Source organism: Acomys minous, assembly GCF_964271855.1.
Source record: "Acomys minous genome assembly, chromosome: 1".
Classification (NCBI taxonomy): Eukaryota; Metazoa; Chordata; class Mammalia; order Rodentia; family Muridae; genus Acomys; species Acomys minous.
Window position 1 is genome coordinate 67,550,117 of NC_140483.1, and position 144,179 is coordinate 67,694,295.

Below are 144,179 nucleotides of genomic sequence, written 5' to 3' on the forward strand. Positions count from 1 at the left end.
ATCTGCAATATTGCCCAAACCAAAAAGGACAGCTACCCTGACAGGACCTACTGAGTTGGCAGGGGCAACTTGGGCCTGGAGCAGTGGAGTGCTTATTTGTCTTTGTGGGGGGACACAAAGCAAGGAAAGACCTGAGTGACATACTGCCAGGTTGTCATGCTCAGAGCACTCGGAAAGATGGATCTGACTCCATGCTGATCAGGCTCCATGCTAAGTATAAACTTGAGCTTCTCTGCTCTTCCTGCATCGCACAGGAGCACTAGGATGTTAGGCATGCGCTTTCTTGGGCTAAGCGCGTCCTGCACTTTACCTTCACCAAACATGAGCAAACTTGAGAAAAACATGGTCTCACCCTAGTGTTGATAAGGATTTAATACGAGTCAGAAGAGGCCATGACAGCTGGTAAGTACCCTGGCCGCCGAGCTGAGACTCCTCCACCCTAAGAAAAAGCTATGGTGAGGTACAAAACCAAATAATGGTTTTGATATTGGGTGATAATATTCATTGTTCACATGGACCTACCACAATCTCAGTGTTTCTATGAGGCTAAAAGGTTAGAGTAAGGGGCCAGGCAGATGTCTGGATGAAGGCACTTGCTTGCCAAGCCTGGCTGCCAGAATTTGATCCCTGATCTACCAACACAGTAGGAGAGAATCCACAGGGTGCACAAGTTGTCCTCTGACCTCTCCACGCACACATTCACACACACACACACACACACATATAAATAACTAATTTTTATATCAAGATCAGAATACAAGATATGACACCAGAGAGATCTGAAGAAATGGTATATCTGGCTTTGAATAGGTGCATGGGGACACAGGCATGCTTTGTGTGCCCTGGAGCTGGAATAGCCTCCACTCAGCACCACTGCAAATTCAGATCTTCTGACTTTTGGGTAGGATAAAGGTGTGTGTGTGTGTGTATGTATGTGTGTGTGTGTGTGTGTGTGTGTGTGTGTGTGTGTGTGTGTGTGTGTACCCCATCCCATGCATATGGGTGTAAGAGGAAAACTAGAGGAAGTCAGTTCTCTCCTACCATGTGGGTCCCAGGGACTGAAAGTTGGTGTTGGCTGGTTGTCTCTGCCTTACTACCTTGAGACAGGGTCTCTCACTAACCTTGGAGTTAAACTAGCAGCCAGCAAGGCCCAGTGCTCTGCCTGTCTCCACTCCCCCATAGCATGGGGCTTACAGGCACATGCTGCCATGTTTGCCTTTTCATGTGAGTGCTGTGTATTTGAACTCAGGTCCTCATGTGTACATAGCAAAGCCTCCTCTCCACTGAGCTGTCTTCCTGGCCCCTGGGTTTGCTCTTTCAATCCATTACATAAACAGTGAATAAAATAATTAGCATTTTCATCTCTTCCAATTTTTCTTACTCCTTTGGAATGAGAATATGATTTTTAAATTTTTATTAATTTGTTGTAGCCATGTGTGTGCATGTTGTGTGTACCAAGTCATACATGTGTGTGCGTGTTGTGTGTACCAAGGCACACATGTGGAAGTCAGCACAGTTAGTTCTCTTTCCACCTCTGTGTGGGTCCCAAAGATCAAACTCTAGTAAACCGACTTTACAAGCTGAGCCATCTCACTGGCCTGGCATGAAAATAGTCTTTCAAATGCCTTCTGGTGATAAGAGATGGGAGTACTCAGAGTTTTACTCCAGTTCCTTTTTGTTCAACTCTTAAGTACCTGTTTTGCATGGCAGAGTAAGTTACCATGGTAACATGCTCTGAGCAGTAGGTGAACTGAACTGCACTGTTGATAGTGCCTAGGAGAAAATATCAGTAATCTAAGAAAGTCTGCTCACTCAGTAGAACCTAAGGATGCAGACATAGGATGGATGGGTTCTCAAGGCCACCCGGAAGTGCTGATATCACCAGCTCAGGTAAAAGTCACCATGGGAAACTACACTCCATCTTCAAGTGTCCATCTACCCATCTCCAAATCCCCCTCCAAGCTGCTGGGTTGATTTATGTAAATTGTGGGGGAAGCTCTTGCAACTCAGGACAAGTAAAGGAAGGCTATCTTACTGAGCTATCCTGCAGGAATTCTGAGCAGCTGATGGCAGCCAGGCTGGAGCAAAATCCATAAATAAAAACAGATAAGTCTGTGGTAACTCCAGCCTGTAGTTCAGCTGCTCTGGAGGCTGAGACAGACCTGTGAGTTGAGGCTAGCCTGGGCTACCTAGTGAGAGCCCATTCTGGAGAAAAAAGACTAGGAAGCCACGGACATTCATGACATAGGTGGGTGACAAGATATCTAGTTACTTCCTCATTACTGTGACAAGACACAAGGCCGAACTACTCCAGCAAGGAGGCCTCTGAGGCTCACAGTTTGAAGATACTGTACAGTCCCAAATGGGGGCGTTCAAGGTGACACTGAGATGGATTGTCATTTTGGGCAAGACATTTATTAGGAGATATATTAATGCCATGGACACACAGACAAGGTCTCTGTGGAGAATTCAGGCCCATGAGGCTACACAAGGATTTCCCTCTTAGAGAGGTCTGAGAGAAGGAGGCAGGCCAGTGCCACGTGGTTGGCATGTAGCCTGTGGTACATGCTTATAGTCAGGTTGTCTCTGCTTCCCAGACACCGAGGAGGAAAGTGGAGCCATCATCTCTTCAGTTACTGTGTATCCATCCCATGAGATGTGCCTCCTATAGACCCTGATTGCTTAAGGCCTCGGGTAGCCTTGGGTTGGTAAATTTCCCCAGAGGCAGAGAGGATTGCAGCCCCACAAGGGGCCGCTCAGTAGGGTACCTGCCATTTCCCTATAGGGGCAGGAAAAACTCAGCCAGCTGTGAGGATGGCAATAGAAAGAGGCTGTTGCAAGTGAGCATGGTGTGACGAGCATGTGAGGCAGCTGGTCACTAAGTACGCTCAGTCAGAAAGAGGAGGGAGATGGATACTGCAGCTCAATTTGCTTTCTCCTTTGACCCAGCCAGGGACCTCTGGCCCGGGAATCATGCTAGTCATGAGGGAGGTCCTTACACCTCAGCAAACCCAACCTACGTTCCCTCACAGACACGCCCAAAGGATTGTCTCCTAGGTGACTCTAGATCCCGCCATATGTTGCCTCCATATATGATCTATTTGTTTTAAAGAAAATTTGTGGGCTTCTTGAGGGGGGGGGAAGATATTCTATGGTGTTTGAGTGACACATTCTGATCAACTGAGAGCCATATGTCTGGGCAGATTGTAAGGCGGTTCTAGAAGAATTCACTGAGGGAGGAAGACTAGGCGCCTTCTCTTACTGGCTGCTCAGACACAAAGAGGTCCCAGGGGAAAGTGAGGCTGCATGGTGGCCTATCTTCACTCTGCTGCTGCTGAGCATCTTCTCGGCCTGTGGTTCTCAGGGGTCCTCCCAGCCTTCAGCATCAGATGATGACTGCTAAAGTACTGGGATTTGTGGCCTGGGCTGCCACCAGCTCTCAGCCTCTCCAAGGTTCAGACCAAGAAGTGACGCTACCCCACTAACAAGTTCAGGGTTGTTGGGTTTTGATCATTTCGAACTAGATTTCACTATGGAGGTGGTTTGGAATCCAGGGGGTGCAGAACACTTCCCTAGCCTGTGTGAGTTCAGGGGCTCAATCCCCAGAAACCCTCACCCCCCCACCCTGAAACAAAACACAAAGACAAGAATCTTCCAGACCGGAGGAGGTCCTAATACCACTGAAGCCATGGTCACACACCAGATCACACACTTTGATCACAGCTATGGAGACTAAATGGCTCAGTGCAAGCCATGTGTGTTACAACTTACATACAATGTAGCCCTTTAAAGGGCCCTGGTCCCAACAGGTAGTCAGAAGGTGGTAGTGCTGTTTGCGGGGCAGGGGCGGTGTCCTGGTTAGTTTTTATTGTCAACTGGACACAGTCTATAGTCATCCCAGAAGAAGGAACTCCAGCTGGAAAACTGCCTCGATTAGATTGTCCCATAGCCATGTCTGTGAGAGAGTGTGTCCATTGGTGATTGGGGTGGGACAGCCCAGCCCGCTTTGGGTAGCACCATCTCTAGGCTGAGGAGCCTTAGACCTCAGAGTGCTCCATTGGCTGTGAGTGTGGGCTGAGCTAGCATTGTCCCCCAAGCTTGGCGGAACTTCCCAGAACCCCCTCCCATTCTTTGCGCACTCAGAACTGTCAGATACAGCACTGTGTCATCATAGCTGAGGAAGTGCATGGAAGAGATGAGGGAAAAGGCATAGCCAAACAAAGACAATAAATTTGGAGTGTTTTCTGTCTTCTGTACCTCTCAGAGACCAAAAGAAAAGCTTTAGAGTTTCAGGTTAGCAAGTGACCCTCTTTCAAAGAATGAAATGCATAGTTTTAAAGGAATGACACACAAGCCATGTTTTTAAAAGTATTTTTAATTTTAAGTGTGTGTGTGTGTGTGTGTGTGCACACGTGCGTGCATATGTGTGTGTGTGTTGCTGTTGTGTGACATTATTCTTGGGGAAACATGAACAAACACCCCAGACATAGAACTGACAACAGACAAAAGTAAGGCTATATCACTGGAGCATGTCAGAAAACATCCCAGGAGGAACGAACCATGTGCTGACAGGCCTTATTAAATCCACCAGGGTGCACTCCGGATGGCAGGAAAGAGCAGCCTACAGAGTGAGCTTTAGTTGGTAGGATAGGAGCAAGCAGGAGGTGAGCGAGTCAGGCCCTGATTGGCTGCAGCCTGAAGAGTTTCCAAATAAGGGCACTGGAGCATGCTGTCTACTGCAGCCTGGTGCAAAACTGTGAATTCAGAAGATAGGTTTTGTTTTCCCTGGAGGGGCGTGTCTATGGGAGGAGTCAAACCCCATCCATCTTAGCATCTCCTTGGTGGACTGAGACAAAGCAACATCGCCAGTGTTAAGCCCATTCAGTGTATGTACCAACGAGCTTCGTTGTAGTTACTTATAGAAGCAGAAATGGTTCAAAGACAGTTGTGTTAGCAAAAGCCCACCCCAGCAAGGGTGGGAACCCTTAAGTGCTGGAAACCTCGTGAGACTGCAGAATTTGTTAGGCAGCTCAACAAGCTGGAAAGTGTCTTATGTGGAAAGTAAGTCAGTTTGGTCTCTACCTCTTCCAGGCAGCTAGGCTCATCTGAACTTCTTCTAGTGTTTCTCAGCAGTCCTCGTTGTTTGTTGGGAGCACCAAAAAAACAAAACAAAACAAAACAAAACAAAGCAAAAAAAAAAACCCTTCCAGCTCACAGATAGCACTGGGGAAACTGGGAGGGTTAGACACTCAGGGCTGTCTTTACAAGGAAAAGGATGTATGACTTGTTTTTCACCCAGAAGGCTAGGAATGGAAGTAGCTAATAGCCTACCTAGGTAACCCTTTCGCTCGCTGTCTATAGGACCACACCGTGCCAGGCTCCCCTCAAACCCCCACAACCAGGACTAGCAGTGCCTAACAGTCTAGATGACTTCTGTGCTAGGTGATGGAGACCACGCCAGATTCTCCCCTAAGCCCTTGAGATAACACAGGTAGACTATCTATGGACCCCATCTTCATGGTAGAAGTACATGTACTTTGAAAAGAGTTTTGATGTAATTATATCCTTGTGCACATGGGATTGTTTTGCGTAAGGAAACTTCTTTTTTTTTTTTTTTCCTCTCTCTCTCTCTCTCTCCAAGTAGTACTGGACTTAAATGTGCCTAAAATAAACTGCCCCGTGTCAGACTCTAGAAGTTGGAACCAACACGGGCTACTGAGTCATGTTGAACCAGAGTTTCCTCTTGCCTCATGCAGATCACTGCTCTGCTGGCCATGGTGTTTACAGAGAGCTCCACAGCGGCTGACATATGCTTGGGAGTAGGGAAGGCTGTAGGGACTCTGGCCAGTTTCAGGGATTTCCTTGATTCTACTGAGTTGTTTGCTTCCTGACTTCTCATGAGCTTCCCTCTGTCTTGAGCCATTTCCTTCCAGATTGGAATTTTAGTTTTAGAGGAAATTGCTGCACATTGGGATGGGGGTAGGGTTGGGGGAGAACACGTGTGTCACGGTGACCCAAGTGGACCCGAGGTTCTTACTGTAAGTGGATGTTCTTTATCACCATCATTGATTCTGGACAAGCCTCGGTTCTTGGCTACCGTTGATCTCAGTGAGAAACAGGCATATTAAAAAGCGTTTGAATGCATGGGAATTTCAAAAATGACCTTTGGATATATGCAACGAGGCAGCTGGGGAGATGGAGGGAAAGGAGCTGTTCTGCTAATTAAAACTGGGAGACAGTAGGAGCGGGAGCAATTACTCTGAGGCACTATCTCTCCCCGCATTTCTGCAAACAAATTAGCTCCAACACCCACACAGTAGGAAAAATAAGTGGCAATTATGCTTAGACGCTTCCTGGGCTGTTCACTCTCTCCATCTGATCACGAACAGTACATTGATAGTGGGTTGCAGGAAGGCCTGGTGCTTATCTGGATGAATGATTTCCTCCTACCTTTCAACTTAGCCAAAACCACAGCGGCAAGGAGGCTGGGACCCAGTACCACATCGAGATCTGCTTCCTCAGACAGAGAAAGCAAGCTTCTGGATGGTTGAGTATCAGTAACAGTCATCTATCCACAGAGGAGGAGAGTATATTTTCAACCACTAATTTGAGCAGGAAACTTATCTGAACAAATATGCTTAAAATAGTTACATAAGGCAGAGGAAGCTGGGGCACATGTCTGTGGAACAGAAGATGCAGGCCACATTTAAGGGTGGATGAGAAGGTTCGATGGGCACTTGCCACCAAACCCAATGACCTGAGTTCAGTCCTTGGAAGCTACATGGCAGAAGGAAAGAAGTTGACCCCTACAAGCTGTCTTCTGTCTTCTGATCTCCACCTGTGCTCTGTGGCATATGCATACACATGAGGGGGAGGGGGTAGGGAGGAGGAGGGAGGGGGACAGAGGGAGATGGAGGAGGAAGGAGGGGGAGGGAGGGAAGGCAAATAACTGTAAAACATTTTAAGAACCACTCCTACATTTATCTCCACTGTAGATATGATGGAGATGGAGGTGGCTGGTTAAGAGAGACCACAGGACGTATTTTGGGAAAGTAGCCTTAAGTTTTGGGACTTAGGTAATCACAAATAGTGGTGCCATAGTCAACAGGTGTAGGTTTTTGTGTGGCCATATTTATTCTTTTGTTTAGCTTCCATGCATATTTTTAAAACCTCGATGAAGACAAGGCAAGAGCTGTGAACGGAGATGGCTAGCTTAAAGCCACAGTCAGGGGCCTGGCAAGATGACTCAGGAGACGGAGATACTGGATCAAGGCTCAGAGCAGGATGGTGCCATGCGGTGCCTTAGTTTCACACTCTTATTTGAAGTTTCATTTTGGCTGTCATGGTGGATTTAATAACTCCGATTTCAGGAATTGTGCTTCTCTGGGGGGCTTGTGTGCTGTCTAGGTGAAGAGGGTCTAAAGCTGCAGACTCTCTGTTTCTGATGGGAGCATGGCTGCTCGAGGTGCTCAGACTATGTGGCCGTTGAGTGCTCAGCTCTAAGCAAGACCAAAGGTTCGGGGAGTCCCATGAAAGAGAGGATAGAAAGAATGTGGAAGCTGGAAGATTTGGAGAAGGGCTGGAAATGGCACAGACAGTGCAGATGCGAACTCACAGCCGCTGTGATGGCCTGCAATGGGTCTCAGGGGTCGGACTTCTCTCTGCTGAACTATTGGAAACTGGTGTGTTCTTGGAGGGGGGCAGCCAGTTTCTTTAATCGTGTTGCTACTAGTGAGCTCACCAGGCGCCCATGTACAGATCCCAACCCATGGTCACAGTGGCAGCCCCTTTTCAACACAGCATGTCACAGAAACAGAGCATCCTGAATATGGAAAAGAGACTTGTAAGGAGTGGGTGAGTGGGGAGTAATAGGAAAGAGATGATGATGATGACGACGACGATGATGATGATGATGATGATGATGTGTGTGTGTGTGTGTGTGTGTGTGTGTGTGTGTGTGTGAAAGTAATCAGAATGGACTCTATGTCTGAAATTGTCGAACAACAAGTGTAATAAAAGTTCATTTCTACAAAATACAGCTACCCCATAAAGTTGTGAAAAACGAAGTGATTTACCTGGGCTGCTTTGCACAATGACTTCCATGGAATATTTAGCGCAGCGACTGACACAGAATACTTAGCACGGTGTTCTACATGGAGCAAGTATTATTTAGTGCAGTGACTGACACAGTGTCATCCGGTGAGGGTGAATAAAGTTGTACGATGAAAGTAGAAAGTGAACAGCTCGGAGTACTATCCTACAATAGCAGCCATGGGGGTTCCTGACCAGCAACAGCACTTGGGTGCTTATTACAAGTAGAAACTCTTGATCCTCAGCCCAGAGCTAACACTTGAAGCAGGTTCAGAAGTCTGTCTTTTAGCCAATGCTCCGGGTAACGGTTGTGCTCAAGTTTGGGACCCTGTGACTCCTGGGGAGAATCTGTCAGCTGTCTCGCAGGAGTGAGTCTCACCCCTGCCAAGTCTCTTTTCACTATAAATGTTAAAATAAATTAAGAGGGGCTAGAGAGTTGGCTCAGTGGTTAAGAGCAGTGACTGTTCTTCCAGAGGTCCTGAGTTCAGTTCCCAACAACCACATGGTGGGTCATAACCATCTATAATGAGAGCTGGTGCCCTCTTCTGTCTGACATGCAGGCAGAACACTATATATGTGATAAATAAATAAATCTCTTTTTAAAAATTAAGAAACTGAAAACAATTTTATATTCCTTCTATATCCTTCTCCCCTCCTCGCCCAAGGCAGAGTCTCATATTCTAGTCTGGCTTTGAACTAACTAGCTGAGAATGACCTTGAACTCCCAGCCCTCCGGCTTCTACTTCCTGGATGCTGGCATTACAGATGTTGGCCACCATGTCAAGTTTCTATGGTGATGGAAACAGACCTCAGGGCTTTGTGCATGACTGTCATCTCCCTCTGTCCCTTTCTATTTATTTACTCCTTTTGGCTTCATACTCAGAGAAACATTTTCCTTTCCCCCACCCCAAAGACTATATGTCTACCCTGATGCCCTGTGACACCCGGAAATAGTCTCTGTCTTCATTGAACTGGCGTTGGGTCCCTTCCTTCCTGCCTCTCCCCTTTCTTTCTTTTTCTCCCAGTCTCCCTCTCTCTTTCTCTCCTTCTTTCTAGTTTGCTTCGAGTCAGCCAGGCTTCCAGTAGGCAGCATCATGGGCAGCCTGATCACATTCATATTGTTTTCAAATTATCTGTATTATCAGTATTATTACTTTAGTATGCCCAGCTAGCAATCAATGAAGACACAGACACTTGCTATATTTTAAGATAGCCTTAGTTAACCTGGGGCAGAGTGGACATTAATCCTCTAAGCTACTTCCTATAGTGGGGCAGGCATGGGCTCCCTGCCCCAATCCCATGCCATCTGCTTCTAATAACTTCTATCAAGCCTACCTCCCATCCGTAATCCCAAATATTGTTAATGTTCTTCATCTGGGCTGAATCTCCATCCACGCCGCGGGCCATGTGCTTCTCCTCCACCTAACCCATGGCGGCCTTCCTCTCCTCCTCCGGGACTCTCGGGTCTTCTTCCTCCTAGTGGCAGTCTTTCTTCTTCCCCAAATTCCTCTCTCCTAGCCCCACCTGTCTCCTTTGCCCTGCCCAGGTGGACCAGCTTTTTATTAAGCAAAAGGTGGGTCACAGAGACAGCAATCAGTAATTAGCATAAAAATACACCAGACCATCCCCCCAACACATTCACTGGGAGCTTACCATCTAGTGGGGTGCATAACTAGTTGTCCTGTCCCATCCCCATTCCCATATGTCCCCCCCCCCCCCCCGTTGTGCTCCATCCTCCTCCTCCTGTAACCCTCCCCTCCTCTGTCATCACCCTCTCACCCTTCCCATCCCCCCCCCAAGCCTGATCTCTTATGAGTCTGGGGACCCAGGAGAACTGGGCCTGGGCCAGAAGCACAGCCCAGGGGCAGCTTCTCTAAGTATTTAATGTCTGAGAGCTGATGAAACGGGAAACAGGCCTGATAAAATAATATTAAGAATCATCTGGAAGAACACACAAGAGCAACGATATGGAACAATGAATGCTTTTTAATAACAGCACGAAAGATCGTCACAGGAGACACGGGGGTCTGCAGAGATGAAAGGCCCAGTTGAATAAAAGTGGAAGACATGTTCTCCTCACATTTTTTTTTGTCTCCTTTTTTATTAATTTTTATTAGTGTACAAAGGAGTAGGTTCTAAGGCTGGAGAGACATTCTGTGGGTAAGAGCATTTGCCACTGTTGCAGAGAAACCATTGTCCAGTTCCCAGAACGGACCCCTGTCTGATGCCTCACAGATGCCTGTAACTCCAACTCCAGGGGATCCAACACCCTCTTCTGGCTTCTATAAACACCTGCATACATTTGTTCACACACACACACACACACACACACACACACACCTTAAAAATAAAGCAAAAAGCAAAGTATTAGGTTTCATCATGGTATATCCAATAAAACCTAATTTTGTTGATTTTCCTTTTCAACTTTCCCAGTGCCCCTTGTGCCCCTTGTGCCCCCAACTCCCAGCAGCCACCTCCCAGCTGTTTCCTCATCTCTCTCAACACCTCTCCCTCCCCCCCCCCCCCAACCCTTCTTGTGGTCTTGTGCCTAGTTTTCCTAACCTACAGTCACTTTCTCATAAACACCCATGTAAATACTGAAAGCTAGGATCCATGGATGAGAGAGAACAGGCAATTTTTGTCTTCCTTAGTCTGGGTCAGCTCACTTGATATAATACTTTCCAGAGCCACCTTTTTTCCTGCAAAGTTCCTTTTTCTTCACATTTGAAAGCAAGTCCTTTGTGTATCGGTTGGCAGTCACTGTCACGGGGTGAATGTGAAATGGCCTCCATAGGCTCGGGTCCCTTCATGGTCCCCAGTTGGTGAGGAAGTTATGGACTCTCCAGTCGGTACAACCTTGATGGAGGGAGCACAGCACTGGAGGTAGGTGTCCAGGGTTCTATCTTCACCCCATGTCTAGTTTGCACTCTGCTTCCAGTGTGCTATTGAGATGTGATTTCCAGCTTCCTGCTCCTACCACCCTGCCTTCCCTGCCGTTACGGACCTCTAGCCCCATAGAACCATAAACTAAGACTGTTTCTTAATTATTTTTGATCATGATATTTTATCACAGCAACAGAAAAAGTAGCTCATACAGCCATCTAGGGTGGTTCCATTTCCTTACTGTTGTGCATAATGCAGCAATAAACATGGATGTTTATTATAATAAGCATACATCACTGTAGTAGGTAGGATACAGTGTCCATCAGGGACTCAGAAATAGTAGAGCTGGATCATAGAGACGATCTGTTTTTTAATTATTGAAATGAAATGTTATTATATGTATTTATATATGCATGGCTTAGAGAGAGGATGCAGGTACCACAGTGCTTGTGTGGAGGTTGAAGGACAACTTTCAGGAATTGGGGCTCTCTTTCTACCTTGTGTGGCCTAGTGACGGAACTTCGAATGTGAGGCTTAGCAGCAAACATTTTTATCCTCTGAACCATCTCTCTGTTTTTATGTTTGTTTGTTGGTTTTGTTTTGTTTTTTAGATACCTCTATACTTTACATTTTCTCTCAAATACAACCTTTGGCCTCTGCGGGGTCCTCCCTAATCTGTCTTCTTTTGCCTTGCAGTTTTTGCTCGCCCTCTTCCTCCTGCCAGGCAGGGCTCTACCCTTCTCCTCCTCCTCCAATTTCCCAGTGAAATCCTTACACTTAATGTCCAAGTCAGAAGCTGTCTTTCCCCACAAGGCAAGCTCTGCCCCACCTCAGCAAAGGAGCGCGCCCTTCCCAGGAACCAGCCACCTCGTTATTATCTCTAAACCGTGAGCACATGTTGCCAAAGCCTGGTTACTCCATGAACGTAGCTGGACTTTGGAAGGTGGGAGGTGCTTGTCCTAGTCAGCTTTAAAAAAAAAACAAAACATTTATTTTATTACACATGTATAAGACAAACTACATACAGCAGGGAGAATCATGTGACAATCATGAGAATAATGAGTTCTATACATGTTACATTCATAGTGACTTGGCCATCTGTAAATGTCTTTCCTGTCTTGTTGGGTCTAAATTTCTGAATGAGATTCAATATCTATCCTATCTCAACTCTAATAGCTTAACTTCTTTATCTTGATCTAAAATGATCTTATCCTCTAACCAACTAAACTTGGTTGTAAAACTATACTATCTTGTCTTCAATGCTCCTCAGAGACTTGAGAAGGAATAAAACTTAAATTCCTGAGTGAACCAGCAGTATGGGTTAGCAGCTTCCAAAATGTACAAATTGACTTAAGACAGTTTATTGCCTGACCAATCACCCAATACACTTTATAACGTTGGAGCCTCATCTTCAGCTTTCTGGCCTAATATCTCCGCCAGACTTGTTCACAGGGCAGGATCTATTGGGGACTTGCTTACCCTGACTTGGCAGAGTGAGTCCTAGTCAACTTTAACAGCCAACTTGACACAATCTAGAAATCAGCAGAGAGGACAGCCCCAGGTAAGGAATTCCGTTGATGTCTATGGGGAATCATCACAACTGTTAGTTGACTTATAAGGACCCATCTCCGCCCACTGTGGGCAGTCCCATTCCGTGGCTCGGTGGTCTAGGATGTACAGGGAAACCAGGTAAGCTTTTAAACTGGCATATAATCAGACAAATACCAAGAGACTTCAAAACATGGATGATTTCTAGGCCCTTGAGATGGCTCAACTAGTAAAAAGACTTTCCACAGAAGCCTGATGACTGGCATTTAATTTCCAGGAAAAGCTTCTGAAAATTGTCCTCTGACTTCCATGTATCACACACACACACACACACACACACACACACAGAGGGGGGGGACAGAGAAACACCCCCCACCACCACACACACATAAACACAAAATAGAAAAATTTAAAAGTAGCTGCTTTCTATAAAAGAATATATAAGTAACATATCCATGGGGAAAATGTAGTCCCATTAGCCATTAAAAACTAAAATTTAGACTGTTAAAAATATATTATTGTACAGCAAACCAATGGGTTTTTTAATGATAAATTGATTTTGACAAGGCTGCAATAATTTCCTCTCCTTTTCTTCTTTTATCTCTGTATCGCTCTCTTCAAAAACCAGAGCTAAAGAGAACAACCATCTATTACATATCTCTCAGGTACAATATAGAAATATGAAAAAGAGAAACAATAACACTGTTCCTTAAATTTTAAGTCAGTTATTAAATTGGAAAGAAATCTAGCAAAGAAATAACCCCCAAAGGGAAAATTTTAATTGTAATGTTAAAAATCAATAATCTAATTGCTAAATGCCTGCCACGGCTTGCTGGGCAGTTAAGGTTTTACCCTGGGGCAGGCTGAACAGTGGTTTCTCTTCCTCTTTCCAGTATGGTGCTGAGGACAGACAACTTCCGGGTCAGAGGTGAAGGACCTTATTACTCAGTAAAAGCTTCATATTTGCTTATGCGGATTCCTGGTGTGTCTTAATTAAGACATTTGATGTAGAAGACCCTGGACCACTCATAGGTATCGCGCGGCGGCGCTGTGATGGCATGCGAAGTGCAGTGTGCGCTGTGAGTTCAGAGCCAAGGCTGCAGTAGAGACGCTCGGCGCAACACAGGTGAGTGCTGCCGGAGACCATCTTGCTTTACTGTGTGTTTGATTTTTAATAGATTTGTGTGTGTGTGTGTGTGCCACATGTTCAGAATCTGTTTGATGTCACCAAATTTTTCACAGTCTGGGCATTTGGTTATATGACCCCATATGGGGTGTTGCAGTCACAAAGCTGAACAGAGTTGGAGATCTGAAGGGCGCTTTGGCGTCAGACACGGGGAGGCAGGGTGTGGGGTGTGCCCAGCTGGGCTCTAGTCTTGCTTTGGTCCAGTCTTTCCTCACTGTGCTCCCTTTCCTCCCTTCTAACTGGCAGTGTATAACCTGTGCCACTTTATGTTGGAAGTATGTGATCTGCTTTTTTTTTTTCCAGATTTTACAGGGGGTTATAATTAAGAGATTGCCACGAGTCTCAGAAGACCAGGCTCACCCATTCAGCCAGCGAGCCCCAAAGATCCTTTGCAGTGACGGGATTACAGGTTCTCAGATGTAATCTTACAAGGCAAGCACTTAACTAACTGAGCCATGGCCCCAGCCCTGGTGTCTCCTCTTATAGGACTCTATTAGGTCAGGGCTCTTTTAACCTTTTCTGCCTCCTCCTCCTCCTCCTCCTCCTCCTCCTCCTCTCCCTCCTCCTTCCTCACTCCTCCTTCTCCAGCTGAGGCACGCCCCTGCCTCCACGCCTGTCCCTATCCCCAAAACTTGACCCAACATAAACCTTTCTGTCCTTCAGTCGTTTTTAGCAGGTATTTTATTACAGCAACAGCAGAAAGGCAGCTAAGACACTGGTCGGCAACAGAAAAGTAATTAATACACTGGTGAAATTCAACTTAAAAGCATGTGAAATAATTTGTCATTGCAAATACTTGGACTGATAAAAACTTACATAAAAACATAATCACACCAAAGATCAGAAGAGACTTGATTATGAAGTCTGGGCATGGAGCTAAAAAGAACAGGGGCTGTTAGCACTTACTGAATGCTTGCACACCCTGTGCTGCCAGCTTTCTCTAATTTTATCTTCATCACAATCTCACATGAAGGATTATAACCTCCATTAAAGTATTTTTTCTTTTATATTATATTTTATTTTTTAATTTGTTCACTTTATATCCCAATTGTAACCCTGTTAAAATTATTTTAAAGTGTGTGTGAGTGTGTGTGTGTGTGTGTGTGTGTGTGTGTGTGTGTATACGCCCATGTGCAGGTGCCTACAGAGGCCGGAGGAGGGTGATGGAGACCCTTGACCTGAAGTTACAGGAGGTTGTAAGATGTCTTATGTGGGTGATAGGAACTGAACTCAGATCTTCTACAAAAGCATCAAGTGCTCTTAATAACTGAGCCATCTCTCTAGCCCCAATTATCCCCATTTTTAAAAAGATAAGTCTGCCTCAGAAAGCCTAAGTTGCTCAAAGTCTTTCAAGTGATAAATGGCATGACATTAAAAAACTACAAAGAGAATATATAGTAGCATGAAAAATGTTAAGGGAAATGAGCAAAATAAAAAATTGATTTTTGGCATGAAAAATGTATGCGGAGAGAGGAGCGAAGACTAAGAATACAACCATGTCACAGATATGGTGCGAGATGAATTTTCTACCTTTTTAATATTCTCTCTCTTTGTTCAGTAAGATAGGTAGAATACCATTGCAACACTGTTTGTCTTAAAGGCTTCTTTTCCTTCCTGTAGTTTCCTCAAAATTGCCGAATGTCCAAGCTACAGTCATAGGCTGTGTGTGGTCCAGGGCAGCTATGAATGTGTCCTGACACAAAGTCTTTGGATCAGGCACCTGCAGGTCAGCCCAGGTACCAGGGATGAAGCTTCTGGAAAAATGAGAAAAGAAAGTTTTTTTGTTTTTTTTTTTTCCCCAACGGGGAGATGGCTCAGCAGCTAAAGCATTAGTCACACAGTTGTGACAGTTCTGAAGACTGGAATTTGGATTACCCAGAGCCCATGTAAATGCAGGTTGGGTCTGAAGGCCTCCAATTCTAGCCTCAGATGCCAGAGGCAGAGCGGGTGATCCCCAGAGAAAGCTGGCAACAAAGAATAGCCATGTTCTGAGATCCTGCCTCAGTGAGTAAGGTACAAGAGAGACTAAAGATCACTGCTGATATCAACTGTGGACCTTCACTTGCACACACTTACATGCACACACATGCAAATGTGCATTCATATGCAAGTGCAACACACACACACATACACACACACAGATGAAAAGAGGACCAGGGAAAGGCCTTTTACCTGCTTTAGCATGAGAGGCCTTTCTGGGTCATATTCTTGGGAGCTTATAGACAAGGTGGAGAGCCCAGTAGCTCTTCTGAGCACCCAGTTAGGCCACCTCTGTCCCTAACAGATCAGTAGCATGCCACAATGCCACAACTAAGAAGAGGGATGTGTAGGCACCGACTTTTGTTATTATTTTGTTTTGTGAGAGGCTTATGGAGATCAGGCTTTATTGTCGAATTGACAAAGTGGAGAGTCATCTAGGAAGAGTCTGAGTGAGGAATTATCCAGAGCATCTTGGCCTATGGGCAAATCTATGGGGGATTTTCTTGAGTACCTGAATTGGTGTGGGAAATCACAGCCTAAAGGGAGACAGAGCATTCCCTGGGGTTGGGTCCTGGACTTTATAAAGACAGGAAAAGCTACCCAGGCATCAGCTCACCCACAGTCATTTCTCTCTGCTCTTCACAAGCTCCCGCAGTGATGGGCTAGAGCCCGGATTTGTAAGCCAAATAAATCCTTTCCCCCTTAAAGGTGTCTTTGTTAGGGTGTATACCACAGCAACAGAAAGACAACTCGAGCCTCACGCTGCTCTGGCCTTGTTCTTACTAGGCATGGCTGTGTGTATTAGAGGATGATCTTGAATTTCTGATCCAATTGCCTCCCCCTCCCTGGCGCTGGCATTGCAGGCACATAAACACCAGCATGCCAGGTTGATGTGCTAGGTGGACGGTGGGCGCCCTGCCATCTCGCCTGTGTTCCTACCTTAAGGATGCTTCCTCCTTAAGTTTCTGTTTGACTCCCCCTAACAGGTGCGGCTTTCAAGTAATCTCACTATGCTTTTGACATAGTGATTTATTTTTACTTGAGAATTTTTCATGTATTATATCTGGATGTGCATTTTATCATTTGTTTTTGAGGCAGGGTTTTTTTGTGTAGTCCTAGCTGTCCCGGAGCTGGCTTCAAACTTACAGTTATCCTCCTGCCTCTACCTCCTGAGTACTGCGATTAAAGGCGTGCACTACCACATCCAGCTTGATACGCTCTTTAATATGAGACTGGGGCCGGCAAGATGGCTCACTGGGTAAAAACCCTTGGCACCAGGCCTGAAGATCTGATTTCATAGGTCTGAGTTCCATCCCTGGGATCCACATAGCAGGAGGTGACAACTGATGACTTCCTTCAGTTGTTCTCTGAGCGCCTCAGCCTCATGAGCCACCCGCCCCCGACCCCGCACCGGCCCTACTCCCCCCCCACCCCCTGCCACACACACACTGTAAAAGTAATTTAAAGTATGAGACTGAAAATGGCTAAAGGGTGTTGGTGGAGGGTGAAGAGAATTTCACCTAAGTGCTTTTTTCTTTTACCCAAGCCTAGAGGAAAGTAGCTTGCTGAGCGCCTGCCATTCATGGGCAAGGCCCCTGGGTTCATCGCCAGCGCCACAAGAAATCAAAAGTTTCAACAACAAAAGCTCCGGCTTCAGCTTGGAAGAGGTAGTAGTAGAACTATTAGAAACCGAACGGAGGGAAGCGCTGGAAGTTAAGGGTGCCACACAGCTTGGAAACGTCTCTCTTCCGGATCTCTGGCAAACGGCTCAACCTGGAGCTTTCTACATAAAGCTAGGGAATACATCACTTGGGGTACAGGTAGAAACGGGGTTCCAGGCACCAATGTATTCTAACAGAGCCACCGAGACCACCAGAGGGATCTGCGGAGGTGGTAGCTACCGGATGTTAGCAACCTTCCCCAGAAGGCGCCAGCTGCTGCAATTCTCTCCGCCCCACCGCGGCCGGAGCCCGCTGAGACAGCGCTACAGCTATTGGTGGCTGTTCCAAACCGCCTCCGCCCACTTCAGCTCACACCCGCGGCCCCTTGGTTCCAGCCACCATCTAGGGAAGGTCTCTTTGAGCTATCGGTGTTCACAGGCACCGGCCCCCAGCCCTCTGCAGCCGCTTACGCTGAAGACCACAAAGGAACTGGGAAGGTTGATGCCCTGGGCAAAGCTGGACTAAAGGGATCCCACTCATTTTTCCCACGTCAACTGGAAAAAAAAAAAGTCCAGGAAAACCACCCAAAGAAACGCCAAAAGGAGGCTGCGGTTTAGAAAAAGGACCGGGTGGCGCGATTTACACTTCTTTCTGCCTCGCAGGGCATGCAGCGCCCTTCCTACTTAACCACCTACCCACAGTCCATGCAACCACGCGCACATCTGCCTAAGAGCCCAAGTCCCTGAACGATGGAAGTCTCTAACCTCTCAGGCGCCACCCCTGGCATCGGCTTTCCTCCGGGACCAGAGAGCTGCAGTGACAGCCCAAGTTCCGGCAGGGGCGTAGGATCCACCCCAGGTGGACTCATCTTGCCTGGGCGCGAGCCGCCCTTCTCTGTCTTCACCGTGCTCGTCGTGACTCTATTGGTGTTGCTGATCGCTGCCACTTTCTTATGGAATCTGCTAGTTCTTGTGACTATCCTGCGCGTCCGCGCTTTCCACCGCGTGCCACATAACTTGGTGGCCTCGACAGCCGTTTCGGACGTACTGGTAGCGGCTCTGGTGATGCCACTGAGCCTGGTGAGCGAGTTGTCGGCTGGGCGACGTTGGCTCCTAGGCAGGAGTTTGTGCCACGTGTGGATCTCCTTCGACGTGTTGTGCTGCACGGCCAGCATCTGGAACGTGGCGGCCATCGCCCTGGATCGCTACTGGACCATCACGCGCCACCTGCAGTACACGCTACGCACCCGGCGGCGAGCTTCTGCGCTCATGATCGCGGTCACTTGGGCACTGTCCGCGCTCATCGCGCTCGCCCCGCTGCTCTTTGGCTGGGGCGAAGCCTACGATGCCCGGCAGCAGCGTTGCCAGGTGAGCCAGGAGCCCTCTTATGCTGTCTTCTCCACCTGCGGAGCCTTCTACCTGCCTCTGGCGGTTGTGCTCTTCGTCTACTGGAAGATTTACAAAGCAGCCAAATTTCGATTTGGCCGGAGACGGCGAGCTGTGGTGCCCTTGCCCGCCAGCGCCACCACCACCATACAGGTAAGGGAGACTGGTTGTGAATTTGGGGATCGGGGATCATGGAAAGAAAGCAATTTAGTTTAAAAGGAAGAGTCGACAGAGTTTGGATATCGGAGCGTCAGAGGGGGAAAAATGTCGCATCTGGAGCGCGGGAGGACATGGCCATCTGGTTTTTCGAAGAGCGCGTGGGGCAACTTATCGCTTGTGTTTCTAGTGAAACCACCTGCGGGATATGCACCTGCGAAACAGTTTCTTCACTGGCACATTAGGACTAGTGCTAGAGCCTCCAAATCTCAAGTGTGTGTGTGTGTGTGTGTGTGTGTGTGTGTGTGTGTGTGTGTGTGTGTGTGTGTGTGTTGTGACAGGGTCTCATAAGGCTCATACTGGATTCCAACTTTTTATGTAGCTAAGGATAACCTTGGATTTCTAACCCTTTGGCCTCCACCAACCAAGTGGAAGATTATAGGCATGCAGCACCGTTCTCCAAGTGTGCAACGGAGGGAGAGGAAGGGTATGGAACTCTGAGTGTCCTCCATGGGAGGCAACTCGATGTACCAACTCAGCCACATCCCCAGCCCGTCTTTCCTTTTTTTCCTTTCTTTCTTTTTTTGTTTGTTTTGTTTTGTTTTTCGAGATTAGGACTCTCTGCCTTGGCTGTCCTGGACCCACTTTGTAGACCAGGCTAGCCTCGAACTCACAGAAATCCTCCTGCCTTTGCCTCCTGAGGCTAGGATTAAAGGCGTGTGCCACCACGCCTGGCCTCCATCTTTCTTATTAGCTGGGCTCTGGCAAGCAAAACAGCTCACGTGGAAAAGGCACCAGGTGAGCCTCTTCTAGCAGCTCTGACAGCCTGCGTTCTATCCCTGAGACAAATCCACTGACCACCCACGTGGGCCACACCTTACAGTCTGGAGTGGCTCCATCCACATCGGGTCTGGAGCTGCCATCATCTTGATCTCTGCAAGATTAGACTGTCCCGGACCGTGGTGGAATGTCATTTACTTTAATATAAGTAAAGACAGTCCTGTTGCTTTCACTCTTTTTTTTTTTTTAACCACTCCAAGCTCTACCTCATAGTCCAGTGACAATGTTCTGAAACTCCAGGAGCCACTTCCCAGTCTGTCTGTCTGTCTGTCTGTCTGTGTCTGTCTGTCTGTCTGTCTGTCTGTCTGTCTGTCTGTCTGTCTGTCTCTCTCTCTCTCTCTCTCTCTCTCTCTCTCTCTCTCTCTCTCTCTCTCTCTCTCTCTCTGTGTGTGTGTGTGTGTGTGTGTGTTTAAAACAAAAACTTCAGTGTCACTCCACTTTGTTTATCCCAATGCCAGAGTTGTCCCCTGGAGATTGGGAGAGAGAACTTGAGTTGTAGTTCCAATTCCATGTACTTCATTTTTCTCTTCTTAAAACAAATTAGTTACTACTTTTAATTTAATTTAAACATTAAGGCAGGCTCTCAGGTATTGCAACCTGGCCTGGAACTTCCCGAGTAACTAAGGATGACCTTGAACTTCTTCTCCTTTCTTTTCTCAAGGTACTAGAATTAAAAAGCAGTACCACCACCATGCCTGGTTTATGTAATTCTGGGAATGAAACCAATGGCTTTATGTACGTTGGGCAAGCGTTCTACTAACTGAGTCACATCCCTAGCCTTAGGGCCTACTGTAGAAGACCCGGATGAGGATTCTATGAACCCAAGGATTACAGAAATAGCTACATAGTTCTGGCTCTTGGTGCGTGGCAGAACTGGGTGAAGAAAGGATGTCTCAACAGCTCACCGGGTTAGCTGAATCAGGGGGGCTGCAGGTTCCAAGAGAGACCCTGAATCAAAAAAAAAAATATGTTGGAGAGCAATTGAGGAAGACAATTAATGTCACAGACCTCTGGACTCCACACACACACTCTACACTGCACACACACTCAAATACAATTTGTGGACCAGGAAAGGGGTCAAAATAAAAGAGACAGGAAAGGCTGTTGTTTGTTTTATTGTTCCAAATTATCCCAGATACTAAGCTACCAGACAAGTACATGAGCTTTTAAAAATAGATTCATTTTCATTTTAATTAAATGGCAGAGGAATTAAAATACAAAACAAAACACACAAACCAGGAATGTCAAGTCTATAATTGGAAAGTGTTGGAAAGGAGAGCTTTATTCAGAATTAATGATGTTCTTTGAAAGGTCCCTCGGAAATGCCTGGGGTGATTATAGCTTTTCTGTCTGGTTGCAGGGGTAGAGCTGACTTAATAGCAACATCAATCCAATTTTGCACCTAGAAAAAAATCACAGTGGAATGGATGCCCGTAAGGCTTGCCAAGCCTGATTTTATTCTTCATTTTGGTAGAAGAAACAGCATTTGTTTATTTGTTTATTTATTTATTTATGTATTTAGATTTGGTCTTGCATTGCTGGAGAGCAAACCCAGGACATGCTAAGCAAACACACTACCACTCAATACCATCCCCAGCCCTTCCTATTTACTTCTGGCACATTCCATTTAGACAGGTGATACGAAGAGGTGGAAGAGCCGCTGGCTAGCTCATTAGAAGTAGCCTATGATGGGGAGGAAGAGCTCCAGAAGGCAGGGCCAGCATTGTGCTGAGTTATTCTTTAGTGGTAGGGTCTAGGGGGAAACCCTCCTTCACTCTGGACCTCAACTTCTAATAGGCACAGCCTTATCTCTGGTGTGGTTTGAGTGGGAAAAGTCCCCCACAGGCTCCCAGCTGGGGATGCTGTTTGGGGAGGTTGCAAAGACTTTAAGAGACAGAGCCTCCCTAGAAGAAATGGGTCACTTGGAATGGGCCATGGCCTCCCAGCCCTGCGTTCCTCCCATGTTTTGCTTCATGACAGAGGGTGAAGTGGGAGCCAGACACCTCCCACTCTTGTCATCATGGCTTCCCCACCAAGACTGCATCTGAGAACCATAGGCAAACATAAACCTCCCTCCTTTAAGTTGCTTCTTGTGAGATATTTTGGTCAGAGAAACCAGAAAAAAAATATTTAATACCACATGGTGGTTAGTTAGATAGTTAATTAGTCAGTCAGTCAGTCAGTTTGTTATTTAGTTAGTTAATTTTGAGATACTGCCTCTCTATGTAGCCCTGGCTGTCCTGGAACTGTCTATGTAGACCAGGCTGGCCTTGAACTCACAGAGATCTGCCTGTCTCTGCCTGCCAAGAGCTGGGATTAAAGGTGTGCACCACCCACATCTGCCTGGTGGTTAGTTCTTAGCAGCCAACTTTGATAATACCTAAGATAACGTGGGAAGAGAGTCTTAATTGAGAAATTGTCTGGATTAGGTTGGCCCATGGGCATATCTTTTGAGGATTTTCTTAAGTCATTGATGTGGGAAGACACAGCCCACTTTTGGTGGCCCCATTCCCTAGGCAGGGGTCCTAAACTGTGTAAAGAGAAGCAAGCAAGCAAGCACACGTGCATTTATCTGTCTTTGCTCTGGACTGTGGATATGATGTGACTTGTCACTTCCAGCTTCTGCCCCTGTGACTCCCGTACTATGACAGGTGGAACCTGGAATCATAAGACCAATGCATAGCTTTCCTTCCTAAGTTTTTTGTTTGTGTGTTTCTCTTGTTTGGTTTTGTTTGTTTGGTCAGCATGTTGTATGACAACAGTGGAAACAAAACCAGGATGCACAGTATGTATCGTAGTACCTTGCTGACTGTCTAAGACTGCCTTTATTCCGGGACCAGGTGAACCTAACGCTGAAACAAATGTGACCTGACCTCAGTTACTGTGTGTGCTGACACTTAGGAAGGGAATTCCTAAGCATTAACTCTGTGGATCTTTAGCCTTTGCAGAGCTACCAGCTCTCAGCATCAACAATGAAATCCACCTAAATATTAGAATTGCAACATGCGTACTTTATCCAAGAGTTTAGCCAAGTGTGTGTGTGTGTGTGTGTGTGTGTGTGTGTGTGTGTGTGTGTGTGTGTATGTGTGTGTGTGCTTTACTTCACTGACAGGAGGACTTATTTGTATCAGGCTAACTGTGTTCTGCTTTTGTTTTTAACAAGAAAACATCCTTATTTGCATACCTTCTTCTCCTCATGAGAAGCAGCTGAGAAAATTTCCTGTTTTGGGTTGTCAGACATGCTAGGCATCCTCTGTTTATCATGGCTGATATTTTGGGATGAAGTGTTTCAAGCCTGGAGTTTGGGTGTTGCAGAGCAGACAAAGCCCCGGGTGAGCCAATCCTTGGTCTGGCATCTCTGGTTACAAATAGCTACTCCAGGGGTTAGGGAGATGGCTCTGTCAATAAACTGCTTTCAGTAGAAGCCCGGGACCTGAGTTGGACCCCGGAATCATGAAAAATGGCTGAAGGTAGTTGTGTGCGTTTGTAATCTCAGTGGAAGGAAGATGGAGACAAGTGGCTGCTGGGACTCACTGGCTGGACAGTCTAGCCTGCTTGGCTAGCTCTAAGTCAGTGCAAAACCCCACTTAAAAACCAGGATGTAGCAAGGAGACCATTTTCTGTATCATCTTCAGCCTGCCTGCACGTAGGTGATAACCCACCCTGGAGGTCAGGACAGGAGCTTTGTTTTCTTTCTTTCTTTTTTTTTAAAGATGTCTTTATTGTATATGACTGCTTTATCTGCAGAAGAGGGCATCAGATAACATTATAGATGGTTGTGAGCCACCATGTGGTTTCTGGGAATTGAACTCAGGACCTCTGGAAGAGCAGGCGATGCCCTTAACCACTGAGCCATCTCTCTAGCCCAACATGGAGGTGTCGTGTTGATGTTTATGAAGTTTCAGACTTAGGGGCATTTTGATTTTTGGGGTTTTGCAGTAGAGCTTGTGGTCTCGTAAGATTGTACAGGGTTGATGTGAGCATGCGTTAGTGGTGTTTAGTCCGGTGGTGAGTGCTCCCCACAGCCCCTTTCCATTTCCCTGTGCGGATGCTGAGGAAGATAACCATGGTTGTTTTCTTTTGAGGTCCGCTTTTTTTTCCAGACAGGGTCTATCATTGCCTTCGCATTCACCAAGTAGACTAGGCTGGCTAGCCAGCTGAACCCCAGGAATCCACTTGCCACCACCACCAGGTCCCGGGGTTACAGATGCACACGACCATACCCTGGAGTTACAGATGCACACACCATGCCCTGCTTTGTCTTTCTGTTTTCTAATGGCCATCACATTTTGTTTTTGTTTGTTTGTTTGTTTGTTTTTTTATTTTTTATTTTTTTACTTTTGGCCATCACATTTTGAAGTGGACAAGTGAAAATGAATTATCATCTGCAATTGATCCTTCCTTGCCTCTCTCCTTTCTCTCTCCTCTTTCTTTCATTACTGACCAGTGAACCTAGGGCCTTCTGTATGCTATTCAAACTTTGAGTTACATCCCCAGCCCTTTATAATTTCTTTGAGGTTGCTTCTGGCAGGTCCCTTGCCTTCCAGTGTTGGAAGTGTTGGGGGTGCTGTGCTCAGATCAGAATGCTGTGAACACCCAGCTTCTGAGCGCACATCACACATTTCGGTAGGACAAGGATGGACTCAGCTCCCTGCATCCCTAGTGGAGCTGGTCTATTTTAAATGAATGGATTTAATCAGTATGCTTGGACAGCATACTGAAGAGATGGCTAAGCATTACCTGGAGGATTTAATCTAGGCAAAGCATAATTATTACATTATTTATAAGGAGTCCACTTACCATAGCAGTTACACAATATGAGCGAGTTTGAGATCAGCCTGGCAAAGCGAGGCCCTATCTCAAAAAGAAAACCCATACATCATTGTGTTTTATTTCCCTCTCTCCTCCTATTCTCCCTATGTCCCTCCCCTTCCAAATTTATGGGACCTCCTCTTCCTTGGCTGCTGTTGTTACACTTACATATAAACAAATAAATAGTTAAACTCTACCTGCCCAGTCCATTCACTGTTGACTGTGTGTAAGTATCTAATATCTTGGTATTAGATAACCAATCTAACTCCTGGGAAGATTACTTCTTTCTCTCTCAACATTGTTAATTGCTCGTAGCTCTTCATCTAGGGATGGCACCCCATGGATTCCCTCAGTCCATGTTGGCATACCAAGTACTGTTGGGGTTGTTCAGGTCTTGTGTAGGAGGCCATGTTGTTGACATTTTGTGGGCAGAGCTCCCCTGTCATAGCTAGAAGGCGTACTCTCACAGCAGATTTCCTGGTCCTCTCGCTCTTACAGTCTTTCCACCCCTCTCTCCTCAATATTCCCCCAAGCCTTTGGTGTAGGAATTGTGTTGCAGATCTACCAACTGGAGCTGTGTGTCACATGGTCACCTATTGTTTGCGTTTTGCCGAGTTGTTGCTCTCAATAATGGCCTCCTGCTGCTGCAAAATCCATCCCTTCATTGAGCGATGAGTTGTCCACTTATCTGGGTCCTTACCCAGATTTTATGTTTGTGTCCCGTTATTTAATTTTGGAGACAGGGTCTCGAGTATTTCAAGGAAACCTCAAGCCCACTAATGTAGTTGAGGACGACTGATCCTTCAGCCTTCATCTCCTGAGCTCTGGGATCGCACAGTGTGCTGCATGCCGGGAGTACACGTGCCTGCATTATCTAGACAATCCCTCATGGACGTGCTCTTCCTTCACATGTGATTATGGACTGCATCTAGCCTATAATTTAACCACCACAATATACTATACATGTAGATTTATTACTGGGCTCTCCGTGTGCCACTGATCCATTGTATTTATATGTTCTGCCAGCATAACGTACTCTTGGTTATTAAAGCATTATAGCATTTTTTTTTTAAATGCTTACTTGTATTTCTGTGTATGACATATCTCTGCCTGATTATTTGTATATGTGTTCAGATTATGTACAGAGGCCAGCAAAAGGCATCAGATCCCCTGTAACTGGAGTTATGGGTAATTTAACTGGGTGCAGGAAACTGAATTCCAGACCGCTGGAAAAGCAGCAAGCTCTCTTAACCACTAAGCCATAGACCCAGTCCCTAATAGTGTGTTTTGAAGTTGAGTAACACTAATCCTTCAAGTTTGTGTTTCTCCTTCAATACTGCTTATGTAGATTTATAACTTCGGAAGCGAGATGGAAAGAAGAAAAGAGTCAGAGTAGAAATTTAAAAAGCTAGAAACCAATGGAGAAAAATCAGTAAATCAAGAAGCTAGTTTTTAAAAGTGACCAGTTAAAAAGAAAAATTTTAGGGGCTGGAGAGATGGCTCAGTGGTTAAGAGCGCTGCCTGCTCTTCTAGAGGTCCTGAGTTCAATTCCCAGCAACCACATGATAGCTCACAACCATCTATAATGTAATCTGGTACCCTCTTCTGCAGATAAAGTACTCATACGCAATAAATAAAATAAATAAATCTTCTTTTTTTTTTTAAAGAAAAATTTTAGACAGGCTGAGGAAAAATGGCGGCAATTGAGTTCAGAAATGAAAAAGAGGACATCATTATAGATCATTAAAAGATTAATCAGGGCTGGGGAGATGGCTAAGTTGGTAAAGGGCTTGCTGTATGTGATGGTTACCTTTTTGTCAACTGGACACAAACCTAGAGTCACCTGGCAAGAGGGAGCCACATATAAAGAAATACCCCAGCATCTCTGGTCTGTGGTCGTTCCTGTGAGAGATTGTCTTGGTTGATGATTGGTGTTGCAGGTCCTGGACCCCTGGAGGCAGCACCATCCCTGGGCAAGTGTGGGCCTGGGCTGTATCCGTAAGCCTCAGTCCTCCATGGTTTCTGCTTCAGTTCCCGTTGTGTTCCTGCCCCAACTTTCTTTAGGGATTGACACTTCACCTGGAAGTGTAAGCCAAATAAATCCTTTCCTCCTCAAGGTGCTGTTGATCGGAATGTTTTATCACAGCAGCAGAAAAGCAGACTAGGACAGCAGACAAGCATGAGGATCTGAGTTCAAACCCCAGATCCCACAGAAGACTTGTTACGGGGTTGATGCCCTGAACTGTAAACTTCATTAATCCTTACTGGTCTCACCTCTCCTCAGGTGGGACTGTAAGGTGAAAGGGTGTTTGAGTTGGATGTTTATCTTCTCTAGGGTAGATAAGACTGTGCTAAGCCTTGTTCAGAACAATGAAATGATCTGATGGATTTCAAAACAGATCTTGCTATCACCTGCAGAGTATTTGCTTCAGGAACTGGCATATTCCTGAAGGCATGAGCTTAGAGAAGTGTATATTTCACTGAGTGAGTTCTTCTGTGGCGGTTTATGCTTCTTTGTGTGTGTGCATCCATGGACGTGTGGAGGCTGAAGGTTGGTGTTAGGCATCTTCCTTAGTCACTTTGCACCACATTTCTTAAAATTATTTATGTGTCTGTGTGTGTGTCTGTATCTGTGTGTGTGTGTGTGTGTGTGTGTGTGTCTGTGTGTCTGTGTGTGTCTGTCTGTGTGCCTGTGTCTGTGTCTATGTGTGTGTCTGTGTGTGTGTCTGTGTCTGTGTGTGTGTCTGTGTGCCTGTGTCTGTGTGTCTGTCTGTCTGTATGCCTGTGTCTGTGTCTATGTGTGTGTGTGTGTGTCTGTGTGTGGGTCTATGTGTGTGTCTGTGTGTGTGTGTGTCTGTGTGTGTCTGTGTGTATGTCTGTGTGTGCGTCTGTGTGTGTGTCTGTGTGTGTATCTGTGTGTGTGTCTGTGTCTATGTCTGTGTAAGTATGCATATCTATGCCTGTGTGCATAGGCAAGATGAGGGCACCAGGCGGCCTCCCCCTTTACTCTCTATCTGGTCCTTTAAGGAGGTCATCCCCTGAACCTGGGGTTCTGGTTTTTCAGCTAGGCTGGAAGCTAGTAAGCTCAGCAATCCTTGTGTCTCTGCCCCCTCAGGTCTGCTGTCGCAGGCATAGCTAAAACACTGGCCTCTAAAGTACAGTCCTCGTACCTAGGATGCGGGTGTAAACTACAGTGGTCTGAACTGCTGAGCCACCTCCCAGCCCTCTTCACCTTGTTTTTTGTTTTTAAACAGGCTTTCTCACTGACCCTGGAGCTCATTAGTTTGGCTAGAGGATAGACAGTAAGCCATAGAGATCCTCCTGACCCACCTCCCCACACTCCCCATTATAAGCAATGTCACTATGCCTGGAATTTTTAGCTAGGTTCTGGTTATTCCACCCCCCCACCTCCTACATCTGGAGCTTTTAACACTCAGATATGTCCATGCTGAGCTTGTCGGTCACACTTGCAATTTCCTGCCCCTGTGCACTGGTTCCTGCTAGTGGATGCCTGTTCCCCACAGCTGTGTGTCTCTGTGTTCACCACTCTCTAACAGCCCCTGAGCCTTGTGACCTCACCTCTCTAACAAAACTCAGAAATTGCTGACTCCCCCACCCCACCCCCCACCCCAGTTTGGCCTTTTGATTGTTCTGTTATTTTTTTAAAATATATTTTATTAATTTATTCATATTACATCTAAATTGTTATCCCATCCCTTGTATCCTCCCTCCCTACCATTTTCCCCTTACTCCCCTCTCCTATGACTGTGACTGAGGAGGACCTCATCCCCCTGTACATGCTCATAGGGTATCAAGTCTCTTCTTGGTAACCTGCTGTCCTTCCTCTGAGGGCCACCAGGCCACCCCATCCAGGGGACGTGGTCAAATATTGGACACCAGAGTTCATGGACATTCTCCACAGTTGAGTGGAGAGTTGGGTCTGTTCTGTTATTTTAATTCCATCTTTCCTCTGTCCCAAGGCAAAGGAGGCACCTCAGGAGGCTGAGATGGTATTCACAAGTCGCGGCAGAGCAACCGTGACCTTCCAGCCAAGCGGAGACTCATGGCGGGAGCAGAAGGAGAAGCGGGCAGCCGTGATGGTGGGGATCCTGATTGGCGTGTTCGTGCTGTGTTGGATTCCCTTCTTCCTGACGGAGCTCATCGGCCCGCTCTGTGCCTGCAGCCTGCCACCCATCTGGAAAAGCATCTTCCTGTGGCTTGGCTATTCCAATTCCTTCTTCAACCCCTTAATTTACACAGCCTTTAATAAGAACTACAACAACGCCTTCAAGAGCCTCTTCTCTAAGCAGAGATAAGGAGGATTGGGGAGACACAAGGGAAGGGCCCGGGGAGATCAAGGGGATCTCAGCTCCCCCAGAGAATGGGCCTTCTCCTCCCGTGGCACATTAATGACACTTTGAATGTCACAGCATTGGGCCTGGAGTGTTGAGGAGATCTCATGAAGGTGGCAACTGTCTGGCACACAGACCTATATGCCTTCTACAGAAGGACGGGACGGGCAGATGTCACTGGTGAACTGTGGTACATTTCTGCACCAGACAGAAACCCTGCCGAACCCTTTCAGGATGTATTTTCCGTGTTACTGACAATTTGTTAGGGTTTGACATGTGACAAAGCTGATGTGCATTTGCTTTATTTAATACTGTGTCTCTCAGGGCCTTTCCTGAGACTGTCTCGTTGACGTGGCATCTCCTCTATCCTTTATCCCCTAGAGGAGCTCACCTTTCCTTTTTTTCTTTTTTAAAAATTTGTTCATTTTACGTCCTGATTATATCCCCCTCCTTTGTTGCCGCCTGGCTCCACCCTCCCTCCTTCTCTCCCTCCCTCCCTCTCTTCCTCCCTCTCATAGTCCTCAGAAAGAGGAGCCCTCTCCCCCCAACATCTGACCTCAGCCTACCAAGTCTCATCTGGACTACCTGTATCCTCTTCCTCTGTGGCCTGGCAAGTCTGCCCACCAGGGGGAAGTGATCCATGAGTGGGCACCAGAGTCCACATCAGAAGTAGTCCTTACTCCCCATATTATGGGACCCACAGGGAGACTATTCTGCCTATCTACTACATCTGAGCAGAGGGTCTAGGTCCTCACCATGCATGGTCCTTGGTTGGTGCCTCAGTCTCTGCAGCATCCCCCTTCTCTGCCCCAATTTGTTGGCTCCATTGGTCTCCTTGTGGGGCTCCTGACCCCTCCAGGTCCTTCTGTCCCCCAACTCTTCCATAAGACTCCCTGCGCTCCACCCCGAAGTTTGGCTGTGAGTCTCAGCATCTGATTGGGTAACTGGCTGGGTGGAGTCTTTCAGAGGACCTCCATGGTAGGCTCCCTTCCTGGTCCTTCTCCTCAACTGCTCCCAGTGTCTATTCTATTTGTCCTTCTGTATATACCATGTGTATCTTTCTGGGTCTGGGTTACCTCACTCAGGAAGATCATTTCTAGTTCCATCCATTTGCCTGCAAACTTCGTGGTTTCCTTGTTTTTAATAGCTGAATAGTATTCCACTGTGTAAACATACCACAGTTTCCGTATTCATTCTCCGGTTGAAGGACATCTAGGCTGTTTCCAGATGCTGGCTATTACAAATAAAGCTAAGTTCACCTTTCTTAGGCTCCTACACATCCTCAACAGGGCAATGACTCTCAGTTAGGGAACAGATGAGCCTCACCTGAAGCCTTGTTAAAAAGCGATCCATGCAGATATCTCCAAGATGGCTCGGTAGATGAAGGCACCTGCCATTGAGCCTGGTGGCCACAGATAGTGGAAGGAAAAAAGAAAACTAACTACTGCCGTAACTTGTCTCTGACCTCCTGATATGTGCCAGCGGCCCTCTCCGCCATGGGCATGCCAAATACATAATGCATATAATTTGAAAATAGACAGTGTTCAGTAATTCATACTGACTGATCAGACTCCCAAAGAGGTCTGTCAGTATAACATTGCAGTGTTTTAATGGGTTTTTCTATCTAGTTTTTGTTGTTACTTTTTGAGACAGGGTCTCCTGTGTAGCTTTGGCTGAGCTGAGGCTTACTATGTCGACCAGGCAGGCCTTTAATAGAGACCCACCTGCCTCTCCATCTGTCTCCCAAGGGCTGGGATTAAAGGCCTGCATATCATTATGCAAGCTTTTTTTCCCCCCTTTTTAACATTTTAGTCCATGTGAAATACTTCCAGGTGTTTACATTACTCTTTAAAGTTTTGACTCCTTTAAGATTTATTTTTAAGCCAGACACAGTGGCACACACCTATAATCCCAGCACTCTGCGAGGCAGAGGCAGGCGGATCACTGTGATTTCGAGGCTAGCCTGCTCCACAAAGCAAGTCCAGGATAGCCAAGGCTACACAGAGAAACCTTGAAACAAAACAATTTTGCTTTATTCTTACCGATGTGCGTGGGTGTGCGCTGGTGTCTGCAGGGACTAGAAGAGGATGTCTGATCTTCCGGAGCTGGAGTTACAGGCAGTTCTAAGCTGCCACATGTGAATGCTGGGAAGTGAACTCGGGTCCTCTGCAAGAATCCGTGCTTTTAACTGCTGAGCCATCTCTCAGGCTCCTTGCTTTGCTCTTTAGTCCAGTTAAATGGGCATTTCTGGGGGATGCAACTGGACCCATATTTGTCACCTTGTACAAAACTCAAATCCCCAGAGGGAAAAAGGATAAAATGCCGACTCAGTAAAGCTAGTAGGAGAAAAGCTGGGCTTGTTTTATTTATACCAATGCTTCTTACACCATGCCTGTAATATTTCTAAATACCATTTTCATAAAAAGTCAGATGCTTCTGTGCTATGATACACTATGGAATACTATTCAGCTATTAAAAACAAGGAATTCCTGAAATTTGTGGATAAATGGATTGAGCTAGAAATGATCATAATGAGTGAGTTAACCCAGAAGCAGAAAGACTCAAATGGTATATACTCACTTATATCTGCATACTAGCCCAAGGGGCATGTCCCACGAAAGCCTTCACTTACCAGGAAACTGAGACAGAGGGGAGGACATTCTATTGGGACTCTAGATGAGAGAAGCATGGGAGAATGGCAAAGTAGAAGGATCCAGAGGGTCCTAGAAGCCTACAAGTAGAACATTATGATAGGCAGATTTGGGCACAGGGGTCCCGCTCAAACTAAGGCACCAGCCAAGGACAATGCAGGCGGTAAACCTTAAACCCCTACCCAGATCTAGACAATGGACAGAACACTCTCCACAGTAGAGTGGAGAGTGGGATATGATTTTCTCACATATTCTGGTGCCTCACCTTTGACCATGTCCCCTGGAGGGGGAGACCTGGTGGCACTCAGAGGAAGGATAGCAGGTTACCAAGAAGAGACTTGATACCCTATGATCATATAGAGGGGGAGGTAATCCCCCTCAGGAACAGTCATAGGGGAGGGGAATAAGGGAAAAATGGGAGGGAGGGAAGAATGGGATGATACAAGGGATGGGATAACCATTGAGATGTAACAAGAATAAATTAATAAAGGAGAAAAAAAAAAAAAGTCTGCTGACGCCTCAGGGGCAGAAGCCCAAAGTGGGAACAGAGAAGGACATAGTAGGAGGTAAGGAAAACAGAGCTGGGGAAATGGCTCAAGACAAAGTGCTCGCCATGAAATCCTACAGACATGAGTTTGAATCACCAGAACCCAAATAAAGCTAAACACAGAAGTGTGTGTCTGTAATCCCAGCATTCCTATGGTGAGGGTCCCTGGAAGCTTCCGGGTGAGCCAGCCTGAAGTATGGGGCAGCAAGCTGAAGGTGAGGACTGGCATCCAAGTTTACCCTCTGACCTCCACACACACTGTGGCAAGTGCTCATCTCCTCTTACACACACACACACACACACACACACACACACACACACACACACACACACATTAGGGGCTGGGAATGTAGCTGAGTTAGTAGTGAGCTTTTCTATCATGCACAGGTCATGCATTTTATACCTATCACCACATACAACAAGGATCCCACGGAGGTAGAATCAGGCAGATCAGGAGTCTGCTGCCCCTAGACTTTGCCCAGATCTTGAGATTCCCCAAAAAGAACCAGAAAGATTCAGCTCAAGCTGGATCGTGCCTGACACCCAGTCAAAAGTATCAGGAAAGCCACCTCGGCCGTTGGCCTGGGAGCTTTTTATAGGTTCCTCACCTCCCAGTGCCCCCTAAGCCAGGGGGATCCTAGTTAACATAAGGGGGTCTGATGTCCAAGGGCTACAGAAAAAGGCACCAAGACCACCCATGGATTAACCCTCTCTGTTCTCTTGGTTCACCATTTTGGTCAGGGAAGTGTCTTCTTAATAATCTCATCTCTGGGGGTGGGGGGATGGGGGTGGGGGTGCGGGTCAGTTGCTATCAGCTAACACTATCTCTGATGTTTAAAAAATTTTTATATTAATTTATTCAGATCACATCTAAATTGTTATCTCCTCACTTTTATCTTCCCATTCTTCCCTCCCCTCCCTCTTTCACCCTTTTCCCCTCCCCTAGGTCTGTGACAGAAGGGGACTTTTTTCCCCACCATAAGGTCACAGCCTATCAGGTCTCATCCTGGTAGCCTGCTTATCCTTTTTCTGAGTGCCACCTGGCCTCCCCACCAAGGGGAAGTGGTCAAATAGGGGTCACCAGAGTTCATGTCAGAGTCAGTCCCTGCTCTTCATACAACTGTGGAGAATGTCCTGTCCATTGGCTAGATCTGAATAGGGGGTCAATGTTTACTGCTTGTATTGTCCTTGGTTGGTGCAGTAATTTGAGTAGGGCCCCTGGGTTCAGATCTGCCCATCATGATATTTTTCTTGTGGGTTTCTAGGACCCTCTGGATCCTTCTATTTCCCCCTTCTCCCATATTTCCCTCACCTAGAGTCCCAATAGGAAGTCTCTGCATCTATCCCAATCTCCTGGTAAGTGAAGACTTTCATGGACCATCCCTTGTCCAATTATAAGTAAGTATATACCATATGAGTCTTTCTGGGTCTGGGTTAACTCGCTCAGGATGATCATTTCTAGTTCTACCATTTGCACATAAATGTCAGGATTTTCTTGTTTTTAATAGCTGAGTAGTATTCCATAGTGTAAATGTACTACCGTTTCTTTATCCATTCTTTGACCGAGGGACATCTAGGTTGTTTCCAGGTTCTGGCTATTAAGAACATGGTTGAGCATATGACCTTGCTGTGTGGTGTAGCATCTTTTGGGTATATTCCAAGAAGTGGAATACCTGGGTCTTGAGGTAGCCCTATCCCCAGTTTTCTGAGAAAGCACCAGATTGATTTCCAAAGTGTTTGTACAAATTTGCACTCCCACTAGCAATGAAGGAGTGTTCCCCTTTCTCCACATCCTTGTCAGCATGCACTGTCACTTGCAATCCCTATCAAAATACCTACACAGTTTTTTAAAGACATTGAAAGATCCAACTATATAGGGAGTTCAAGCCTGAGACCCTGTCTCAAATACACACATACACACACACACACACACACACACACACACACACACACACCAGGCAGGAAGTGGTCTTAAGAAACTGCTGTCTAGCCATATTAATTATATTATTATAGTGATCTTGTCACTGGGTCTTCTACAGCTGCCCTTACCTTCTTGCAGCCAATCATCTCCAGAGGGAGCCCCACTAGAGTTGCTTTCCTCTTAAAACCCACAGTGGCTTTTCAAACTCACTGGGACATGTGTCTTTTTACTCATGAGAGGCACCAGGTCTCCACGTACCTCTGTCCTTGGTCAGTGGCTGAGGCCTTCCCTAGCACTCCAGGATCCTTGTTTTAACCATCACATCAAAGTGGCTGATGGAGCGCCTTCTTCATGTGTGCCTTCACTTCCCTGTAGTCTCTCCGGGAAGGCAGGTTCTCGTCCGCCCTCTTTACCACTGTGCCAGTGCCTGACACTGCCACTTGAATGTATTGGTGAACACTGAAGAGCCTCACTGAGCAGGAGCACAGAAGCAAACGGTCCCCTGGTTGGCTCGGAATCTTACCACACCTCCGGGAATCCTGGATTGCCATCTTTTAACTCAGCCAAGGTCCGAGTCAAGATGTCCTTGCTCAGTCTCCGAATGACTGATGCTACTCAAATTCTCTCTCTTTCTACCCCTTGAAAAAAACAGGAAGGGTGGAAGGAGCTCCCTTGATGCCTCTCTTGCTTATGTAGCAGGGATCCTGTCTTTGCTGGGGTTGTTAGCAGTGTCCCCGAACATGTCACAGCTGCTTTGGACATTTGTTTAGGCATCAACTGAGCAAGTACAGGATTCCCCTGTTTCAGAAAAGTAGTGTTTGGGCTGGAGAGGGTCTGAGGTTAAGGATGATTCTGGTCTTGCATGTCAGGTGGCTGACATGTCCTGTAACTCAAGCTCCTGGGGTTTATCTAGTGTTCTTTCCTGGTACACAGGACACACACACACACACACACACACACACACACACACACACACACACACACAGAGAGAGAGAGAGAGAGAGAGAGAGAGAGAGAGAGAGAGAGAGAGAGAGAGAGAATAAACTATAGGTTGTGGTCCAGCTAGCCCAACAATGGCTGCCTAAGAATGGAAGGTCCAAGACTCCAGCAGTTGCTCAGTCCATGTAGCTGGATGTCTCAGCTGGTCTTCAGGATATAGCAGAATCCCACAGAAATAGGCTCTAATGCCAGTGAAGGAAGTTTTTACCAGTGAGAGCAAGCAGGCAAAGAGAGCGAGAGAGAAGAGGAGGAGGGAGAGTGGGAAGACAGCTCCCTTCTTCCACATCCATTGTATAGGCTACAGGCAAAAGTTGTGGTAGAAATTAAAGGTTAATCTTCTCACCTTAAAAGTCCTAGAAACCTACAAGAAGAACATTATGATGGGCAGATCTGGGCCCAGGGGTCCTGCTCAAACTATGGCACCAGCCAAAGACAATACGTGCAGTAAACTTTGAACCCCTACCCAGATCTACCCAATGGACAGGACATTCTCCACAGTTGAGTGGAGAGTGTGGTCTGACTTTCACATGAACTCTGGTGCCCCATATTTGACCATGTCCTCTGGATGGGGAGGCCTTGGTGGCACTCACAGGAAGGATAGCAGGCTACCAAGAAGAGACTTGATACCCTATGAGCATATATAGGGGGAGGAGGTCCCCTTCAGTCACAGTCATAGGGGAAGGGAGTAAGGGGAAAATTGGAGGGAGGGAGGAATGGGAGGATACACGGGATGGGATAACAATTTAGATGTAATATGAATAAATTAATAAACTATATTTAAAAATAGATCTGGATAGGAAGTGGGTCTTCCCACGTCAAGTGATTTAATTAAGAAAAAGTCCTTCTCAGGTGTGCATGGTCTTTTGGGTTTTAGTTAATTCCAGATGTGGTCAAGTTGACATCCAGGAACAGCTACCACATTGCTTCTGGCCCTAGGGCTTTGCTTTTGTTAAGAAAAAAGATTAGCTGGGTGTGGTGGTCCAAGACTTTACTCCCAGCCTTGGGGAGGTAGAGGCAGGCAGATCTCTGAGTTCCAGGCAGCCAGGGCTACAGAGAAACCCTGGCTCGAAAAACTCACCACCCCCAAAGAAAATACCCCTCCCCAAAGGGTAAAAACAGGTTTATGGAGGGATGGGGAGGTAGCTCAGTTGGTAGAAGGAAGAAGCTCTGGGTTCATTGCCAGTTCGGCATAAACTGGATATGGTGACAAACCTGTAATCCCAGCATTGAGGAGGTAGAGGCCAGAGGCTCAGAAGTTCAAACTCACCCTTGCCACATAGCTTGAGGCCAGTCTGGGATACAGGAGACCCTGTCTCAATACCATGTGTCCACCTACCCCCTCCCCCAACCAAAAAAGAAAGAGGAGGAAAAGGAAGAAGACGGAGAGGAAGGAGAGGAGAAGGAGGAAGAGGGAGGAGAAGAAGAAGAAGAAGAAGAAGAAGAAGAAGAAGAAGAAGAAAAAGAAAGAAGAAGAAGAAAAAGAAAGAAGAAGAAGAAGAAGAAGAAGAAGAAGAAGAAAGAAGAAGAAGAAGAAGAAGAAGAAGAAGAAGAAGAAGAAGAAGAAGAAGAAGAAGAAAGAAGAAGAAGACAGAAGATTGGTGGAAGTGGATTTTTTTTTTAATGAAACCAAGTTAAACTTCAAAAACTATTTATTTTTTAGTACATAATGCATGTACATGGTACACAATTCCAGAGTACAAAAGGCAAACGGTGAAAAGTCATTCCCACCCTCTTCCAAGAGGCAACCAAGGCTGCCAGGCTACTGTGCCACTTCTCCGACACACTCTGGGAACAGGCTAGCAGACGCAACACAAGCATATGTGTGAGTATATGCACAGGCACATGTGCATACACCCACCTACAACACATGTATTTATCTCTATTCCATACACTAGCATTTCATGCATGTTCATGCATGTTTTCTTCCCCCTCTTAATCATGTGGTTCCAAGATCCCATGAACGTTCCCTGGCAATACACATAGCAGGTTTATCCTTTTAACTGTCTGCAAAACGCCCCATTGTGGAGATGATTTTTCACCCCTGTTCTGAGTGACTGGTAGTCCCGAACTTTTTGCTATTACAAACGTTGTTTTACTAAAAGTTTCTGTATATAAGAAAAGTTCCTAGACGTGGCACTGCTGGTTCAAAAGGCGGTACACGTGGATTCCTGATATTATTCAATTGTCCTCCAAGGAGTCTGTAGGTTTGCAGCCCTGCCATCACTGTGTGGTGTGCTACTGCCCACAGCTGTGTGACACCACCTGTGTTCCTGGATTCATGTGGCTACGATGCATCTACCACACTTGAAGGAAGAACATGCTCATGATTCTGTCTGACATCACTGTGCCCTCGCTGCCATAATACTAGACATCTCCCAAAGGTGACATTGGTTAAAGATTGGAAGCTTCTGGAAAACTCTTTAAGGTTAGCGACCAGTGAATACAGCCTTAGAGCCGCTGCCTGGAACTGCCACCCTGCTTCAACCTGAGCACAGATAAGGTTTAGTCTGTATTTTGCTACTGTAGGGCACAAAGATAACGATTTGGGAGCCAACTTAAGCAACTGGAATGTTCTGACTGCCTGAGGAGCCACATCAAGGTGGGCAAGGTCCCTGCTCCTGCCGCCCTTACACATCTCAAATGGGGAAGATGTAGACCTTGCAAAGGACTAGGGACATTAAGTGGTGACGTGACATTAGGACAGACAACAGGAACGTGATATGATCAGGAGGCCAATGTGAACTCATTACCTAAACTTGTGGAGAGTGACACATGAGGAAAATACCAATGGAGGGTGAGCTTGGCCCATCTGGCAAACTGACACAAGCTGATGAAGATACAGATGGGGTGACGCCCTATGGCGCCAAACGCACGGCAGATGGGGTGCTGAAGCCCTGCTCACGATCTTATACATCATATTTATTCTGAGAAGATGGAAGACGCCCGTTACTTTTTTGTATGTGCATGTTCCTATATGTGTACGAGTGGGGGTGTGCACGAGCTTGTACATGCTTGTGCATGTAAAGGTCAGAGGTCAACTCAGAGGGCCTGACTGCTCTCCATCTTATTACGTGAGACAGGCTTCTCACTGGATTGGAGCTTACCAATTCAGCGAGTCTGGTGGTCAGTGAGCCCGAGGGCCTTCAGTCTCGGCCTCGCTAGTGCTGGGAATACAAGGATGCTATGCCTAACTTTTTACATGGGTGCCGAGGACCCTAACTCAGGTCCTCACCCTTGCAAGGCAAGCACTTTACTGGCTACGCCATCTCCCCTGCCTCCCATTCTGGCCCACTGCCGCCTGCTGCTAGGAGGGACAGCATGGGAAACTCCAAGCTGCATCTCATAAGGCTCTGCCTCTGGCCATCCTCAGCTGTAAGAACGGACAGTGGCCCCCATGTGGCTGGGCTCTTCACTGTAGTACTTGCGTTAAGGGTGCTCGGTGACAATGAATACATCCCAAAACACTTCAGTTCTGTGCTTCTCAGAGCATAGTTCAACTCAACCACCTGAACCTTCACAAGGCAAAGTCACTGTCGGAGGTTATTGCTATGATGCCCAGCTCCCTTAAATTGACCATCCATCACCTGGGGAGTAGGCAAGGCAGAAGCACGGGGAGGCAGACAGAATGCACAGCGTGCATGCTGCAGGTCAGGCTGGGGTCCCACAGACCCCTTCAGCTAGTGTTTACTTTACTCAAGAATAGAAAAGACAACAGTCTGCCAAAGTGACAGTCCATGGAAGTGGCCCTTGGAGAGGTGGTGAGAGAGCTCCTGGGAGGCCTGCCCCATGCTTTGTTCAAGGTTTTGAGAGGTCTCCAGGAAGTGTCTGGAGAAGGGGAGCCCTGCCTGGTGACCAGTGTTGGTGTGGTCTCACCATGAGCCTGCGTCTTCACTGTTCTTGGACCAAGGGCTATAAACCAGACCTCATCCAGGAGATTAGACAAAAGGAGCCTATGCCTAATCCAGGCTCTGCTTCATTAGAAACGCCAGCACCCATCTGGACGCAGGCTGGCAGCTATTGAAATTACTCTGCGCTGCCCCTGTGGTGCTGGCTGACCAACCACTGAGCACAGGAGATCAGTAGAAAGTCCCTACATCTTCCCAGAGCTTTCACCATCACCCTAGCCTCTCTCTGTTCATGGCTGGTCTGAGCTTGGTCTCGGCCAAAGAATCCTCAGGTACTTCACGAAAAGCAAGAGGGAGGGAAGGTAGCCTCCTGATCTGGAGGCTGGTCCTAAGAGTGCATGGCACTGAGAGCTAGCCCTGTAAACAAGCTCACTGCTCTGAATCTGGTTTCTCTTAAAGTGCCCACGCACACACACGCGCGCGCACACACACACACACAGAGCCACTTACATATGTTCTACTAGTATCTTATAATCCTGGTAAAAGCCAGTATGCTCAATACAATTATTATTATTATTATTATTATGTTGCTATATATTATGTCTGGGTACAGAAGACACGGCCCTGGGAGGCCCCTCCCTTCCACCAGTCTCCAGGCAGATTCTGAAATGACTAGGGGCCTCAGGGAATCACCTCAGCCTATAATAAGATCAGACTACACAGCCCACTTCATGCTAGAATTACCCACAAAGGTACTGTCTATGTTTCAGGGATGCCTGAAGCAAATGCAGGCTTCTCAGTGCCAGCCTGTGTAGTCTAATTCCAAGAGTGCTCAAGTAACACAACCTACCCAGAAGGCTCCAGGCCAATACCGGTTAGCCATTGGTCATGGTTGCCCACCTGAACCAGATAGGAAGACATGACTGTTTTCGATACCACATATTTTGAATGTAGGACATAGAGAAATCAAAATAGATCTGAGCTAGAAGCTTCTTCCCTGTTGGCTAGCATTGACAGCATCAGATGTTGCTACACAGGCAGCTGGGGTCGGGGGTGGGCTGAGGTGGGGGGAAAGGGGGTTGTTAGCAACAGTCTTGCAACAATCTTACCCAGCTATGGACTTGCACACTATGATACCCACCTGCAAGGCGAGATATGAGCATTGGGACAACAGTGGCATGACTCTTACAGGGTTACCAACTGTATTCTGCTTAGCTCGGTAGTCTACTCCCCAGGAGGTATTTCACAGTTGGTACTGTTAGGACTAATAACTGGATCCTCTCATTGATCTGTATTAAGCCTTGGGGATTAAAAAATGGGACAAAGTATCTACCAGTCTCTCCTTACCAGAAGAGAGCAACCTTTTGCTGTTACAACGTGACACTGACATCTATCTACAAAGTTTACACAGAGTACATAGTGTAATGGTGTTAAAAACGAAAACCAAGAAACAGAAAAGAATCCATGTTTTAAATGACTTCACAATTTTGGGTTGGGCCACACTCACAGCTATCCTTGGCTACAGGCAGCCTGGAGCCGAGCATGCCTATAACCACACCGCTAGAAACTCCCCAGAAACAGCAGCGCATAGGAAGCTTCCCATCCCCAAAGCCAATTATAGTTGCTTTAGAGCAGTTAGTTATCCCACACCTCTCTCAGACATAGATAGGTGGACCCTAGTAACCCTGAGTCTCACCAGCTTTTACCGACATTGCTACACTTGTGGTCAAACACTGACATTCACCAGAGTTCTGGATGAATGGGCTGCTTCTCAGGATAACACAGCTGGATGACTCCCCCCCCCCCCCCCCGGCCCCCAGCAGGAATAGTTCTAACACAGTCAAAACGCTGCTGCCTCCCCCCAAAGTACTGCTTTATTTTATTAACATTACTATTATTTTATACATATTTCTTTCAGCTGAGCTCCCATTACCCTGCAGGTCCCAGTAGGGGCAGCAGCGTGCACATGACTCACTAGGAAGTGTGCTGGCACAGGGGAGTGATGTTTTACAGCTGCGGTGCGCCCAGCTCATCACAGCTCAGTGGCCCTGGTCCAGGGACTGATGATGTAACTAAGCCTGAGGGGCTTTTCTTCTAGGGGTGGGAGTGGGAGACAGATTCTTATGCAGCCCAGGCTGGTTTCCAGTTTGCTGTTTAGTCTAGGAGAGCTTTGCTTTCCTGATCCTCCTGCCTCTGCTTCCAAGTATGTCCTACTGTGTCTGTTTTTTATGATGTTAGGGATGGAACCTAGGCAAGCACTCCACCAACTGAGCCCTAGCACCTCATCATCCTCTAAGTCTGTATGCCTCATGTCTCTTAATCACATACATTAGGGAGCTTCTGTGCCTGCTTAGTGCCCCACTTGCTGACATATTTAAGCTTCTGTTTAATGGTCTCAACCTGCTGTTCAGATCATGTGTGCACCAAGTTTATACAGAATGGAGCATGGCCTCACCCTGGGGTTTACTGAGCATGACCCAGTTGCTAGGTTCCTGACAGCTGGGGGTGGGGGTGGGGTAGGGGTAGGGGTGGGGGTGCTCTGCAATTGTTTTGGTCTGCTCAGTTCCAGAGGCTAAAGGCAACCCTTTAGGAGTTACAAAGGCTCTCCTCCGAACTCAGGTAACACCTGTTCAGATCTAGCCCAAGTGCTGTTTCCGCCATGGAGTCTTCATGCCCCTGTGCACATGGCTTCTTTCCCTCCATGCACAGCACCTGCTGTCTTTCCCCATGTCTGTCCTGACAGCACTCAACTGGTGTGCACATCTTAATCTTGGATGTAACCCTGACGTCTGCAGAGCTTCCAACCAGGGCCCATCTGGCTATGGAGAGCTTCAACTCTCACTGAAGTCTCAGGGAGAGGCGCATTTATGGTATTTCCATCAAGTGAACCTGGGCGGTGTGCAGGGTTACAGGAGTGACAAGGAAGCCACCCTCACAGCTAATCTTGACCACATGCAGCCTGGGGTGCGGGGCGGGGATGACACATCTACAGCCACACAGTAGGAAATGCCTGAGAAGCACGGCTCTAGCTGAAGGATTCCCAGTTCCAAAAGCCATCATGGTGACTTTTATCTGTCTTTCCAACGTAAACAGGTGGACGCTAGTACCCCCGAGCCTCAGCTGCCTGTCTCTACACCTGAGGGCTAACTGCTCTGCACGCCAGCCCAGCCTATAGTCCGTACACACTGTGAGAAGCCAGAACACAAGGCACAACGGTAGGTGAATGGGCTGATTGCTCACCCAGTAGCCTTCTGAAGCAGTCCAGGGCACAAGCTAAGTGGGCTTAACTGCTCTCCGGGCCCCTCCTAGATGCCAGAGGGGCAGGGAGAGTGTGCTGCTACATTTACCTCACGGTTTATTTCTCAGCAGTTGCTCAATTAATACTTGCTGAACATAATGCTCTTTATTCTCAGGGCCCGCACAGATGCAGGTACCTTCGGAAATGCAGTGTTACTGGAGAAATGAAAACTGAGTGGACAGAGTGCGTGAACATTGCTCACAGTTCTTCCTAGGGGTCTGGGTGCCATCCGAGCCACGTGGTTAGCCTATCTGAGTCCACCAGCCGCAGCCAGGAGAGATGAGATGAAACAAATAGGAGAAGGAAAACATCTGTCCGGAGAGCTGAGATGAATCTTCCCGGATCTCTCCACCATCATTTTCAGAACCGTTTCAGGATCCTGTAGTCTATACATGCCATTAAAAAAATACCAGCGACGTACAGAAATGGAGACAGGTTTTCAGGAGGCCTTGCCTTTGATTTTGGACAGCAATAGCTCGTTCTTTCGGCCCTCCTGGAAAAGCAGAGTAAGAGAGAAACAGTAACTCTTGGTCATTGGTACTCATGTGGGGGTCTGCAAAGATGCCCTAGGCCCTCTCTTCAGTCTTAGTGGCCATTTCTGACAAGTCAGTCAGTCTCCTAGCATGAAGCCACCAGCACTGTGGCACTCTTTGGTGGCCTACTGACCTTCTGTGTCAAGATAGATGTGATGAATGAAGCCCCTGGGCTGAAGACAGGAGACCAGGCCCTATCTTTTCTATAGACAGAACTTTCTTAAAATCTCCAAGAGGACAGAAGCAGAAAGCAGACACGTATTTGTCAGTCTGTTTGAGGGTGTAAGAGCAGAGAAGGTGCCTTGGAGGCTGTACCCTAAAATGTGAGTAAGGCAGGCCTAGTGTACACACAGCAGATGAAACATGAGAGGTTCTAACAGCAAAGATGCCGAGTGTTCACAGCCTTAAGAAATAAATGCACAGAAGACACGCTTAGAACTAGATGGGGCTGTGACTAAATACACTGAGGTTGTCACTGAGGGACGTCACCCTGCCAGCGGTGCCCAGTGTCCTGAGACACCAGTTGCCCTTCTGTATTCCCTTCCTCTGGTGGCAACAGCTCAAGACACTTCTGTTAGCAAAGTTCTAACAACCCCAAGCCTTTCTCACGGCTTCTTAATGCCTCTAACCAAAAGAGAGTTGAGGGGCTGGGGAGATGGCTGGGCAAGCATGAGGCCCTGAGTTCGAATCCACATCACTCACACAGAGAGCTCGGCGTGACTGCGCCATGCCTGTAGCCCCGGCGCTGTGGGTGGTGAGGCAGAAGGACTGGTGCGACTTTCTTGCTGCCGGCCTAGCTCTAGAGGCAGTGAGAGATCTTGTCTCAAGAGAATACAGCAGAAGAATGGAAGAGCAGACGCCCAGTGTCCTCTTCTGGTCTGCATGGACATGCACTTGCACACACATGTGTGTCACCTATGGACTCCACCTCAGGTGCTGGGCTCTTGCTGTGCCTCGGGGCCTTGGCTGTTCCCTGATAGGCTACCGGGGCCCGGCCCAGACTGTGGAGCCCGCTCTGACCACATCTGCACTTGTCTCCCCACATGGTAAAGTTTGAGACTATTGCTTCTACTGCCTCCTGCTCACTAGGCCTTCTGCTCATTTGTGTCTCAGCTTCTGGCCCACCTCCTTCACCGCAGTGAGGCTCCTTGGGGACAGACAGCAGATCTGTGTATACCTGGTTTAAGCCAGAGGCACAGCCAGAGCTGGGGAACATTTGAAAGGATGAGATGCAGACATGGACATGGGGCTAAAAGTTAAATCAGAAAACAAAGGGCAGCGCAGGCAGAGAAGAATAAGGTGGAAGGGGAAGATAGAACAATCTTTAACGCACCAGCATGGGACAGCTGCTTTCTACTTTGTTCATGTGTGTACGTGTGTGCTTGCTTGCGCACATGTGTGCATATGTGCCTAGGGAGGTCAGAGGTCAGGGTTAGTAGCTGCTCTTCAGGCACTGTCTATACCTTGTTTCTTTTTAAAATTCTATGTATTGGGACTGGAAAGATGGCTCAGAGGTTAAGAGCACTGACTGCTCTTCCAGAGGTCCTGAGTTCAATGCCCAGCAACCACATGGTGGCTCACAACCATCTAGAATGTGATCTGATGCCCTCTTCTGGCATGCAGAGGTACATGCAGACAGAACAATATACATAATAAATATTTTTTAAAAAATTCTATGTATTTAATTTGCATGTACGAGTGTGCCCGCCATGGAGATGAGAGAGCGGCTTGTCGGGGTTGGCTCCCCTTGCCCATCCTGTGGTACTGGCTATTGAACCCAAGTCATCAAGCCTGGTAGGAAGTGCTTTTACTCACTAAGCCACCTTGCTGGCCCCTGTCTTACTTTTTCAAGACAGGGTGTCTCACTAGCCCGAAACTCATGGAGTAGTGGGCTGGGCTTGCTGGCCAACGAGACCCACAGGCCCCCCGGCCTCCTCCCCAGCACTGAGGTCACAAGCGGGCACCATACCCTGTGAGTTCTGGGGCTCAAACTCAAGTACTCCTCTTTAACAGAAGCACCTTGCTGACTAAGGCCTCTCTCCAGCCCCGGCCTCTCCGAGCGCCAGCCTTTGCTGGCATCTAGAGGGAACCGTGCACTTGCTCCTGGCTGCCATCTGTCCGGCCCGCGCCCTCTCACCTCCTTGAACTCCTTCACCGTCTTGAAGTAGAGCCTCTGCTTTTCCAGGAGCTCCAAGTACTGATCGTTCAGCTGGTCTCTCCTCATCTTGTTCTCCTGCTTCTTCTTCTCCATCTGTTGGGAACGTTGGGGCAAATGGTGGATGAGCAGGCACTCAGACAGCGGCCACACAGGCAGCCATGGTTAACATTCGTAGCATTTCTTCCAGGCCCTCCCTTCTAAAGGGAACTTCTCAGTTGGCCTGCTTTCTCAAACACTGTCATTTGCAGGCCCTATAATCTATTCAGCAGTTCAACTTTTCTGGCACATTAGAGGAACAGAATGTATCCTTGGGTGGTTCTCGACTGGGGACTACTTTGTCTCTAGAGGGTACTTATGAGAGTTGGCAAGCGGTTTTGAGTGTCACAACGGCAAAGAAGGAGAGCTCCTGGTGTCCTGGCAAGGGGCTGCTGCTTGGGACAGAGACAGGGCGGAGAGTTATCTGCCCAGAATGTCAGCTGTGTTCTGGCTGAGTAACCCTGATGTATAGAATTGTGTGTGTGTGTGTGTGTGTGTGTGTGTGTGTGTGTGTGTGTGTGTGTGTGTATCACTCCTTCATTTATCACAACGGTGTCTGGTATAAGCTATCTACAACTGTCTTAACTGTTGTGGCCTGGTTTTAGGATTCCGATCTTATGCAGAGTTACTAGTGTTGACTTACGGAGATTTTTCTAAGCTAGTCAAAGGCTAGAGGACAACTTGTGGGAGCCAGCTTTCTCCTTCCAGCATGTACCTATACCCAGTGAGCTGCCTTGTTGGCCTCATCTTGTTTTAGAGACAGGGACACTGAGTGGCTTGAAACTTCCCAAACACCCAAGGCTGGCTGGGCATTAAGGCCCAGGTCCCCAGCACTAGGAACACAAGAGTGTGCTAGCACCACTACACTTGGTATTTTCTCAGGGTCCTGGAGGCTACTCACTTGACAAACAGTACTGAACACCTAAAGAGAGCCTCAAGTTAGACCAGAACAAGGAAAGTCTTTGTTCTCACAGGGCACATCCTGGCAACTGGTACCAAACCAAACCAGACCTGACCAACAAGTGCCTGACAAAAAAAATGCACATCCCAGTTATCAGCAGCGCCAACGCTGAGGGAAGTGGGATGGAGGTGAAGCTGGTGAGGGCATGTGGAATCTGTGATGCAGAAGGCCTCTGAGAGGAGAGGCAACTTGGCAGGACCAGGTGCTGTGTGCAGTGTTTTCGGAGGCTAAATGGAGACCATCAGCCATGCAGGAGATGAAGGCAGGAAGAGCAGGTGCTGCCTGCGTGTACTTGACTGCATGGGTAAGTTACATGGATCTAAGCGCATATGTGCATGTGTGTAGGCCAGGGGATAAATTTGGTTTTTATCTCTCACTTTGTTTTTGGAGAAAGAGTCTCTACCTGGCCTAGACTGGCTAAGCAGGTTAGACTGGCTGGCCATTGATCCCTTGGGATTCCCTGTCAGCCCCACCCCCCACCCCCCCTGCATGTGGATCATAAGCACATGCCACTACTTTATGTGGAAAGAATGGGTTTAGGGGTGAAATGTCATGAGATATATGCCCAGGAAGGAGGGGGCTGGACAGGAGAGGAAGGCTGCTGGGGAAGTTAGGGGAGGGGCTGGCACCACTCATTTAATACCGTCTATGGGGCGGGGAGTGGCAGTACATGCTTGGTATACAGGAGTGCTCATGCCTGCAGAGCTCTAACGGCAACGTGGCGGCCTACCCCAGAGAGTCTCGTGCCTGGTGGGAGGCAATGCAGAAGGACGCAGAGCCTACGCCCAGGCCCTCCTCGCCACCACAGACCCTGCGGGGCCGGAATATAAGCCAGCTCACCTTCATCCTACTTTGTTTAATGCCTTCAACGATTTGCTCCATTTGCCTTAAGAACTGGTCCCGGGCAGCAGGAGAGGCCATGGCTCTGAAAGAGAAGTCAGCAGAGTTATGTCCAGCACGTGGGACTGTTAGAAAGGGGGTGGAGGACGCTAAGAAGTCAGCCATGTACCTAGATTGTGCCCGAACTGTGCCAAGAAGTCCCAGTTTACACAGTGCTGGGGAAATGAGCCCAGGGCTTCATGCATTGTACCCAACACTCCACCACTGAGCTAAATGCCCAGTTTAGAGGATGGATGTTAACTTACAAAATACACTTTCAGGCATCATCTTTCCTCAGGGCCCACCTACTGTGAGTTTGGAGGCAAGTTACCTCAATGGCCTGGGATTTACCGAGCAGGTTAGGCTGGCTGGATACTGAACTGTAAGAATCCACCTCTATCCCCTCCACCCCACCCCCGGCTCTGGGATTACAGTCATGACATGACATTTGATTTTTCCCTCTGTGGGTTTTGGGATGGAACTCGGGTCCTTGTGCAAGGCAGGCTCTCTACTCACAGCACTGTAATTTGCAGACTCTTCCACTAAGGTATGTCTGCCCTCAGTGGACAGGGAAAGTAAGAGAACCATGTCCCAGTACCTGGCCACTCGTGCCCCACACATTCTCAGACACACCACAAGACCAGGAGGGTGGCCAGGGAGGAGGGTGGCCAGGGAGGAGGACAGTCAGGGAGGAGAGTGGTTAAGGAGGAGGGTGGCAGTACTTACTGTGAGAAGTTCTCATGAATTGAGTTAAGCAGGCTAATCTGGAGGAGTGAAAAGGAACCATGTAAGTAAGGTCTCTCCACCACCTGATTCACCGTGGAAGGTGTGTCTGTGGCTGGGACAATGCCACTGAGGGGAACACGTACCTTGTCAAGCAGATCAAAGTAACACATGAAAGAACGAAAGAGAGAGCACCATATTCTTACCTGCATAGCCTTCCTCAGAGAACCCATCACTGTCTACTTAATGCATGAGAATATGGAAGGACGGCTCTTTAAGGGATCTGGTCGACAGCTGGGAGGACCCTAGTGGCAGGGCTCCTTGGACAAACTGCCAGCACAGATCACTTTGGTGTTCCCAAACACCACTCCATGATGAGGCTGTCATCCCAGGGTGGACCAGTTGGGTGGAGACAGAGGAGAAACTGCCTGTCCTCCGCTGCCCCACCCCCAACTCCCACTACCAAGCCACTAAGTCCACCAATATGGCTGCAGCAATGTGGTCTTGAGGGCTTCACAGTCTGTTCCCATGGAAACTGTCTCTGCCCTCACAGCTAGAGCCTCCATATGCACTGTTTACCTGTTGGCTCATCCATAAGCAGTTAGTACACCTGGACTTCAGACTCGGGATACACAAGATAGGGGTGGCATTGTTACCTTTAATACTTTGAAGGGTGTGGTAGTTTTTAGTTCTTGCTTTTCTTATTTTGTTTTGTTTTTCATGAGTTTGTATGTGCATTAGCATGCAGAGGCCAGCAGACAACCTCAGCTGCCATTCCTCATGATGCTATCCACCTTCCTTTTGTTTTCTTTTTTCTTTTTCAGTTTTTCGAGACAGGGTTTCTCTGTGTGTAGCCTTGGGTGTCCAGGACTTGCTTTGTAGACCAAGCTGGCCTTGGTCTCACAACGATCCACCTGCCTCTGCCTCCTGAGTCCTGGGATTAAAAGAATGTGCCACTATGCCCACCTCCCATGTTGCTTTTTAAGACAGGGTCTCCTCTCTGGCCTGAAGCTTATCCAGGAGGCTCTGATGGGGGCGAGGCAGTGATCCACAGTGATGCATCCGTCTCTGCCTACCCAGTGCTGGGATTACAAGCACAGTGCCATGCTAGTTGTTTTTGTTTTGTTTTGTTTTCTACTGCAGGCTCTGGGGATTGAACTCAGGACCTCATGTTTGGAGGGCAAGTGCTTTATGTGCTGAGCCATTTCCTAGGCCCTCATGATGGTGTTTCTCACGTGATACTACAGGATGGGAGAACACTAGCTTCACTTCACGACAGTGAACTCCCACAGAATCTCCTGCTTTGCAGTGACAAAGCCCAGCGCTTGGCACAGGAAGGCAACCTTTCTCTCCTTACACTAGACACCTTCAACTCAGGCTCCAGGTCCATCTGAATCTTCTGGAGTTAACCTGCTGTCGGTGGCTTATCTGTTACTTTCTTTCCATAAAGGCTCTAACTAGGACTAGTGCAAGGTCTCAGTGTATAGGTGCCTGCTGCCAAGCCCGAGGACCAGAGTTCTAGTCCTGGGGCTCACACGGTGTGAGGAGAGAACCAACTCCTACAAGCTGTTCTCTGTCCTCTACACGTGTACAACACACCCGACCCCCTGAGCAACAAAATTTAAGATGTACTAAGAAAAGAAACAAATCAGTAAACAAAGGCTCTTACCTCCTTTTCCAGATAAACCTTTTTGTCATCCAGGGTATTGTACAAAGTGAAGAACTGCTTGGTTTCCTTGTGCACTGCGGAAACTGCCAACACAGAGAGAGCAACATTGTAGCACAAGAGCATCAGTGAACTATAGTGTCCCAACCCCATGTGGAGTGTGTCAAACGCTGTATGTATGTATGTATGTATGTATGTGCACATTTGGAGGTCAGAGGTTGACTCTGGGTGTCTTCCTTTATCCCTTTTCACCTTGATTTTTGAGACAAGCTCTTTCATGAACCTGGAGCTCACTTCCTAAGCTAGGCTGGGTGGTCAGTGAGTCTCAGGGAATCTACCTGCCTCTAGTGTGGATTATCTGACTTCTTAGGAAATGTGTGGATGCTTTGCCTGCTTGCCATGTATGTGCACAAGATGTGTGCCTGGTGCCCATGGAGGATGGAGTTATAGACATCTATGAACTGTCTGTGGGGGCTAGGGATTTAATCAGGGTCCTCTGCAAAAACACATACTGAACTACTGAACCATCTCACCAGCCTCTAAAACAACAACAACAACAACATGCTTCTTGGGATCGAGATCAAACCCAGGCCCATATGCGTGTAAGGCAGTGCTTTGTTAATGAACCATCTCCCTAGGCCCAGACGGTGGCTTTGAGCCTGACATGATACAGTCCCCCTGTGTTGGCTGAGGGGAGACAGGTCCTGGATTATGGGGAGGACGTGCTCTAAAGAAACTCCACTGAGACTCTGTGGAGCAGGACCAAGGGCCACCTGGAGATGCTGGCGTGTGGATGTCTCATAAGAAGTGGGAAAGAGGAGGGGACTCAGGTGACGGCATGTGGCTAACCACCGTGAGAGCTGACCGAAGCTGACTCTCTCGAGATCTCGAGCCCATCTACGGAGCAGGCAGTCAGAGCACCAGAAGTCAGCTTCCAGGGCTGCTCAGAAGGCCTGGGGATGAACTAAAGGCCTTTTCAAGGCAGCATTTGTGGGCTCTGCTCTGACCGATGCTGCACCATACAAGAATGGATGGAGCCACTTGCCTCCCCCACACAGACCCCCAAGGTCCGATAGCCTCTGTGTTTGATCAATGCACCTACTCTGACGGTAGAGTTCAATAAATCGCTTCTGATACTGTATCAGCTCTGCTCGACTGGGCACTTCATCAATCTTGCGATGCAAAATCGCTATCTCTCGATTTCTTCGTGCCTAAATGCAATGAGAAGGAGACAGGACGTTTGGTAAAAGGTGCTCTGTGTTTGTCTGCTCCCCGCATGCCAAGCCAGCCACAAAGACACACAGTGGGCTACTGGTTGGAGGGCCTCATGTAGGATGGTGACTGACCTGCGGACAGGCAGTGAAAGGAGAGTCCCAGATGACAGGTGTCCTCCTGCTGCCTCTCCAATATGTATTCCCAGCTCCTCTACTTGGAAGCCCACAGCTACCTTCTCAAACCCCTTTTCACAGAGTCCACCCTATCAGGTGTACAGGAGACAGTGGGGTGTTGCATGAGGACAACATCACTTAGCTTCCACATGGCTGATGTCTGGATCTCAGGATGTGGGCTGCGAACTGTCATTTTCCTGAGCCTTTGTCCCTTCTGTCAGTGGCACTGCCAGTCCTCTGGCCTGCTTCGTTCTCAGCAGCAGGTATAGAGTTCTAAATTTCTGAGGAATTGCAGGCTCTAGGCAGAAACCCCACCCTTGTGACCAGCTCGTAAGTGCAGACTATACTGTTCTGGGCAGGACACAGCCAAGGCTCTGCTCCGTGCAAGTGCTGGGGCTGGCCTCTACTTTCTTCTTTGGAACCTTAAGGCACGAGCACGCAACCCTTAAAATCTGTAAAAACTACATGTTTGTTTGCTTATATGTGCCATGGCGGGTGGTGGAGTTCAGAGGTCACACATTTGTGGCAGGTCTCCCCTTCCACAGTGTGGGTCCTGGTGATCAGACTCGGGTTGCAGAGGATGCAATCTACCTCTAGGTGGAGACATGCCCTTGTCTCCTCCCCTAAGGGTTAGTCCAGAGGGGCAGGCCAGGGAGCAGGCTGCTTCCCAGGGCAGCAGTCCCTGTGAGCCTCCACTATGCTTGGCTGGGTCTGCCTGCTGAGTCAGAAGAGTGCTAACTAGTCTTTTCTTTCTAATGCTGGAAAGAGCCCAATATACTTGTGACATGGCTAACTAATGCCAAGGGCGTTTTTGCTCTTTTCCTAAAGCTCCCCTTCCTCCTGCATGCCTGACCTCCACGCTCATCTTCCCTCTCCTCCCAGGCAGCTCTGATTCACAGCCTGCCTGCCTTGGGGTTTTCCCTTTAAGCTCTAATTAATAAACTATCCTTGAGCTTCTGTTTGAGTCTGCGCATAATCCTTTTACTAATAAAGCCAAGAACCCCGTGAGGGAACCTCGATTTCCCTAACATCACGGGATGGCTCTGCCAGATTCCCCAAGATTTCTAGTGACACTTCTCTCCTGCCTTCTAACTCTTTTTTTTCCCTTCTAACTTTAATAAGCAGAGAAACTGAACCTCTTCCCGCACCCCTACACAGCATACACTTAGAAGCAAGCATCTTTACCCTAGGGTCATTTCACACAAGCATTCATGCCGCCTCGTTATTGTGTCTTCATTTCTAGAATGTTCTTCATGTACGAGGGTGCTTGTGGACACACTGGCTGTTCATCCTCATTAAATTTGCTCAAGTCTTTCCCTTTAAATAACCCTTTCTTGAGCTGCACCGCCATTCCACCACCAGGCTCTTGCCCTGGCAGCCAGGCACACTTAGTGCCTCCATCTGCCACGCCCTGGGCCTCTCCACTTACAATGTTGTACCCCAGCTTCTTCCCAGCTGGAACACCCCTTTCAGGAAGAAGTGAGGGCAGGTTGGGTGGTGGGGGTGATCAGGAGACTCAGGAAGTCAACAAACTCTACCCTCCCTGAAAGCTGAAATTTACAGGACTCACTAGGTCCCTCCCCAAGAGAGCAGCAAATAACTGCTGGGGGAGGACACTGACCAGCCATGATGCCTAGAAGAGATGTCAAGGAGACCCCCACCTGCCCAGCTGCCTGCAAGTGCTGCGGGGGCTCCAGGGATGCAGCTGCCTCTCGTTGTCACTTGTGTTAAGGAGGGCATTTTGGTGAGTCATCCCGGCTCCTTGTAAGTCATCCCTCACCAACAGGTGGAGGGAACACCAATAAAAACTCACTGCTTCACCAAGACGACTTTGGTGGGTCCATTACTTGGATCTGTCGTGGGTTCCCTAACTGCAGAGATTAGGAGTGTGTGTCTTCTGTCTACCCAGGAAAGTCTCACATGACTTCCCTCTCACTTTGAAACTTCCTGGGACATGTTAGATTGAGGAACCTGATCTTCTAGCTCCTCCGTCCTCAACCACTTCCCATATTGAAAACAGATTTAAAAAAAAAATAGAATCTATCCTGAGTATAATTTCCTCTCTCCTTTGGATCCACTCCCGTTCTATCTCTCTCATTCCACACCCCCCCCCCTTAAAATTTTTTTTCAAAAAAATATTTTTTTCTCGAGACAAGGTTGAATTCACTTTGTAGAACAGGCTGGCCTTAAACTCACAGTGATCCGCCTGCCTCTGCCTCCTAAGCTCTGGGATTAAAGGCGTGTGCCACCACACCCGGCTTCCCTTTCTGTCTCTCATTAGAAAAGAACAGGTGTCTAAGTGATAACAACCAAACATGACAAAGTAAAATATGAAGCAAAAACTGTCACATCGAACTTGGCCACGGCAACTCAAGCTGTCTGCTCAGGCTCTGTGAACAACCCTCGGTTCCTCTCCCGTCTCTCTCTCTCTCTTGTTCTTGCTGTATTGTTCACAAGGGTTCAGTCTTGGTCTTGCCCACATGTGCCTGGCCTTAGTGGCCATCCACGCTGCAGAACACGGTCTCCGGCCCACACTCCTTTGAGTTGGAGCCGACACCCATCATTATTCCCACAATGTTACCTGATGGATTGCTGCGCCCCTCCGTTCTTTCATGTGTGCATGTATGGTGTTCCCATGTGGTGTATGAACATTTCTGCATGTGTGGGAGAGCCTGTGTACATATGTGCACATGAAGGCCTACAGGTGACGGCAGGAATCAGCCTCAGCCATTCTTCCATCTTATCCACTGAGGCAGGGTCTCTCAATCGCACGCAGAGCTCAGGCGGGGCTAGTCTTGCTGGCCAGTCTGCTCTGATGATCTTCTGGCTCCCTCTGCAGGAGGGGTGACAGGTAGGCCACTACATCCACCTGGAATTTACGGGGCTTCCAGGGGTGTGATCTCTGGTCCTCACACTTGTAAGGCAAGCACTTTGAAAGTGCTGTGCTGTCTTCCAGCAAACCCACTGCAGACCCAGCTGGGAGATTTTACTAACACTTCCCTTCACATTGTCACTTGGCTCCCTTCTCCTTTATGCCTGTTTTCCAGTTTCCTCCACATGTGTCCACCTTTGGGTCAGACACCTGAGCATCAGCCTCGATCCCCCTCTTCTTCTTATCCAGTCATCACTAAATCCCATTAGATACAGCGCCTCATTTCCCCCTGCCAGCTCCACTCACAGAGCCTGCTGCCTCTGCCTGGGCCAGGCCCTCAGCAAGCTACGGGCTTCCTTGTCATCTCTCTTCTAGCTTGGCCTCAGCCTTGCCTTACTAGTACTCTATGTGGCATTTCCCACACAAACAGCCTTGTACTTTGGTATAGAGGGGCAGACCGTGGCCCTCAAATAGCCAATTCCCAGAGGACATATCTTCCCAGTTCTTGTTACTAGGACCTGATGCATGGCTGAATATGCAGGAAGTAGCCAGTCAGGGTTTCCAAACAGCAGGGCCCGGATTGTATTAATTCTATGTACCTTTAAATATTTGCTCTTGATCTTGCTGAAGGCTGAGAGGCCATCTTTAAATATTTGAAGGGTAGTCATGCATGGTGGTGCATATCTATAATTCCAGCACGTGGGAGACTGGGCAAGAGTATCAGAAGTTCAAGGCCAGCTGGGGCTCCACATAGGATCTGAGGCAAGCTTGAGATACACTCTCAAAACACTGAAAATCAGACTCCTGCTCCTGTCCCAGGGACACACTGAACTCACCTGAAGTTAACCAGCTAGCTCACAAAATAACTAAGAACCAGGAAGATGACAATAACTTCTCACGGGCCCCTAAACCCCCAGGTCATTCCTACCAAAGCTTGCCCGCTGCCTCCCTAAAAAAAAAAAAGGATTAGAGAAAGTGACCCTAACCAACATGTAACGCCCAGCCCAGGGTCATTTGTGGATCAGAACCTCCAGGACACTTAAGTCACGGCATGACTGGATACACAGAGAGCAGCGAGCAGAGCCTGCTGACTGCGGCTCTCATAGACTAAGGCCTTCCATTCAGTCCCAGCACATTCATACCTGCCAGGAAGAGCTGTGCACCTGGTCTTGGTGGACACTCACCTGCAGTAAGCGAATCTTGTACAGCTTCTCCTTCTCCATGTTGTACCGTCTGTCCAGGTCCTCCTACGAGCGAGAACAGGCGGGCCCCAGTCACCCAGAGTGGACCTTCTGCTCTCTGGCTGTCTCTGCACGTTGAGTACATCTAACTGCATCTCCCAGCTTGGAGTCTCAAACTCCTTCTCTCAAATGGCATGTTTAGAACCTCACACCTGTGAGACACTTCCACACCACATCCAACACTTCTCCTTTCATTAGGATCCTGGCTGAATCCAATGTTCTTTTTAGAAGAAAAAATATTTAGTATTATTTGGGGGGGGAGGGGCATATAGGAGAGTGAACTGTGGAGGTCAGAGGGCAACTTTGTGGAGTTGGTTCTCTCTTTCCAACTCAGGTGGGTTCTGGGGATTGAACTCATGTCATCAGGTTTGCAAGGCAATTACTTTACCTGCTGAGCCACCCCATCAGCTCCTAAAATTGAATGTCCTTAAGTGAGTCCCTCCTATGGGCTCCCGAAGCCCCCATATCTCAGAATACCATACAACAAAAGGGAATCACGCACTACCTTACAAGTCGTTAATCTACATCTCTGTTTTCAGCTAACCCTGTTTCTGATGGACATGAGGGTTCCCAAATGACGATGGCTAACCCTCCATGTCTCTTTAACCTTGCAACAAGTAAAATACGAGAAAAAAAAAAAAACAGTCCCCCAGTAGCCATGTGGGAGGGATGTTTGTGCAAACATCCTCATCATCACAGAAAGTTCTTATGGGACAGAGCTAATGTGTAGGTTAGGCTCTACACTGAACACAGGAAAACGGCTAGACAATCTATGTCTCAGAAAACATGACAAAAGGGGCATGTGTGCACAAGAGCACATATAGCACATGTGCACATTACAGAAGGGGCATGCACGCACAAGAGCACATGCGCAGTCTCTTGCACAGGGCTTAGTTACAGGCAACACCTAATAGGTATCAATGGAGGAGTCCCTTGTCCAGCCTCCAAGGAGGCTATGAAGAACCACCCTTACAGAAGGCCCATTTGGCAGTCGCTGCTTCCTACATGGCCCTTCTCTCTTCCTTTCTCTTTACATGCAACAAGTACTGTTTTAACTCATATCAGGGTTCAGCAAATTAGAGCATGCCACAGAAAGCCTACAGCCTCTGAGCCAGGCCTGACTTTTTGCCTATTTCTGTCAATAGAGTTGAGCTGGAATATAGTCATGCCCATTCATTTATAATAACATGTGTCATAATGTCATCATTTACAAAGTTCATTCTTGAAAAACATGCAATTAAGTTACCAAAAAAAAAAAACCCCTCATAATATTTTAAGTAAGTTTGTACTGAGCTCTGTGTTGAGCTGCAGGTTGGACACACCTGATACAGTCACTATGGCAACCAGAGAAGGCGCCTGCTAGAATACGGCAAAGAAGGCAGTGTCCCGTCTTCACCAGTCTCTAGCTCCTCAGGGCTCATGTGGCCCACAGAGGCCTCTTCTACCTCAGGAGTGAAAGGTCTAAAATGGTCCCATGCCTCCAGCAGGCCAGCAGACGAGGAGGCAGAGATATAGACTATACAGTGGTCTGGGAAAGTGTGCAAGGAAAATGGAAAAGAGGCTGACACATTCTCTTGGGACAAGGCCAGTGCCAGGGATGAGGAGATACTTACATTGTGAGTCATGGTGGAGGTCAGGGCACCCCGTGGCTCTCCGCTGGAGGGAGTCTGAAAGGGTGGAAGCAGGGTCAGCTCAGTGAAGCAGGACACACAGAGCCTGAGGACCTAGGCTCCACAGGCGGGAGCCGTGAGGAGCAACTGAAGCGCTGAAATGCACCTCGTTTTTCTAAAGAGTGGCCAGATCATTTGAGAAGCCCAGATCTTATACATTTGCTAGGTGCACCCCAACAAACTCCACTGTAGCTCTTCTGAGTGTGTGCATGGGCAGGGGTGTGTGTGCCCATGTCTTTGTCTTCCTCTGTCACTATCTACCTTATTTATTTTAAAATGCTAGCGCGCACATGTGCGTGCGTGTGTGTGTGTGTGTGTGTGTGTGTGTGTGTGTGTGTGTATGTGTGTGTGTGTGTATGAGGGGGGAGGGGAGACAGCTTGTTGTGCTTTCCCTCTATCTGTGGGATCCAGGGGTCAAACTGAGGTCAACAGGCTTTGGTGGTAGCACCTTTGCCGGCTGAACCATCTTGCCTTATTTTATTTGTTGAGACTCATTCTCCTCACTGAGCCTGGAGTTCAGCCAGTGTGGCTAGACTGGCTGGCCAGAGCTCCAGAGAGCCTTCTGTGTCCACCTCCTACTGCCTGGCATCTACACCGGTGTTTGGGATCCAAACTCAGGTCCTGGGCTTGCACAGCTAGCCGTTTATCCTGTAAGTCTGCTCCCCAGACCCTTTGTAGCTCATTTTCAATAGAAGAATCCCTTTGGTGGGATGACACAGAAATGTGATCTCTCCCAAATCAAAGGCCCAGCCTGGGGATCTGACGATGCCTCAAAGGCTTGGAGCTGGAGAAGTACCTGAAGACAGCTGGAGCCTCCATGCCAGGAGCTTGGGCACAGATCTTTCCTTCCCTGACTTTCCCATCCCCCTGCTGCAAGTGCAAGGTGGCTTCAGGGACTGGGCTCCAGGGTCTTAATATCCCAGAAGCACAAGCATCCTCAGGAGGCAAGCTCTGAATGAAGTGTGGTAAGGGAAAACAAAATCTAAGAGATCCACAGGCTCTGGTGGCTCAGGCCTGTCATCCCAGCTACTCAGAGGCTGAGGTAAAAAGGTCCAAGTTTAAGGCCACCTTGAGCAAAGCACAGAGATGTTGTTTCAAAATAAGTGTGCCCAAGATATGTAAGAGGGAAACTATTGACTAGCATGGGCTTTCAGCAGCACAGCTGCTCAAAAGTTGCCAAAGACTCGACTTTGTGTAGTTGCCTGTGAGTCACCCAAGGCCCTGGAACTAAACCCACTAAATGTACTGGTTCATCAAGCTGGGCTTGGGGAGAACCCTTCCCCCAGCCTGGCTGTTCGTGTCCTCTCCATCTGGAGACGGAAGGGTCATGTTGCTGAAGTGCTGCAGTCCTTCCACACACCAGCCAGAAGGCAGCTGACGGCACTGGGGGCTAACTGAAGCCTTTACCTTCTCGCCTGGTGCTCTCTCAGCTTTCAAGGTCTCGATGTCCTGTTGTAGCCGGGCCATCTCCTCCTGGAAAAGCAAGATGAAACTTTACAAAGCCCAGGTAAGCCACAACTGGAGGTTAGCTGGCCAACCATGAGCGGCTTGGTTTTACAATTATGTTCATGTGCATGTGCACCTCAGCATATGTGTAGAGGGCAGAGGACGGCCTATGGAGTTGGGTTTTTGTTCCTTCCACAGTGTGCCTCCCAGGGACTGAACTCAGGTTGTCAGCCTTGGTGGCATCATTGCCAGCTGAGCCATCTTGCCTGTCCAACTTAACTATTCAATGCAGACATTTCTTTCATTAGTTTGTGGTGAGCCAAAAGCTGACAGGGAAGGGGGTATTCTGCTCTCATGGCCAAGCTCATCCTTTGAGTAAAAGAGCTCTCCCAGGCTTGCAAGAGCAGAACGCACTTTACCCACAGAGTCACCTCCAGAGCCCAAGTCAGCCTTTCACACTGCACTGGCTGGCACGCCCACCCAGCAGCACAGGGTGGGTGAGGAGTGAGGGGGTGGGTGACAGGACAACCCAAGAGCCTCAGTGGAGTCCCTGCCTGGCCGGCAACACCACAGAGCACTTACCCGGCAGTGTGCTTTAAAGTCCTGTTCCTGGCTTTTCAGACTTTCATTCATGGCTACGAGGGCTCTCAGGCTCTGCAGAATGCTGAGGAGACATCAGACAACTGAACTGCATGGGTGGGCCATTACGATGTGATTTTATGAATCGCCGCTAGGGCCACACTGACAATATGAAGAGCTCCTTTTTAATTTCCTTTGTTTTCCCCAAGGCTGTAATGGGGGGTGGGGGGGTTGCCATGTCTGACTATGCGTTTGTACCCTCAAGCCCACGACGACACAAAACACACATGACAGGAATCTAGAATGAGACTGTGAACTCTGGAACTATCCGTGAGCTTCAGGGATACTCACTTATATATTTAACTGTACTCAGAGTAGACACACTATTAAAACCCATGTGTTCTTCAGGTGCTAGCCCTATTTTAATTAAAACCTACTTTATTACATCTATTTATTTATTTTGTGTGAGAGTACTTGTCAGCATGTGTGTAGGTCCGAGGACAAGCTGTGAGATCCAGGAACTGAACCCGGGCCACCAGCCTTCACAGCCAGCACTTTACCATGAGGAGCTATTGCAGCCGCTGGCTCCTCCTCACATTCTCACTGGCCAGGGCCTGGTCTCTGGCTCCCTGGCTCTAGGATTACAAGTGTGTACACCACGGCCAGCCTTTCAGGTTGGATACGGGATGCCAAACATAGGTTCTCACGTTTAAAAAGCAAGTGCTTTGCCTACTGAGCCCTGTTTCATTGTTTTTAAAAATCAACCATCAGAGGCAGCAGATCAACGCTGCTCTGATGGCAAGGAGAGGAGGAAGAGAGGTCGGTGACTGAGTGCAGCCCGAGGATCTCGGTGAGGAGCATCAGGGTGACTGCTGGTCCCTTTTGGATGATCATGTGCCAGTATCTGATTTCCATGGAGCTCCAGTCCATGGCCTCAGACTCCGTCCCTTGATTAAGTGTCAGACATGCACACATGCACGCATGCACTTGCTCGCATTCACACAGCTTCCTCAAAGGGATGACTACACAAGCTGAGGCCCTTACCTTGGGTCAGCTTTGGCCTCCAGCTTCTCCAGGGCTGCCTGCTCTTTGTCTAGCTTCTCAGCATGACTCTTCAGCTGCAGGAGAGAACAGGGGCATCACTGACCACAGAGACTTAAAAGCAAACAGGAAGCTGTGCTCCATGAACCACCCTGGCTTCCTGGCTCACTTGGGCTAGATGACTGAGCCCACTGGATTTGGTTGCACACTGAGAAAATAGATGTGCCAGACAGATGGGAAAGAGGGAGAGAGGCAGCAGGGAGGGCAGAGTCAACATCTGCTAACTGTTGCTCTGGCGATGACTTCACAGTGCAGCAGAAAGAGGAAGGAAAACCCAAGGCAATGCCGAGAGCCAATGCCTTGGAGTAGGGAAGGGGGCAGGAACACACACATCACATACACACACACACACACACACACACACACACACACACACACACACAGACACAGAGAGAGAGAGAGAGAGAGAGAGAGAGAGAGAGAGAGAGAGAGAGAGAGAGAGGGGCACAGACAGACAGACAGACAGACAGACAGACAGACAGATAGACAGACACAGACAGACAGACAGACAGACAGAGACAGAGACAGAGACAGAGACAGAGACAGGGCGGGAAAGCAAGGATGGGAGAGGAAGAATAACTATTAGAATTCTACTGTCACTGCATGGCTAGCACTTCCCAGCCTCTTGAACAGTGTACTGGCTGGGTTTGTGCCAACTTGACATCAGAGAGGACGGAGCCTCAATTGAGAAAATTCCTCCACTAGACCAGGCTGCAGACAGGCCTATAGGGCATTTCCTTAATTAGTGACCAGTGGGAGAGGGCCCAGTGTCTTGTCAGTGGTGCCATCCCTGGGCTGGTGGTCCTGGGTTCTATAAGAAAGCAAGATGAACAAGCCATGAGGAGCAAGGCAGAAAGCAGCACCCCGCCATGGCCTCTGCATCACTCCTGCCTCCAGGATGCTGCGCTGTTTGAGCTCCTGCTCCGACTTCCTTTGATGATGAACAGTGATGTGATGTATAAGCTAAAAAGCTCTTCCTCTCCAATTTGCTTTTTGGTCATGGCATTTCACTGCAGCAGCAACAGAAACCCTAACTAAGACAAACGGTTTTACCTTGTGAGTTAGCTAAGGGAAAATCTTTAAGAGAATGCAGACTTCAGTGCATAGCGGAATACTTCTGTGCAAGGTGTATGGGTGTGCATATGTGCACTTGCCTGTGCGTGGTGTGCATGTGGAGTCAGAGGCTGATGCTGCAATGTCTGTCTCAATTCTTTGCTTCTCTAACTTGATTTTTTGAGCCCTGATCTCTCACTGAAACGGAAGGCCAAGGTTTCGCTAGCCTAGCTGTCTAAGGAGCCGCTGGGATCCATCTATCCCCACGCACAGTGCTGGGGTTGCAGCCGCCACCAACATGCCAGGCTTTTCCCTCGACAGTCATGTTCTGAACACAGGTCCTTACGCTAACGCAGCAGCACTTTACTCATGAGCCATCTCTCTACCCCTTTGACTGTTTTAACTACATCTTTTCACAATGATCTAGAAAGCAAGGTCTAAAATCCTGACCATGGCAAACTCCATGGCACAGAAATATGCACTCGTGGGCTGATAAGATGGCTCGGGAACAAGACCCGCCCTGCCGAGCCTGATAGTCTGAGTTCAGTCCCTGGAATCCACATGGAAGAGAAATGACTTCCACAAGTCGTCCTCTGACCTCCACACATGTGCTGTGGCACACTTAACAGCCCAGCCCCTGCCACTCCCATGAAATAAATGAATACAAAAGTAAGTAAGTAAGTAAGTAAGTGAATAAATAAATGTTTTCAAGAGAAAACATGCACGTGCATATATGTGACCCATTCAAACAAAATGCAAATTTAAGAAGTTCCTAGTTGAAAATGGCAGTACAGCCAGGTGTCGCACCAAATCCCTGTCACCTCAGGTCTGCGAACAATCCAACCTAAGATGCTGGAGCGTGAAAGTGGGTTAACTCACGGGAAAAGACAGAGGGCTGGCATACGGGAACAGACGGAAGACAGCTATGGAGAACTAGCCAGCGTAGGTGGGGAATAGGGCTTGGAGGGCTGAGGCCTGCATTAGGAGAGCGAGGCTGACAGAGCAATGAACCCTGACTCCGCTACACAGAAGAGAGCATCTGAGGGCCCCAGATGGCTGGCAACAGCAAAGAGAACAGGAAGCTTCCCAGCTCTGGTTATCTGTTGCCATCAGCTGATTTGCTACATGGAAAGCAGCACCCTTCCCTGGAGACAATGGGAGCAAGCTGCCATGGCGGCCAGTACTGTGACCCCTCTGGTGTCTAGAACCCCCGTGAGATGAGCTCTGGACAAGCCTGGGAGCTAACTGGGTTCACTGAGCTGGGAAGGCCTACCCTACCGGTGGGAGGCACTACTACCCCTACTCCCATCCCCCAAACCCCCAAGCTGGTGTCCTAAACTGCAGGAAAAGGAGAAGGTGAGCTGAGCACTAGCTTTCATCTGCCTGCTTCCTGACAGGATGTGGCGCTGCCTTGACTTCTGCACTACAGAGAGCTCCGTGCCTCAACCCTGAGCCAAACTGAAGCCGTGCCCCCTTAATCTGCTTCCTGCCAGGGGTTTTGTGACAGTAACGAGTCAAGTATCTGGGAAGAGTATATGGTATTGAGAGATGGTGTGAGGGAACTTTAAACCAGATGAACATATGACCTAGACCTCAAACATCTGAGCACAGGCAAAAACTGGCGTAGCCACTTGTGAATGAATTGCGACCAAAGCGCTAACTATAGCGCTATGTAAGCCTTGGATATGAGGAGTGCCCGCCCGCAGAGACCCGGGAAGACAGTGCTCATTCAGAAGGAATTAGCCTTCCATATGGGAATCACAGCTGTGACTGGGAGGGTTGCGCGGCAGATAGAGAGAGGTTAGAGCTGGCAGGCCAGCCCACCGACCGCTGACCCAGCTTTCCTGGGAGGCCATGTGGCTGTCTCCATGGGTGTCACGTGCTGTTACTATCTCTCTGCCTCCTTCCATGCCCTGCTTCACTTGAGGGGGAAATCCAGTCTGAGGGGCAGGCTTCGCAGAGATGAAACTTTGGTCTGTGTCATGAGAGGGCTCAGAACACCCATGTCTGAGCAGCGCTGTTGGCAGAATGCTGCTTTCCTCAGCTGCTGTGGAAGTGACAGGTTCTGGCCCCAGAGTCTAGTCCACAGGGAAGGTACGTGGCATGGCGGTGCTTGGCCCACGCCATCAGTTTACCCACACTGCTGTGATGTGACCTGGGAGGGGTGACTGTGGGCCCTGAGGTCACCGTAAATGAGGGGGGAGATCTGCTTACCTCTGCCAGTGTCGTCTTCGTGTCACTGTACTTGGCTTGGAGGCTGGTATGATTTGCTTGCAGCTGTGAGGGGGAGAGAAAGGACATTTGTTTGAATGGAATCCTTTTCTCAGCATAGACATTGATGGGACCCCTCTTTTAACAATGAGAAAGTAGGAGCCCAGAAAGGCTGAATCCGATTTAACTGCAGGACTTTCGCTTTTATTTTTTGAACAGTTCTATATTTACTTATTTTGGTGCTAGGAAGTTAACCTAAGGTTCCATGCATAATAAACAAGGAGTCTACCACTGAGCTATACCCATAAGCCACTGTGGCTCCCCTGGCCTGATGCTCTAGACAGCAGCAAAGAGGCAATAAGCCACACCCATGAACTAGTGTGGGGCACCTCCGTAGCACTAGGATTATAGGTGCATACTGCAACTCCAGGCTTTCCACGTGTCCTGGGATTTGAACTCAGGGCCTCATGCTTGCACAGCAGCCCTTCACCAGCTGAGCCATGTCCCCAGATGGCATGTAGCATCTTTTTATCATCTAAGGACTGTCCCTGAGTCCCATTGTCTGTCTTCTCTTTTGTCTGCTTTCCAGGGAGGATGTATGAAGGTGTTCCAAAACAGTTCTACCTGTCACCAAGAACTACAAATGACCTTCCCAATAGCTCTCTAAAAAAAAAAAAAAAGAAGAAAGAAAAAAGAAAATCTGGGTGTAGTGGTGCACAGCTTTGATCCTAGAACTCAGGAAGGCAGAGACAGGCAGATCACTGTGACTTTGAAGCCCTTCTAGTCTACAAATCGAGTTCAGGACAACAAAGGCTGCACGGAGAAACCCTGTTTGGACCCCCCCCCCCCCATCACGGGGATGGAGAGAGGCTTAGTGCACAGAGTGCCTACTGTGCAAGACTGGAGCCTGGAAGCCATGTGTGAAGCTGGATGAGGGAGGCAGCCTGGCTCTAATCCCAGTGCTTAGGAGGCAGAGACAAGCGCTACCCTGGCAACTTAGCTAGACTGGCCCGACTGGTGCAGAGACACCTTGCCTCCGTAAATAAAGAGGACGATGACCAAGGAAGGCATCCAACACCGGCCTCTGGCTTCCACGTGCCCACCAGGCACAGGCATGCACATCCGCACATACACACCTGCCCACACCCGTACACACCCACATCCTACACATCTGCTTTATTTACAAAGTCACATGCAGCTAGGTTGGACTGACAGCTGGACTATGGCTGCGCCAGAGCCGCCTCTGCCCAATCCACCACAAGGCTCTCTTTCTTCATTCAGTCATCATCTTCCCGTTCTCTCCCCTCTTGGAAGAATCGAGTTTATCATAAAAACGCTCACCTCTTCTAGATGTTTGGTCTTCTGCAGAATCTGCTTATTCAAGGAAATGACTTTCCGCTGATGCAGTTGGGAGGTTCCTAATTTTTCTGGACTTTCTTCAGCCGACAGCTCAGATTGCTGTGGGAAAACCCAAAGCAGACAGTGAGCTCACCTTCATTCTCCATTCAGTCTAAGCAAAGCGGTTCTGGGCAGCCAGTCACACCCAGCATGGTGTCTACGACGTCCTACCCAACAACTGAGGTCCAGGCCGGCAGATTCGGCTTTGGAGCAGGGGGAAGCACGGTGCAGGCCGCCCAGCTAAGGTCATGCTGAATCATCCAGGCAGCGGAGGGCCCTGAGGGGGCCACTCAGAGGTCTTAGCAGTTTCTTTGGAAGACCACCTGGAATCACTCAGACTTACAATCTGGAGCTGGCGAGGTGGCTAAGTGGTTAAAAGTACTTGCCACCACGCCTGATGTGTTTGATTCCCCCACAACTATGGCAGAAGGAGACTCCCATAGGTACTGGCTGTCCTCTGATCTCCACATGTGTGCAGTGGTATATGTGCAAACAAAGATGCACACATACACACACACAGTAAATAAATAAATGTAATAAAAAATGAAAAAAGGCTGATTCTTTTTTTTTTTTTCAAGACAGGGTTTCTCTGTGTAGCCTTGACTATCCTGGACCCACTTTGTAGACCAGGCTGGCCTTGAACTCACAGGGATCCACCTGCCTCTGGCTCCCGAGTGCTAGGATTATAGGCATGTGCCACCACGCCCGGCTAAGGCTGATTCACTTTCAATGTTTTATAACCATACGGTTGCGGAGTCCAGCCATTTCTGAGCATGTATAATAAGCAGCAAATCGGCTCATCTCTCTCCCTCCGAGTGCCGCCCTTTAACTACTTCCTCCTTCTGTTCTTCTGTCTTAGGAGAAGGCAGGTCCAAGAAGGAGAGAGTTGCCAAGAGAAGGCATGCGGTAACCCTTTGAAAATGGACAAGGAAGGAAGGGGACGGAGAAGGCCAAACAGTCGTAGACACTAAGAGCTGGAGGTGGGTACAGTAGAGACTTCTGGGTGTAGTATCACAGGGTGAACGACTGACATTTCTAAAGAGGAAATAACTAGTACTAAGGAACGTGCAAGCATGGAAGCAAGGGCTTACGAGTGATGGCTCAGGGGCAAACACGCTTGCCAACAAGCCCCAGGTCCATCATGGCGGAGGAAGAGAATCTACTCCCAAAAGTTGTCCTCTGAGTTACATGTATACCTCCAGACTCCTGCCAGTCCCACTAAGAAATATTTTTGTTTGTTTTTTGTTTTTCTTTTTGTCCTTAAAGAAAAGAAGCAGCTTGGTATAAAAAGCTAATAGAAACTTTTTCCTCAATAACCCTGGTAGGGAGTGGAGGAGCCTGGAGAGATGGCTCAGCCATTAAAGGCACTTACTACCCCTGAACCGGACCCTGGTTCAGTTCTTAGCACCTAGATGGTGGCTCACAAAAGCTTGCAATGCCTGTTCTGGGAGATCTGGCACCCTCTTCTGGTTTCCATGGTTACCAGGCACATAGAAAGTGTAGGCAAACCCACCCATAAATCTTTTTAAAAGGGAACCCTGGGAGAAGAAACAGATGTGGCAGCAGTCCTTATAATAGATAGCTCTGCTCAACAGCCAAACGCCCTTTGCGACTCCAAGTCCAAGCTAGCCAGTGATTTCCAGCCTGAGTGTGGCAAACCTCTGGGGTAGTGAACTGTCCCTGCATGTTCTGGAAAGTCTGGGAAGTGCAGGCCCGGGGAAGAGAGAAGGCAGCAAGGTGGAGTAGAAGCTGCGCAGGCGTAAGCTCTCCTTAGCCTGGTAAGGTTCTCCCTGAATAACTTACACCATTGCTAACAGATGATAAAGGTTTCCTTTGGCTGTTGTGGATTTGTTTTGCTGTTTAATGACTGGAGTTGGGCAACAGTGGGCTGGCTAAGGTGGAGAGCCAGGAGTAATACTGTAGACTGTGGGCTGACCAGCCACAGAGGAAACAGAAACCTCTGGGGCTGGAGGCTCAGCAGTTAAGTGCTTTCAGAGGACCAGAGTACAGTTCCCAGAACATGATTTGTGCCTCACAACCATCGCTAAATTCCACTCCAGGAGCTCTGACGGCTCTGGCCTCCAAGAGCACCTGCATGCACATGTGTGTGCACACATGCTCACATGCAATTGAAAAGACAGAAAACTAAACCGTCAGGCATCCATGCCAGCATTTTAGAAACTGCCCACCAACATGCCCATGTGGTGGCTGTGTTAACTGTCAACCTGCCAGGCTCTGGGATCACCTAGGAGGCAAGCCCCCAGGCACATCTGGGAGGGGTTAAGGGGACTGGGTTAAAGGAGGTAGCTCAGCTTGCTGGATTTCTAGAAACTGCAGATAACATTTTAAGATTAATTTTGTACACACCAAGGTATAACTGATAGCCTGGGGCAGGATAAACTCTTTCCAAAAACTACTTGGAGGTAGAAGAAAAAGAACAGGAGTAAAGACCACACCCCCACTGCATCCCCATCATTTCAAAGCCAGTTACAAGGAACTTGACGAACCTTATCTGCTTTGGCTGGCCCATCCTGAACAATGTTATTAGTTTGGCCCTGTTTGTAGCTAGCAGCTCATTTCCGAATGACATTTTTAATATGCAACCTCGCCCCTGACACCAGGCCTGAGAACACTGCACATCATTATCAGATCAGCCTGCTGTTTTCTTTGGAGCAATTCCTTTCCCATTCACAGTCCTTCTCAGTATGCCGTAGCTCTGTGTTTGCTCAGGCTGCCCTAGAACTGGCACTGTGGCACAGGGTGACCTCCAGCCTCCACGTCACAAGTGCTGGGGTCACAGGAGCGCACTACCATGCTCGGTGTAATCAATGCTGTCGATCAAGCATGAGCTTTACTCTATCAATCTGGTCTCAAATTCACAACCTTTCTCCCTCCCGTCAACTGCTTTTACAGTCAGTTTCCAGACTGAAAACTGCTCTTTTCTCACAGTGCATGCACCTCACATATCTATAGCATATATATGCTAAAATATACCCCGGAAATTTATTTACAAGAATTTTTCTTGAAGGAAAACAAGTAGATATTTTAGTATCTGGAAAAACAATTTTCAAGCTCTTTGGTCTCTGTCTCTCTCTTGCCCTGTTCTCACCAACCACACTGAATTTTGAGCCAGAGATCCTCATGACTCTGTAAGGGGCTCTCATAGCTTCTTTTTATAGTAATAATAAAAAGAGGCGTTATCTGCCATCACACACTCATTTTGTCATACCTGTGCAGTGAAAGCTTCTAGATGTTACATGTGATGTTGCTCGAATGCAGACATGCAATACATTGATTATTATCTGTAAGCCAATCAACCCATAAGCGCTTAGTCCTCAGAAGGTTTTAGAGACCCTTAAAAGGGATGCTGAAGCTAAAGTTGTTGAGAAATATGACTTACATCCAAAGGGTCTGGCTCCCTTGTGACAGCTGTTCTTGGTTATCAAGAACTTGATGACATCTGGAATTTAATAAAACCCAAGAACCTGGGTGTACCTGTGAGGGGTTTTTCTCGATGGGATTTTGGGGCTACACTTTGCTATGGCAGCCTATATAATGGATATGGAAGAAGAAAGCTTTTGCCTGCTTGTCCTCACTCTCGCTGGCAGGTTCATCTGCCTTGATGCTGAGGCACTCCTTCTTCACTGCTCTTAGAGAGAGCCTACTATTTTGGGATTCTGATGTATGTTGAAGACCAGCTGAGACATCCACCCATGGACTAAACAATATTGCATTCTTGGATTTTCCATTTAAAGACAGCCATGGTTGGATTAGCTAAATCACAGCCTAGAACAAATCACACACACACACACACACACACACACACACACACACACACACACACACACACACACACCCCAGTTCCATTCCTTAGAGAACCTTGACTATTACACTTGGTAATCTACTCAGTCCCTGGAACTCAACAACTGACCCACTGTTTGGGAGAGTAAATAAATTGCAGGGGCCCCCTAAGAGTTTAAGGAAGAAAGGGAAAGCTCTCTCTGCAAACCACTCTCTGAGAATCACATAACGGGGAGAAAATGCATACACAAAGAAGAACCCTGAAGTCTTTTCAGATCCATGGTAAATATGCTCCAAGAAGCAAGAGTGCCAGAATCCTTCTGTTAGTGCTCAGTATAGACAGTCTGGAATCTCTCGCTCATGTGTGTTCATGTTTGTGTGGATATGTGCACCTGTGCATAAGGGTGTGTGCACACGTGTGTGTGTGTGTGTGTGTGTGTGTGTGTGTGTGTGTGTGTCTGTGTGTCTGTCTCTATGTCTCTGTCTCTGTGTGTGTGTGTGTGTGTGTGTATGTGTAAGCCAGGGATTGATTTTGAAAGTCTTCCTCAATTATTTTTTACCTTATCTTTGGAGACAGGGCCTCTCACGGAAACTGGAGGTCCCTGATTCCACTAGGTTGAATGGCCAGTGGTCCCGGAGGCCTTCCAGGCTCCATCTTCCCATGATGGGATCACAGCTATGCGAAGCTGCATCCCACCTTTTAAACACATGGTGGGCATCTAAGCTCAGGTCCTCAGGCTTGTGTGGTAAGATCTTACGCACCGAGCCAGCCCGCTAACCCCTGTAGTTTCTTACATTTTCATTTATAAAATATTAGTTCAATTTAATTCAGGAGTCTGAGTACTATATATCCATATTGATATATTTCTCTAGTCTAAGTGAAATTATAAATACATGTATGTGTCCACTATTCTAGCTTTTGAGTCTAGACGTGAGGCTTCAGGAAGCTATTTTTTCCAGTTGGGAATAAGCAGTTAATCCTAATTGAAGAGTGCGCTTATATACTTTTTTATTTAAAAATTTAAATGTTTCTTTCAAATTATCTTCATAACAGCCAAGAGAACCCAGAATGAAGGCAGAGAAAGGCCCTAGAGCAGCCAAGCTCATCCGACACCGGCTGACTGAAAGCTACAGTGGGAGAGGAGGGGGAAAGGAGGCTGAAGAGGGTGAAAATGAACCTTTAACAATAATACAAGTTGGTGAGATGAAGAAGACAAGATGGGGCTTGACGCCCAACCCTTGATGGAAAAGAGTTTAAGTTGTGAGTATCTTAACAGTCTATTTATAAAATACAGCATCTGTCCAAAATGGCTAACCAATGACAGACACGCCCCGTGCGCCCACTAAGGAACAAGGGTTAATATGCTGGCCTCATTTTGTACAACAATTGCAGATTAAGAACGTGCCTGTAAAGCCACGGTGTGGATTAGCAGATCTGCTGCAGAGCTCATGTTTTCTAATATGACAGATAGAAATGACACCTGTTCTTAGGGGAGATGGCTCTAAATGTCACTTGATGGCATTAGGCTAGTTCAAAATGTTAAATACCCAAGAGAAATTGAAATGATTGCGTTTCCTAAAACAATATCCTTTCTGAATCGAATGAGCCCCTGAAGGTTACCTATGCATTAACCTCTATCCCTGTTTTCTTTTTTTCCACACTAGAGATCAAACCCAGGCTGCTGTGCATGATAGGGAAGTGCTCTGCCACTGAGCTGCGTCCTGGCTTTCTTCTAATTCAGGGAGCTCCCCCTTATTAATTCCTTCTTCCAACCACAAAACAGCCTCTCGGATGAGAAAGGGAGGACCCCTATGCGCCCGCCTTACACGGCATAAAAGTTCTCCATAGTAACCCAAGTAATTTCAGTTACCAGCATCTTACAAGCCTCCAATTGAAATCATGCAAATGGATGACAAAATACAGCTCAGATTCGCTCCTAAAACAAAGCTATGAGGTAGGACGAATGCCATGGAATTCTGGGAGGCCAGAATGCAAGCGAATACAGGGATCTAGAAGGTTCATGCCCTCAGTGAAGCAGGCTGGCCTGTCTGGAGATATTCTCCAAAGCCCTATAATGTCTAGCTTGGATTTTACAGTTGATTAATAAAAGGACATCCTACTGGGACTCTAGGTAAGAGAAATATAGGAGCTGGGGAAATAGAAGGATCCAGAGGATCTTAGAAACCTACAAGAAGAACATTGTATGGGGTGGATCAAGGCCCAGGGGTGTCTGCACAAACTATTGTACTAACCAAGGACAATACAATAGTAAACATCGAACCCCTACTCTGATCTAGCCAATGGACAGGACATTTTCCACAGTTACGTGGAGAGTGGGGACTGACTCTGACATGAACTCTGGTGCTCCATATTTGACAACCTCCCCTTAGTGGGGAGCACTGGTGGCACTCAAGGAAAGAATAAACAGGCTACCAAGATGAGACTTGATAGCCTGTGACCACATAGTAGGGGAGGAAATCCCCCTCAGTAATGGACCTAGGGGAGGGGAATAGGGTGGAGGTGGGAGGGAGGGAGGAACGGGAGGATACAAGTGATAGGATAACAATTGAGTTGTAATCTGAATAAATTAAGAAAAAAGAAAAAAGAAAGAAAAAAGAAAAGCACCACATTAGCTTCGGCTTTAGGGTAAGAGGACAAGGTCCACAATGAAGTGTCTGAAGCCAACTGACCAGCTTCATACAGAGTTCTGTCATCTAAATCCACAGCATTTCCTGCATGCCTACAAGACTGCAGGCCTGAAGCCATGTGTGGTGGCCCACACCTGCCATCCCAGCCCTTGAGAGGGGCGGGCAGGCAGACCAGGAGTTCACATCCTCAGATACACAGTGGGTTGCAGCAGCCTGAGCTCCATGAGACAGTCTCAAAACCCAACAGAAATCACCTGCCAGTGAGGACTCTAAAGTGGACCGGTGCTGAGGTGTCCCCAAGTGCCTGAGAAGTAAAACTACCACATTTTTGGACCATAAGATGCTCCCCACAAAAAATGTGTGTGTGTGTGTGTGTGTGTGTGTGTGTGTGTGTGTGTGTGTGTGTGTGGTGGTGGTGGTGGTGGTGGTGGTGGTGGTGGTGGTGGGGAAATTAGAGTGTACCTTATGGTCCAATTACTGTTTTTACTGTTTTTCTGGTTTTATTGCTCTAAAAACTGGGTGCGTCTTATAGGCCAAAAAACATGGTAGGTTTTTTTGTTGTTTGTTTGTTTGTTGTTGTTGTTTTTAACAGTGCTGCAAAGTCTGCCTCTAAGAATCTGTTCCACAAAGAACAGGCTGGAGAGGAGGCTGAGTGGGTAAAGGCACCCGTCACCAAGCCTAACGGCCTGAGTTTGATCCCTGGGACCCACACAGTGGAAGAAGAAAACATCTCTGCAAGCTGTCCTCTGACCTCCATGTGAGTCACTCGTGTGTGTATACCATGCTGTGTGCACCCACGCCTAGCATGTAAATGTGGGTGTAATTTCAACCCCCTCAGAGAACACTGAGAAGTCAAAGCACCTAAGCCAGCAGGAACAGGCAAGGGGATCAAGCCTGATAACTCTGAAACACACGCATGTGGAAGTGACTTGTCAACTTGTGTAAGAGCGACTACAGTTCTTCCACACCACGACGCCAGTGGCCCTCACGGCCTTGCTTGCTGTCTTCTGGACATATAGTAGCGTGTAAGTAACCTGAAGTGTTCCTCATGGAAGGTGACCATCCACTCTCCCCAATCCATTCTGCTTTGTGTGTGTATGTATGTGTGTGTGTGTGTGCACGCATGTGCGCACATGTGTGTACATGGATGCATGTGAGTGGAGCCACAGATCAACTCTTGAGTGTCACTCAGGACATGCTCATTTTTTTATTCTTTGAGACGAGGTCTCTCACTGGACCCCGGGGCTCACGGATGGGGGCCAACAAGCCCCAGGGCTCCTCCAGTCTCTCTTCTCCAGCAGGGAGATTATGAACGTGCCCACCATACCCATCTTTTATGTGGGTTTTGCCGACTGAACTCAGGTCCTTATGCTTGCGCAACTGAGCCATCTCCATAATGCCCTACTTGTTGTTACACTTGTCTTAAGAAGCTTTACACATAACCTAGAAAACAGTGGCCAAGTCACAAAACTGGGGTGGTTACATAACATGAAGCCAGGAGCCTCAACTAGGCAGATAAACTATTAATTTCTTCTTCTGGGTCCATCCTGTTAGATTTAGTATATAAATGTCCTGAGGGCCTCTAGGTGCTAGGCACCATGTGCTAATTTAATGACACCAGCCTGTTCCTGTGGGAAATCACCATCCCCAGTCTACAGAGGTGCTGCCAATCATGGTCTCAACTTGGATATAACAAATGGTGTGAGTGGGGGAAAAAAAATGACCCGAGCCTGTCAAACAGAGACGAAGCTCTCTTGGGATGGAATACAGAGATATGGGAAGAGCCTGTAGGACTAAAACCGTCTGTGGCCAGGCCTTCAGGCAAAGACTTTAAGAGAAAGGCAGGCACAGGTAGAGGGCCATCACAAATGCTGAGTCCCGGGGTCCCCAGAAGGCAGCCAATCAGCACAAGGCTTTCCCTTGCAGGCTCCGGCAGCAGAGTTGCTGTCACGCACACCCTGGCCAGGCAAGTGGATGATGGAACTGAAGAGGTACTACTCCGTTCCAATTAGTTCACACTGTCATGTGAAGTGGTCCAAGTACTGAAAATAAGTGACTGTTGAGTGCTGAGCCCTAAATGGGACAACTGCACCAGATCCCTTGAGGTGCACTAGAGGCAGGGGGATGGGAGCGGAAAGAATGCAGAAGCCAGGGGTTGGCAAGAGGGGCCCTGAAACACTATCCCTCAGACATGACATGGCCACAGCACTGATGAACTCATAGATGGCTGTAGTCACCTGCATAAGACCCTCATAAGATCAAGTCAGTCAACTTTCCATCCCCCCCGGGAGGAGGGACGTCCATGAGCCTTCACCTGGCAACCCACAGAGCAGCTGATGGTTCCGGGGGGAGGGACAGTCACTCTCTTCAGTCATGTAGCCATTGGTAAGTTCTGCCCAGGCTACAGTAAGTAGTCCTCACCTGGGCTTATCCAAATAGCCTTATACCAACAACAACAACAACAGCAGCAGCAGCAAAACACAAAACATACAAAAATAGGATTTGTTGGAAAGAAGGGTGGATGACAGGGTAATTGGGATGAAAATAACCAAGAGAGGTTATATCCGTGTATAATATTGTCAAATAAAAATATAAGAATGATGTATTTTATGAAAATATAATATAAAAAAATCACCATGCAGGTGTGTATGGGGGGTATCACAGCTGCAAACCTATGCTGAGCTACTTGAGCATCTGACTTCTCCAGAGGAAGGGTTCTTTCCTTTGTAGTTTGGCATGTGTACCCTTGGACCAGCCCCAGGTCTAATTGTCTGCTGAGACAAAGGCGCTCTCAGGACCAGGTGCCAGAGTGCAGTCCTCAGAATCAAAAGGTCAGGAGTGGTGGAGCCTTCCAACACCAGCTACGGAAAGAATGCCTTCTATAAATAGGGCTCTTGAGGGCAGAGAACATGTCTCCCCATGGAAATGAGACGACAAAGGGGACAGCAAGCACCCAGGCCGGGATGCTCTATCTTATTTTATTTCAGAACTGTTATTCGTTTCATGTGTGTGTGTGTACACATGTATGGAGATCAGGAGACAACTTGTGGGAGGCAGTTTTCTCCTTCTACCACGATCATCACACTTGGTAGCAAGAGCCTTCATTGGATGACCTATCTCATTGGCCTAAAATGCTCATATAGCAGGAGCTATATGAGAATGTCATAATGTGTTCTGTGGTGACATCGAAAGTCACTGAATGCTCCAGAGGAAACTTCTATAGCTTCCATGGACCAACAAGATGTCTTAGTGGTAAAATGCTTTTACCATTCAAGCTGAAAGATCTGAGTTTGCCCATTAGTCGAGTTAAAGGAAGAAAAAGAAAACTAACTCCCCAAAGTTGTCCTCTGGCTTTACACATAGAATATGCAAGTGTGCCTCCTATCTCACTCACACACTCTCACACACACACACGCACGCACGCACGCACGCACACACACACGCACGCAAATGCACACACACAAAATAATAATAAGTTTAATTAATTAATTTTTTAAAAAAAGAAGCTTCAGCGCCCAGCAGCCTTGCTGCGATTGATGCTGTGTGAGCCCCAGGCTGTACCAGGTTTACTTCTGTGGTCCATGTCTCGCACACTCATCCCTCTCAAATACCGCGCCCAAAGCAGCTGGTGGCTGGCGGTGAGCATAACGGAGAAGCCATATGGTCACTGCAAGCTCAGCAGCAGAACTATGCGGGCACACACAGTTCAACTTCTTCCCAGTGGCCTTCCGGCTGGCTGAGCAGTCAGGCTGTACAGGCTGCTGACTCTACATGGGAAGCAGAAGTGCTAGAGCTGCCCAGGAATGCAGGAAGAACTGAGCCTCCGTAACCTACGCTTTCTCATCTGCAAAACGGATAGAACATTATATATCTTATTTTCCCAGCACCGAAACTTGTACTGCTCAGTGAGTTGCCCGGTTAAACAATAGAGCGTGGTGGGTCCATGTTGACATTAACAAACAAGAACAAGTAAGTATAAAGATGAGGGAGGCAGAAGGTCATAAGCAAGCAGACAGCTTGGAAGAATCAATTACTTTGGGCCAGCGAGATGCTCAGTGACTAAGGGCACTTGCCACCATGCCTGACGTGAAGAGAATCAAGCCTGGCAGGCTACTGTTGACCTCCACAACTAAGTCATGGCACACACTCGCCTCCCCACCATACACACGAGCACACGAGTACATAAAGGGTAAAATATTATCTTTCAGAGGTTAAAAAAATGCTGGGCTCGGGGGATGGATCAGCATACCTACAGGTGAAGACAAGAGAATATTCTGGAAGCAAATGGGCCAGGAGGCTTGTAGAACCCAGCGCTGAGCAAACCAAGAGAGACTTCAAACAACATGGAGGGTAAAGACCAACTCCTGAGGTGGTCATATGACCCCCACATGTTGTGCACACATCATACACACATATACTAAAAGAAAGTTGTGAACTAACAGTTTACTAAATACCTACAAGAGAGGACATGCAGATTCTCCTTCCGGAAGACGGATCTACCTACACCTTCAGACCCACAGAATCCTCTAGGACGCCCTCAGGACCTACCAGAGACATCAGCTGAGCTGATTCAGCTGGCTAAGCACCAAGGTGTTAAGATGGCAGGTGGTGGGCTAGCAGCAGCTTCCAGGGTGTGCATGCCCTGGCCTAGCTTCTTTCTTTTATTCTGACTTCTAAAGAGGCTTCTGGAATTAGTGGAGTCAGAGAAGTTCTAGACAGTCAAGCTGTTATGTTGTCTGCAAATCACAGTAACAGATTCTTCTCTGTTAAAACAAAGACTGACGTACTGGGAAAGTTAAACATCAACACTAAAAGGCTCCGGTGAGACCTTCTAGAACGTTCTGAGAGTGTTAGGCATTGGGAATAGGGAGACAAGGCTCCCAAGCTCAGAGCCTCCGGATGCTCATGAATTACAACCACAAAGGCTTTGTCACATCCCTCCCCCTGCTGCCTTACAGGGACCATATTAAATTGAATTACATATCCCACGGATGGCTTTGAAACACATGGATTACTTATCCCATTATGTTGTCAGAAGAACCTGTGAACCTTACAACTGAGAGAATACCCTGGCATTTCTTTATTTCTTTCCTCCTCATTTTTATATCTCAAAGCCCAGCACCTTTCAAGTACTTGCTCCAGGCAGGCTGTTCACTTTATTCCTTGTTCACAAACATCTTTTTTATACTCTACCCTGCGAAAGTGGGTAGGTCCTTTCTCCTAACTAAGGAGAAATATGCACAGGTGACAGTCCAGCTTGGGGTCTTCTCAAGAAGCCCTAATGGGGTCTCCCTGGAGTACTCCGTCCTCACCTCTGCCCTCAGCAGCGATGCTCCCGAAGTAACTGAGAGCAGCAGCATCAATCTGAGAGGAAACCCCAGAGCCCCGTTGGGAGCCAAGCCATGGTGCTGGGGCCAGGAGACAGCAAAGCAGGGGTGTGGTGCGTGTGCGCCTGTGTGTGTTGTGAGTCATGGTCACAGGACTTTCCTTGTAGCATCTAAAGCAGAGCCAAGTTCCACATACTCAGACTCTTCCCAAACTCAGACCCCAGGATGAGTCCTTCCCCTCCCTCTCCCCTCCCCCCTTCCCTTCCACTTCCTTTCTATCCTCCCCTCCTCTCACTTGTCTTCCTCCCTTCCTTCCTTAGAGGTGGTCTCCCTTAATAAGGGCTAGCCTCAAACTTTCCATGCTCCTGCACGTCTCCCGTGTTTTTACAGACATAATCTAGACTCTCCTTGGAGGAGACTCCTTGGAGTCTCAGTGGGGAACTGTCTAGATCAGGCTGGCCTGTCGGCATGACTGGGAGGGGATTTCTTAGCTGGGTTCACTGAGTGGGGAATGCATGCAGGTGACATTTCATGGACGGGGCCATGGGCAGAAGGAAAAGGAGAGAGGTGAACACCAGCATGCACACACTAACTGCCTGCTCTCTGCTCTTGGCTGTGAGGACTGCTTCACATTCCTCCTCACTCACCGCCCTGCAGGGATGAGCACCCTGAAACCCTTTCTCCCAGAAGTTGCTTTTGTGGGGTATTTTATTTATCACAGCAACAGGAACGGAAAAACTACCAAAACAACCTTGTAAATGAGACGTCACCCAGGCCATGGCACAGCCACGCTAGACTCAGTAATATGTGAAATAACACATCCCTGGGCTGGCCAGTTGGCTCAATGGGTGAAAGTGCTTGCAGGAGTCTGTCTGACCTCCTGAACCCATATAAAGGTAGAAAGAGAAAATCTATTCCACAGCGTTGTTCTCTGACCCCAACATGTGCGCTGTAGTAACCCATATAAACATATCAATAGTAAATAAAAAGTTAAGAACTAAAGACTGTTCATCATCACTGCATCTCTGGAATATTCAAGGTCTCCTGGCCTCTTCTTAGGCTGGAAAAATAAAGTAACACTGAAATATGACTAAAGCTTTTGTTCATTCTACATACTTTTTAATAAAGTGCAACAGGAACTTTTGCCTTGGGCTTGGCTGAGTTATGGAGTTTGCCACCTAAGTGGCAAATGGCACCATTTTTCAGCTCACTTGTCAAGCCAAGCCTGAGTTGTCGGCAGCCTGACAGGGAAGGAAGGATGACTGCCTGGGCTTGCAGGTGGCGACATATTAGATGTGGTCGTTATTTTAAGACACAGTTTTCCCTTAATGTTCATAGAAAAAATGGGTACCTTGGAACAAAATGAATTTAGCTCATGGCCAAGTGCAGATGGCTGTGCAGGGGCAAGCCTGGCGTTGGTGTTTCTGGCATATGTGACTAGCGAATTCCAACTAGACTCCAGGATTGCATAGGGAAGGAGCGAGGACCTGGGATGGTAAAGCCGTGGGTGTGACCTGAGGCCCAGGCTCTGACAGGCAGCGACGTACCTTCTCAGCGTACTCAGACACTATCTGCTTGATCTCGGCAGAGCAGAGACCCACGATCTGGCCCACGGAGCTTGCAGTAAGACGGCTCTGTAATCAAATAAGGTATATTCTCAGGGACCCCTGCCCATCGCAGAACTGTCACACAAAATTCACAGCGTTGCCCTAGGAAAGTGATGTGGCTTTGACCACTGACTCACCCACAAGACTCAGGACAGGAGTCAGAGCCACCCACCTCCTGTCTCCTCACTCACTCAGCTGGCTATGTTAGCTTCTTGGCCCCAGGGTACCCCAGAACCACCTCTCCATCTCCTGAGTCATTTATTAACTATGCTAGCTTCCCCTTGGGTCTTGAGTACCCTTGTCAACTTCTTCTCAGGCCTTGAGTACCCCTGCTAACTTCCCCTCAGGCACTGCTCACCTCTATTAGCTTTCCCTCAGGCCCAGGGTACCCCTAGGATTTCTTCTTCTCCACCCCCATGTCCAGACATTTGGGGGCCTGGGACTCAGGTGAGAAGTAACGAAAGGAGCCACAGGCCCTACAGTATCTCTATTCCCACAGGTCCTTCCTGGCCGTGAAAGAAATGATCTCACTGAAGGACACAACCAGTCCTTCTGGGCAGGCCTTGACCTGTGCCAGGGCTCGCTGGCAACTCAGAACTTCTACATGGTAGGTTTCAGAAGAAGGCAGGGGCTCCAGGGGTTTCAGAGAAGCAGGGCTGACCCTTGCTCTTCTGTAGAGACCAGTAAGCCAACCCCTACAGGGACATATTGCCCTAATAAGTTCCTTAAACTCCCCCCTCCCTCTAGAAGGCCCTGATGACAATGCTAGGCATTATAAAGAGCTTTCTGCTGAAGACAGAAGGTTCTGAATATGGTGCTGCCCTGTCTCAGGCCCCTGCAGCAGATGGAGCGCAGCCAAGTCTCCATAGCTGTGTTTGCCCTACATTTTGATCCTTACTGCGCCTCACCTCTTCATTCGCCATGGCGGTCATCTTGGTCATCAGTGACTGAATACGTTGCTGAAACAGAAGAGATCAGTGGTGAGTGGTTCTGACCATAAGACCGAAGCACGTGCCTACGTGGGTCTTTGTGGTGAAACCTCAGAGTTTCTGCTTTAATGTGGGTTCACAGCGAGCCTCATAACACCTCAAAAGAGGGAACTGTGAGAGGTGGAAGGCAGCTTGAGAGAGCTGTGGATGGGAGCTAACTCTTCCCTCAAATGACCCGAACTGGAACCTCAGCAGGCCACCACGTGCCACACACCTCTTCGGCTGCTTGGAGCTCGTCTTCTTCACGAGCATCCGTTTTCTCTGTAGCTGACAGCCCTGCAGCAAGCGCCATCTTCTTGTCCTCAGCCTAGAAGAGAAGATGAGGAAACACTGAGCGTCAGAGCTGGAGACTCAGCAGAAATGAGCAGGCTTGCAGAAAGGTAGCCTGGGGAAGGAAACAGATCTGGAGCCCAGGTGAAACGTCAAGCAGCAGCCAGTTCCTAGGCAGGCCAGTCAGGCATGGGTTGGCAAGGCCTGGCTTGTGCCACGTCACATCTATCTGCCAGAATTGGATTGTCCTTGCTCTGTAGCTCTGGGGTGCTTCTGTTCCTGGCCTGCAGTGGTGGCAGGCTAGTGACACCAAGGCAAACAAGCAGGGGACAAAGGTGGCTGGTATACTCTCAGGGCCCCTGCCCGTCCAGGACCTGGTGCTTCATCAGCAGTACCCCTACCCTGTGTACAGCCGCTGCTCCTCCCGGTCAAGGTATTTCTTACCTTTTCTGTTTTGCTCTGGCGGCTAAGTCCGTATCTCCTGTAAGCCACGAGAAAGACTTTAATTACTATTTTTTTTAAAAAAAATCACAGTAAACTCCAACAAATGCATTTCTTATTGGAATGTGTGTGGTGTGGTGTGTGTGTGTATGTGTATGTGTACACCCATGTGCACACACATATGCACATACATGTAGCGGCCAGCAAAAACATTAGATGTCTCCCTCAGTCACTTAACAAATTTTTCTGAGACAATATCGCTCAGTGACCTTGGAGCCTGGTTGGAATGGCTGGCCGGTGAGACCCTGAGGCCTCTGGATTCTGCCCACCCCCCACCCCAGCACTGGGGTTTCAGGCACACCCTCACGGCTGGCTTTTACATGGGTGCAGGACAGTGAGCGCAGGTCTTCACGCTGGTGTGGCAAGCTGTCTCCCCAGGCCTAGTCACCAAGTGGGCCGTCTCCCCAGTCCTTGGTTAGATTATTCTATGAAAAGTGCAGATTTAGGCTATTTAGGGCTTCAAGAGAATATTTCAAGTACTTTACCCAGAGGCATAATCTGTCCGAATCTGAATACGTTACCTGGTGTACACATGCTATAAGAGGGGATGCTAAGATAATACAGTGTCACTTAAGGCCCCTCATCACTCTCCGAATCAGGAACTGCATCTCAGAGCCACACTGCAAGCTAAAACCTTAAAAATATTGGTGTAGAAAACCCATGTATTTAAGGCCAATATAGACTTTAATGACTTCAAGTCACACCCATATTGTATTTTCAAACACAACCCAGACACAATGTCAGTAATGTGTACACAACTCACGGAAACTTTAAGAGGCGCACAGGCGCACTTAGGCTTAAATTGGTTTATTTTCGGGCTTAAAACAAAAACGATGCTTATTTTTTAATAAAGCAAACACATTAAATACAAAAAAGACTCAATCAAAACCAAAAGGCATAATGCAAACAACCAGCCTTGCAGAGCTCGGCTGGGAGTCAAACATGCAAGCATTTAAGAAAAAAACAAGTTTAGGTTTTGCTCTGCTCTTGCTCAGGACACACCTTGCCTGTGGGATCAGTGTGAAGCCCTCACTGGTCACACACACACACACACACACACACACACACACACACACACGCCCCCACCCCACCCCACTCTCCACCCCCACGTCTGTTCACCATCCCAGCAATCTCACTCCTGAGCAGCCTTCCTGCTCCTCAGCTTCCTCACAGGAGCAGCTCTTGCTCCACCTACTGTCCGCACAGAACCTCTCTGTCAGACCAGGTCTCCCACTTCATCTGCCTCTCTGCTCTAAGGTATGTCTCCAAAGCTTCTGTGTGCAAGTGCACACATACAGAGCCAAGACCTGTCCACCCAGCACCCACGCACGCACCCACCCACGGTGGCGCTTACAGCTGATCTCCTGAGCGCAAGTCTGCGCCTTCTGGGGAATGCTTCTACAGCTTGAATTTCTAACATTTGTTGTGTGAAAAAAATACAAATGAAAGAAAATTCAGGAAGTTAAGATGTCCAACTTTGCAATAGGCTGCAACGGGACAGGAAAAGACCAAAAAAGACATGCTGGGCAGTGGGCCAAAGAACAGTGAATTTAATCTAAGGCTAAAGTGTGGGTCTCCACACAATCCTGCAAAGGACCTTATGGTAGCCTCTGCAGCTTAGGCGGTATTGCCAAGTTAACAGGAAAAGCACATCAGAGGTAACATTTTACACGGAGAGTTGGAATGTTGTTGATCCAGAACCCACCTACTGTGTGGCTAGCCATAACCTCTTAACAGTCAGTCACTGCCCACCTCTAGCCTGATGCAATTCTGGAATCAATTCAGCATACCACTGGCTCCAACAGCAGCTAAGAATGTCACCAACAGCATCCCTGCCCCAGAGCACACCCCCTGGCTTTGTTAAAATGCCTACGTACCTGATGTAGTTGGGAAAAAAAGTCTTTTGTTCTATAGTGTTTCAGGAAGCCATTTCCGGTTAAGAATAGCTATTTTGGACAACCTGAATCCAGGCTCCTGGGCCTTATTAACTTATATTTGATTCAAGAAAAAAACTACTTTACACCATTTTTTCCCATCAACCAAAAGGCTAAGAGTCCTCTGATAACATCCAGGCCTATGACTATGGCATCTTTAGGTGTGCTGTAACCCTACACCCACCTAATGTTTCCATCAATGTATATGAAAGGTGCTTTGATTTATGACATGATCTGTTTCCATACTGGAACCGGGAATTTGGGGTGACTTAAAAATCTGAGTTTCTAGATCATAGTCTGGAGGTTGAATGACAGAATCCCATGATTCAGTTCCTGGGAGCAGCTCCCATCTATACCCCAGTGCAGACAAGAGGCTACATCACAGTTTCCATCACATTCCCTTATCATTTGTGAGTGGTGTGTGTGTGTGTGTGTGTGTGTGTGTGTGTGTGTGTGTGTGTGTGTGTGTGTGTGTGTCTGTCTGTCTGTCTGTCCATCCACTTATTTTTGAGGCAGGGTCTTCTATTGGCCTGGAGCTCACCCCTTAGACTAGGCTGGCCATGGTGCACCACAGGGATGCTTTTGCCTTCAGGCTCCAGGCCTGCAGTTACAAATGAACTCCACCACATGCCGCTTTGTACTGCAGGTCCTAGGGACCAAGCTTCGGTCCTCATGACAGTAAAGAGAGCACTTTACCAAATGTGCCATGCTAATAATTTTCAACAGGAGGCCATGCATTTTAATTTTGTACAGTCCCTGACCCTTCTCAAAAGATTGCCCTTCATCTTAATAGTCTCTCAACTGGAAAACATATTTAACTCTCAGCAGCAAAAGATGAGCTGGGGTGGAGGGTGGGGGACAGCCATCACACATGGCTCAAAACCAGAGCGAACTCAGTGGCTTCTGAAACACACCCGTTTCATTTGAGGGAAGGAAAGAGATGGCCTCAGACAATCACCTCACAACAAACAAATAAACAAGAGGCAGGTGAGGTGGCTCAGTGGGTAAAGGTACTTGTCATGCAAGCCGGAAGACCAAGTTCAAGTCCTAGAGCCCACATAAAGGTGGACCAAGAACCCTCATCTCTCTCGCTCAATATCTTTTCCTCCCTCTCTCTCTCTCCCTCCCTCCCCCCCCCCTCTCTCACACACACACACACACACACACACACACACACACACACACACACACACCAGTAAGCACTGTCTTTGCCTGAAAAGTTAGAATAGTGAAGCCTAATTTCCTCTTGTTTATTCCTGTTTCCCAGAGGAAGGTGCCATGACACACTCAGGGTGAGGCAAGTCAGACAGAGTTAGTGTCAGCCACACAACAAGGCCTGGACACCATCCCCACACAGGGGCAGGAAGCACAAGGCACATACTCACATCAAGGGATCGGTCACCCTGGGTAGAGAATGCAGGACACGGGGAAGGTTAATATCCGGCGCTGACCAAAACATTCCAAAGGAAGCCTGTGCTTCATGGTTTTAAAGAAGTGAGACCATAAGCGCCAAACTCTTCCTTGAGGACAAAATCATTTTAAGAAGTAATAAGTCTTGCTATTAAGGCTTTCATTTTCCTAGTCGGTAGTCTTTGCCCCACAGGATTACTGCAGGGCCCAGTGAGGCAGCTGCAGGGGCTCTGTGGATGTCTGTTTAAGCAGAGGGCCAGAAAATGCATCCGAGTCCTGGCCTCTGCACCTGTTCCCCAAGGAGGTCAGAGGCTATGCATTACAAGGCCAGGCTCGGAAATGCACCGTGGATGTCACAGCTGCAAACTGTAGACTCCATCGGGCAGAAGCTAGCTTTTCGCTTTTTTCTTTTTTGATACAGGTCTTGGTATATAGCCTTGGCTGTCCTGGAATGCAGTCTGTAGACCAGGCTGGCCTCAAACTCACTGAGATCTGCTCACCTCGGCCTCCCAAGTGTTCAGACTCCCAGCAAGCATCACCACTCCAGCAGATGTCCAATTTTAATTCAAAGGAAATGGATTGTAGCTTGCTTGCTTTTCTCTTTCTCTCTTTTTTCTTTCTTTCTTTTAGGAATAGAGACAGTTAAGAAAGGAAAAGCACTCCTGCGCGGCAGAGCTCTAGCAAGCTGATACCAAAACTCAAAAAGCCGTTATATTGTTTTCCTCTTTTGTTTGTGTACAGAGAAGTGGAGAGGCCAGAGAACAGCCTTGTTGCTCAGGACTGGGTCCACTTCTGTTTACGAGGCAGGGTCTGTATTGGTTTGCTCTCACCCAGTAGGCTTACTCTAAGTCAGGCTGGCCACGGAGCCTCAGGAACTCCCTGCATCCACTTCCTCAGCCCTGGGAGAACAAGTGTGTGTCTCCACTGTGGGCTTTTTAATGTGGTGATGGGGACTGGACTCGGTTTCTCATGCTGGAAGGCAAGCACTGTATCGACTAAGTGGCTGCCCCAGGCCCAGCTTTTCTCCAAAATGGCGTTATAAAATAGGTGCCAACAGGCAGTTTGCTGTGAGTTCGAGGCCAGCCTGGTCTACAAAGTGAGTCCAGGACAGCCAACGGTACAGAGAAATCCTGTCTCGAAAAAACAAAAAAACAAAAATTAGGTGCCGACCAGCGCGCACTCTGTACCTGCCGTATTCCAAGAGCGTGGAGTGGACTCGGGACTCCTCGTCCAGCAGCTCCTCTGCTCCCCGCTGCCGTCTGTACTTCCGACGGGGCTTGTAGGCATCCTGAGGGGGTGAGAGAGGCAAGGTGTGGTGCATGAGAGGCTCCCCTTGGCCGTGTGGCTCGGTGCCTCCAGTCACTTCAGGGGAGTAGACCTTTACTATCGGATGTGGGTGCCCTGCTAGCTCACATAAGGGGCCACAGGACAGAGTCTACACCAGACTGGCATGTGAACAAGTCTGTGGGGATTGTCTGGATCGCCTTAATCGGTGTGGGAACACTGAGCCTGGAAGTGGGGGGCACGGGTCCCTGAGGTTGCCGCCTGGACTGTTAAAGAGAAGAGAAAGTGGCTGAGCGCTGTGCACCATGCATTTAAGCCTTCTTCCTGCTGTGGCGGGACCGGCTGCCTTCAGTGCCCGCCTTGAGTGCCCCATAACAATGGCCCGCGGCCCTGAAGTTCCAGCCATATTCTCTTCTTAGTCTCCTAAGTTGTTTTTGTTTGTTTTGGCCAGGGTGTTTCATCACAGTTACAGAAAGGAAACAAGAGCACGGGATTTAGGAAGACTCGGTGCGAGGCCCTGCGCCAGCTGCCTCTAACACCTGCGATGAGCTGAGGACCACAAGCCTCATGTGCTGAGGAAGAAAATGTGTGGCATACACTACATGGTCATTAATCACTAGTGGCCTGACTTGTCATTTCACCCCCAGTACATGTCCCTCCTGACTGCTAAGACGGCAGTCAGGAATCGCTCGGTAAGTTCTCCTCGGGGCTCCGTAAGTAGACTGTGGACACTGCCGGTGCATGCTTGTCTCTGGCAGAGCGCATAAGCTCCTTCCAACAGTAGCATTTTACTCCAGTTAGAATCATTCCCTGGGGTTGACCCAGCTTAGTTTACTTATCTTTATAAAAAGTTTCGAGTATCTGTAACACACATAACTTCAATTTTTTTAAAACATATATTTGTTGTATGTGTTCATGCTTGTACATGTAGAAGTCAAAGGTCAACTTGTGGGAGCTCGTTCTCCCAGGGTTGGCGGCAAGCTCCCTTTCCCACTGAGCCACTTCACCGGTTCACCTCACAGTTTGCAGAACATATCTGGCATCATGTTTTAGGGCTGTTCTCATAAAGTTCTGCTGCAAATATTCCCTAGTTCGCCTCCAGTGTCTATACAAATAGCAAACCATAAATAACACAAGGCAAACTTATACAGAAATGAAAACTAGAGTGAACCCCTGACACTGTGCCTGTGTGTAATTTAATTTCCACCCAGCTCTCCTGTTATAATAGTGCTGCATAATTGAGCTTAACTGCTATTCTCCTCAGTTACCATTGAAAGAGCCAATGACTCAAGACAGGAAATTGGATTCTTCTAAAAAAAAAAAAAAAAGACTTCAAAATAATAGCAGAGGGAGACCCAGAGCCAAGGGGACCGCTCGCTCTGCTCAGAGATGGCAGGCTGGCTCTGTGTGCCCTTTAAGTATGTTCCTCCATAGGCATCTTACTGTTGGCACTCTGAAACCATTATGACGCAGAGGCAGGGCACATACTATTAATTTCAATTTAATGCTAAAGAAGCAGGGACTGGGGATGCTGCTCAGTTGACGGGCGTGCTTGTCTAGCATTCTTGAGGCCCTGGGTTCCATCCTCAGACCCACATGGAATGGAAATGCTGCTTTCTTTAAAAACTCAGTTATGCTATGTAAACATGTTTTTGTTTTAATCCCAAGTGTGGGGTTTTAGTTTGTCGACAGCAGATGACTGCCTAGCGCAGGGGCACGGTCTTTGGCAGTCGGAGGTAGTTGGACTCTGAAGACTCTGAGGAGTATATAAGAAGAGCCTAAAGGGGGAGCAGCAGCAGCCTGGAGGAGCCTGGTGTGGACTGCCTGCTGCGTTTGCTGGCTTGCTGGTTATCTGGACTGCTGGACATCCTGACAACTGAGACTGGTATTGCCCCCCAAAGAGCCCGACGACCCTACCCAGCTGGAAGAAGTCAGGAGACCTATGTCCCTTTTTTCCTTCTAACCTTCTTTCTCACCTATCTAGTGTTGGGGAGTTGGAAGGGAGGTAAGGGGTTTAAGAACTCCAAATAAGGTAGGTTTGTGAAAAATCTAAGCCTATACCCACATAGACAGGCTGTGGTGGAATATGGCTGTAACGGAGCACTCCTAAGGAAGAGAAAGAGGATTGCAAGTTCAATGTCATCCTCAGCTATAGAGTGACGTCAAGGGCAACTGGGGGTACATGAGTCTCTGTTTCAGTAAAAAAAAAAAACAAAAACAAAAACTCCCAACAAATGAAATAATTTGTCCAAGATCCTGGGGATATAATATTGGGCCGAGGATGGCATTAGCCTACAATAACATTAGGACTAGCCTAGGATAGCATTGGTCTAGGATAGCATCACCCCAGGATAGCACTAGGCCTCAGATGTCTTGGCTTCTAACCTCAAGGCTTTTCCACTAACTTGACTGTGCTGGTCACTCTAGCTCGCCTGGGTGCCTCTCCAGCTGGCCTTGCACGTGACTCACCGTATCATCTGCAGCTGAGATATGGTTTGCTTGAGTGGTAAAGACCTAGCATGAGCTACTTCAAGCTGGCTGTAAAGAGCTCCTGCAAAGTCACCCTTCAGAGCAATGGGCGTCTTGCCCCATTTCTGCCATGAACTGCTCCTGTGATGGTGAGCTTCCTTCAACAGGCCTCAGCTTCCTTGTCTGTGAAACCAGGGTGAGCTAACAGATTTTACAGGATATGCCCAGGGTCTCGTTCACTGTTAATATGACTGTGTCAATTTCAAATCTGAGAGTAACAAACAATACTATGTTTGACATATGACTATGTTCACTTTAGGGTTTAATCCCCAAGACCCGCATTGTGGAAGGAGTGCACTGGCATGTGGGCACCCACACTTGTATACACACACAATAAGTTTATACAGAACCAACTTATTACACTTTCTTTTTGTACATATGTATGTTTGAGGGTGCACTTGATGGTGGAGCCCAGAGGTTGGCCATGGGTGTCCTTCTCTGTCCATTTCTACCTTGCTTTCTTTTAAAAAAAAAAAAGTATATCTTATGTATTTGTTTGCTTATTTAGTGTGTGTGCATGTGCCTGCATGCATACACAGGCATGTGCCACAGCCTGGGTACGGAGGTCAGAGGACAACTTGTGGGAAGTTTTATGAGACAGGGTCTCTCTCTTTTACCAAAACTCACAGACTTGGCTAGGCTGGCTGCCAGCATGCTCGGGGCTCCTCCTGTCCTATTCCTGGCAACTGGACTCCAAGCTCATGCTACCACGCCTGGTTTTTCCCCTGAGGATCCAGGTATCAGACTCAGGCCCTCATGCCGTCTCCCCCAGCCATACTGTCTTGCTATAAGCACAGGCCAAGCCAGCACCGGCTACTCCCTATATACCGCCCCCCCTTCTTGTTTTCTGTTTATAGATAAAATCTGCAGAGATTACATTTTTATCACACTATTTATCTTAGTGCATGGCTTGGGGACGGCACTCACGTTTGCCATGGTGCACGTGCAGAGGTCAGAGGACAACCTGTGGGAGTCAGTTCTCCCCTTCCGTCATGTGGACTCAGGCGCTAGGAATCAAACTCAGGTTATTAGCTTAGTAAGAGTCCTTATCCACAGAGCCATGTCACTGGTCCTGGCTTAAATAACTCGCCCTTAGCTAAGGAGGCATTAAGTGACAGAGACAGGATGACACCAGAATACTGACTCTTCCAATACCTTCTCCCTCACTCTGATCACTTCTCCTTGTGGGTTCTGATGTTTTGCCTTGGCAAGTGATAAAGGACAAATAAATGGCATTAAAAAGTTAAGGTGACCCTTAAAACAGAGAAGTGCTGTGTGTCTGAGAGCAGTTTTCCTCAAAGGAACGGTTAGAACTGCTTTCACCTGTCACAGGGATGCCTCTGAGCCCACATGCGAAACGGCAGGGCAGGGAGAAAACACCTACCACTGGAGTGTCAAACCTGTGACCACTGCCTTCACAACTTCCAGGGACAACCTTTTGTTTTTTTCTTTTTTCGAGACAAGGTTTCTCCGTCTTGGCTGTCCTGGACTCACTTTGTAGACTAGGCTGGCCTCCAACTCAGAGCGAACTACCTGCCTCTGCCTCCCGAGGGCTGGGACTAAAGGCGTGCACCACCACGCCCAGCCAGGGACAACTTCTTTATTGAAAGCCAGAGAAGTAAAGTACCACTACCAATCTTGTGCTCTGACTGGAAGATCCGAGTGGGTCACCCCGGTCCCTGCTCAAGGGGGAAGTGTCCTCCACTGACTATAAGCCACAACCACTCCTTCTCACAGCCTAACCTAACTGTTCTAGTCTCCTTTCTGTGGCTGTGGTGACAACACAAAGGTCACCTAGGGAAGGAAGGAGTTAGCTCATCTTCTAGGTCATGGTTCAACCGCTGCGGAGAAGTCAAGTCAGCTGAGCACATCGCATCCACTGTCAGAGCAAACGATGCGCTCAGCTCGTTTTCTCCACTCTTACACAGCTCAGAAACCCTTCCGGAGAATGGCGCTGCCCACAGTGGGCTGGGTCCTCCCACATCAATTCATAATTAAGACGATCCTTCACATTCTAGACGATCCCTCATGGAGGCGGCCTTCCTAGGTGATTCTTGACTGTGCCAGGCTGACAGTCAAAGCTGACGTCACAGCATCTCTAACAGACATTCTTCAGTCTAGGAGCTGTAAACAACTGTGCGTCCCAGCCACCTACCAGGGCTCCACAGGTGCTTACACCAAGTGCCACAGCCTACCCCCAAAGCAAACAACTGCAGCTTATGGCTACTTTCCTTCTTTTCTAATTTTTCACATTAATAAAGCAGCAAACCCACCCGGGTACTAAGTGATGGAGATGCGGAGACAAATGCGCAGTATTCATTTGTGTATGTTTCCCCAGACACAGATGCAGCCTTCCCCATGACTATCTTTCCCATGAGCTCAGCTGTCCTGTGGACCCTACCTTGTTCTCATGGATCCAGCAGGGGTGCCACCTCCAGACTCCGTGAGTCTGTACCCCATTGTGTCACTAAGCTGAGTACGGTGGACTCAGGCATGTAGTCCTGGCACTTGGGAGGTTGAGGCAGGAGGATTACCACAATTTCAAGGTAATCAAGGGGTACACAGTAAAACTCTGTCTCAGAAACAAAACTGTCAAAATTTTCTCTCACTTCCCACTTCTAAATGGGATGGAGCTGACAACACAAAGGAGAAGGGTAAAGTGGCTCAGACTGCCTCACTTGAAGTCTTTATGTCTTTTACCATCATCAAGTGGCATGTGCCTTTCAGCGTCATCACTTTGGGACAACACAGATTCAAGGCCAGAATTACTATTCTGCAAAGATTCCAGAGCCAGCTCACAAAGCCATACGGGCCAGGCAAACTCAGCTTCTCATTGTACTGCAACCCTGCCATCTGCATCCAACACACACGATGTTTAAGCTCGGTGGCTCGTTATTAACAATGCTAATCTAAACACCAAAGCAAGTAGCTCAGCTGCGGTAAGGGCACCGTGAGTAAAGGCACCTGCCATGGAGGCAAAAGGACCTGGGTTGTTAAAAACACAAAACAACAACAAAAAAAAAAAACCAAACAGTATAATCTGAGCACAATCTTAGCAATTGTACAGGGGGATAGGCAGTGGAGACGGGAGCATCACCAGAAACTCTCAGGCCTGCTGTACACAGCCAAAAACCAACCAAAATACCCCATCTTAAACAAGATGAGAGGTGAGGACTAGCATCTGAGCTTGGCTGAGTCCTTGCCAACCAGTTTGAGTAGAATGTCAGACATGCTAGATACCATGTTAATGTAATGTAACGTCAGGCATGCTGGATACCATGTTAATGTAATGTAACATCAGACATGCTAGATACCATGTTAATGTAATGTAACGTCAGGCATGCTAGATACCATGTTAATATAATGTAACGTCAGACATACTAGATACCATGTTAATGTAATGTAATGTCAGGCATGCTAGATACCATGTTAATGTAATGTAATGTCAGGCATGCTAGATACCATGTTAATGTAATGTAACGTCAGACATGCTAGATACCATGTTAATGTAATGTAACGTCAGACATACTAGATACCATGTTAATGTAATGTAATGTCAGGCATGCTAGATACCATGTTAATGTAATGTAACGTCAGACATGCTAGATACCATGTTAATGTAATGTAACGTCAGGCATGCTAGATACCATGTTAATGTAATATAATGTCAGGCATGCTGGATACCATGTTAATGTAATGTAACGTCAGGCATGCTAGATACCATGTTAATGTAAAGTAATGTCAGGCATGCTGGATACCATGTTAACGTAATGTAACATCAGGCATGCTAGATACCATGTTAATGTAACATCAGGCATGCTAGATACCATGTTAATGTAACAACAGACATGCTAGATACCATGTTAATGTAACATCAGGCATGCTAGATACCATGTTAATATAATGTAATGTCAGACATACTAGATACCATGTTAATGTAACGTCAGGCATGCTAGATACCATGTTAATGTAACGTCAGACATGCTAGATACCATGTTAATGTAACGTCAGGCATGCTAGATACCATGTTAATGTAATGTCAGGCATGCTAAATACAATGAAGTCATCAACAAGACCCACAATGCCCTCCCTGTATGCTGCTGCTGGAAGAGAGAGACTGTGTACTAGGCATAGAGGCTTTATTCTCTTCAGCTCAAGGCAAGAGGCTACGGCCTCCTGGCTCTGGCTCACAGCATCTTAACAAAGCTCCCCACCCCCACTGGGGAAGCAGCCCATGTGCACAGACTCCAGTGATCAGAATGCACCACATATGGTGGCTTTCCTGCATGAGCTCAAAGCCACTTTGTCTCCCCAAAGCCGCCGGGGACGGGGCGGGGCAGTGCGTTCCATTCACCATCCACGGTTCAGCATCTGTTCTCTACAGCTGTACAGTTGCTCCTGACACTGGCGTAGGAAGGGGAGCTTTGCATTCTGATTTTTATCCCTTAAAACTGAACTGAGGACTCGGGGGATGTCAGGGGGCTGGCTCCTGTGCCCCGGTGCTGAGTGTGTAAAGCAGGCATTCTTTACCTTCTTTAATGTGTGCTAGTGTGCTGGCACACATTCTTCACTGCCAGTTCCTGGGTGGCATGTGACTTCTATAGGGGATGTGTGAAGGCTATGCAGTACTTGGGGCAGATGCACACACAGGACAAGGGGACTTACTGAGAGGTCAACAACGGTCTTGATGGCCTTCTCTTTTCTCTTTATGAAGTCATCATCCTGGAAGACAGAACACAGGAACTCAGCCAATTCTCCTGAGGACTAAATCAGTTGGACATGCCAATCTCCCTTACTGAAAATCGTTCATTGCTGCTGTGCATGAAGAAGTCCCAATTTGCTTTTTTAAAAGTTTGTGTATATGTATGTGTGCATTTGTGTATGCACAGGTGCATGTATATATGTGGAGGCGAGAAGACGACCAAAACTGTTCTCCCTCAGTTGCTGTCCAGTCTTTATTTATTTATTTTATTTTATTTTTTTGGAGAGAGCCTCTCACTGTCCTAGAGCTGGCCAAGCAAGCTAAGCTGGAGCCCTAGGGACCTGCCTGTCTCTACTTCCCCAGGGCTGGGATTACAGCCTAAAATGTTGACTCAGGAATCACATGCAATGCCTCCTGCTTGCAAGGCCGGTGGTTTACAAACTGAGCTAGCTCCTCAGCTCTCATCTTTCTTATGAATTGGAAGGTACCTCCCAGGGGGAAAAAAAAGCTAGAACCTCCACAAATAGCACTCACAGGGCCTTACAGGCAGCGAGGAAGAGAGCAGTGATAAGACAGACATCCTCGTGCCCAGGCCTTCAACGCATTGAGCATGCTGGTGAGTGGTCACTCACTGTAGGCTTCAACCCCATCTGAAATGTGGAGTACCGCCACCCACAGCAGGAGCGGCTCTCAGGATGGAAATAGAGTATTTGGTGGTGATTAGTGTTCTTACTGTGGCGATTACTATAAACTGTGCCTACAGGAAATACGCTACACAAGTATGTTCTACAAAAATAGAATTGTAGGCTGAGGAGATGGCTCTGTCAGTAGAGCTCTTGTCCCACAAGCATAAAGACCTGAGCTGGATACACCCAGGACCCACATTAAAGAGCCAGGCAGGGTGGCACACACTTGTAATTCCAGCACTGGGAGCTAGAGACAGGAGGATCAGCCAGTCTAGATGAATCTATGAGCTCTAGGTTCAGAGGGAGACTTGTCCCCAAAAATAAGAGAAAAAAGAGAACAGAGGGGGGGGGAAAGTACATAGTGACAGAGGGAAGTATCTAATGTCAATGTGTGGCCTACACACACACACACACACACACACTATGTACACATATACACAAGCTTTTGCAATTTAGTAAAAGTTGTGAGTCAACCTCTAAGCTTGAGAAGAGAACAATGAAACTGTAGATGTTTATCCGCAATAGCCATCTAAAGAGCAGTTCTAAGGAACCATGAGGCTGCTCAGAGGTGCCAGGTGGAGGGCAGGGCTCAGGAGAGCTGTACTCACTCCACCCCAGGACTCTCCCAGTACATACGTGCACCATCAGAGAACAAGGAAGGAAGAGCGCACACAGGTTTGGCCAGAGATGTTTCTTCTGCAGTGCACAGCAGTTTCTAATACTGAGAATCACACCAGCCAAAGTGCCAAGAGTAAGTGCCTGTTGAGTGCTCACCCCTAAACGGGTCATGTATGCCAACTGCTAGAGTGGGTATGAATGGGGGAGTCCTGAGAGGGCTTGTGGCGGCTGCTGCTCCCCCTGCTGCTGCTGGTCCCTGCTACTAAATTTGCTGTTGCTGGTCTGCTGGATTGCTGGATAGTCTCATGGTAGAGATTGAACTTGCCCCTGGGAACCTGATGACCCTGAGCAGCAGGAAGTCATCTAAAGAGGTCTATGTCCCCTTTCCCCTCTAACCTTTGTCTCACCTTCCTAGTGTTGCGTCATAGAGAAGGGTTGGGGGTAAAGAAGGGTGGTAGATATAAGAATCCAATAAAGTAGCCCCAAACAGGATGCCTACAAATGGCTGCGTGGTTCAGGGCACATCAGAGGAGAGAATACAGAAAGAACGTAAGAGCTGGAGCATGAGGAAGAGGGCTGGGAAATACACGGCGTGGCTTCTGCACTCAGGAGCTCACTGCATCATCTGTGGCTTCCTGTGAACGAGGAGGCAACACTCCATCAGGCCGCACTAACTGAACCAATGGGGTAGTAGAGACCAAGGAAGGAGGGCCTGAGTGTGGGACGGTAACATGTTAGAGACTGTCCAGGGTGGGCAGGAAGGAGTTGGAAGTAGATATGATCTACACATCTTCTACATGTAAAAAAAAATTAAGATTAAAAGAAGAATCCCAGCAAGCTGGAGCGATGGCTCAGTGGTTAAGAGCTCTTACTGCTGTTACAGAGAACTCCAGTTAGCTTCCTAGCATGCAAGTCAGGGGCTCACAACCTACTACAACTCTAGCTCCAGGGAACTCCTCAGGCACTTGTGTTCATGTAAACAAAAACCACCCACACAATTCTGTAGGCATAATGCTCTAGTGGACTGTGTACAGTTTACCTTTGTTCATTCAAATACTGATTTCTCTACCTCACTATCTGGTTTCAATCTAGACATTGTGATGTTTATTCTAAGTATCTCCTGTCTCCAGTTTGTATAAATATGCCACCGTTTGTTCTCTGTATTGCCAATAAAAGCCAATTAGCCAATGCTGAGCAATACAGAGAATAGGTAGGACATTCTGGTCAAGTGAGAGGAGGAAAAAGAGCAGGAAGGACAGGAGGGAAGTACAGGGAAAGGAACAGGAAACACCAGGGAAAATGAACCAGACCTAGGAAATGAGTAAAAAGCAAGTACAATGCCAGAAGTCTGCATGGGAGGAAACTATACTAGCCTGGAGGTTTAGGGTGGAGTAATTATTGTGCAGCATTTTGCTCTAAACTAGTTAAATAGATCCTAGTCTCTCTGTGTGGTTATGTGGAGATAAAGCTGGTTAAGGAGTAACCACTAATTTACTAAAATAATAAAGCAATATTACATATTAATAATATTTCAACACAATTCAAATAAAACAAATCTAAACAAGAAATTAAACATACCAGGACTGAAAATACCTAATAAATAAAAGAAGAAAGTGGAGCAGGGTACTGACCTCCGGGAGACTGTAGGTCTTCTGGAACTGGGATATAGAATAGGAGCGGATGTAGTCGCCCATTTCCTCCTTTGTTTCAATAGCTCGTTTCACCAGCCACTGGGGAAGAAAGTGAGGAAGTGTGAGGGGAGAGGAGCTGACTCCTACTGCAGTGAAACTGGGGAGCCTGTGAACCCAAATCAACATGACTAACCTTAGCAAGTGGGAAAAAACCATGAGCTCAACTGTTCCATGACAAGAGCGCCCAGCTGGGCACCTGGGATGCTCAGATTCAGTGACTTGTGCAACCAGCCATAAGTAACCATGCAGCACCTGAAAGCTAGAGGCCAGTTGACCTCAGACACGCTACGTAGTTGAGGATGACCCCAAGTGCCGGGACACCAGGCATGTATCCATCCCTGGCTTATGCCTTGCTAAGGATGGAACCCAGGGCTTACTGCATGCCAAGCAAGACTCTATTAACCAAACTACATCCCCAGCTCCCAGCTCCCTGATTTGCTCCGATTCATTCATATATTCTCTCTCTCTCTCTCTCTCTCTCTCTCTCTCTCTCTCTCTCTCTCTCTCTCTCTCTCCTATTTCTCTCTGCAATTTTTGTCTACAGGTGTTTCGCCTGCAAGCATATCTATGCACCATGCACACACATTGCCTAGGGAAGCCAGAATCCCTGCATCTGGAATTGCAGATGGCTATTGGCTGCCACACTGGGTGCTGGGAATTCAAACTGGATCCTCTGGAAGAACTGCCAGTGTTCCTAACAGCTTATACTTATATGTATAGGTGTGCATGGGGAAGTCGAGCACATAAGTGAAGGAGCCTGTGGAAGCCAGTAGAGAGCATGGGACCCCCACGGAGTCACCCACGGGTGTGAACTGTCTGATGTGGGTGCTGGAAACTGGACTCAGGTCCTCTGGAAGAGCAGTGAATGCCCTTAAGATGAGCCATCTCGAGCCTCAGTTCCTAGATATTCTACATAGCAAAGAACTACAACAGGAGCAAAGCAATTCACAGCGTTAGAGCTCTTGGCGAGTGATGGAAGCCCGAGGTGCTAGACCTCAACTGAGCTCCGCCGGCCCCTCTGCCTCCTGCATGCTCCTATTAAATTGTGCACCACCACAGTGCAGCATCTGTGGCCAATCTTTTTTTTTTTAATGTTGATTTTACTTTAACAAAAACATCATAACACCATTCATTCAAAACCTTCCAGACACAGACAACAGTCTGAGATCAGATTCTCTCTCACGCATGGTTGTGTCCACTGTAGGTCGCTATGGGTGCGGCCCCAGGTCTGTGGCACTGGGTCACAGTCCAGCTGGACACCGTGGATATGGTTCAGAGTTCGGGACTCAGTCTTCAGGGTCATGGGTTCAGCCTGTCATTTGACTTAAGGACTGGCCTTGTGCTTGATACCACACACCAGCAAGTCTTGGCATTATTGAGGAGGGCAGGCCTTCAGCAGACCAGCTCGGTAAACAACTAAACCTTACTAAATATATATACAAGCTTAAGTTATCACTGCTTACCAACTTCGACACTAACTATACGTCACAGCTGCCCATTATGTCCTCCAAGGGTAGTCAAGCTAGAGCAGTGTCTAGGAAGTTCATTTTACACAAAACAATGGGACTTCCCTGAAGATGACTGCCAGGACCACTGTCTGGTGCCCAAGATGCTCTAGGGGCGTGGGTACAAACATGGTCAGGATAAAAGGACTGTCCTGCCAGGTGCCTATATGTGTAAGCATTACTGATTGTCCAGGCCTAGGTGGTTAGACGCTGTCAGTCCTGAGGCATGGACATTGCTGGGGATGTGGTGAGGCTGTGGGACCGAGTAGCTGCCAGCAGTGGCGCTGCATCTACTATGGAATTCCAGGCTAGCAACCAGTGTGTAAAGAAGAACAGACCTGGGACACTAGAAGAGGGTCCTGTTGTCTGGTGCTAGCAGAGGGACAATGGCACAGTGGGTACACAGGCAAGTTGGCCTCGGTGGCATCTACTTTGCTTAGGAGTCATTGATGTGCTGTTTGAGGTGGCAAGGTCAGTGTCTTCCTCCTTGAGGGTCAAGTGTGGTTTAGAGTCACCAGCACACCTTATTGGGTTAGCTTCTGTTTCTGTGGCCAATCTTAATGTCAACATTATTTTTCCTATTTGTCTGTTACAAGGAGAGGGAGAGAGAGAGAGACAGACAGACAGACAGACAGACAGACAGACAGACAGACAGAGACAGAGACAGAGAGACAGAGAGAGAGAGACAGAGAGACAGACAGAGAGAGAGAGACAGAGAGAGAGAGACAGAGAGAGAGAGACAGAGAGAGAGAGACAGAGAGAGAGAGAGAGAACACCACAAAGAATCCTTAGGGCAGTAAGTACCTCTTCTATTAGATAAAGCATCCTCAGGTGCTAGAAGAGTGTGTGTGAGTACAGAGCCTGAGGTGTTGGGATCACTGGATGGAACATTCTCCAAATTCTTGTGACATTTAAGGTTGATGGTGCTGTGTTTTATAGAACTGTACACAGAGACACTGCATTACTTTGCTCAGTGGTCTGTAGCTACAAAGATCCAAAGCTGAGATATACAGCTGGGAGGTCTGCCACATCCGGTGACTGAACAAATGGGTTTTTATTATGGTTCCCAGTGCCATGAGGCTGGTACCTGGAAGAGGCTAGCTTGGCTATTGCTAGTTTCCAACTTAAAAACCTCCATGCAATGAAAACCCACACATGCTTTTGCGTAACATTTTCCTCCAAGATTGGAACGGGGAAGCACTTTAAACAGAAAAGTAAACAACTCAAAATAACATCAGGAAGTCCATGGACCAGATTCACTAGGGCCCTTCCTGCCAGAGTAAGCAATAAAAGCTGAGCACCCCACTCAGCCGAAGGGAGCCAAGCTACAAAGACTCTGAGGCCAGACCAGCAGCCTAGAAGAAGCAGAACCAGAGGAGCTGCCTCAAAGAGGTGTACACCTGGAAAGGACGTTCTCCAACCTGTTGAGCTGCCAGCAGGCTATGTGCCCCAGGTTCCCAGCTGTCTTTGAGTCATTTCTGCTCCTGTAAGTAACCCCTCACCCATATTCCTGTAAGTAACTCTAATAAAACCCATCGGTTCACCAGGTTGGACTTTGGTGGTATGTCTACTTTGGTCTGTCATGGGCTCCCTATCTGAGGTGAACAGACATATGTGGTACGTCCCCCAGAAAAAGTTTTGTCACACAACACATGCACAAACACAAACACAAATGCACATCACACACACACACACACACACACACACACACACACACACACACACACAGAATCTGCTACTTCTTCCAGCTCTTCATTCATTCTTTCCCTCATTCATGAACACATGAGAAAGGAGACCCTTCTGTCAGAGCTGACGGTCCCTCCTCAAAGAGAACGCCTGCATCCTCAAAGCTGCTTGGAGACAGTGGTGGTTTATGAAGCTCATAGCATACATGGCCAGGTCCAATTGCCTAGGTACCTAGAAGGAGTACACAGCAAGGTACTCCTGCAGGAATGGGGACATTCTATGGCTTATTTGTATGAATTAATTGTGTGTGGGGTGCACACACACATGCCGAGGCTTGAACGTGGAGGTCAAAGTACAACTTTGTGGAGTCACTTCTCTTCTCCCACCTTCACGTGGGTTCTGAATTTAGGTCATTTCAATGACTCAAATTAGGCTTGCTCAGAAGGCAGCAAGCACAGGTAAGAGACATCATTAGGCAGCAGTCGCCCAAAATAGGCTGGCTTCATGAAAATAACATGCTGCACCGCACATATACCACCGGATACACCTGTGTATAGCCCAGGAAAAATGTTCCTCTGTTACTAGCATCTTCTACTTATTTCTACTCTGCCACCAAGCCCACTGCCAGAGACCTTGGACACTGACTGAAATCATAAACAGAGCAGGAAGAGGCTGTACTGGAGCCTCCTCCATTCCTACCAAGAGCCATGGCCCTGGATCACACTCCTTTGTCCTAGTTCCTTTCTGTTGCTGTGGTAGAAAATCCCAATCAAAAGCAACTTAGAAGAGCAAAAGTTCATTCCATCTCACAAGTACAGCTTATGGTCCAGCACTGTGAGGAAGTCAAGTCAGGAACTTCAAACAGCTAGTCTCATCCCATCCACAGGCAAGAGCAGAGAGAAAGGAATCCACGCATGCCCAGTATTCAGATAGCTTTCTCTACTCATATACGGGGACCCAAACCAGGAAAGGTGTTGCTCACTTTCAGGCTGAGTCTTCCCACATCAATTACAGCAATCAGGACACTTCCTCACAGACACACCCACAGGCCAACCTGCTCTACACAATCCAGTGCTGCTCCCTGCCCATGTGGGGCTACGTTGTGTCTAATTGAAGATGAGAACTAACCATGTAGCCAGGTATGGTGGCCCACATCCTTAGTCCCAGCATCCAGGAGGCAGAGGCAGAGGCAGAAATCTCTCTTGAGTTTGAGGCTGACCTTGTCGACAGAGAGAGTTCCACAATATCTAGGGCCACACAGAGAAAGCCTATTTCAAACAAACAAACAAACAAACAGAGCAGAAAGAACTAACCAGGCAGTGCTCATCTCAGCTCACTTCTACCTCCTTGTGGACCACCAGCCCCTGATTCTGCCCTCTCATGTCTCTTTCCATTCCATCTGCAGAGATGCTCTTTGATGTGCCATAGAGTGTGTGATCTGGGAGAGAAGGGAAACAAGGCTGCATCCCAGCATCCTCTCAGAGAACCTGCTAGGGAGTTCTCACCGTCAAGATAGTGGAGGCAAGCTCCTAAGCAACAGTCGCTTTCTACCACAACTCTATTAGCACTTGAAAAGAGCATCCACTTTCATGGACTCAGATCCAGTGTGGGAGAAAAAGACATATCTTAGCCAGCTGGTCTGGTCGGCTTGGTGAGTAGACACCTAAGGATCAAGGTCCTCTGGCTTTCACAAGCATGCACTCACATGCACGCACACATGTATGTGCCCACATACACAGACACCCACGTAAACCTGTATGCCCTCACACACGTGCACCTCCACACTTGTGCACCCACAAACACATGTGCACCAATGACGCGCACACACACATATATGCACACAGCAGAACACACATATGAAAAAGAAAAACAAGAGCCACTGATGGGAACATTCAAAGATCGTAGCAGAGGCCAGTGTGAAGCTGTGGTCCACGGAGCTCCAGCTGCCTGCTGGGCATGATGGCAACAACCCCCATCAACCACGCTGCACCCAATCTATTGCACAGTATTCCCGCATCCAGGCTGGGCTGCAAGGCCCAGAGGTGGACCAGGGACCCTCAGTTATGAAGTAAGAATCTACACAGAAGCCCTCACCTGCACGACAGGGAATATGTGAATAAAATCCATGCCCTGGATCTGGTGGGGCTCCAGCTGGTGAGGACACTTCATCCTTGGGAGAACGGAGACAATCTTTTCTGATAGGGCTCTGTCCAGAAAACAAACAAACAAACAAACAAACAAAAAAAGACAAGCAGAGTCAAGACATATTGAGTGGCTCTAAAGACATATCTAAAGACACCCCGACATAGTCAGGGTGACAGTAACTAACCTGACCAGGCTCATGCCGGTAGGCCAGCATGAGAAACATCACTCAGCTGTGTATCTGTAAGCATTCATTACTATTCCTTTCCTTTTTTTTTTTTTTTTTTTTTTCCTTTAAAGGCAAGGTCTTGTGCAGCCCAGGCTGGCCTCAAACTTGCTAAGCAGACAAAGCTGATCCTCCTGCCTCCACCTCAGTGCTGGTATTATGGTGTGTGCCACCATGTCCCATGTGCCATGTGGTGCTGGGGGTCATCTACCCAGACTCCACACTAGGACAAGCATCCCTGCTGGTTCCAGGTCCTGGCTCAGTGTGGCTCTTTACTATCAGCCCACCACCATGCTGATCTTCTTTAGCAGGGGGAGTGCTCCCTCTAGTGGGCTCGAGCTTAAGCTTGCAAAAGTACTTTTCAGTAGGTAGCTTAAAACCCAGAGGTTTAGACTCCAACAACACACAGCCAGCCAACCTTCTGCCTTTCAAGAGGGTTCTCCCCAGCCACTCCTCACAGCTAGCTTAATCAAGCAATTCATTGATGCCCGGAGGGGAGGATACAGCAAGTCATTTTGGGTTTATGAGCCTCTTAAAACTACCTCCCAGAAGCTACAGCCAAGTGCAGACAATCTCGGCACAAACAGGAGTGGCTGCAGCTCTAACCCTGATAACAGGGTGGCAGGAGCAATAGGGAAGGAGGAACAGGGTGGGGGATGGGAGAGTCAGGAAGACTTCTTAGAGACTTTCACCAGCCACCCTCTGCTTTGCTCAGGAACTCAGACTTCCTAAAGACTCAGGAGAACTTTTTCTGAACAGTCAAAACTTCCTACAAAAAATTCTAGAGAGCTTTGTCAGCAGGACACAGCCTGGAGTCATTTGAGTGAGAACCCCAGCTGAGGGACTGCCCAGATCAGACTTGGCCTGCATGTGTGTGGTCAGGGGACTGTCTTGTTAATTGCTACTGGAGCACCCAGTCCATGATGGGCAGCGCCATCCCTATGCAGGTCACCCTGGGGTACCTTAGAAAGTTAGCCAGGCCTGAGTCTGAGGGTGAGTGAGCAAGTAGGAATCCACCAAGGACACTGCTCCAATCCCTGCCTGAGTCACTGCCCTGACTTCTTCAAAACAGAACAAACTCTTTTCTCCACTAAGCTGCTTTTGATCATGGTGTCTACCACAGCACCAGAACAAAATCAATAAAACAAGGGACAAGGGTAGGTCAGCAGGCAAGCTTCCTAGCTTGAGATTTTAGCATGACCACTGCTGTTACAGATTCCGAGGCTGGCGCTTTAAAGGGTATTTTCTTTTTAGGCAGGATCTTGCTATACAGCCGAGGATGGCCTCAAAATTGTAATCCTTCTGCCTCATCTTCCCAAATGCTTGGATTACAGGTGTGCACTACCACAGCCAGCTGACTCTTTTAAAGTTTTAAGTCTTAGACACACTATTTCCTCCTCCACAAGAGTCAGTTTGTCCTAGATCTAAAGCCCAGCTCTACCACCACCACCACCACCACCACCACCATCACCACGGGGACTTCCGGCAAGTCACCAGCTCCTTGGTCAGACGCACCCACAAGAAAACGAGAAACAACTGAGGCAGCAAGATGGCTCAGAGTGGAAAGGCATTTTCAGCCAAACCTGAGTGCAATCTCTAGGATCTGAATGGTGGAAGGAGAGAAGCAACTTTCATATAGGTCCAACTCCATATGTAAGCTATGGTACACACACACACACACACACACACACACACACACACACAGTGCTTATGCAGCTTCATATATATTTTACTCCTCCAAGATTTACTTTTTCATTTTTAATTATGGGTGTGTGCATGTGGCCAGAGAAGGGCATCAGATCCCCGGGAGCTGGAGTTATGTGTGGGTTGTGCTGCCTGGTTTTATGTCACCTTGACACAGCTGTCGTCATTTTGGAAGAGGGACCATCAACTGATGAAAATTCAGGCACTAGGATGGCCTGTGAAAAGGCCTGTGGTTCTTTCTCTTAACTAGGTATTTATGGGGGATGGGAGGGGCATAACCATTTGTGGATGGTGCCACCCCTGGGCTGGTGGTTCTGGGCTGTGTATGAAAGGAGGCTGAGCAAGCCAGCAAGCAGCAACTTTCTAGATCCTGCTTCCAGACTGCTGCCCTGACTCCCTTCTAAGATGGACTGTGGTGTAGAAGTGTGAGTGAAATAAACCCCTTCCTCACCAAGCTGCCTTTCCTCATGGTGTTTATCCCGGCAGTAGGAAAATAACTAGGCCACAGACAGTTGTGGACTGCCCAACCTCAGGGCTGAGGACCGCGCTCTGCTCCTCTTAACTCCTAAGCCATCCCTCCAGCCCCACGTCTTACCTATTTGGTATCTGTAGTCTGTGCTATGCTAATATAAGCTTTATGGAGACAGGGCACCTCTCCTTAGTGTTCGCAAAGTGCCTAAATAATGTCTGACCCACAGTATTAACACAGACTTGATAAATATTTATTGAAAGGATTAATGGGGACTCCTTTCACCTGGTACTTTGAACTTTCTCTTTTAAAAAGTACCATTTACATTGGTAATCTGGCTTCAGTGTAAGAAGCTTGCTGCCAGGTCTGACAACCTGAGTTCAATCCCTGGGACCTAAATGATGGAAGGAGAGACTGACCCCTTCAAGTTATCTTCTGATCTACACACACACACACACACACACTTCTTTTAAGTACCATTAAGTAAAAAAGATTGCGTTTTCTTTTTTTTTTCCTGATCTTATCCCTGTATTTAGTAATCACTATAAAAATGATTATACATTTAAGAATCTACCTGCAGATAAATCAGAATAACTTGTTATCATAAATCTTTCGCCCTTACCATTTTGAAGGCAACGTTAGGATGGTAGCTGGGAACAGCAGGCCGTACGGGGCGTTAAGAAGTCTGCTCTAGATACTTAGAGACCAGGAGAAACTAATGACGTTAGTGGGTTAAGAAACAGAAGCCTGGGCTGTGGGGGGTGGCTCGGTGAGTAAAGGGAAGGCCCTGCAAACCCACGGACCTGCTTAAAACCATGGGGCGCGGGGGCCGGGGGAGGCGGACATGGTGACACACCACTGTATTCCCGGCACTGGACGAGTGGGGACAGGCAGTCCCCTGGGGCACACTGGCATGTCAACCTAGCCTAGCTTGCAAGCTCCAGGCCAGTGAGAGACCTTGTCTTTAAAAAGGTAGACGGTGCTTGAAGACTCAGAGCTAAGGTAATGCCCTGGCCTACACACACACACACACACACACACACACACACACACACACACACACACAGAGAGAGAGAGAGAGAGAGACAGAGACAGAGACAGAGACAGAGACAGAGAGACAGAGAGACAGAGAGAGAGAGAGACAGAGACAGAGAGAGAGACAGAGACAGAGAGAGAGAGAGAGAGAGAGACAGAGAGAGATGCATGTATCATATTAAATACAGCTTTATAGCATGAGAAATGACAAAGAATATGTGTATAAACCTGCAGGCACCATCTCTACCATAAAGCCCCTCCTCCCCTTCATTAGATTCCTCTACGGCAAGCCCCGGGAACTTACATTTTTTGACCGATTGTAGAGTTTTCCTGAAAGAGCAAATCGACATCCACATCAAAGCTGCAGGTGGTGATGCACCACGTCATCCCTCCGACGACCTGTAAGGAGGGACAGTGCTGTTTCTCATGACGTCCTCGAGGAGAAAGGCGGCAGGATAGAGAGGGAAGGTCTAAACGGTCCATAACGACTCAGTAAGCACATAAAACTAAATATGTGGTGTGTGTGTGTGCACGCGTGTGCGTGCATGTGTGCATGTATGTGTATGCATGTGGAGGAGGCAAGATGCCAAACTCTGGTATCTATCCTCACGCTGTAGGCCTTGCTTAGACAGGGCCTCTCACTATCCTGGAGCCTGGTGATCTGATTTGGCTGGCTCTTCAGAGAGCCCCGTGGAGTTCCCTGTCTCCATGTCCCCAGTGCTGAGATGACAAATGCTCACCCCAACACCCAGATCTTCATATGGCCTCTGTGGACTAAACCTAGGTTGTCATGCATGCCTAATACGTTTCTGACAGCCATCTCTGCAGCCCTCCCAAACAACATATCTATAGGAGGAATGTGTCTTCCTTACTTACCATCAGCCAGCACTGACGTAATCCTCCTGCAGCGCTGGCAATCTCCATCCCTACACTGTCTGCTGCAGAAGCTACTATCCCTGGCTGGTTACTGAGTACTCACGGTGCTGCCAGTGTGACTAAGAGGCTGACTGTAATCATGCAGTGGTCATACTACTCGGGGCTCCTCTTCCCAGGGAAGGATTGCACTCTATGTGTCCAGATTTCCTTTATATGTGATAGGTGTGTGAGCGTGCGTGTTCATGGGCGTATGGAAGCCAGAGAGACGCCAGGTGTCTTCTATTGTTCTAGGCCTTGGTTTTTGAGATAGGGTCTCTCTCTGAACCTGGAGCTCACTATGACCAGGGACCCCCCATGATCCTCCGTCTCCCCGGTGCTGGCATTACAACCACCCACCACCATGGCTGGCTTTTTATATGGTGACTGAACTCAGATCCTCACGCCTGCACACCAAGCACTTTACTCACTGAGCCGTCAGCTGAGAGATTTCCTAACCCAGTTTCTGACATGTGCCAGATCGAGAGAGATTATGTGTTCCACCAAGGGGCCATGTGGGCAGCAAGCTGGCATTTTCTGGCTCCTTATTTAATATGAGAGGTACAATAAAATACACATTTCCACGTCCCCAGCCTGCACCCACCTAAGCAGACGTCCAATGGAGGAGGTCTGGACATGGAGACAGGGAACTCCATGGGGCTCTCTGGCCAGCCAGCCAAATCAGATCGCCAAGTTCCAGGACAGTGAGAGGCCCTGTCTAGATAAGCAAGGCCTACAGCATGAGGATCGATACCAGAGTTTGGCATCTTGCCTCCCACATGCACACACATACACACATACTCGCTTGCACACGCACACACCAGACATTTAGTTTTATGTATTTACTGAGTCGATATGGACTGTTTAGGGACAGAACATCCCTTGCACATTCTGCTACAAACGAGGAGGAGGGCGACACTCCAGAGTATGCAGCACTATTTCCAAAGGCTTCCTGGCCTGTCTACCTTGTCATGGGTCCCAGATGCTCCAAGAGCACAGTCTACTGGGTGTCGTGTAATTCTGTCCCTGCCTGTCGGTTCACCCGTCACTCTCCTCGGCAACTGGGAGTGAAGGGCTGTTGTTTATCTCAGTGCCCCCAGCAGCTAACCCTGGGCCCTTTGCATGATCACTGCTCTAGCTCAGCTGAATTAAAAGATGCCATCCCAGGGCTGGAGAGATGACTCAGTGGTTAAGAGCGCACGCCGCTCTTGCAGAGGACTCGAGTTTGGTTCCCAACATCTACACTGTCACTTCAGCTCCAGGAGATACAATGCCTGCCTGGACACACCAACACACACACACACATACACTTAATTAAAAATAAAGTCAATCCTTTAAAAAGAGTTAAAGGGAAGCTGCCTCCTCTAAACACAGCAGCTGCCACCTGCAGAGCGTCTGCCGTTGTTTTCTAAGCATGTGGTTCAGGGAAACTGTGAACTCAGATTACTTTCTCCATATACTTTATAATCCCTACCCAAACTGTATGTTCCTTAAGAGAGAAACAATTTTGTGTGTGTGTGTGTACACAGATGTGAGTGTTCACATGTGTGCCTGTGTCTATACACATACATGCACACATGTGCAGGCCACAGGCCCACATTGCCTGTCATTCCTCAGGAGTCACCCATCCATCTTCCTAGCTGAGACAGGCTCTCACTGTCCTGGAACTCATCCATTTGGCTAGGCGGGCTGGCCAGCGGCCTGCCTCCCCAGGACTGGGATTATAAGCACGCCACCACGCCTGACTTTTGTCACATGGGTTCTGCAGATTCCCAGAATGCACCTTACTGACTGACTAGGCAGCTCCCCGGCCTGAGAAGATACCCCTTTCCCTGTTTACATTTCCCAAAACGTTGTGCAAAGGAATCCAGCTGCATCTGTTTATTGACTTTTAATTCTCTTTGATCCGGACTCCCTCAGGGTACTCAGGGTACTTCCCTGAGGAATGTGGATTGGGAGGAAGGGAATCAAGGGCACAGAGAAAGTAAAAACACAGTCACTTCATCCTCCGCTATCCTGGTTAACCATGATTGCCCTCAAAGAAATAGCATAGCAGTTAGCGCGGCCTCCTCTTACCTTGTCAAAAGGAGACAAGCCTTTAATTCTTGCTCTGAAATACCCAGCTGCAACCAAGAGCTCCAGAATTTCAGTCAACTTGACATTTTGTTCTTCATCTTCTCTTGTTTCCACCTAGGGCAAAAGGGGGGTGTGTGAAACTGGAAAAGGACTTCTTGACTGAATAGAAACAAAATATATCCTTCCGGTGCCACGGTTGCATTGCCAAGAGTCTGATGACTTTGGCTAAATTACTGCACTATTTTCTCAAAGCTCGTAGGACAGCTCAGTGGATATAGTGCTTCTCATATTAGCATGAGGACTGAGTTCAGATCCCCAGCACCCATGTAAATGCTTGGAGGGTATGGTGGCTCACCTGTTATTCCAGCACGTGGAAAGCAAAGACTATAAGCCAGCTATTAATAGCTAGACCAGCCCAACTAGTAAGCTCTGGGTTCAACTGAGAGGCCTTACCTCAATGAATAAGATATTGAGTGACGGAGTAAGACACCTGATGCACATGCCCTCACATACATGTACATACATATCCACATATACATGTGTACTCACACAAGTGAACAGCCATACACATACACGTGTAGACGTGTATAGATACCACACATGCACACACGAATAAATGAAATGGGAATCCTTCAAGTAGTCAGCCATCATGTGTCATGAAGACACTGCCAAGAAGACGACGCATCCCAGAAAGACCCTCTCCTACCTCAACTCATCCTGCACGCTGCCTACGCGAGAGTATGCATGAGGCCTCTCATCCACTCACCCCAGAAGGTAGAGCCGTACTTTTGCAATTGAACCAATGAAGTAAGTGTTTTGGCACAAGACACTGAACAAGGATGTTCACTTTACACATTAGCACACTTACCCAGAATAGAAAGGGACCATGGGCTGACACACAGAAAACGAAAGCCCGTCCTTTCTTGAAGCCATTAAAAACCTACCACACTGGTTAATACATGCAGTTGCTAAACCCAGAGTGACAGTTTTGTGGGAGGACCCATGTTCAGTTCCCCAAGGCCACAGCAGGCAGCTCACAAGCACGTTAACTCATCTCCAGGATATCCTGGACACGCTCCTCTGGCCTTCGTAGGGACCCAAAGTCACTCGTACATACAGACACATGGGCATGCACATGAGTATAAGTAAACAGACCTATAACCAGGGCACTGATGAAGACAAATCACCATGAGCTCTTAAACAAGGCCAAATAAACGCAGCTGTCCTGCACGGCAGCTCACAGGAGGTAGAAGGGTCCAGGTCTTTTTTCTTTCATACACACACACACACACACACACACACACACACACACACACACACACAGAGACAAGGGGGCTTAAAGCTGAAGCACATGAGTTAACTGGATTAGCGAGAGCCAGGTGGCAGTGGTTTGGTTTTGTCTTGCCTCCCTGGCGCTGAGATTACAGGCATGCACCCCCACTCACTTTTCACTGTGCTGGGGATAGAACCCAGAGCTATCAAGCACATAAGCAAGCGCTGTGCCCCAGACCCTCATTATTGGGATCTTTTACATTTTATCCTTGTGCTATAGTTTTTGGGACTCAAAACCTTTATATCTTTTGTTAAATCTATATCTGTGTACATACTATATAATCTAGTCACTGTTTTGTTTTTCCTGTGTTTTTCTTTTCCTTTTTTAAGACAGTAAGTATCTCACTAGGTTTGTCACCCTGGCTGGTCTGAACTCACTATGGAGACCTAGCTAGAAAAGAGCAACAAATCAGACCCAGCCTCCTGGCAATCCACAGAGAGTCAGACATACTCATAAAAGTGGTGTGGATGACATGGGAGGCTCTATTCTGACTTACACATGTGTTCACATATGCACTTCAACACACACACACACACAGAGAGAGAGAGAGAGAGAGAGAGAGAGAGAGAGAGAGAGAGAGAGAGAGGCTTTAAGTAGCAATGAAAACTTAAAATATTACTGCCCAGACCCCACGTTTCACGATCCCAAGTATAACCAGAAAAACACATACACGACTTTTTCCCTAATGCAGCGGTTCTGACAACTGATGACCATGTCAGCCCTTCCATTACTATATCTGCCTACAGTGACTCTGTAACAAGTAGCACTAAGAAAAAACAGAGGATCTGTGAGGGGCACAGGGCGGCAAGGCGGGTGCAGGTGACTATGAATGAGTAGTAGGCGCGGTGTCAAGGAATCGGGCACACCCCTGCCAAAGTCGGCCCCACCCCACCCCCACCTTAGAAAGGGGGTCGAGGTGCAGCAGGGGTGTCCCCTATTTCTCTCTGCAAACTGGGACTCTTCACTGAGCTCTGAGCTCTGAGTCAAGCAACTGGAAGGACAAGTGAAAAATCCCACAGCCAAGCTCTCACGGTGGCCCAATTACGGTGGCTGCGCTTTCATTTCCAGCCATTGTGGAAATCTTACCCCTAGGATCGAACGAGTACTGACTGAGTAGTTGACTACAACCACTCCTGGAAAGGCCGTCCCTCTTCGGGACAAGCAGCAGTGTCCCTGTCCCAGCACAAGGCACCACGGGAGAGGGTGTCCTCAACTCTGTCACCACCACCCCCGATGGAAGCACAGCCCCCAAACTTCCTCCATCCTCCCCTGGCTCAGGGGCCAGAATCTATAAGCTGAGAAAGTGTTAGTCTTTCCCAACAAAAGGGAATGAGAGAGAGAAGCTGTCCACCTGGACCCCCGCCGCGGGAGACTTGAGTCCCAATGTCACCGCCCTCTGCACACCGGGAGCCTGGACAGTCCCACAGCACGCACGTCTCGTGACTGCTGAGACTCCCGAGCGCCAGCAGCCTTGGCCTGGGGAAAAGCCAGTCTCGCAACGTCAGGGGCTTCCAGACTGTCCGAGATAGGGATTCCCGGGGACCTCGTGATGAGTGAGGTTGCGTCTGGGCAGGGATGTGGATGTTCCCTCAGTCCCCAGGGGCCCCCAGGAATCCTTAAGTTTGCACCCAGCAACACGCTGCACACTAGCACGCCGGGGGGACCAGTCAGCTGTCCCTCCAGGGTACCCAGGGCCCCGCCTTAGGGCAGACACACCTGAGCAACCGCATACAGTGTCCCCGCCACCCCCAGGCCAGTCCCTGCCCGCCGCCCCGGGCTTGGCCCTCTCTCTCCACAGCAACCCCAGGGTGTCAGGGACAGAGGTCCTCACCTCGGGGAGCCCCTGGCCCTCCAGACCCTTGGGCAAGCCCATGATCCCGATGCGCTGATGTGGAGCCGGAGGGACCCGGCCCTACAACCAAGCTGTGATCCGGGTGGGGTGCAAAGCGGAAACTTCCTTCACAGGAGCTGACACTACCTCAGCCGGTCGGAGAACCGTGGCCCCAAGGAGCATGCGCACTAGGGCGGAAGCGCGGTAGCACTGCGCCTGCGCAAGGGCAGCCAGCCCGGTTAGGCGGGGCTGGATCCTGTCTAGCCAATCCTCCCATCAGGGGCGGTACTGAGCCAAAAAGTCCTCCCAAGCTACTTTTTTTTTTTTTCCTTTTAAAAATGTTTCTTTTTCTTCTCTAAATTTTTTCCCTTCTTATATTTTTGTCGTTGTTTTAGTTGTCTTTTTTCTTTCTTTCTTCTTTCTTTCTTTCTTTCTTTCTTTCTTTCTTTCTTTCTTTCTTTCTTTCTTTCTTTCTTTTTCTTTCTCTCTCTCTCTTTCTTTAACTAGAAAGTGTCTTAGCCAGCCTGCTTTAGCACTTGTTATATAGCTGAGGATAACCTAGAACTTCTGATGCTTCTACATCCCATGTTCTGAGATTATAGGCGTGTGCCACCATGCCCAGCTCTATTTTTTTTAATCAGTTTACAAAGTAGCATGTTTCTTACGGCATTTTCACACATCTTTAGTTTTAATTGAGCCCCCACCTTATTTTCTCTACCATCTGCTTGTCCAATGCCTTCCCTTCTCATATCCTTCTGCCTCCAGAATTTCTCCTTTCAACGGTCATGTCTTCTATGTTCTGTAGCCGTTCCCTCTCCCTCAAAACCATTTTTGGCCTTTTCTAGTTTCTTGGATTTCTTGCTTTCCGGCTCCCGATTGTTATCCCCTCACTTGTATCTTCCTGTTCCCCACTCCCCTCTTTCATCTTACTCCCCTCCCCTAGGTCTGTGACAGCAGGGGACCTCCTCCCCCACCATATGATCACAGCCTATCAGGTCTCATCCTGGTAGCCTGCTTACTCATCCTCTGAGTGTCACCAGGTCTCCCCAGCAAGGGGAAGTGGTCAGATGGGGGGCACCAGAATTCATGTCAGTGTCAGTCCTTGCTCTCCACACAACTGTGGAGAATATGCTGTCCATTGGCTAGATCTGGATAGGGGTTCTAGGTTTACTGCATGCATTATCCTTGGTTGGTACAGTAGTTTGAGCTGACCCGCCTGCTTCCAGATCCGCCAGCCGTAATCATCTTCTTGTAGGTGTCTAGGACCCTTTGGGTCCTTTTATTTCCCCATTCTTCCTTACCTCTCTCACCTAGGGGCCCAATAGGAAGTCCCAATATCTATTCCAATCTCTGGCTAAGTGAAGACTTGCAGGGCACATCTCTGTTAGGTTAGGGTCCAATTATAAGTTGAGTATATACCATGTGTATCTTTCTGGGCCTGGGTTAACTCACTGAGCATGATCATTATCAGTTTTGTCCACTTGCCTGCAAATTTCAAGATTGTTTTTAATAGCTGAGTAGTATTCCATAGTGTAAATGTACCACAGTTTCTTTATCCATTCTTTGACTGAGGGACATCTAGGTTGTTTCCTGGTTCTGGCTATTATAAATAAGGCTGCTATCAACATGGTTGAGCATTTGTCCTTGTTGTGTGGTGTAGCATCTTTTGGGTATATTCCAAGGAGTGGGGTAGCTGGGTCTTGATGTAACCCTATTCCCAGTTTTCTGAGAAAGCGCCAGATTGATTTCCTAAGTGGTTGTACAAGTTTGCACTCCCACCAGCAATGAAGGAGTGTTCCCCTTTCTCCACATCCTCAACAGCATGAGCTGTCACTTAAGTTTTTGATCTTAGCCTTTCTGATGGGTGTAAGATGGAATCTCAGAGTAGTTTTCATTTGCATTTCCCTGATGACTAGGGATGCTGAGCATTTCTTTAAGTGTTTCTCAGCCATTCGATATTCCTCTGTTGAGAATTCCCTGTTTAGTCCTGAGCCCTGTAGGAGAGAAGCAGAGGGTGAGGACCATAAAAGCACATGCTCCTTGTGATCAAAGGGGTTTGTGTCTATTTCCCCTCTTCTCCGTTATATCTCTGATAATGTCAATATGTTTTAGATTTATTTGAGTGTATAACTGCTCTTCCTGAATGTATGGCTGCATACCTAGTGCATGCCTCATACATGCAGAAGCTGGAGGGTATGAGATCCCCTGGAACATGAGCTGCAGATAGCATGAGCCACTGGGAGTCAAACTTACACTCTCTTCAAGAGCAGTGGAAGCTCTTAACCACTGAACCATGTCTCCAGCCCCTGTGATGGCTATTTTTGGTTGTCAACTTGACTATATCTGTGTCTTCGTTTGGGTTTTATTGCTATAAAGAGACAACACGACCATGGCAACTCTTCTAAAGGAAAACATTTCATTGGGGCTGGCTTATAGTTTCAGAGGTTTAGTCCATTATCGTCATGGTGGGAAGCATCTGGGAAGACATGGTGCTGCATGAGCCAAGAGTTCATCTTGGTCTGAAGGTAGCTACGAGGAGGCTCTGATTCCACACTGGGCAGAGCGTGAGCATAGGAGACCTCAAAGCCCGCCTCCACAGTGACACACTTCCTCCAACAAGGCCACACCTCCAACAAGGCCATACCTCCTAATAGTGCCACTTCTGTGGCCAAGCATTCAAACACATGAGTCTATGGGGGCCACTCCTTTTCAAACCACCTCAAGCTGGAATGAGCTACAATTTGGAAATGGAGGACACACCTGTGGGAGATTTTCTGTTTGGTTTGGAGTGGGTGAATCCACTTCCAGTCCAGGTGCTTGAGGCAGGAAGACACAAACCTTTGATCCGGATCTCGAGGCAGGAAGACACACCTTGAATCTGGGCCACACCTTCTTCTAGAAGCCTATATAGAAACACAGAAGAAGCAAAGTTTTGCTCTTTGCCTGCTTGCCCTCTCACCTTGCTAACACACTCACTCCTTCACTGGCATTCTAGTCGACTTTGGGGTTCAGTCCTTACTGAAGACAGGGTGAGACATCCAGCCTTGGGGGATCGAGCAACTACTGGATTTGTGAACTTTCTGTTCACAACCAGCCATTGTTGGATTAGCTAGACTGGAGCCTTTAAGCCATTCATATGTGTCTCTGTGTGTATCCCATATATATTGGATATATGTAGATGCAGATATAGATAGATAGATAGATAGATAGATAGATAGATAGATAGATAGATGATAGATAGTTAGAGAAATAGACGATAGATTCACTTTATAAGGTCTGTTGCACTAGAGAACCCTGACTAATACAACTCTTGTCCCTGAAGTCATAAAAACTGATACTAAATAAATGTTGAACTTTGCACTTTGAACTTTTGGGGTCTATCTATCCAAACAGAACAATGGCTTCTCCGGTCCCAGAGCACACATGTGGTAGGAAGAGCCTTAAGAACTTTGTGCTGCATCCTCTGGATGGGGAGGCCTGGTGGCACTCAGAGGAAGGGATGGCAGGCTACCAAGAAGAGACTTGATACCCTATGAGCATATACAGGGGGAGGAGGTCCCCCTCAGTCACAGTCACAGGGGAGGGGAGTAAGGGGAAAATGGGAGGGAGGGAGGAATGGGAGGACACAAGGGATGGGATAACAACTGAGATGTAATATGAATAAATTAATAAAATATATTAAAAATATATTTTGTGCTGTACTAGAGACAGAGCCCTGTCTGTAAGGTGCTAGCTTTGCCAGCATGAAGATGTGAGGAAGATTCCAGGAGTTGGGGGTGGTGTGCTTGTGTTCCTCTGCTGCAAAGGCAGAGACAGGCAGACCCCTGGGGCTTTCTAACCAACCAGCCTGGCCTAACAGTGAGCTCCAGGATAACGTGAACCCCAAATAAGAGGATGCCTCTTGAGTTCCCCATAATGAGAGGCATCTGAGCATACAAAGTAAGGTGCTGAGAAGAGCACCCTGGCCTGGGTTGCAGCTCCTGCTTTCACACGTGAAAGCTCATTTCTAAAGCGCCCCTTCATAACTCTCCAAGAATCATATTGCTATAGGCTTCAAACTGACCTCTGCTAATACGGTATATATGGGAATTGTGGCCATGTGGGATCAACTATGGACCACTGCCTCCAGACAGATGAACTTAGATACCTGGTTGTAACATAGCCCAGGTCAAAGGCCTCAAGAGCAGCATGCAGTGAGGTCATGACATGGGCCCCTTATTGTAAATGCCTTCACGGTGTTTTAAATAAAAAACAAAAACATGGCATGTGTCTGTGTGTGAGCACGTGAGTGCAGTTTCCCTTGAACCCAGATGAGGGCAGCAAAACCCTTGGAGCTAGAGTTACAGGTGGTGGTGCATGACAAATGACTGAAAGCCAGCTCTCTTGCCACCCTTTTGCAGGGTTTTAAATAAACACAACTAGCTAACTTTATTACTTGACTATCCCCATAGAGTGACAGCAGCAAGGCTGTCTTAATTAAGGTTTTGTTGCTGTGGAGAGACACCATGACCACGGCAACTCTTAGAAATGAAAACATTTAATTGGGGCTGGCTTACAGTTTCAGAGCTTTAGTCCATTATCATTAGGGCGGGAAGCATGGCCGCACGCAGGCAGACATGGTGCTGGAAAAGGAGCTGAGAGTTCTCTATCTTGACTCCAAGACAGCCAGGAGACTGCCTTCTGCAGGCAGCCAGAAGGAAACTGCAATTCCACACTGGGAAGAGCTTAAGCCTAGGAGATCTCAAATCCCACCCCATGGTGACACACTCCCTCCAACAAGGCCACACTTCCTGACAGTGCCATTCTCCATGCGTCAGACATTCAAATACATGAGTCTATGTGGACCAAACCTTCAAACCAACATAGCTGGCTAGCAGAGTTCATTCTCTTGTCTGTCTCTGTCTGTCTGTCTGTCTGTCTGTCTGTCTGTCTGTCTGTCTCTGTCTGTCTGTCTGTCTGTCTGTCTGTCTGTCTGTCTGTCTGTCTCTCTCTCTCTCTCTCTCTCTCTCTCTCTCTCTCTCTCTCTCTCTCTCTGTCTCTCTGTCTGTCTGTCTGTCTGTCTCTCTCTTTCTCTGTGTGTGTGTATGTATGTCTGTGTGTGTGTGTGTGTCTGTCTGTCTGTTTGTCTTTGCCCATCTCTTGAATCAGCAAAGCATGAAAGCCAACAAGAAGCTTTGAAAAGCATATATTTAAGAGGGGAGGAGACTTGTGGAAACTCTCTCAGGTCAATACAATACACTCCACCTTCTCTGACACCCGTGACCCTTCAATACTTCCTAATGGGCTATTTAAAGATTAGGATCACCCTTATCCTGGGCAAAGGTTTCTATAAGGGCTCTATCATTTTTTCATTCTTTTTCTAGACTTCTCCCAGTCCTCCTGGGTGCTTGCAATAACCAATAAGAAGAATCTTGAGAAAAATACATCAGGGCCGGAGGGGGGAGGGGAAAATATGCAGGTGTACATGCATATGTGTGGAGGCCAGAGATCAATCTTGGGGGGGGGGTCTTTCCTCAGGCGCTTTTCACCTTGTTCTTTTGAGACAGGGTCTCTCATTGGACTAAACTCATCTGCCTGGGCTGGCTGGCCAGAGCAGTTCAGGAATTAGCTGTCTCCACTTCCCTGTGCTGGGCATTGTAAGCATGTGCCACCATACTCAATTTTCTAAAATGGATCTTATTACAATTTATGTATTTTTCTTTTCTTTTGTTCTCTTTCTTTTTTCCTTTCTTTTTTCTTTTTTTTGTCTACTTGATACAAGTTAAAGTATCTAGGAGGAGAGAATCTCAATTGAAAAAAAAAATTGCCTTTCTTTGATTTGCCTGTAGGCCAGTCTGTGTGGAGGGGTGTCGATGTGGGAGAGCCCAGCATATGGCGGGTAGTGCCACCCCTGGGCCAGTGGTTCTGGGAGTGTATAAGAAAGTAGTCTCTCCTCTGTGGCCTCTGCTTCAATTTCTCCTGTTTTCTGCCTTGCGGTCCTGCCCTAACTTTCTCTCACAATGGGCTGTAAAGTTCTAAGATGAACTAAACCCTTCCCTCCCCAAGTTGATTTTGGTCATAGTGTTTATCACAGTAAATAGAAAGTAAGCTGGGACTGTGTGTGTGTTCATTGTGTGTGTGCATGTGTGTACATGTGTGTGCGTGCATGCATGAGTGTGTGTATGTGTGTGTGTACACACGTGTGTGTGCAGGGAAACCAGAAGAGTAGTCCCGGGCAATAATGAACCTTCCAATGTGGGTTCTGGAAACAGAATGGGTCATCTGAAAGAACAGCAAGTGCTCTTAATCACTAAGCTATCTCTCTGGGGCTCCAGCTGCCTCCTCCTCCTCCTCCTCCTCCTCCTCCTCCTCCTCCTCTTCCTCTTCCTCCTCCTCCTCCCCATCCTCCTCCTCCCCCCCATCCTCCTCCTCCTCCTCGTCTTCTTCTTTGGATCAAGCTCAGTTCTCATGCACTTCACCCTTTGATCTGTCACCCCTGTTTCTCCTTCCTGAAAGTTCTTAACTCTATGCTAGTCTTACATGGCAAAATTTGTACAATTGTGCAACATTGCAGTGTATATTTAGCCTGACTTGCTTTTTCCCCCTCCACCCCTGGAGTTGCCTCTAGAGCACTGAACCAGCCAGACAGGCACTCTGCCACTGAACTACCTCCCCCCAGCCCGATTTTCACTTTTTAATTTGAGATAGGACCTCACTAAGTTGCCCAGGAAAGTGCTGAACTCACTCTGGAGCTCAGCTTAGCCCTGAACTTGCAACCCTCCTGCAGTAGACTCCCGGGTAGGTAGAGTTATAGTTCTGTGCCACCAAGGCTGGCAGCATGTCACATTTCTACAATAGAAAGGTAGAGACATGACAGTGCATGACAAGATGATTTAAACCAGTGCTCCCCAACCTTCCTAATGCTGAAACTCTTTAATACAGTTCCCCATGTGTGGTGAGTCCAACCATAAAATTGTTTCAATGCTACTTCATAACTGTAATGTTACTACTGTTAGGAATCATAATGCAAGCCGGGCATGGTGGTGCACACCTTTAATCCCAGCACTTGGGAGGCAGAGGCAGGTGGATCTCTGTGAGTTTGAGGCCAGCCTGGTCTACAAAGTGAGTCCAGGACAGCCAAGACTACACAGAGAAACCCTGTCTTGAAAACCAAAATAAATAAATAAATAAATAAATAAATAAATAAATAAATATCATAATGCAAATTTCTGGTCTGCAGGGGTCATGGCCCACAGGTTGAGAACCTCTGGCTTAAACTCTGTGTCCTCTAATAAAAACATTTCAACATTCTTTGTCTCCTGAATAAAATGATACTTAACATTTTATTGGTATTTTCTATGATGGCAGAGCAGGTGGCTGTGTGTGTGTGTGTGTGTGTGTGTGTGTGTGTGTGTGTGTGTGCAAGTTTGTATAAGTACAAGTGTGTGTGAAGCTATGTGTGCATGCAGGTGCATGTAAGTGTGCGAGTATGTGTGGAGGTCAGGGGTCAATCTCAGGTCTTATTCTTGGCAGACAACACCTTGATTCTTGACTCTCATGGCCTGGAACTGGCCCCGTAGGCTAGGCTTGGCTATCCGTGAACCCCAGGGATGCACACATGCTGCCAGCCACTAGCAGCTGTGATTATAAATGCACGCTAATGAGTGTACTCTGTATGCGGGTGGTGGGTATTGAACTGGGTCCTTGTGCAGCAAGTACTTTGCCAACTGCGAGTTCTCTCCCCAGCCTACAAATGAAGGCGTTTTAAGTCTTCACAGGTGATTTCAGAGAATGGCCAATTTGACAAGAGTTTGTGCCAGAAATTCTTCTTGGTGCAGGAGTTATTGCAGCCAACAAACTAGACAAGATAATTACTGAGGGAAATTAAGCATGTAAATTAATAAGATAATGTCTGGTAGAAATAAATGCTATTAAGGAGGGAAAAAACCTGCTATAATGGGTTAGGGAACAGTCCAAGACAGAGCCATTTTCACAGGAAGAGTCCAGGATGCTGCTCTCTCATGCTATTTGATGGAGTGCTAAAGCCCAGGAAGGTGTCATAGGGGCACTTGAGGTGTATGGCATAGCCTTTCCTGGTCCTGCTGGCCCCCTCTGAGAACTCTTTCCTTGCTTGTTGTTCTATAAAGCTGGCGATCGAGGGCTTCAGGTGCAGAACATGGAGTGTAATGGCCCTTGATGTGGTCCCAAGGTGAGGTGACCTGCAGTGTGAGGCCTGGAGACTGGGGATCTGAGTTGTGGGGTCTGAGGGGAGGACTTCAGTAATAGTTTGTCAAATAGACAAGAACTTCATACACATCCTTGAGTATGATAGTTTCACTTTGTGGTGTAGGTGTGTGTGTATGTATGTGTGTGTGTTGTGTTGTGTGTGTATGTGTGGTGTGGTGTATGTGGTGCGGTGTGGTGTGTGTGTAGTGTGTGTGTGTGGTGTGGTGTTGTGTGTGTGTGGTGTAGTATGGTGTGTGGTGTGTGTAGTGTGTGTGGTGTGGTGGTGGTGGTAGTGGTATGTGTGTGTATGTGTGTGTGTGTGGTGTGGTATATGTGGTATATGTGTATGTGTGTGTGTGGTGTGTGTGTATGTGGTGGTGATATGTGTGTGTGGTGTGGTGGTGGTGGTAGTGTTGTGTGTGTATGGTGTGTGTATGTACAGTGTGTTTGTGTATGTGGTAGTGGTGGTGTGTGGGTGTGTGTGGTATGTGTGTGCTGTACTGTGGTGTGTGTGTGTGTGTTCATGGTGGTGGTATGTATGTGTGGTTGTGTGTGTGTGTGGTACATGTCAGGATTTATGTAGGTATATGCACATGTATGGAGCTAGAAAAGGTCAATGCAAGCTGACTTCCTTGCTTACTCTCTCCTTTTGTTTCTGAGAAGGGTTTCTCATTGACAGTGAGGTTCAGTGCTTAGCTAGCTGGCGGCGGCCCAGTGAGCCCCAGGGACCCACTTGTCTGTTCCTGCCGCTTTTGGTTACAGTCTCATCATAGGAGCCTAGTGATCTGGATTCAGGACACTGGGCTAACTCAGCAGGTGCTTCACTGGCATCTCCAGAGCCCTTGCTGCATGTTTACGACTTCTATACATAACAACAACAACCCAGAATTCATGTAAACACTTATAAATGAAAGACTAGTTAAATATAGTATTTTCACTTGTGAGGCGCCCTGTTGTTGGTGTACTTAGGAATCAAAGAAGAGGGTGAGATGGAAGGCTATATAAATATTAACAATGGCTGCCTATCCAAAAAGAAAAAAAAAACATTTAAATGCTTGAAAGACAAACAAGGAGGGAGAGTTGAATAGAAACATGAGCATGAGGCTTGAATAGAGAATTCCTCAAGGAAATTGTCACTAGACAGGTAAGAACATTTCAGCTTCATTTTTAGAAATTCAAATGCTGTTGAATCAGTGCAGGTGCTGGTAGTGGTCACTGATGATGGAATTTTCCTAACAGCTCAGGAAGGTGAGGCTGCAAACTTCACCGGGTCACTAGGTGCCCTTCCTACCATGACTCAGGCAGCACTCAAGGGAGCAGTTGGAATTTTCACAGGGTTCTAAGTGGCGGTGATAAAGCTCTGAATGAAAGCAACTTGGGGGGAAAGGACTTTGGCTTATAGCCCATCCCCCAAGGGAGGTCAGTGCAAGAGCATAAGCAGCAAACTGGAGGCTGGAATCCTGGAAGGATGCTTCTCGTGGCTTTGCTTTCCATCCCAGTCATAGGCACGTGCTTCCTTACGCAGCCCAAGTCCACAGGCCTAGGGATGGTACTGCCCACAGTGGGCTGGGCCCTTCCTGCATCAACTAACAAACCACACAGGCCAGTGTGATTGAGGCAATTCTTGAATTAGGACTCCCTCTTACTGGGTGACTCTAGGTATGTCAAGTTAAAAACAAACCAGGATGTACAGTGAATTTGTCCCTTGGGGCAAAGATGGCTTATACGCTACAGAAATCCATGACTGGGGGGTTGGAGAGATGGCTCAGTAGTCAAGACAGCTTACAGAGTATCTGAGCACCTATGTGCAACAGCTCACACCACCTATAAAAACTGTAGCTGACAGGGATCTTATACCCCTTTCTGGTACACACACACACACACACACACACACACACACACACACACACCTTTTTAGAGCAGATTGCAGAAAGTTCTAGAAACTGAGAAATCCGAGACCAAGACACCAGCAGTATTAACACTTTTCTCACAGATGGTATCTTCTCACGGTCAGTTACATGTCAGAAGGGGTAAGGACATCTTCAGTGCCATTTATGAGAGTAGATTCCTATTCGCTGCCCAAAGGTCATGCCTCCTGACACCATGTGCCCCAGGGATACCCGTCCCCACCTCTGGAGCATAAATACATGTCACTTCACCCTCCTTGTGTATGTGGGTGCCAAGGATTGAACTCTGGTCCTCAAGCTTGCATGTCAAGCACTTCGACAACTAAAACCACCTTCACAGCTTATAAGTGGATTTTTATATCTCCACAGGTGACTTCCGGGAACTATGTTTATTTATTTGTTTTTCCAACCTACAGATTGTCGGATGGTGTGGCACAAATATCACAACACCAACACCACCATGTCACACCCAGTTGTTACAGATCTCAAACTTCTGACCTTGACACTGTGTCATAAGACTTTCTCGAAATAGAAAAAAAAATATGAGAGCAGAAGTGAGATTTTTAGAGGTCTGGGCTAAGCATTAGGAACTACTGTACATTTCCTCACCCTGCACACGTGTACTATTATTAACCGCCCAGGCAGCCACTGCTCCTTCAGCTTGGGACTTCAGCTGAACAGTGATTGGAAGAGAAGTGAGAAGGTCTGAGAATGAAGGTCACCAAGCACCAGACCTAGGAGTGGCCTTCAGGGTTTGTCATGAGCATCGAAACCAGGAAAGTCTCATTTTTACAGCACAAGAGCCAACAGAGCCACTCACTGGATAAAGACACTTGTGGTGCTGGTTCGAATAGGTTTGGCCTCCATAGTTTCATGCGTTTGAATGCTTGGCCCAGAGGGAGTGGCATAATTAGAAGGCGTGGCCTTGTTGGAGTAGGTGTGGCCTTGTTGTAAGGAGCAGGTCACTGTGAGGGTAGGCTTTGAGGTCTCTTATGCTCAAGTTAAGCCCAGCCTGGAATCTAGTCTTCTTCTGCTGCCTTGGGGTGTGGGCAAGGGTGAAGGCAGTGGTGGGGAGGAGGCGGTGGGGGAAGGGGCAGGAAGGAAAAGAGCAAGATGTAGAACTCTTGGCTCCTCCAGCACCATGCCTGCCTGCACTCTGCTCCCCCCCCCCCCCATGATGATAATGGACTAAAGCTCTGAAACTGTAAGCCAGGGCCAATGACATGTTGTCCTTTATAAGAGTTGCCTTGGTCATGGTGTCTCTTCACAGCGATGAAAGTCAAACTAAGACACTTGCTGTCCAGCCTTCTTCTTGCCAAGCCTTAAACATGAGTTCAATCCTCAGGCCTCAAGTGGTAGCAAAGAACTGATTCTCATAACCTGTCCTATGACCTTCCCACGCACAACATGGAACATGGTTCACATACACTCACATACAAAATAAATAAAACCCCAATATGTTGTAAAAACAAAAACAAAAACCTTACCATCAAAAAACATAATACAAAATTATCCTTTTTTTAAAAAAAATTCTTATAATTTATTCAGATTATATCCTTATTGCTATCCCCTCACTTGTATCTTCTTGTTCCCACCCTCCCTCCCTCTTCTGCCCTATGTTCCTCCCCTAGACCTCTGACAGAAGGGGACTTCCTCCTCCACCATGTGACCACAACCTATCAGGTCTCATCTGGATAGCCTGCTTCCCCTTCCCACCAAGGGAAAGTGATCAAATTGGGGGTGCCAGAGTTCATGTCAGAGGCAGTCCCTGCTCTTTCCACAACCTCGGAGAATGAGCTGTCCATTGGGTAGATCTGAACTGGGGGTGTTTACTGCATGCATTGTCCCTGGCTGGTACAATAGTCTGTGCAGGCCCCCCTGCATGCAGATCTGCCAGCCTTGATGGTCTCCTTGTGGGGCTCCTAGACCCTCTGGGTTCTTCCATCCCTCCGTTCTTCCATACCACTCTCACCCAGCAAAATTATCCTTTCCACTGTCACAAGCATCCAGACCTTCCCCTGGATGAACACTGGATACAGAAAAGGACAGCAGGAAGCTGTTGAACAAAAACTCAGCAAATGGCCTGAGGAAAATGGCACAATTATGTGCCAAAATAAGTGCCATTGTGGCATGTTAAAAGGTGGGAGGAAAAAGACAAGGAGAAATGCTCTTAATTGGTGGTCAATGAAAATGTCCCTAAGGACTCAATGTTTAAAACCTAAAGTTGGGCCAGGGAGATGGCTCAGTAGGTAAAGGTCTTTCCACCAAACCTTACAGCCTGACATCCTTCTAGAAGAAACATATAGTAGAAGAAGAGGACTGACTAGTGTGACTTGTTCCCTGACCTCCACACACATACACATACCGCAGCATGTGCACCAACACGCCAACACACCCACACACTAAATAAATGTAATTTTTCAAAAGAGACCTGGAGGGTTAATGGGGGTTACACATAATGGGGAAAACCATTCTGGCTGAGGGACAGTGGACGGACTGGCTGGGGAGAGCCTATGAGCAGGAGACAAGGAGGGGCCACACAGACTCAGGAGCCCAAGGAAGGGAGGTTGGATTCTAGTGAGGCACTGAGAATCATCCAAGTACCATTTTGGCTCAGTGGCTAAAGGAAGGCATTTGCCACCAAGCCTGACAAGTTTGACTCTAACCTCCAGGCCCCATGTGGTGGTCAGAGAGCATTGTCTCCTGCAGCTTGTCCTCTGACCTCCATGGTCATTCCAAGGCACACATAAAATAAACAAATGCAATGTAAAAGCTAAAAGATGGAAAGATTAGGTCTTTGTATTAGATGGGGTTTCTATTGCTGTGATGTGACACCAGGACAAGCAGATGTGGTGCTGAGGAAAGAGCTGACTACATCTGGGTTAGCAGGCAACAGGTAGAGAGAGCACCACTAGGCCTGGCTTGGGCATTTGAAACCCCAAAGCTCACCCCAGTGACACACTTCCTCCAACAAGGTCACGCCTCTTAATGCCATGCCATAGCATTGAAATATGAGCAATGGGGGCCCATTCTTATGCAAACCACCCCACCCCACCCCACTCCACTCCCTGGCCCCCATAGGTTTGTGGTCCTATCATAATACAGAAACGCATTCAGTTCACCTTCAAAAGACCCCATTAGTTTAGCACTCTCAGTTTGTCTAACATTTCAACGTCTGAAGTCTCCTCTGAGACTCATGGCAATCTCTTCACTGCAATCAAAATCCCAATCAAAGTCAAGATCAAAAAGCAAGGAGCAGATCACATGCTTTGAATGTATAACAGCACAGAGTGGACATGACCATTTCAGAATGGAGGAAAGGGAGCACAGTGAGGAAATACTGGGGTAAAGCAAGCCTGAAAACCAGCTGGGCAAACTCCAAACTCTGCATCTCCACGTCTGACGTCAAAGCGCCCTTCAGATCTCCAACTCTGTTCAGCTTTGTGACTGCAACGCCCTTCTTTCTCTTGGGCTGCTCCCACTCCCTGTTAGCAGCTCTCCTGGGCAGGTATCCCACAGCTCTGGCAGCCAAATATCTTGGCATCTCCAAGGCAATCTATGCTTTAGTTTCACAGTTTTGAGCAATGACCCCTCTGGGCCTCCGTTCAGAGACACCCCTGCCACACACCTGGCTTCAGTGGCTTTCCAAAAACCCCTTTGTTCTATCCTTAATTTGAAAGCCACAGCCACATGGCCAAAGATGCCAGGTTCTGCTGCTTGCTGAGCTTAGAACAGGCCTCACTAGTCCTAACACATCTTCACCAGCTTTCTGTTTTTGATGGTTTCCTTTGCTGCCTAAGCTTGGCTGTCCTGGAATTCATTCTGTAGATCAGGCTGCCCTGGAACTCAGAGATCTGCCTGCCTCTGCCTTCTGAGTGCTGGGATTAAAGTTGTGCACCACCATGCCTGGCCCTAAACTGTTCTTTAATTCCTTTTCACACGTTGGATGCTTAGCCGGGCAGGGTCTTGCTCTGATGCCACTGTCCCCTTTATTCCACTTAGCACCAGGCTTTTCTTTAATCACTTCCTGGTTCCCTTTTCTCCTCACACTGCACATTTTGAGTTTTTTTCTTGCTCAGTTCGCTTCTTTTCATTATAGATTTGCCACTAATAACCAAGGAACATAGCCAATACTAGACTGTCTGGAAACCTCTGCCAATGATGCTAATCCAAGACTCTTTGATTTAGCCTCAGGCAGATTATTTTGGACAAGGACTGGAAACAACCACATTCTTCACCAAAATATCACAAGAATGATCTCTCGGCCACTTATTAATATTCTTCTCTGTCATAATCTCCATTGCTCTCAGCAGCACTGCCTTCTGTGTTCCTACTAGTATGGATTCTTTAAGCCCCACATAACGCCTTCAACTGCTTTCCTAATCCAAAGTCGTAAAATCTACTTTTTGCTAACAAGAAACATGGCCAGGCCTACTACAGCAGTAACTGGGTACCAACTTCTGTCTTAGGGTATCTATTGCTGTGAAGAGACATCATTGCAGACAGATGCAGTACTGGAGAAAGAGCTGAGAGTTCTGCATCTCTATGATCATCAGGCAGCAGGAAGAGAGAGCCACTGGGTCTGGCTTGGCTATTTGAAACCCCAAAGTTCACTCCCATGACACGCCTCCTCCAACAAGCCACACCTTCTCTAACAAGCCACACCTCCTCTAACAAGCCACACCTCCTCCAACAAGCCACACCTCCTTTAACAAGCCACATCTCCTCCAACAACCACACCTCCTCTAACAAGCCACACCTCCTCTAACAAGCCACACCTCCTCTAACAAGCCACACCTCCTCCAACAAACCATACCTTCGATAGCAACTCCACAAGCATTCAACTACGGGGGCCATTCTTAGTCAATCAAACAACTGCCTTCTCCTTTATTAAACCCCAGGGATAAAACACAGACATAGATGATGGGCAACCTGCCAGGATTTAGGATGGCAGAGGCAACATGCCTGTGGATGTGTGTGTAAAGATGTTTCCAAAAAGGTCGAACTGAGGAGGGGACTCACATTGAGTGTAGGTTGCACATTCCTTTGGCTGGGGCCCCGGGTTGATTAAGAAAGAGAAAAGAACGGAGGACCAGCATTCATCAGGCCCCTCTGCTTCCTGACCGCAGATGCAATGTGACCAGCCACCCTGCCCCACATGCCTGCCACCATGACTGCCCCCACCTGAAACTGAGCCAGAATAAAGCCTTTTCTGCTTAAGTTGCTTTTCCTATTTTTTTCCTTAAAGAAACAAAGAGGGGAAAGTAAGTAATACAAAGCCTCAATCCTTACAACTCTCCCTCACACACAGCGTACCCTCCTCGAATAAATTCAGCAGTTTTTCAGGGAAGGACAAGATTCTGTGTGACTTCTCAGCAGATCAAGAGTCTTTCCAGAAGACCCGTGTGCGGAGGATGGCAGCAACAAAAGGTGGCCTTCTCCAGGTGGATCGCTGTGAGTTCGAGGCCAGCCTGGTCTACAAAGTGAGTCCAGGACAGCCAAGGCTACACAGAGAAACCCTGTCTTGAAACCCCCCCCCAAAAAAACAAAAAAAGGTGGCCTTCTTAGCATAACATGTATATCAGAGTGGCCACCAGGTGGCAGACGCACAGCCAGTGCCCTCAGAGACATCCTAGGAAGTTAACAGAAGACAGATACAACTTCAGTTTTATGTAAGTGGAATTCCTTCAATATTTAACTGGACATTTACAGCTATTCCAATATTGATCTCTTATCTCAAGTGTCCCTAGGACAGATTGGTTCTTTCTTGAGACTGAAAGCCTTGAGGTGAAACCAACAATAAAAACAAACAAATTGCTAATAAAACAAAACCAAAAATCAAATAGCCAAAAAGATAAGCAGTTGCATGGACTTGTCACTTAAAATAAAATTTGATGTAGTTTGACTCTAGACTGATCCCACACAGGCCCATAGGTTAAAGGTCTGGTCTCCAGCATTCTATGCTATTGCAGAGTGGTGTGATCTGTTAGGAAGCAGTGCCTGGTCCCACATGTGGTGGCATATGCCTTTGACTCTAGCATTTAGGAGGTGGAGGCAGGTGGACCTCTGTGAGTTCAAGGCCATCCTAGTCTACATAAAGAGTTCCAGGCCTCCCAGGGCTACACAGCGAGACCCCATTTTAAAAACAAAACAACAACAACAACAACAACAACAACAAAAGTGGGTCCTAGAGGGAGGTTTTAGGTCACTGGAGGTGTTCTCTTGAAGGTTTATGGAACACTGGTCTCTACACTTTCTGTGTTTTGACTGTGAGATAAATGGACCCCCTCCGCTGTGCTCCGGCTGTGATGTGCTGCTTTAGTGCAGGCCCAGAGCAGTGGCGCTAACCTGCTGCATGGACCGGAACCCTTAAGGCTATGAACTTCTTAGGATGGGGATGCAGATTAGTTACAAGTGTGCTGGCCTAGGAAACAAGGAGCCAGCACTGGGTGAAACGGGGTGTCCTGGTGCACGCCTGGAACACTGCCACCCAGGGGCTAAAGGAAGGAGCATCAGAAGCTCAAGGTCACCCTTGGCCTCAGAGTGAGTTCCATGGCTACATGGAACCCGGCCTCAAAACCAAACAACACAGGGAGGAAGGGAAGGAGGGAGGGAAGGAGAAAGGGAGAGAGGAAGAAAAGGAAAGGGGAGGGGAGGGGAAAGGAAAGCAATAGGAGATAGTTCCCCTTGGGTCCCTGTGCTAGCTAGCTAGATTGACTCAACTTGACGCCAGCCAAGTCATTTCGGAAGAGGGAACCTTCAATGAGAAAATGTTCCCTCCAGATCGGCCTGTGGTCAAAACTGTGGTGCCTTTTCACAACCGATGATGCCATCTCTAGGGTATGGTGCCACCCCTGGACCGGTGGTCCTGGAATATAGATGTGTAAGTTGAGATAACCGTGGAGGAACAGGCCAGTGAGAAGCATGCCTGGGGGCTTCTGCTTCAGTTCCTGTCTTGACTTCCTTCTTTGACTTCCCTCAGTAACGGACTGTGATAATGGAACTTTCCTCCTCAAGTTACTTACGGTCATTGTGTTTTATCACAGCACTAGAAGCCTTGACAAAGATGATCCCCCCCCAAAAGATTGTTTTTGGAGTTAGGTATAAAGCCCCCCCCCTCACATTGTGTCTGGGAGCCTAGTTCTGTCAGCTGCACACACTGCACACGTGCCCCTCTCCAAGCAACGCGCCCAGCAAACCCAGAACCCCCTCTCTCCCCACGTTCACTGGGCTACATGCACTCCCATCATTGAACAGTGATCCCTCCCCTCAAGACAACCTGTGTCAATCAGATTGAGGCAGTTTCTATTCAAGCATGTTCCAATATATCTGAGTGTGAAGAGTAACCAATCTAGCATAAACTGGTTTGGGGTTTATGCTCAGTAAGGAAAACTATGTCCTCCAGGAGTCTTTCAGGGACAATGCCCTATTTACTATCTTATGCCTATGCACCCTTTTGTGAGACTATGATTGAAAGCAGATAAGTTATGATAGAAGTAATTATGTGGCCCAATCGATGAATAAAAGAAAAATTAGAGAATCACTCAAACCAAGACTCTTAGTAAAATCAACTCTTGCTGTTGACTCCACAAAGGAGGTCGTAGATAACCGGGGCCCTCACACAGCCTCACTAATGTGCTGCTGTCAGTCTTGACAGTGTGTTCTTCTTTGACATGTACTATTGCTTAGCTCCAGGGGAGCTTATCTTCTTTTGCAAATCCATATGAGCTATGATTTTCAGTGTAAGAGGTCAAGAACCTAGAAACATCTGACCTAGCCTCCCAGCTATGAGGAAAGAGGAGAGGAGGGAAGAGGAGTTGGGGTGAAGGGAAGGGAAGGGAGGGAATGGGGCCAGGGGAAAGGGAGGAGAGGAGAGGGGAGGGGAGGGGAGGGGAAGGGAGGGGAGGGAGGGGAGGGGAGGGGAGGGGAGAAGATCTAACGTACTTTCTGGCATCTGCTCCACCCTTTCTTCTTGTCTGGTTTAGAGCGGTCCTGAATTCTGCCCTATGGACGTGGAGGTGTATGCTCTATTCCTTTTTCTTCCCATGTCCTGTTTTTCTCTAAATCACTAACTGATGTTTCTACAGCCCACTTCAGTTATGCTCAGGTGGAGTAAAGATTAGAAGAAAAGAGCGAAGCTGCCTAATTGATGCTTCTGTGCAGCAGGTTTTCTGGCAGCCGGCCCTTTGTGGTGCAGGTGGTACTGCACAGCTTCCTTCCACCCTCTTGTGCCTCACCGCACAGCTGGCTCATGGTCCTGCTTCCCCCAGGCACGTGGGTTGCAACTTTGTTCTATTAAACTAGAACACATAGGTGGGGTTCTGGTAAGGCCACTCTTGCCGTGAGGATTACTCACTCAGTTCTTGGAGAACTCAGGCTCTCTGACCATCTTGAGGCTAGCAGTTGACACTATACCCCCACGCCTGTCCTTTCTTGGTCCTACACAGTCATCCCCAGGGATGCTTGGGTGATTGAAAGTGTGAGAAATAAAGATCCTCACTTCATAAGGAGAGAACTGGAGACTCAGAATACTTAAATGAGATAGTGGATTTTTAAGGCCTTGCAAAGCTGGCCTTCAACCTAGCATGGCAGTGCATTTATTGAGTGCAGAGAAGAGTGCAGCCCCTTCCTCCCTATCCTCTGGGGATTATCTCTCTCTTTCCTGTTTGTGCCTGTCTTTTTCTCTCAACAAAAACCATGTGCAGGTTCATCTCTGCATCTTGCATTCTGTTTCTTTTAAAACATATCAAATGCCCGACCTCATCGTCACGTCTTCAGGTGGTTAGGCAAGTGCGGATGTTAGTAATTCCCCAGTGTACATTTTTGGGGGGGTATGGCTTGGCAGAGTTTGGGCGGGAGGGGCAATAGCTAGACTGGCAGACTCTAGCACTGGTTTCTGCATATCTGTGTTTGGACCTAAGCTGGACCTAAGGGACTTTTAAAAATGATCCATCAGATGTTATTTCCCACAGAAGGACCTAATCTCTCTGCCCCTACTGAACCCTACCTCCACAGGACAGAAGTCTAGTTGTCCCTGGAACACCTTGTCCCCACTGCCCAGAGTCACTGAAATGCAGGGGCTGGAGCTGCTGATCTCTAAGTGTCTTGAGTGATGATGGGAGACTTGATTTTGGGTAGAAGCAGCATCCACTTTAAGGTTCATTCTCCCACAGGTAACTCCTGGGAGTCTCAATGGCTCAGTCAGTCAAGTGGTACTTAGGTGAATAGAGTGGACCTGAGCTTGGATGCCCAGCATCCACGTAAAAATCCAGGTCTGGTGGGAAATGTCTGTAATTTTGCCACTGGGGCAGCAGAAGCAGTGGGGTTCTTGGGGCTTTCCTGGCTGTCCAGGCTAGCTCCATCGGTGAGCTCCAAGTTCAGTGAGAGATCCCATCTCAGAAAGTAAGGTGGTGAGTGATGGATGAAGGCACTCAACATCAACCCCTGGCCTCGACATACATGCACACTCCGTACATATGCCTCCACATGTACACATGCCGGCACACATGGGTTCACACACAAGAATGCATACATACAGTTTCAGCTATCATATATTAATTTCTGACCCCCTTTTCAGTTCTTTACCTGGTGATATATCTATAATTAGAATGTCTATAATTAGGTAATTATAGTATAATAGACTTTTAAATGAAAAAGCATCCTGCTTCACTCTGAGTCTCTAGGCTTTTAACTATCTGATTTATTTTTCTTAATATATGGGCTAGAGGAGTGCTATAGGCAAAAACTGAAGGTCCTATTTTGCTGTGAATGTGTAGTATATAAATTCTATGTGGCTTTCTAGTACCTTCTTTTGGAATGTAGGGCTATGACTTTCTAGATGCTGAACCTCAACCCAAACTCCAAGGTTATTAAAACTTCATTTGAGCCTTATGTGATGGCACATGCCTGTCATTCCAGAGGCTGGAGGGCAGAACCAGGAGCACCACTGACTCAGGACTAGTGAGACTCTGTCTCAAAACAGAATAGAAAATAAAGCCTTACTTAAAAGCCTATTTATTATATCATAATTACATAATTATAGATAACCATCAATTATAGATATATTATTCATTAAATAATTTAAAGGGGACTCAGAAATTAATGAAATGATATCTGATATTTTTTAATTAAATGGAAGAGTTGGAAAGTAAGGCCATGAAAATGTCCAGGAGGTCAGGAAGATAGTAGGGGAGATTTTTAAAAATTGAGAGTACTGGTTGAGAAGATTCTGAAAGTACCATGCATAAGGGCTGAAAAAATATCCATTTCAAAGCATACTACTATGGCATTTCAAAAGATGGTAAGGTGCTGAGTACAAAGGATGAGTGGTAGGGAAGTGGTTAACATATACTCCGTACTTGTGTGAAGACAAAAAGATGCTAATATTTATGCAGAACAGAGTGAAAGGTCACATGACAAAGCAATGGTGGTAGTCAGAAGGAAATGAACAGGAAATTCTATGGAATAACATATTTAAATATGTCAGGAGGGGTTGAGGAGATGGCTGGGTAAGAGTATTTCTTGCACAAGCATGAAAACCTGATCTCAACTCCTAAGCTTTCCCCACACCCAAAAAGATGGGTGTGGCAATAGCCTTCCTGTAATCTCCACCCGACTCCCACCCCCACTGTGAGGGGTGGAGACTAGAGGATCACTGGGGGTGGGGAGGAAGGGGAAATGGGGGGTTGCTGGTGCCATTCTAGCTTCAGGTTCAATGAGAGACATTGTCTCAAGGGAATAAGACACCTAATGTCTTCCTTGGGCCTCAGCACAAGTGTATGCACCGGCACATATACTTGTACATATATTACATACATACATACATACACACATACATACACACAGAGAGGAGGGGGAGGGAAGGAGGGAGGGATGGAGAGAATTATTTTAAACCAAGATCCCTACAGTACAGAAAGATTTTAGTTAACTAGCGAATATAGAAAAAACATAGTTAAGTATATGAAATATAGTTGCTGGCTGGCTGTGTAAAGACCTTTCTTCCTTGTCACATTTGTAGCAAAATTGGTTGAGTGAGAGTGTCAGAATTCTATATTCCCAGTTTCCCATGGTGAGCAGTGGAATGTAAAAGTATGCTTTCTAGGATACAACCTTTCAAAGATTCAGTGTGCGTATATTATGCTGTTGTCATTCTTCCCAGTGACAAAACTCAAGTTAGAAAATGCCTTTCCCCAGTTCTTCGCAACTTCTTGTAGGCCTGTGTACATTCCCCTGTGCTTTGCTTTTATGTGACGGGAAGCAGCTTGAGAAGGGGAGGTTGACATGGCCAGCACATCCCAACCACAGTCCATCACTGAGGGAAGCCAAGACTCAAGCAGGCCAGGAACCTGGGGGCGGAAGCTGAAGCAGAGGCCAGCGGAGAAACACTGCTTACTCAGCTTGCTGGATGCTACACCCCAGGGTCAGCTGCCCAGTAGTGAGCTGGGCCCTCCCACATTAATCATTATTCAAGGAAAGGCAATGCAGACTTGTCTACAGGCAGTCGGGTGGAAGCATTGTCTCGACTGAGGTTCCTCTTTCTGAGATAACTCTAGCTTGTCTCAGCTTGGCAAAAAAAAAAAAAAAACCAAAACCAAAACCAAAACCAAAACAACAACAGCAAACCCAAAAACCAAACCAAACCAAAACAAAAACAAACAACAACAAAAACATCAAATAAACAAACAAACACAAAACAAAACAAAACAAAAAGACCTAACCTGAACAGCCTGAATGCCATGCTTTCTCCCTTTAAAACCTTTCCTGCATGAAAACAATATATTCATTCCTCCTCTGATCAAAGAACTGACTCATTGTATCTTTTAAAAATTTTCCTCTATCATTGTCGGTGGTGGTAGTGGCGGCAGTCATGTGCATATGTATGTGTTTGTGCCACAATATACATGTGGAGGTCAAGGGACAGATTTCATGAATTGTCCTCTTCTTTCACAGTGTGTTCCATATTTGGAACTCTGGCCATCCAGATTGAGTGGCAGGCACTTTTACTAGTGGGGCCATGTCCCTGACCCATTGAGATGGGAGTGCACGTGACCCATGCTGACCTTGAACTCATCAATTAGCTGAGGATGACCTTGTATTTCTGATCTTCTACTACCGAGTGTTGAGTGTTAGAAGTTACATCTTCAAAAAAAAAAAAAAAAAAAAAAAAAAAAAAAAAAAGAAGTTACATCTTCATCCACCACCCCAAAGGGGAGGGGTAGAAAAAGAGAGAGTGGGGGAGAGCTGGGAATGACATAAGTCTTAGGAAAGCTCAAAGCCAGCCCTCAGTGACACACCTTCTCAAACAGTTCCACCAGCTGAGGGCCAAGTATATAAACTTATGGGGAACACTGTCATTCAAAACATCACAACAGATGTACAGGACCACTCTAGGTTTATCTGCTATTAGGAATCGAACCCAGAATCTTGTGCTTGCTAAGCAGGCACTCTATCAACTGAGCTACATCCCCAACCCTCAGTGTGTCTTATTGCTATCTTCATGTGCACTAGAGTAGACTTTCCATGATAGGTTTTTGAATGAATATATGAACCAAAGAGGAAACATTATCTATTCCCTTCTAAGACACGCCCACTTTCTTTCAGGATGTTGTAACTTGAATCATTGGGTATTTGCTTCACCATTCTTACTTACAGCTCCCATGACTTCAACACTCACGATAGCCTTCCAGCTTCTTGATCCCATGCTGACTTCTCTTGAGGGCTGGATGCACCATTTCACGTTCTATTCCTTCTTACATCCCTGTTTTGTTTTTTTCTCCTTCATTTTTTTTTTATTCCTTCTCACCAGGATGTTACAATACTATCCTACAGTTTCCTCCCTTTACAATACCCTACTGTGAAATTCTTCAATCAGCTGAACACCACAGCTCTTTGACTTACAGCCCATTTGTTAAAAGTCATCTTTGAGCTTCAAGTGTTCCATTCACAATCTAGTGCAGGCATGCCTTTGTCTCCTGGCCTCTGGAATCCACCGTGGAGCTCTACTGTTTAATTTTATTCTTTGATTGCATCAGTTAAATGCATTAAAGATGACCTTAGAGACACCAAAATGTGCCAATGTCACATTGAGGAATAAAGCCACAGCTTTCTTTGATTAAGTTAACCGAATTATCTTCTCTCCTCATGTCTTCTTGGCTTTCCAGTTGTGGCTACTGGCCTATCTGTAGTCCTATCTGTAGTCTGTTCTACGTATTTGCTCTGTGTGGGTGTTGTCTGTTCCTCCGTCCGTTAACAAAGGGCTTTGCTCCGTATTTATTGAAAAGTACAGAAACTACATCATGGAAGAAACTTTACAGAAAAATTTAACTGAGTTTCATAGGGGAGTAAGGTTACTGACTCCAAGTGACCTCAAACCACACAATCCTGAAAACAAACTGTATCTGTATAGTGTTTCCAATACATGTGGCAGATGTTTGTTGTATAGGGTCACTTCCAGCCTGCTGGCTGTTTTCAGAGAATGATTACCACAAAGCTGGTGCACACGTGCATGCACACTCATTGCTCTAAATAAGGTGCATAAATGAATATAGAACTTCGCATTAAAGTTGTGCATTAGCTTATCTTGTAGAAGCTGATTACATGGGAAATCTAAGGCAAGTAAGGTTGGCTGTGACATTGTTCTCTTAAAGGAAGGTTTTATTTTTATTTATTTTTATTTAATTTTTTATTTTAATTTTATTAATTTATTCAGATTACAACTAATTGTTATCCCATCACTTGTATCCTCCCATTCCTCCCTCCCTCTCGCTTTCACCCTATTCCCCTCCCCTAGGTCTATGACCAAGGGGGACTTCCTCCCTCACTATATGGTCATAGGCTATCAAGTCTTATCTTGGTAACCTGCTTATTCTTTCTTTGAGTGCCACTAGGCCTCTCAACCAAGGGGAGGTGGTCAAATATGGAGCATTAGAGTTCATGTCAAAGTCAGTCCCCACTCTCCACATAACTGTGGAGAATGTCCTGTCCATTGGGTAGATTAGAGTAGGGGTTCAATGTTTACTACTTGTATTGTCGTTGATTAGTGCAATGGTTTGAGCAGAACCCCCTAGTTCCAGATCCTCTCATCGTGATGTTCTTCTTGTAGGTTTCTAGGACCCTCTGGATCCTTCTAATTCCCCATCTCCTATATTTGTCTTACCTAGAGTCCCAGTGGGATGTCCTCACATCTATCCCAATCTCCTGGTAAGTGAAGACATTCATGGGACATGCCTTTTGGGCTAGTCCCAATTATAACTGAGTATATACCATGTGAGTCTTTCTGCTTCTGGGTTAACTCACTCATTATGATCATTTCTAGTGAGCTCAATTGAGAAATGGGGCTCAGAACTAAAGGAAGGCTTTAACAGACCTCAACAGGCCTTAAACCGACCGATTACACAGTAGGATAGCAGGTTAAGTTTGAAGTGAATTTGAGGTATACTACTGAATCAGTTGTGAAGCCCAGCGAAAGTTCTGTCTCTTTGAATGTAAAAGATATTTTTGTAAAACTGTATCATTATATTTGACAATTTCATGCCAGCATATAATATATTTTGAAAAGAATCATAACCCATTCTCATCTCTTATTCCTCCCCTTCTCCCTCTAAAACCCCTTTTCTCAATACATCCTTCTCCCACATTCATTAAAAAAAATATGACCCACTGAGTTTGCCTTGAGTTGCTTGAATGTGTATGGGTGTGAAGTTATTTACCAGATTATAGACATTTTACCAGAGGATGCACCACTGAAGAAAATGGTTCTCTCTCCCTCTCTCTCTCTCTCTCTCTCTCTCTCTCTCTCTCTCTCTCAACAGCCAGCAACTATTAATAACTCCTCCGCTACTGGGGGGCTCCATGTGCCTGTCCCCCATCCAGCCACTACAGACTTCTTTCAACGTCTCAAATTCACTTAGACTGTTCCCAGCCCTTCGAAATAATTTATATTCTTTCCTCTGCCTAGAACACCCACATTATGTCTAGCCCGTAGACCTTCATCTCAGCCAGTGGATGCTAAATCCCTTCTTGGTCCAGTTCTCGTTTTATCTTTACCCATGAGCGAATTCCCAAAGCCACCATGACTGCAAAGACATGTATCAGCGATATCAATTACAGCTTGTTATTAAGACAGCTAGCCCCACATCCAGCTTCCTGCCAGGTACACTTACTGAGGATGCTCCATTTCTGTAACCCTCACCGATGTGGCATACAGTGCCTGAGCGTGCAGTACCCCTCCAACATTGTTAGGGGAGGCGTGGGAAGTGGCTCGGTGGGTGAGAGAGTTTGCGACACAGCGTGAGAGAGCCACGTCTGAACTCTCTGGCACCCACATAAAAAGCCAGGCATGGATGGAGGAGGAAGATGCTAGTGAGCTTCCACCTGGCTGAGAAGCTGTTGACAGCCTACAAGGAAAAGGAGGGTCAGGTTTTGTTTTAAGCGTGCAGTCCCTGGGAGGATGAGCATGCTCCTGCGGATGACTCTGCACCTGAGTGGGTATGAATTGCACCAACTGGAATTAGTGGAGTATTGAATAATAATAATAATAATAATAATAATAATAATAATAATAATAATAATAGTAGTAGTAGTAGTAGTAGTAGTAGTAATAATAAACATAATCATCATCATAATACTAAACATATACTAAACATAAACATAAAATAATAATAATAATAATAATAATAATAATAATAATAATAATAATAATAAACACAAAATTGAGGGAGTGGATCTTAGAGAGGCTGGAGAGGGAGGTGGATATGATTAAAATTTAATGGATGAAATTCTCAAAGAGTTCATTAAAATATTATATTTAAAATCACTCTTGATTCAAGCAGTTCAGAGACAGAACAACAATTTTTTAAAAAAAGCTAGGCATAGGCATGTGCACCTGTTACCCCCATGTTATGGGGGCCAGAGGCTGGAGGACTGCTGGGGCTTGCTGGCTGCCTTTCTCGTTCCAGGTGCAGAGAGAGGCCCTGCCTCAAGGCAAAGAGCGAAAGGACAGCACACCTGATGTCATTGTCTGGCCTTCACATAGTACACACGCATACACCGAATGCGTGCACACATGTACACACTCACACATGCCTGCACACACACAGCAAAGGGAGGGAATGGTGTTGGCTGAACAGAATTGAGATTCAAGGAGCTATCCCTAACCACAGTTAAGTCTAGTGTCTTGTGAAAATAGGAAAAGGCAAAGTAATGCATTGCGATTCCCCAAGGAAAACAGGCTCATAATTATTTTTAAAGTTTTCCATTTTATCAAAGAGCCATAGAAACTGCTCCTTTTCAAAGCTCCAAAGTATTATTTTCCTAATTAATTGTTATAGAGGGAAAACTATTGCATAAATCAATTTCCAACTTAGCTTGATGGCAATCATTAATGAAATAGATTGGAGATCTGGAGCCTTAAAGAGAAGGGTTTCAGATGAATAATATATTTTATTTGTCAGCAGTCCTCAAGCTCAATTTATGCTGAAATTAACTGAAAGTGGGTTGCAAATAATTGTCAGTTCGTTGTCAGTCCGCTTTTCCAAGACCCTGAGTAGATAGGATGACGAAAGGTAATTTTGTTTTTTTCCCCCTCTTTGTAATTGCTTCTGGGTAATATCAGAGCCTTTGAAAGAGGGTGCAAGGCTGTGCATGTTGAAAATTGCAAAGAAAATGTGAAGGTTGGGTTGAATACCAAAAATTCTCCAGACACAGAAGACTTCACAGTCCTGAGGCACACTGAAGTCTGTTTTCTCAGAGTATCTATACAAACACCGTTAAATAACACCATTTTGGACTTCACATTGAAAAACATTTTACACGTCAGTGCTGATAGTTGGCTAGAATATGAGACTAATTATTTAATTATTTGATAGCAATTTCTCTAGGGGTTCACAAGATCATGTGTGTGTATCCCTAGGTGGAGGCCGGAGGTCAGCCCCAATTGCTGCTGTTTTGGCACTAGCTGTGATTGATCTTTCATTGGCCTAGAACTCACCAAAGAGGCAAGGCTGGCTGCCCACTGAAATCTGGAGACCCACTCCCCTCTGCCTCACCAGAGCTAGGATTACCGGTGTCTGTCCCTACGCCCAGCAGTTTCCTTTTTAATGGCTGCTAGTGTTCCCATCCAGGGCCTGGTCTGCGAGGCCAACACTTTTTTGGACTAAGTCATTCATCTCCTGAGCCAAAGGCCGAGGCCTGAGGGTGATCCGCGAGGGGGTTTAAAAACAAAACCAAACCGTGTTTTAAAGTTTTCTTTTCTTTTTTATGTTCCAAGCACTTCAAGGAAGACTTGGTGGACGCTAGCTCACCAGAGGTGATGAGTCAAAGGTCACACGTTTTTCTGTTGCAAGGCTTCTCAGGGAAGTGAGTGTGCAAAGGGCATGGTGAGCAGGAGGGGCCTCAGAGTGAGGTGTAATTGGTGACACCCTCCGAATTGGCTTGCGTACAGAAGTCATTTTGTAGGATGAGCTATGGTAGCAAGTCAAGGTGTTTCTCAAAACCACACACTTGACAGCTAGCAGGTGTTTGCTGTGAGGGATTTCCAGCATTGTGTCTAGTAGTAACCTACTTAATTTTATTTTATTTTTTTATTTTTGGAGAAAATATAAATAAATAAAATGGTCCTAAACTTGTTGTTTTCTTTTCTTTTTTTTTTTTTTTTTACAAAGTATTATCTTCCCCCGCCCCATCATGGCTGTCTGTGCCCTTTCTTTTTTAAGCCCACACGGCCCTACAACTCCTCATTGTTAATGCAAATGCATACTAGGTCCTGAGCATCCTTCTGGGAGTGGACTCAAGTGCCAAACATAAATCAAACATTTAAAAAGGAGATTAGCAGATATACAACTGCATTTCTGATTGAAAATTGGGGAAGATGGCAAGCCGGCACTTTTGCATGGCGTTGAGACTGGTGTCTCCATTGCAACAGCTCCGACCAGTTTGTCACTGATGGCTCCTCTCCACTGCCACAGTTAGACCCTTGAGCAGAAGAAGGGATCTTGCTGGGTGTTGCAGAACCACGGTTCCTAGCCAGGCCTGGCTGTAACATGGTTCTCACCACAGCTATGCAGGAGACAACTGCAAGTTCAAGGCCTTTCTGGGCTACAGAGAAAGCTCAAAGCCAGCCTGAGAGACCTAGCCAGACATTACGTCAAAACAAATGAAAGAGAGGGCTGGCCAGGAAGACAAACGTTGCGTGTTCTCTCTCATCAGAGGCTCCTTGTTCTGGCTCTCCTGATGTGGTGAGCACATGGCCTGGAGTCACTACGGAAGCCTGGGAAGTAAAAACGGGACCATTGCTAGGATAGGAGGTCCGGGAGGCAGTAGAAAGAGGAACAGCAGAGTACAAGTGAGTACAGGGAAACAGGAAAGGAGCAGCTCTTTAGGGAACGGACAGGAGTTAAATAAGGAAGTAGGTAGGTGGACGGGAAACGAGACTAGCACGGTACAGGTGATCTGAAAGGGACATTGGAGAAACGGGGCTGGTTCTAGGGTTGCGGGGGGTGGGGGAGATAAATACAGAAGAAAGAATATAAAATTACAATAAGAATATCTGAAAGTAGCCACAAGAAATCATACTATTAACTATTTGTCTGAAAAAAAAATCTACAATGCACATAACACTGTGCATAAATATACCCATCATTTTAATGACCTTTCTCCTGTGTACTAATGGTACTTCCTCCAAGAACCAAAAACTACTTAAGAAAAATCCCAGTAGCAGACACGAGAAGCCCTCTTTTGAGTTGTTGGCCAGGGCTGTCCAAGAAACTTGCAAAACATACAGCTCATTGCTGCTGCCCTCCCCGAGAGGTGGAAGGTAAAAGTCCCTATTGCTGAAGGCACCGTAGCCATGAGCCTGACCGCTAGCTTTGCATAAGGTCCTGTTCTTTCACTGTCTCTGAAAGTGACTCCTGGGATGCCTGGCAGAATAGGCCAGTGACCCATTCTGAGGACAGGGGGTTTAGAGTGGGCCCAGGTGCCGCAACAGAGCCAGTTAAAAATCTCTCTCCGTTTTCTGCCATGGACCTCGTTCTTCAGCTGCCTACGCTTTGGCCCTGAGAACGTAAAGATTTCAAGAGACAAACCTCTTTCACCATAACTCCAAGTGGCCCTACGGCCAACTCTTCTCCTTTGTAAAATTGAACACCAGTCCTCCATGCATGTGCCTGCCTCACACACACATGTGGGATTTACCAAGTCCTCCATGTATGCACCTGCCTCCACACACATGTGGAATTTATTAGTCTTCCATGTATGCACCTGCCTCCACACATAGGTGAGATTCACCAAGTCCTCCATGTATGCACCAACCTGCACACATAGCTGGAATTTTTCTGCTTGATGTTGCTCTATTTTTACTCACCATGCTCCTTTCTCTCGTTCTCATTGTCCTTACATGCTACAATATTTTGTGTGTGTGTGTGTGTGTGTGTGTGTGTGTGTGTGTGTGTGTGTGTGTGTGGTATGTATGCATGTGTGCATGTGGGTGCAATATGTGCATCTGTGTACCAGACATTGACTTTCAGCGGTTCTTCACCTTATATATTGAGGCAGGACCTCTACTTGAGCCCACAGTGGACTGGTCTGGCTAGTTTAAACTAGCCAACCTGCTCCAGGGATTATTCTCCCATCTTTGCCAGCACACCCACCCAGCACTCATGTGAGTGCTGCGGGTCCAAGCTCCGGTCCTCAAACTTTCTCAGAAGGCGCTATGTTAAAGGTTGTCAAACGTTCTTTTCCTACTGTGTCAGTTGTGTCTCAGGAGAAAGTAGTGGTCACCATGAACATTCAGTATACCATTGTAAATGAAGATTTAAAATAAAGACCGTGTGTGTGTGTGTGTGTGTGTGTGTGTGTGTGTGTGTGTGTGTGTGAGGCCCGGCTTCAGCGGCCTATCTTGTCAGGTGTCTGGCCTGCTTCATCTTCTTCTTGGTAGTTGCTATCTCCTGCAAACTTTTACCACCACCATCACCTGCCACACACACACACACACACCCCACTCCCTTAAACTGACTTTCCTTTTACTCTCCTTTTTGTGAAATTTCCCAGAGTTTTCTCTTTGGATCTCTCTGCACAGTCATTAGGGGTACAGTGGCTGTGTTAATGGAATGCTTGCCAAATGTGCGTCTCCATTTATGTCAATAAGGGCTCTTTGTCTCAAGGGCCAGAAAAGTGTAGGCTTTGAACTTTTACAAACCTACTTTGTTCGGGGCTCTTTAGCGCCTATCCCTCCCTTCCAACCCACTCACCCTAGATAGGAGAGAAAATGGGAATGTTAGTGGGAACAGGAGAGATAGACATTTTATGCTCAGTTCCTTGGTGCGATTCTTCTTTTCATCCTCAGGATTTCAGCAGACCCATTAAACAGCAAAGCAGCAATTCAGCAAAGGTGACTGCAACGGCAGCAGCAGGAATATGGAGCAGCAGCTGGAACCCAGAACCTGGAAGTGTTCTCTGTGAGCAGTTCTTTCTGGGAGCATCTCTAATTGGAACAGTGAACAGCTAAACGATGGGAAATAATACCAAAACCATATGTGTGTGTGTGTGTGTGTATGTATGTATATATATGTATACATATATATGTATACACACACACACACACACACACACACACACACACACACACACACATATCTCCTCTCAAAGTTCATACTAGGATATTTATCAGCTGGCAAAGCCCTTGCCCTGCAAGAGGCAGTTCCTCTTCTAGTGGACAAACGTTACATGTTCTCTCACAAGTCCGTTTCCAGTGGACAAGCACAGCACACCCTCACGTAAGTCTGTTCCACAACCAGCCTATCAAAACAAAAACATGTTTACAGCCACTACAGAAGTGTGTTTTAAGTTTGTTTAAGGAATGCAAGTAAGGCTGGGAAGATGGCTTAGTCAGCATGGTGCTTACCTTGCAAGCATCAGGACCTGAGTCTCATCCCTTGAACCATGTAAAACAGACTTGTGCTATAGCTCATACTTATGGTCTTGTTGCTAGAGAGGGAAGCAAGCTTGCTCACTGGCCGATTAGTCTAGCCTACTTGGTAAATTCCAGACCATGGAGAGACCCTGTCTCAAAGAAAGACAAGGTGGATGGCTCCTAAGGAGGAACACTTAAGGTTGTCCAGTGGTCTCCACAAGCATGCACACACACGTGCTCTTTGCACACTTGCATAAGCACATGCACACACTCACTTTTTGGAACGGAAGACACCATCAGATGCCCCAAACTACGCACTCAGAGTACGCTCTCCTGTGCATTTCTCGGTCTGCCTCCTTCCATGTTTACCTTGTTCCCAGACAGTCCCTGTCTCCCAGGTGACTATTTAGGTGAGCTTTTACTGTCTTCAGGTCTCAGCATCCCAGAGGAAGAAGGTGCCTCATCTCCTGCAGGGTGTTCATCAGTCTATTTCCCTTGTTTCCTACTGTATTCATCACTCTTATCTGGCCCACAAGCTTACAAGAAATCTCCCATCTCTGTCTCCAGTATTGCCACAGGAGTGCTGGGATAGCCAGCCGTGTGACCAGGTCTGGCTCTATGTGAGCTCCGAGTGTCAAAACTCAGGTCCTTATGCTTGTGTGGCAAGCTCTTGGGCGCTGAGCCACCTATCCTGCCCCGAGTGTCTTATTTATTTATTGGAGCTTTAACCTTAGGTGTGCTTTCGGAACAAAGGCCGCACTTTCTTATTTTATATTGTATAACCCAGCCTTTACCAGTCACATACTTACTGCTGTGCTGTTTCCCATCATTAGAGGGGCATCATGATGGCGTCTCTATCATTAGCTATTTGCAAGATGGGCTGTGCTTGGCCCTCCAAAGCCACTTTTCTATGTATGTGAGGAGGTGCAGAATCAATCTACAAAGGCCTTGGAGCATTCAAGCTTAAATTCTCCACTGTCATGACCTCACACACGAACTCATTCCCCTGTACTTTTCCTGTTTCTGAGTGTGTGTACACGTATGTGTATGTATGTGTGTGCTGGTGTATGCTTGTGTGTGCATGTGTATGTAGAGGTCAGAGGACCACCCACCTTGCTTTCTGAAACTCTGTCTCTCATTGTAGGCTGTGCTGGTGGGGCAAGAATCCGGATGTCTCTGTTTTCTCCGTGCTAGGATGCTAAGCATGTGCCTTGTTGTTGTTGTTGTTGTTTTGTTTTGTTTTAAAGGGATTTCTATGCACGAGGATCAGGTCTGCAGCAAACACTCCTAACTGCTGAGCCATCTTTCTAGCTAAGAGTTGTTTGTTTGTTTGTTTGGCTGTTGTTCATTTTTGAGACAGCGTGTCATATAACGCAGGCTGGTCTCGAACTCCCTATGAAGCTGAGGACGTACTTGAACTTCTGACCCTTATGCTTCTACATCCCAAGTACCTGGCTTATGTGGTGCTGAGGACAAAATCCAGGGCTTTTTGCATGCTAGGTAAGTGCTCTACCAACTGAGGCTCATCCTCAGCCCACAGGATGATTTAAAGAACACAGGAAGATATATACAGGTTATATGGAAACACTATATGATTTTACACAAATGATTGGCATATCTCCAGTGAAGGAAAGAGGGACAGTGACTGGCACAAAACTCCCATGGTAGAGCTGGGCGTGGTGCCACATGACTTTAATCCCAGTTCTTGGGGAGGCAGAGGAAGATCTCTGTGAGTCTGAGGCCAGCTTGACATAGAAAGTGTCTCCAAGACAGCCAAGGCTACACAGAGGAATCCTGTCTCAAAAAATTAAAACAAAAACAAAAACAAAACAAAACAAAACCAAAACCAAAACCCAAAACCCAAAACCCCAAAATCTTCCCATGGCAGAAGAATTGACTACTTGTATTTCAATCTCATTTCATCGCTGGGCTCACTTAATTTACTGTTTAGAAGATGCCATTGAAATTAGCAGAGAATGGGCTGGCAAGATAGCACCGGGGATGATGGCAGTTAGTGCCAAGCTTTTCAACTGGAGTTTGATTCCTGGACTCTTTTTTTCCCATTATAATTTTTAAAAATTCATTCATATTACATCTCAATTGTTATCCCATCCCGTGTATCCCCCCATTCCTCCCTCCCTCCCTCCCTCCCTCCCTTCCTCCCCCTATTCCCTTCCCCTATGAATGTGACTGAGGGCGACTTCCTCCCCCTGAGTATGCTCATAGGGTATCAAGTCTCTTCTTGGTAGCCTGCTATCCTTCCTCTGAGTGCCACCAGGCCTCCTCATCAAGGGGACACGGTCAAACACGGGGCACCAGAGTACATGTGAAAGCCAGTCCCCACTCTCCACTTAACTGTGGAGAATGTCCTGTCCTTTGGCTAGATCTGAGTAGGGGTTCAAAGTTTACTGCACGTATTGTCCTTGGCTGGTGCCATAGTTTAAGCAGGACCCCTGGGCCCAGATCTGCCCATCTTAATGTTCTTCTTGTAGGTTTCCAGGACCCTCTGGATCCTTCTATTTCCCCATTCTCCCATACTTCTCTCACCTAGAGTCCCAATAGGATGTCCTCACTTCTATCCCACTTTCCTGGTGAGTGAAGACTTTCATGGGACATGACCCTTGGGCTAGTGTCCAGTTTTAAGTGAGTTTATACTATTTGTGATTCCTGGACTCTTATAGTGCAAGGAAGGAACTGACTTCTGTGAGTTGTTCTCTGACCTTCCATGAATACATTGTGGAAAACATACACACACACACACACACACACACACACACACACACACACACACACAAATGACTAAATAAATAAATAATTAAATAAATAAATTAAAAACTTTAGAAACTACTGGAATATCTTATTTATTCCGTGGGACAATACAAGAAAACAAATCAAGAAAAACATTTTCAGGAGAACACTGTTGATTATTCTTTTTTAAAAATTAATAACACATTTTTATTGAAAATTAAAATAATTCATATTACATCTCATTTTCTATCCCATCCCATGCATCCTCCCATTCCTCCCTCCCTCCCACTTTCACCCCAATTCCCCTTCCCTATGACTGTGGCTGTGGGGGACCTCCTCCCCCTGAATATGGTGCTAGGGTATCAAGTCTCTTCTTGGTAGTCCGCTATCCTTCCTCCGAGTGCCATTGGGCCTCCCCAACAAAGGGACATGGCCAAATATTCTTAAAACTCTCACAAAAGCAAGAGGATAATTTTGTGTGTGTGGGAGAGGGAGACAAAAAGACGTATTCTACTTCTGAACAACAGATGGCGACGTAGCTAAGCAAATGGAAGGTGCTCTCTGTTGGTGAAATCCTGTCAAGTGTGCGGAAGCCAAGCTATAAACAACATATGGGAAACAATGAATATTTTAATTAGATGTTAATAACCGAATATTGAATCCTTGTCTTTCCACCTAACTCACACAGTGTTATGATGGCTAATTAATAAGTGATTGTAAAGGAAATGAGTCATTATTTGCTGCAATAATTAGACCAGTTGACATGCTTCTAATCAGGGAATGATTTTTAAAAGCACATGGATACAGAGCAAGTTAGTTTTCTGTCGCTACAGGAAGCCCACCCGTGCCTGTTTGGGGTGGTTTTTATTGCCACTTTACATTGCTTGGGTACCTGGGTACCAGCGCGGCGGCGGCATTCTGTCATTTGCTTCTAGCCATGGTATCATGTGTGGGTATTGTCTCAAAAGATAGCCTGTCACATGTACTAGAAATTATGTATGTAAGAGGAAATGTGAAAGCCTGCTTTTGTGGGGGAACTTTTGGGAAAGATAGCAACCACTGAGCAAATCAAAACAAAACCCTAGCCAGAAGAATAAAGCCTCTACCCAGAGTTCCCATCTCTGGCGTCTGATTTTCATATATAAAAATAAAACTAAAAAGCAAGTATATAATCCCAAACTCCTCCCCCTCGTTCCATATTCCAATCCTCTTTGAACTGCCTCATGTCCTCGGGACATAATGAAATGCCTTGCTCTGGAAGGAAGCCACACAGATACATTTCAAGGCCCCTCCCTCTCCCTCTGCTAGTAGCAGGGCTAATGCAGTTTACTTATTAGATGAGTCACCATGGATACTGATCGACTCAAGCCAAGTCTACCCCACTAAGGGGAATTGGAGAGTTGAGGCAATTAGCCTCATAATTTAAA

General features: G+C 47.3%; 2 protein-coding genes across 4 annotated transcripts; one reads left to right on the forward strand and one right to left on the reverse strand.

Annotated features, from left to right (window-relative positions):
- The first annotated feature begins 17,615 nt into the window (after positions 1–17,615).
- Positions 17,616–30,471, forward strand: LOC311596684 (5-hydroxytryptamine receptor 5B). Of its 2 annotated transcripts, none has more exons than XM_084780384.1 (2): positions 17,616–18,887; positions 28,523–30,471. In XM_084780384.1, exons 1-2 carry the CDS (start codon positions 18,099–18,101, stop codon positions 28,856–28,858), a joined length of 1,125 nt encoding a protein of 374 aa, XP_084636510.1. In that variant the 5' UTR covers positions 17,616–18,098; the 3' UTR covers positions 28,859–30,471. The 2 variants fall into 2 exon arrangements, with proteins under 2 accessions (XP_084636510.1, XP_084636511.1); XM_084780385.1 differs by having other exon boundaries at positions 28,529–30,471.
- Positions 30,472–36,643: 6,172 nt separating this feature from the next.
- Positions 36,644–109,172, reverse strand: CCDC93 (CCC complex scaffolding subunit CCDC93). Of its 2 annotated transcripts, XR_014780274.1 has the most exons (25): positions 108,988–109,172; positions 105,824–105,937; positions 103,140–103,234; positions 99,354–99,465; positions 94,009–94,107; positions 91,037–91,093; positions 83,746–83,846; positions 79,158–79,194; positions 78,658–78,750; positions 78,363–78,413; positions 77,395–77,481; positions 64,014–64,130; positions 62,676–62,738; positions 59,352–59,425; positions 58,311–58,392; positions 57,690–57,755; positions 56,226–56,279; positions 54,556–54,618; positions 50,214–50,322; positions 49,115–49,197; positions 47,449–47,486; positions 46,684–46,768; positions 44,826–44,939; positions 38,212–42,648; positions 36,644–38,166 (listed from the first exon to the last, which is right to left on the reverse strand). XR_014780274.1 is itself a non-coding variant. In XM_084787359.1 (24 exons), the coding sequence occupies exons 1-24, from the start codon at positions 109,027–109,029 to the stop codon at positions 42,595–42,597; spliced, it is 1,890 nt and encodes a 629-aa protein (XP_084643485.1). In that variant the 5' UTR covers positions 109,030–109,172; the 3' UTR covers positions 36,644–42,594. The 2 variants fall into 2 exon arrangements, 1 of the variants encoding a protein (XP_084643485.1); XM_084787359.1 differs by having other exon boundaries at positions 36,644–42,648.
- Positions 109,173–144,179: the final 35,007 nt, after the last annotated feature.

What these genes read in the sequence shown, in the direction of transcription:
- LOC311596684 (XM_084780384.1), top strand. Translation starts at nt 18,099, where the DNA reads ATGGAAGTCTCTAACCTCTCAGGCGCCACCCCTGGCATCGGCTTTCCT. An exon ending in GCGCCACCACCACCATACAG is followed by an intron (nt 18,888 to 28,522) that starts GTAAGGGAGACT and finishes CTCTGTCCCAAG; the next exon opens with GCAAAGGAGGCACCTCAGGA.
- CCDC93 (XM_084787359.1), bottom strand. Translation starts at nt 109,029, where the DNA reads ATGGGCTTGCCCAAGGGTCTGGAGGGCCAGGGGCTCCCCGAG. An exon ending in TCTACAATCGGTCAAAAAAT is followed by an intron (nt 99,466 to 103,139) that starts GTAAGTTCCCGG and finishes TTTTCTGGACAG; the next exon opens with AGCCCTATCAGAAAAGATTG. An exon ending in CCTCCACCATGACTCACAAT is followed by an intron (nt 54,619 to 56,225) that starts GTAAGTATCTCC and finishes TCTCGCTCGTAG; the next exon opens with GAGGACCTGGACAGACGGTA.